Source organism: Amblyomma americanum, chromosome 1 (genome assembly GCF_052857255.1).
Source record: "Amblyomma americanum isolate KBUSLIRL-KWMA chromosome 1, ASM5285725v1, whole genome shotgun sequence".
Classification (NCBI taxonomy): Eukaryota; Metazoa; Arthropoda; class Arachnida; order Ixodida; family Ixodidae; genus Amblyomma; species Amblyomma americanum.
In genome coordinates, this window is record NC_135497.1 from 334661802 (window position 1) to 334805980 (window position 144179).

At 46.6% G+C, this 144179-nt stretch overlaps 1 protein-coding gene, 1 long non-coding RNA gene and 1 pseudogene across 3 annotated transcripts; all 3 read right to left on the minus strand.

The window, feature by feature from the left end:
- Positions 1-48957: 48957 nt before the first annotated feature.
- LOC144115517 (uncharacterized) lies at positions 48958-69408 on the minus strand. Its single transcript, XM_077649931.1, has 2 exons — positions 68764-69408; positions 48958-50560 (listed from the first exon to the last, which is right to left on the minus strand). Exons 1-2 carry the CDS (start codon positions 68781-68783, stop codon positions 49603-49605), a joined length of 978 nt encoding a protein of 325 aa, XP_077506057.1. The 5' UTR covers positions 68784-69408; the 3' UTR covers positions 48958-49602.
- A 6139-nt stretch (positions 69409-75547) lies between these two features.
- LOC144115518 (Y+L amino acid transporter 2-like) lies at positions 75548-105115 on the minus strand (annotated as a pseudogene). The gene is made up of 10 exons (XR_013311417.1): positions 103984-105115; positions 101772-101897; positions 100421-100520; positions 100060-100104; positions 96612-96735; positions 93740-93843; positions 92122-92218; positions 89568-89717; positions 84733-84910; positions 75548-80913 (listed from the first exon to the last, which is right to left on the minus strand). The product of XR_013311417.1 is annotated as a Y+L amino acid transporter 2-like (transcript).
- A 7180-nt stretch (positions 105116-112295) lies between these two features.
- LOC144115519 (uncharacterized) lies at positions 112296-120254 on the minus strand. The gene is made up of 3 exons (XR_013311418.1): positions 120013-120254; positions 118178-118287; positions 112296-117443 (listed from the first exon to the last, which is right to left on the minus strand). It is a non-coding gene; the product is annotated as an uncharacterized LOC144115519 (long non-coding RNA).
- Between the last annotated feature and the right edge of the window lie 23925 nt (positions 120255-144179).

Here is a 144179-nt window from a genome sequence, read left to right on the forward strand (position 1 = left end):
CAGCGGCGTCGTCTGCTACATTAGGGCCACTTTTTTACCTATACTGGCTACACTAGTGTAGCATGCTAGAATCTTTTTTGCCAGTGTAGAAAAAGTATCGCTCCGCCCATCTACACGGACGCATTTCTTTTACGCGAAATGTAGCACGAGGACTCCACTTTCTACACCGCTTTTTTTTTAAGTGTAGGCTAGCAGACGAAAAAAGAAAGCGCGCGTTTCAAACGAAAAATAATAATAAGTACTAATATTAATTGGTTTTTGGGGAAAGGAAATGGCGCAGTATCTGTCTCATATATCGTTGAACACCTGAACCGCGCCGTAAGTGAAGGAAGAAAGGAGGGAGTGAAAAAGCAGGAAAGAAGGAGGTGCCGTAGTGGAGGGCTTCGGAATAATTTCGACCACCTGGGGATCTTTAACGAGCACTGACATCGCACAGCAAACGGGCGCCTTGGCGTTTTGCTTCCATAAAAACGCAGCTGCCGTGGTCTCGTTCGAAGTCGGGAACTCCGGAAATGTAGCCGAGCGGCCTAACCACTCAGCCACCGCGTGGGTAAACGAAAAAAAAAACTTAATTCGTTTTGGTGGAAAGGAAATGGCGCAGTATCTGTCTCATATATCGTTGGACATCTGAACCATGCCGTAAGGGAAGGAAGGAGGGAGTGAAAGAAGCAAGGAAGAGAGAGGTGCCATAGTGGAGAGCTCCGGAATAATTTCGTCCACCTGGGGATCTTTAACATGCACTGACAACGCACAGCACACTGGCGCCTTAGCGTTTCGCCTCCATCTAAACGCAGCCGCCACGGTCGGGTTCGCAGCTACAGGGTCCGGCCTTGGTCATAATCAAGTAGCATTCGGCGAAGGCGCTTATCGCAACTGCGGTAAGCGCGGGAAAGAACTTTCATTTGTTGTAGTAGCCTACCATGGTACGTAGTGTCTTTCGTCGCTTTTGCCTGCTTAGTTTTGAGACGGCGGATGTATGCGCGCCTGTGATCCTTGGAGGCTACACTCGGCAAAATATGCTGTTATACTTACATCAGGTTCATCGTAGTCTCGTGTTAATCGCAGGGCTAGAAGGTTAACGTCAGCAGATGAAGTGAAGGGACAAAGTTTTTCTTCAGACAAACTGTGTATATATACACACCCTCTGCCAAATTACAGAGGAAATAAAACCAAATCTAGCGTACACTACGAACACTATGCTTTTTGTTTTCTTATTTTTCCTGATATATGTTACGCATGGCGCCACTGAAATAGAACTTGTTGCTCTGTGCAATGTGTCATGTTTCATTTCTTTTCTTTAAACTGTGTGTCTTGGAACAAGGTGTGTATTTAATGAAGCTTCCGAACCAACTATCCCACCTTAATGCAGTGTAAAGTACTGCTTTTAAACTTACGCTGCCTGAAAAGTTGTAGTACACGGCTACCCTGGAAGCTTTCTGAGTCCAGCTTGCTGGCACGAGGCTTATATCTAAATGGCCCCCTGCAACACTTTGTATTAGAGAGCGCATTGCGTTTTGAGTGTAAAGCTGTAAAATGCGCTCATGATGTAAAACAAATCTTCCTTTGCTAGAATCAATTTATAACTTCATGCATGAGATCCCTGAGCAAGGTTGTTTATGCCGGGTTGTTTGCATGCTATAGTAGAGTAAAAGTGGCCCACATTCTGGCCACATTTTAATCGTGCTCTCTGGTGAATAGCACAACCCTCTCAGTTTTTTGCTGAGTGAGTATGCACGCGCATGGTTTTAGCGGAGTCGTGAAGAATGCTGCCATGCATGGTCACACCTCACCTTAATGTTCAACCTGCCTTTTACCTTATTTATTTATTTCAACTTCAAGGGTCCCTGACGGGACATTACATGAGGAGCGGGCGCAAGAACAGCGGTTAACAGTGAATGTTACATGAGAATCAAGACGATGGCATGGCTTCCTCGATGGCAGTCTTGAAATGGGCTGGATCAGGGATTAGTGCTAAGTTGGAGGGTAGGTCATTCCAGTCGCGAGCTGTGTGAACAAAAAATGATTTCTCAAAAGCAATAGTGCGGGCACGATGCGGGATGACGCTATGTGGATGGCCTGTGCGGTGTGTTCGACGTACTGGTAGAATGAGCTTGCTGTCACGGGGTGAACAACGGAAAAACCTGTGATAAAAGGCAGAGACGTGAAATTCGGCGACGGGAAGCGAGAGAAGGAAGTTTTAGTTCGAACTTCATGGCGGATATGCTAGAGTATCCCGAGTAGTTTGAAAGAATAGAGCGAGTGGCCCGATTCTGAACAGATTCAAGGGCTGAGGTAAGGTTAGACTGATGGGGGTCAAATATTGCGCAAGCGTATTCAAGTTGAGGTCGCACAAATGTTTTATAAGCTTATAATTTTAAGGAAGAAGCTGTCATGCGCAGGTTACGCCGGCGATACCCAATTGCTCGACTAGATGAGTTTATTATGTGGTTAATGGGGCAAGAACATGCTAAGTCACTAGCGAGGTTAATACCAAGATACTTAAAAGAGTTAGCGGAAATAATGGCAGTATCGTTAATTTTATAAGTAGGCGGAGTATAATTTTCGGCGGCGGTGAAAAGAAATTAGCACACTCTTTGTAGTATTTAGGGACATTATCCATGTAGTGCACCACTGCTGTATGTTATCCAGGTCATTTTGGAGGATGTAAGCATGCTCGGCGTTAGTTATGGGGCGGTAGAGTACGCAATCATCCGCCAAAAGGCGGATGCTAGATGTTACTGTGGAAGGCAAATCGTTAATGTATATTAGAAAGAACAAGGGGCCAAGAACTGTGTCTTGGGGTACTCCTGAAAGAAAGTGTGAGTAAGATGATGAGAAGCCATTAGCGGAAACAAATTGTATGCGGTCAGTTAAAAAGCTTCGAATCCAGTTCACGACGCTAGGATGAATGTTTAACAGGGACATTTTAAGTAGAAGGCGAGAATGGGGCACTTTATCGAAAGCTTTCTCGAAATCTAGAAATAGCGCATCAGTTGGCATATTGCGGTCAAGATAGGAATGAATGTCATGCAGGAACAAAGCTAATTGGGTTTCACATGAGTCGCCTTTCCGGAATCCGTGCTGGTTTGGATGAAAAAAAAGTTGACGGATGTTAGAAATGTGGCAACATTACAGTAAATGATGTGTTCGATGATCTTAGAGCATACACTGGTAAGCGAAATTGGTTGATAATTACCTGGGGATGATTTGTCACCTTTCTTAAAAACTGGAATCACCTCCACAATTCGCCAGTCATGTGCAACGGAGCCTCTATCAAGCGACTGTTGAAAAATGAGGGAAAGAATAAGACTGTAAACATGGTTAGTATTCCTTAAGACTTTGGAATTAATTCCATCGATACCGCAGGAAGATGAAAATTTCAGCGAGTCGATAATATTAACAATAAGAAGTGCCTTGAACGTGATGGCATCCATTGGTGGATGCGGCAAAGGCGCGGGATCAGGGACATCACGAGTTTTTTCATTAGTGAAAACTGAATAGAATGCATGGTTCAAGACACGGGGTACGTCGGATACGCCGACTGGTGCGCCAGTGCTGTAAATGAGAGAAATAGTATTATCAACATCGAGGATCATTGTTTTCCAGAAGCGCTTAGGGTTGCTAGGTAACATTTCAGGGAGGTGTAGTGGAAAAAAAAAACGGAGTTTAGTTTGGGTAGCGGGAACGGAATATTGGATGGCAGTGGCGTGGTAATTGTTCCAGGCACATTTAGTGTTAGATAACTTGGCAGAACGGAAAAGGCGCTTTTTCCTATTATTTAAACGCTTTAGTGTAACATTAAACCATGGAGAACGTTTTCGCTCTGTTATGCTGATGGAGGGGATGTAAAGTCGAATCAAACGCAGCATTTCTGACTTGAAGAGAGACCAGTTCGACTCAGCAGAACGCAAGTGGTAGGTAGAAGCAAAATGATTATGGAAAACAAGGTCACGATTCATGCTATTGTAGTCTCCATTGTCGTATAGCGTTAGTACCTTTTTGGATCTAGGACTTTTGGTAACGCTGGTAGAAAAGGTAGTGTGAAGTACAACGTGGTCACTAAGGCCCGTAATGTACGAAGGAGCACTGAATTCGTCAGGGTGAGTAGCTAAAATAAGGTCAAGAATGTTTGATCTACGGTCAGTCGTGCGGGTGGGCTCAGAAACAATTTGAGACAGGCCTATAGTTAGGCATGAGTTTAAGAATTCACTAGATGCCTGACTTCTTGTTAGGGTGTGGGACATATCATTCCTATCTATGGACGGAAAGTTGAAATCGCCAAAATACAAAATGGGGGTGCGTGGGTAAGATGAGATTAGCGAATCAAGCGTGTCATGAAAGAGCGTTATGAAGGAACTGTCGGTATCTGGCGGTCGACACCATATACCGATGGGTACGCGAGGGCATGAAGAATGACAGCACACCCAAATCATTTCCGATGAGGTTAGTGCGTTAACAATGGAACAATTTAGAAGGCGCTTGGCAGCGATAAGAACGACGCCGACACGGCAGCCGTCAGGTCTGCCGTTTTTTGTTCGGCAACACGGTGATTTAGCCCCACAGCGCTTTCTGTTTAAAAGCAGCAGCATCAAAAAATGGAGCGCCACCAGTTCTGGTGCCTCATCAAACACTGCGCGGAATGCTACCCTTGCCGTGCTGCCTTATCAAAACCAGTGCGACATGCGTCGTCTGGGCCGGCGTAACTCTTCTAAAACCGTGCCATCGATACCGGAAAAACTTTGGGGCTAGTATCATCATCTGTCCCCATGTTTGTTTGCAAACGTCAAAATCGTGTATAGATCATTTGTCCCGTGTGTAACGTGAACAGCGGCAAAAATAAATAACAAAGAAAAGGAAATGAAAAATATCAATTCCTACATACAGGCTTCTGTCTGCTAGCTGATATGTCTGCTGTCTAGTCCGTCGTTTTCCAGCAGCTTAAATGCTGCTTCAACTGAACAAAAAGAAGCACACTAGAAAGGTCTTTCCGGTTGCTGACATCAGGAAGCGTAACCATATGAGAAGTTGCTTGTGCTGTATACCAGCTACATTTCCCGCGATTTTTGCATGCAAGGGCGCCCACTTAAATTCGGCAACGGAGCCACTGACACGCAGACCCTTCGCGAGAAAGGAAACCGTTCCATTTGGCTCTCGTCGTGGTCGAAACTGCTCTGGAGGCGACACGAAATGGAACGGAAGTCCGTGATCAACACAAACGTCTGTTCTTGACCGGAGGGAGCTCCAAAGACAGCTTCGGCCGCAGACTAGGCCACTGTACCATGCAGACAGATAACCAGTATGTATACATCACGCGGCATGCGCAGCATAGCTGCTCCGCACTTGTCTGTCGCGGCAAGCACTAGAACAGAAATGTAGAATGCCCCCTCTTCGATGGGCAAATCTCTTCTAACTTTTCACTGCTACAATATACCTCTATCTTTATAAACGGCCTCGGTAAGCACTACGTGGGAGTTACATTGCCAGTGACTTTGGTTTCATCAGTGGAGTCCTCTTCGGTCGCACCTTTTTTGTTCGTTCTGCATTGAGTACTGCATCGTTTTAATTTTTTTAAGGAGACCTTGTTCCCGGTTGCGTCACTCAATAATAAAAATTTGCAGAGCACTGGAGACTGCTGCAATGGAGAAATGCGAAATCATTTACGTCTGAACGCAAGCATCTTATTTTTTTTTTGGCTCGTCATTACTGTCACGTTACAGTAACCACGTGACCCTTGGATGACGCCGGTAAATTTTTTCGCAATTCATCGCTGTCTAACATCAGTACACATACCCAACACACTTTACCGTCGTACACACCACAACGCGTTCACTTCGTGCCCCTCTAACACGCATTAACCAACGACTGTTCTTGGCGCACAGAATTTTTGATACTTTTTTCGAGACAATTTGTTTCTCCCTCAGGATGCCGGTGGAGCGGGCCTTCAGCACTTGCTTGATCGTCAGCTTGTTTCAAGGTTTTTCTCTTTTAAAACAGCAAACCGTCCTTCCTGCTAGCCGTGTTAAACAGACGATTAGGTGCTCATTTCCCTATTCTGTTTGCGTCCACTGGCATAGGAGAGTGGGGACTTTGTCGGGTTTTCTTAAGTTACCGGCAGATTATATTTGCTCACTTTACGGTTTTCCTTCGAATTCCTCCAGAAGACAGATTGCAAAAGTTCTGACTGAGACGTTGATTCCTGTTCCAAAGTATTGGCAGCCTTACCTCTCCTTTCTAGACAACAGCGGGTGCAACGGAACACGTTCCATCGGCCGCAAAGACTTCCTTGTTTAAACTTCACACGTCAACTTTACCTGTCAAAACATGGCTTCGCGAAAAAGGGACTTTTGTGCCATAGTCAATGGACTATCGCTTGTGTCAGCAGCCAGAAACTATTGATCATCGTTTTGTGTCTTGCCGTGATGCCATACTTTTTTTTTTCGGACATTCTTCAATGGAGTCTCAAAAAGGGCATTGAGATTACACGCTATACAATAACATTTTCGCCTAAAGTGGAAGGTTCTAAGGTTCTACTTAATATTTTACTGCTAATGGGACTGTTTAGCCTGTGGAAGAGCAGTATGACAGATCGCCACGCACAGCCGCGCCACGTTCATCAAAGTCTCTGTTCAGGGAGCTGTGTGTATGGTGCGGGGAGTACATGCTGCGCAGGATCGACCCATGCCTGGCTGCCATTACTCGATGCATGCGTGCGTCTCCCGGAATTTTGATGTGCGGGCAAAGTGAGAGCAGGATGCTGGTGTGACTGTGTATGACGGGTTGCGGGATGCGACCTGGCTAAGTCGGGATTGAAGCCTGTAAGGGTGGGTGTAGTTCCATGCAATGATGAAAAAAGACCCTTCGTGGCGTATGTGTTGCGTGCCCGCCTGACACACGGAGGGTCTGGTTTCGAGCCGCAATGCCAGCGAGTTTTTTTTTTTTTCCGACTCGTCCTTTTCGTGCGGACACGGTCTGATGACATGCTCAGTCGACACGCTCTGGCGACACTCTCTGCTGACAGGTCCTGTACACGTCATTCATGGGACAAGAAATGCTTTCGCATTAAATTATTGCATGACTCCTTCTTGATCACGGTTCATGATTTAGAGTTCGTAAGGAGGCCACGATAAAGCCAATTCCATTTCTGCTGCTCTAAAGGTAGACGACTGGAAGTTTAAAATCTTTCAAAACTTAAGTTGTTGCCTCAAGGAATTTTCGGGACGTATATTTGAGAAACTGCAGAATGTTCGTGGCCTGATGTACAATCATGATTTTTTTTCAAATGAATCTGTAGCCAACGTATATTTCATTTACTATTCCCGCCTTCAGTAAGCGCGCCATCGAACCACAGCGCAAAGCATAGGCTTTTTTTCCTTGCGAATTGCAACGCCCACGGCACAGTAAGAAATAATTGTTTTTTCGTACTTATGGTGTATCATACACTGTGAGTGCATATGCTGCTAAGCACTGAAATTGTATTTTAGGGAAAATACGTACACGGTCGTCCACTTCTACCTTGAGCACCGCTCTGCGTGGCCAGCGCTCCGTGGAGCGTCTCTCGCGGCGGCCTGGGGAACTAGCGCGCAAGCGCACTGACAGCTGTAGGCGGCAACGTTTAGGTGGGGCATCCGCTGCGTCGTCTGCTTAAGCGCGGCGCCTCTGCCAAGGTACGCTTGCTTTGCTGTAACGCTAACTTTGCTCTTGCTATGCGCACGAAAATCGAAAGTCCGGCACGGTTCCTGAAGGCGCAGCAACTGCGCTTGGTTCTGTGCAGCACATGGTTGTGTGCAGCACAAGCGGAGTTCATGTCTTGGCATACAATTAAAAACGTGGCCATCCCAGAAATTTCGGTACTTTCGATCCTTAGGCAGTCGAGGTGCTCTTATGAGTGCCAAAATTTACTGTCACTAATTTCATTTAAAAAAACAATAGTCGAGTTCAGCTTACAAGCTAAGGTCATTCTCCAGCGAGAGCTAGATGCATTACTGTGCTAAGCGGCTATGATTGGCTCAATGGGTCTTTCTGCTTTCAGTAACTGCAGGTGTGGCTTTTCGATTACAATAAAAAATACAAGCAATGCACAGTTGTTGCGACCACAACATTTTTTTAATTGCTTTCCAGAATGCCGGACTGATACATTGTGGTGGCTGAAATGAGTGTATCAATGCACTCCATGCCAAGGACAACGGTGCAAGTATGCTGAAACGCTAGGTTAATTCCCGTATCTCACGGTGTCGTGGGCTAAGGCTGCATTCGAAAGTAGCATCAGGACAAGCAGACGCATTCATCTGACTAAAAACCCAAGAACCAACCAAGCTAGGTAATCCATAGCTTAAAAGGACATTGAGAACAAATAGAAGTTGACCTGTACAGATGGAGTACCGCGCATGAAGCGAAAAGAGACCCCTCTCCACTAAAATGTATCTTTTATAAGCTAGAAAAGACCATAAAACGAAGTACAGGTGTCGCCATTCCCCATCGATTTCGCATGTAAAATGCGCACGTCGACACCGAAGCTTGGGCGTGGATCCCACAGGCTACGCAAAAACGCTATTCACTTCAAAACAGTGGCAACCCGTCCTTTTCGGTAACGGCGTCATCAGTTCCATTCGACTGATGGCGTCTTCACACTTGGCTCTCTCTTTCCACAACAGCCGAGCCGGTGTGAAAAAATACCCCCAAAACGACGCAAAAAACTGTGAAACGGTGTCGCCCACAGAGAGGCGCTTGATTTATATGAACTATAGGGGTCACGCGCTGCGCTTGCTAATGCGAAGCCGGCGATGTTTTGCCGAGTTCAGCTGCGCGCTACTGATGCGCCGAGTTTAACGCAATCGGCTTTTGAAGCGTAAGAGAAACGGACGAAAAGCTTGGATTGTGACATTGTATTACACTGTCTCTTATTGCGTACTGCTTTCAACTTCTTCCCTGTAGATTCGTGCTTGAGCGAAGCTCTGATTGCTGGAAAAATAAAACTGTATGGTCGTGAGGCGGAACAATTGCCAGCGGTGAATAGTCCAAGTACATACAATGCCAACGCTCTTCTCGTTATCTGGGTTTTTCCAAACAATTAAACCAATCTTCTTTTCCTGATATTTTGATGAAGAAGTACGGCACGGCGGAAACGCGGGATTCATGCACCGTAGGTACGCTGTAAATTGATTAGATTACAGCATAGCAAAGTTACCTCTCAAAAGAAATTCTGGAGCCGTATTACGTACCGCTCACAATACTAAAACGTTCACAATGCCCCGCTCCTATTGGTCGGCCTTGGCCGGCGGACATAAGAATTTTTGCGTCACCGGCGGCTTCTATTCACGTAGTGAACACAGCTGCAGTGATGACGTTGCGCACTTAATTAGGCGGGCTGAGTGTGACTCAAACTTGCAAATAAAAAACGTAGCCCCTATAGTACGCCCACAATCTTTGCGAGGGAAAATGGCGACAAACGTAGCAGCGTGCTGCGGCGGCGCGAGTATCGAGAAGAGTCCGCGAAGACGCTTTTGGTTTGGCGGTCGAGTTGCTTCGACGCGAGTGTCGCCTGGACAGGGACACTGCACGGTGGTCGTGTCAAGTACAACGGAAGTTCGTGCCTAAACCTGTATGGTATCTGTTTTCTTTCAAGTCTGCGACTCCAACCTTCGAATCCTGGCCGCAGACCCGCTGCCCCGGCTCGTGCTACGACGCATTCGCCTGGCGCTACTTGTGGCTCCGATTTGAGGTGGTGAGATACATGTTGGAGGAAAATGAAAATTGATTTTTGAGGAAAGGAAATGACGCAGTAACTTCCTCACCTTTCTCAGCGGACACCCGAACCACTCTGTAAGGGAGGTACAGAGGAGGGAGTGAAAGAAGAAAGGAAGGAAAAGTTGCCTAGTGGAGGTGTTCAAAACGAATCCGACCACCTGGGGATCTTTAAGGTGCACTGACATCGCACAGCACACGGCCGCCTTTTGCGTTTCGCCTCCATCCAAACACGGTCGCCGCGGTCGGGTTCGAACTCCGGCACACCGGCTCAGTAGACAAGCGCCTTAACCACTGAACCACCACGACGGGTGCATGTTGGAGGACGGAGAGTTTCTTCGGGGTAAGCAGTAAGAAAGCACTGTCTCGGTGACATATATCGAGCTACAGTGGTCCGCATGCACTGAAGCTACAAAAATGATGCGTGCTCGTTGCACTTAGGAATACGCATTGCGGTACGATACATACGCCTTGTACGAGTTGCCCCTGTGTTGTTACTGAATGCAGCAGAAACACAAGGCACATAAAGCATTGTTGAAATGCATAGTATTCCAGGCTCAAACCAAGCGAGAAGGCCTTTGTACGGCACTTGTGGCGTGTTGGAAATAGCAGTGTTTGAATCGTTTACATCAACATGAGCTTCCAAAGGTGTCATTTCAGCGGTGTTTGCCTAAACATCTGAGTTGTGCAAAGGTTTCAGACGCTGCATCACAAGCCGAAGTGAGCGGCTGTTATCATGGCAGCATGTGCAGCGCTGCACAACCTCTCCTTGGAGGCATCTAGTTCAGCGGACAACGAGGATGCCCCCTGCCCCTGAAGACAATGGCCCGTCTCACCTATACTTCCGGGGGAAAGCCGTGCGTGTACATGTGAGCCAGCTGCGGAGGAACTGTCTCCAGCAGCGACTGGTACAGTTGCACGGGTGATAACATAGGCAATGAACTCGCCGGCCAAGCCTTTGCAGGCAAGGCAGTGTCCAGCCAATCCTTGTGTGCATGTCGTGGTTGTTTTGGCTACAGCTAGGGAAGTGGCAGCTTTTTTTCTTTTTCTTGTCCGCGCTGTGTGTCTGGAAGCCAGCAGTGGCAAAGAAGCAAGCGTGCACACCAGCTGCAACATCATCATAGAATTCCCCGCGCAGCCACTTCAGTCTCGTTCGCCACTTGAAATTCGAGCCGAAACAACTCCTCCAGCAAGCAAAAAGCATCTTCATGCACCCTCCTATGCCGTTGCCCGTGTGGAGCCAGCTGCCCCTCCACTGCCGTCATCTTGCAGCCTGCCTGTGCTGTGTGGAGAGCCATCTGTGCTCGCTGTTTGCATGACAAAGCACGTGAATAAATAGTGTAATTTTGAAGCAAGGAGGGCATTGTTTGATGAAATCAGAAAGTACCACCAAACATTTATTTAGTGCATACTGCACCATTTCACACAGGTGGTCACATGAGCACACGCCTTAGCAAAATATATTGCATGCCATAACATTGACAATAATTCCACAGGTCTTGTCAAGGGCAACACAAATTGTAATGCTGGCATGATAAAAGCAGATTGCAAGACTACAAGCTCAACTGGTAATTATTACAGCTTCTGCACAGCTTGTGCAGGCAATAAGCCCAATTTTGCAGCAAGTGCACAAACGTAGTACACAAGTAGGGCAATGCTCAGTAAGCACTACATAATAGATTTTACATGACTACAAAACCTTTAACATGTACCAAAGCGTTGATATAGATAATGTAGCCAAAATTTTGTTATTTATGCAGAAGACACGACATTACTATTTTCTGCCACTTTGCCCAAACAAATAATTAACCAGGCAAACAGAGCACTCATAAGTATTGAAGAATGGTCTAAATGAAACAAGTTCAACGTAAACGCTAATAAAACAAAAGCCGTTCCCTTTCGTCCAGAAAATAGAAATGTATTCATCGATAAAGATATATGCCATAATAATTCATAGAAATTGTAAGCTCATTTAAAATACTTGGTATCGTCTGCACGGAACAGATGTGACGGGATGCCCAAGTGGATCATATTTTACAGAAGTTGTCATGACTCGTTAGCTTCACTAATATAAACAAACATATCTTCCCTACCAAGGTTAAAACTCTGTTACACCACGCATTGTTCTACTCGCACATAAAATATTGTCACTTTGCCAGGGGAACGACAACCCTAAGTAGGATGCATAAAATATATGGACTGCAGAAAAAAATGCTAAGAAATATTTCCTGCGCTCCTGATAACCATCCATATTTTCCGCTCTTTCAGAAACATAACATTATGGCCATATATGATATGTTCGCTTACCACTTAGCTTCAGCCTATAAAAACAAAATTAAAAGAATGTCACGGTATGTCACGGTTTGTCACGGGTATGCTTAAGTACATTCACAAAGCAATAGAAAGGTTCGGAAACGCATGAATAAGCTTTCTTTCGTGCATCAACTTCCTTATTCCTAGGGGACTCGTGTCCTGGCACACAGAGTTGTGCAGAAAGTTCGCAAACTGAACGATTTCAGCGGAAAATGCTGGCTCCAAATAATATTTGTAGGTCTTCACCAAGTTCTCAGCCTGCTGTGCCAGAGAGGCCTCGCTCCCAACTTCTGTCAGCAATTTTAAGAATCCGAACCTTTCGCAGAGTTCAGTGTATACGCAGCCTTTCGGACTCGCAACGCAGAGCCTAGACTGTCAAGTATAACATTGTAGGTCTGTACGATAAACTTTTTTCTACCCTGTAGCGCACTATCGCTTTTTCCATCCGGGTGCTTACTCAAAACGATTCGTTTGCCCTCATCCTGATAACATTGATTTGTACTTATTAGCGTGCGTGCTCTCTTTTGGAAGGTATCAAAGAGAGGTCGCAAAGAATTAACAAAGCCTTCTAGAGAGCTCAGCAGGTCTACAGCGGTTGAAATGTCTAGGCCTTGTTTCTGAAGTGCTGCGCTCGTTTTGTCAAAGCGCTCCAAGATTTCACTCCAGAAAATCGCCATGAATGCAGTCTCTAGTTTTGTCGTTTTTTTGAAGAGAGAGTGCGCTTCGTTCCTAGTGTCACCGTTTTCTTCCTCGTTCTTTGATATAGCTTCAAGGCAACACAAGACTGCATTAAAATTTTTCAAAATGGCCTTACATGATTCAGCGTGTCTTGACCACCTGGTCTCAGAGAGACTTTTCAAAACAAGCTGCTGGCCAGTCCTCCCTTGCTGTTCAAAATATACCTCCATCGCTTAGGTGAGGCAGCAAAGAACACATACAGTCTCTGAATTACCGTGAAAAATTTGACTGCCTCAAGGCAACTGTCAACGCTACACGCGCCAACTAAGTTCAGTGAATGACCAGCACACAGGACGTAGACTGCCAATTCGTTCAGGTGTTTGATTTGAGCTTGCAGTTCTTTGTATTTTCATGACATATTACTCGCATTATCATAAGCTTGGCTCCTACAATCATCAATTGAGATGCCATTGGTCGTCAAGGGTTACATCGCGGTATCGAAAAGATACAAGCCGGTACGCGATTCGATTAAAACAACTCCAAGAAAGCGTTCTTACACTTTCCCATCTAAATAGTATCGTAAAACAACTGACAGCTGACCAAAGTGAGTAAGGTCTGGAGTTGAATCAACAAATAAAGAGAAGTATTTTGCGCGTTGCACTTCGTCAACGAGACGTTTCTTGACAGCCTTTGTCATATGCTCGATAAATTCATCACGAATGGTTTTTGACAGATACAATGGGCGACCTTTTCCTTTGTTCCCGTAGCGTTTGATGTGCTCCTCTATAAAGGGATCAAACTTGGCAATGGCCTCATGCACTCCCATATAATTGCCATTTCTCGGTGAACCAAAAATCTCCTCACTGCCCCTAAACGCTAGGCGCTCAGCTAGAAGCTTAACAACAACTACGCGCTTCAACACCTCTGTTCAGTGAGCGGTCTCTGTGACAAGTTGCTTAACCATCTCCTTGTCAATTGTGCTGCTCGAGTTAGAGCGGGCGAGCCATGCTGCCACGCTGTTCCGGTGCTCGACGCTATTTTCATGTGCGCAAACCTTTTCTTCTGCTCTTTTCCAATAAAAAAGCCGGGAGTGGTGAAAGCACTGGGGTTGCTTGAAATCGAAAATAGTTTGCACATGAAACAGTAAAGGGAACCTTTGAACTCCGAGTACATTAACCAGTGTCACTCGTACGCCTCCCCTTTTACAGCCTTTCGCGCGAAAAGATGAAGTGGCATATAGCGTTTCTGAGTTTTGTATTGCCTTTCGGAAGACGGGAAATTTTCTGCCCGATTTTGAAAATACAATGGCCCTTTCTCAAGGCATACACTCCGAAAACTGTCAGTAATAGCGTCCGGCCACTTAGCAGGATCACTTCGGAGAATCTCGCAACGTACCTCTTGCTGCGGGCGTGTCTGTACTTCTCTGTTGCCGCAACGAGAAGCCGTCTCATTCGTCCTCTCAAGGCGCACTTTGTGGGTTCCCAACATGATTATTTGAAGCCAAACTAACAGGAAACAAGTCAGTCGGTTCTTGGAGTGTTGTTTCCTGGCGCTCGTCAGTAGAAGGAGGCTCATCGGGGAGGTTTGGCACCTGTTGATCAGCAGTAGTAGAAATCGGGCGTGGCGGACCGGACACCTGGAGCTCTGTCGCAGGGGCCCGGTCGAGTAGCATAGACGCTGCTGACTCAGGAACAGGACAGGGCTCGGTTAGCGTCGGTTGCTCAGAAATATGAACGACCGAGGTTGGCACCGTTTTCACAGGATCCAGACAACCAAGATGAGTAAAACCTTGCTTCTTGCCAGGAAACCGTGGTGATGGAGTTGGCAAGAACTCCACAGAAGCAAAGTCGGTACTGTTGGGAGTTTGACACGGACATTCAGTAGGAACTGTCATTTTGGTAGCTTCTTTTCACGCTCTTCTCTTTCTAACTTCGCCTTTTGTTTAGACGCACCACTTTGATGCTTCCGACCGAGCATTTTCGCACGAATGGATGCTAATTGTTCACCGCACCGGGCACTTCGTCCGTCCGACGCGACCGAAGGTGTCCAACGGTGGCCGTCCCGATGACTGGCGCACGCTGCCTGGATGGCCCGTGGCTGGCCGAGAGTGGTGCATCCCCCGGGAGCTCTTCAGCGGGCGGGCTTATGCAAGCTTAGCCGGCGGCTCGGGGCTGAATCGACCCACGATCAACTTCCTTTCATAGACGCGCGCCGCGTCTGTCTGTTACTAGCGCCAAAGCAGGCGTTCACGTAAGCATAAAGTTCCTTGTACAAATTCCCTCCTTCTCCGTACAAACTCACTCCTCCCGTTCCGGTCTCGTCTTCCTATTGGCTAGGAGCAATCGTCTGTTCTGGGAGGTTCTCGATTTTTCTTTCGTCCCGTCGACGCCGAGGGCGAGAACGAAGGGGAGAGTGCGACTCCTAGCGCGGGCGAAGTTACGCGCCCTCCGTCGCCTCTGAGTCATCTTTTTCTACTTCTTTCTGGAAAGTTCGGCGGCCAGTCTGACCTACTTTTTCCGTCGAGCGCGCGCGAGGGTGCGCAGCCACTAGGCAGGAATGGGCCCTGGGGACAGGCCTCTGTGTCCAGCTCTACAACTTCCCCCTTCACTCTTCTACAACCCTAGCCCGAACAGTGAACATTCCATGCCCCACGGCACGCGAACAAAAACACGTGTGACGTCTTATTTCCTTTCCTGCCTGGACTCTGCCATCAGACTCATCATCATCTGCTATCGGACTCATCTTCCCCCTCCCCACAAATTACAATCACGGTAAAGAAAAGTCGAATGGAAGGCACTGTTGGGTACTGCGGCACATCCTTTCTATGAGAAGGACAGCGGCGGAACTATTTGAGAGGTGAAGGGTGGCGTGGTGGTGACGAGGGGCAAGGGAGATTTAGGTCCTCATCCGACATTACATGTTTTAGGTGTTTCCCCCTCCTCTCCAGACAGCAATGGACAGACGGACTGACAGGAATCCACGAAAAATCTTCCAAGCCAACGCACCTCGCTTCGTAAGAAAGACGGCCCCGCCGGGGTGGCGGGGGATTCCTGTTTTTGCAGCTCGACAAGCTCTCCCCAAATGATCAGGCTAAACGCATGCTGTTACATTAGGCGGGGGGGGGGGGGGGGGTCGTCTGCTCGTTCTGGTTTTCTCGCTTCATACATGTCGTTCGAAGTTACGTTGTCAATGGTTCCATATACTAAGCAGGGGCCAAATTACGCAACTGTGACAAATTCTGTCAAAAGTTATTGACAGTGACGTCAAAATGACGAAACGATGAGACGTCACTACGTGACGCAATGAGGAATCAGCCAATTACAGCAGGGCGGCGCGCCGAGAGCATTCGAGGGGCCGTCTGCTAAATTTTTTGTAAAAATAAATAAGAAACAAGCAACGATGAAAATAACTAATAAATTTATTTTGCCCAAACATTGTGTTTAAAGTTCGAAAATAAGAAGGAAAACAAAAAGCGTTCGAAGTTTTGCTGTTAAATTGGCTGGTGGGTAACTTCCAGTGCCGCGGGGGTGTGCTGACGGCAGTAAAAATTCCGCTTTGCACGAAAGCAGCTGTTTCACGCCGTGTTATTGTTTTTTGCGCGGCGTCTGGAATCGATCTACTGTGCGGTTGACCTAAGTGCGCAGAAAAATTTCAACGAATGCAGTGAAGGCTACGTGACTACGAGCAACTTGCAAGGAGCGTACGGAACGAAATCGACGAAGACAACTTGTTGAAGTCTGTGTTCGGCTCTTTCGATCGACGACAAAAATTCCAAAAGGTGAGGTGTTGCAGTATGTGACGAGTGGTTGTTTGTTTCTTTCCCCTTGGGAAGCATAAGACGACCATGAAGTGCCATTTGCTGGGAAAAATAGTGCTTTGCCAGCATAAGCATGTCTTATTTATATGTAGCTGTGTCACAGAGGTGACGACGGCACCCACCTCTTCTGCGCACTAACTTTACAAATTGCCTCCAACACCCGCTGTACGCATTTGCTCACCACCGGTTGTGCGATGCAGTCGTACGCCTCATTACCAACGGCAGCTTGAAAGCCGCCCATGGCAAATAACCGCAGTGCACATAGCACCTAGCGCCGCACCGACAACGCGCTCGCACGCGCACCTCCCAGTTCATCGGCGACTTCGTCGCATAGACACTCCACAGTCTGCTTCTCCAGTCGAAAAAGGCGTCGAAACAGCTCGTCCGGCAAGCCAAACGCGTCTGCGTGAGCCCTCCTTCACCGTTGCTCGCGCCAGCGCAGCCGCCTCAGTCGTATCGCCACATACACCGCCGCCATTTTCTATCACAAACTCAACGGTCAAATTGACGGCCTCGAAACTATCACAAAAAATGTCAATTAGCGGCTGCATAATTAGGTGTGCAACGTCACCACTTCTGCCACATCCGTGACGTAATCTGCAGCCACCCATGACGCAAAAAAGCAAAATGGCCGCCGGCCACGACCGACCAATAGGAGCGAGGCTTGTTGACACCTTTTTGACAAGTTTTTGACAATTTTCTTAATTGACAGTTGCGTAATCTGGCCCCAGGTTAGAATAAATGGGCCGCCTCCTACTGTCCGAGGTGAGGCCCTGGGCTGCAGCCCCCTAAGCCCCCCCCCCCCCCCCCCCTAGTCCAGTGCTGCGTGTGACCTCAAACATATAGCCTCGTGCTCGATCAAGACAACAACCTCACTTGAAGCCGAAGAAACAGCCATAGCGTTTGCCATTTCCTCCTCCGCTGCCACACTCATTCTAAGTGACTCTAAAACAGCAATCACGAATTTTGCGCGGGTACAGATTCATTCTACCACCCGAAAAATCCTCAATTCTCGCTCCACAGAGCCGCGACCAGTTCAAATACTTTGGGTGCCAGCCCACGCTGGTAACCCCGGCAACGAAATGGCCCACTCTTGCTCGAGTGTATACGTCAACCGAGCGGGGCACTCAGTAGACCGGGGTAGCGCTAGGGACCGGCTCGTCACCTATCATGAAATAACCGTCCATTACAGGGAGCAGACTCGTCTATCCCCCACCACACGTCTCCCTCTCGAAAGAACAACAAACTACCTGGACACAGCTCCGGGCTCGCACATTCCCTTCACCGGCTTTGTTAGCCCTTATCCGCCCCAGGCCAATACAGGGCCCAATGCTCTCTTTGTGGGTTTCCGAGAGCCAACTTTTACCACATTTTATATCTCTGCCGAGGATTCCAACCACCTGGAACCTCACGTACAAAGAGGGTTGGGAGATCGCGGTCTCCAGCTCCGAACGAGCCTCACAAAGGCGGCTCGTAAAGTGGGCTGGAGCTGTCGCCGCACGTCATGGACTGTTGGCCACCACCCGGCATCAAAAGCCAGACCAACCCTAGGCAGTAAGTCTTCCATAAGGCTCATCAGTAACGTTTTCGCCTACCTACCTGTGTGTTTTATTTTTTTCAGGCTCCATGCAATATCCGCGGTGACAAAACTTTGTCCAAAAACTGGATAATGTATCTATCTTATTGTAAAGGAAAAACGCATTTGTAATTTAGAAACTACGTACGGCAGTGTTCTGAAAACGCTTCAGGTCGTCTGGTTTCATTATCGTTGTGGCATGCTGCAACAGCTTGAGCCGCGGCATACCCATTTGTCCAGCTTTAGGAGCAACCCAGTCAGAAGTAATCAAACATGTGAATTTCACACCTGCAAACACAGCTTGACCGGCGTATCGAGTCCATGCATGCACCCAGTGCTGTATATATACGTAGGCTCTTTCTCTAATCATGCAAGCGTGCTCTTCATGGCAGGAAGGAAGGATCTACGCTAGCATCAATGCTCTTGTGTAAAGAAGAATTCATGATCTTTCAAGTTGTGCATGAAACTTTTTCCTCGCTTTCCCCGCAACGTCGTGTTGCAAAATAAAAATGAAATTTAATTCAGTATCGCACTACGAAATATAAAAAAAGCTGCGTCCTCGCTTGCAATAACTTTGAAATATATGTCTTCTTTCTTCATGTTAATACTGACTGCTAAGAGAGCAATATTCACTACAGCTGCGTCCAACGTAAGACGCAGTTTCAACTAGGGGTACGCCCGCCTCGTTCAATCAACACTGGCAACGGCGCTCAGGCTCTGACTTTGAAAACCGCTGATGGACATTGCACGTTGCAGTTAAAAGAATGGCATTACGCAGCTGGCTGAGGGTCTTGTGTGCTTATATTGTTATGCACGCAGATGCTAGCTACCGTCAGCGCGCACGATAGTTCGCACTGTCACAGAAGTTGGTCAACACATTTATCCACTCAGTGCAAAATAACCGCTCGCTACCAAACGGTAGGAGCAAGCTGTGGGCGCGGTGTTGCCAGACCAGTGTTGTAGGCGTTACCGAAAAAAGTAACTAAATACGTTACTCGTTAAGCTAAAAAAGGAGCGCGTTACCGACCTACGTTAGTTACAAAAAAAAAGGAACGCTTTACCGTTTCGGAAAAAAGTACCGCACGTTACTTTCTCATTATTTCATGGCCATAAATTTTAATTAGTGCGTCTTCGCTGCAAGAGCTGACGATACCAATTTAATAAAGTTCATATTTCACGTAACACTTCTGCCCAAACAACGATTTTACGCGAAATCCTAATTTAACGAGAATACTTTGCACAAATATGCAGGACCTTAGCAGCATTTTAGTGGCCTGTAGAGTCATGTGAGCCAAAGTAATGTGATCACTGTGTCAAGCTGACTGAAAAGCAGGTTCAGATTCAACAACGCTGGCTATCCCTGACCTTTCGAATAAAGGCGCGCTCACATTAGCGGGAAAACGCGCAACGCAGGACGTTTTCCGCGTGCCGCTTCCCGCGCAAGCCGGTTTTTCTCCCGCAGACAGCCTGCTGTGCCGTTCCGCAGAGCGATGGGTCCGGTAGAAGCTTCCCGCAGCGGCACAGCGTCAACGTCGACGCTGCCTCGCAGCTCCTCAGAATGACGCTCACACTGCGCGCGTTTTCTCGCTGCGGTTGTCTTGGAATGGGGAGAGAGGAGGTGCTGAGGGAGGACCCGAACGAGCAGAAAAAGAAGGGGATAGTCCCGTGACACTAGAGAAGACTGGAAAGCGCACCCTTTTCTCGCGTCGTCGTCGCCGAGTGCCCGGCCGGCCGGCCGGACGCGCGCAGCCTCCGCCTCCACCGACGGCGTCACTGGACTGGGACCGACGTCACCGTTCACGGTCGGCGCCCATTGGCTGTTCTCGTCAGCGGCACGGGAAAAATAGGTACAGGCGCGCTTACATTAGCGGGAAAACGCGCAACGCAGGACTTTTTCCGCGTGCCGCTTCCCGCACAAGCCGGTTTTTCTCCCGCGGACAGCCTGCTGTGCCGTCCCGCAGAGCGATGGGTTCGGTACCTATTTTTCCCGTGCCGCTGACGAGAACAGCCAATGGGCGCCGACCGTGAACCGTGACGTCGGTCCCAGTTCAGTGACCCCGTCGGCGGAGGCTGCGCGCGTCCGGCCGGCCGGGCACTCGGCGGCTGCTTTGCCAGGGCGACGGGAGGGGAGCTAGCAGACGATCAAGACGACGACGCGAGAAAAGGGTGCGCTTTCCAGTCTTCTCTAGTGTCACGGGACTATCCCCTTCTCTTTCTGCTCGTTCGGGTCCTCCCTCAGCTCCTCCTCTCTCCACATTCCAAGACAACGGCAGCGAGAAAACGCGCGCAGTGTGAGCGTCATTCTGAGGAGCAGCGAGGCAGCTTCGACGTTGACGCTGTGCCGGTGCGGGAAGCTTCCCGCTAGTGTGAGCGCGCCTTTACCGGACCCATCGCTCTGCGGGACGGCACAGCAGGCTGTCCGCGGGAGAAAAACCGGCTTGCGCGGGAAGCGGCACGCGGAAAACGTCCTGCGTTGCGCGTTTTCCCGCTAATGTGAGCGCGCCTGTACCTATTTTTCCCGTGCCGCTGACGAGAACAGCCAATGGGCGCCGACAGTGAACCGTGACGTCGGTCCCAGTTCAGTGACGCCGTCGGCTGAGGCTGCGCGCGTCCGGCCGGCCGGGCACTCGGCGGCTTCTTTGCCAGCATGAACATGCGACTTGAGACGGTGCAGAAGCAGCGAACAAACAAGTATAAGTACGTTTACTGTAGCCAACAGCTTATCGCTCGAACCAGCCATCCTCGAGACAAAAAGGGCGACGGGAGGGGAGCTAGCAGACGATCAAGACGACGACGCGAGAATCCTCGAGACAAAAAGGGCGACGGGAGGGGAGCTAGCAGACGATCAAGACGACGACGCGAAAAAAGGGTGCGCTTTCCAGTCTTCTCTGGTGTCACGTGACTATCCCCTTCTGCTCGTTCGGGTCCTCCCTCAGCGCCTCCTCTCTCCACATTCCAAGACAACCGCAGCGAGAAAACGCGCGCAGTGTGAGCGACATTCTGAGGAGCTGCGAGGCAGCGTCGACGCCGACGCTGTGCCGGTGCGGGAAGCTTCCCGCTAGTGTGAGCGCACCTATTTTTCCCGTGCCGCTGACGAGAACAGCCAATGGGCGCCAACCGTGAACCGTGACGTCGGTCCCAGTTCAGTGACCCCGTCGGTGGAGGCTGCGCGCGTCCGGCCGGGCACTCGGCGGCTGCTTTGCCGACGACGCGAGAAAAGGGTGCGCTTTCCAGTCTTCTCTAGTGTCACGTGACTATCCCCTTCTCTTTCTGCTCGTTCGGGTCCTCCCTCAGCGCCTCCTCTCTCCACATTCCAAGACAACCGCAGCGAGAAAACGCGCGTCATTCTGAGGAGCTGCGAGGCAGCGTCGACGTTGACGCTGTGTCGCTGCGGGAAGCTTCCCGCTAGTGTGAGCGTGCCTTAACAGCTGCCTATAACCTACCACCACTTTTGCCGCGGAGATAATAAAAGAAAAGCAATGACTGGAATTTCTGATTTTCGATTTGAAAATGAGTGGGCTGACATGTACACCGCCCAAAACAAGGCCCGAAGCTGATAGCAAACGAGTTGAAACTGACACAGCCGTTAAAAGGCCGAAAACTCAGTAGAGGCTTCCAAGAAACTGATAAAAAGTGCACAAGACTGCACAAAAGACCCACTGTTCGGAGTCCCTTCGGTTGACCCTCCAACTAGCCCGTACCACTGCGTAAGCAAATAGCGACAAAGCTCTCGAGTTCTAGCACCTGTTCTGATGCGCCTGCTCCTTCAGCACACTGCGCTCTGGGAGCACTTGTCTTCTAGTGAAAAGAAGCTAATAAATCGCTAACCTGCTCACAATTTTCAATGCGATCACTCAGAATCACGGCAATGAACGGCTACTCAGGTGGTCACCCTGGCGGTGTCGTCGCGAAGCCCGAAGGCGTGTCTCCTTTCCAGCCTTCATCGAATTCAACAAAGCCAAGCCAAGTCGCCACCGGATTCAACAAAACATTGCGTCACGGCGAGGCCCCGTCACGTGAATTTGGACTTCGGATCGTTCCTGTGGTTTCGTTTGTGTAGGCATTGCTTGCAGACGTGCAGTTTCGACCTTTCTTTCCTCAATACCAACGCTCACATAGCTGAAAAAATGGTGTTCTGCACTGCCTCAAACTGCAGTAACTTCACTGCAACGGAATGTAACATGCTCCGAGTGCCGTCAAGTAGCGAACGGCGCAAGTATGTATACTATACTAGGCCGTTGCGATCCGCTGGCAGACTGCCTGCTACGAGCTCCACGGACAACCCTTGGCTTTGCTTCGAGCATTTTGTTAGTAGTAAACGTTTCAGAGCGCTGTGCAAGCTTGAGAATTTGGTTAAGTAGGCTGTTTTCTCTCCTTGAGGAGCACCAATTTCTGTATCGGACAACTTCGGCCACAGCCGGTCTCGCATGACGGCGGCAGACGCGGTCGTTGGTGTGCAGATATGTGCTATTCGGCCTCCGTCACTACAGCTCGACAAGATGTTAAAGGACAGAACGAGTTATTCCTCAGAAATTTGTGCTGGATGCGAGTTGCTGGAATTCAGAGCTGACACTTCATGCCTATGCGATCACAACTGTCAGCTGCCGAAACGGCGACACCGGCCACGGCGGGGTCCCGTCGCCTGTGATTGCTGGTCGCCGTATATGTTTACGACCACTTTTAGGAATTATTAATTGTTATATGAGAATATATTTGCTAACTTCATGCCCAAAGTGAAACACACATTTTCACCAGCAGACCAGTCGACATGTGCACGCAGCAAGTATGGAAAAATTATAAGCGAGCTGTTACGTTAAGGTTGACCGTTTGTGTGGACCGGCATGTTGCAGTTATGCTTCTCCGTTTCCTTTGTGAGGAGAGGGAGGGTGACAGACAAGGTGATCGCATTACAAAGTGATAAGAATTATTCACCACCATTCTTTTCATACTCTGAGGCAGTAAGTTATGAGCACGGTAGAGCGTAAAAAAAATCATGCTTCGGCTGTTCCAGCACACACAGAAGCTTGATCAGAGTTGTTTTCAGCACATAGGAGAATTGACATCTGAGACAAATGTTATAAAACTGAACAGTCGCTGCGCAGCAAAGCATCATTTGAAAACTGTCTAGGTGCTGAACATGCATGTGAAGTAGATAAATGTCTGTGTCTATAGCTTACGTGTGATGCATTGCATGCTTGCATGTCGGAATATTGCACTGAATGGTTGACTTATTTAGAGAGACGTTGGTGATTTCAAGAACATGGCCAGGATTCTGGTTCATCCGCTCCTAGTTCACAACGCCGCCACCACGGGCCGCATGAAGTTGAGCTCCTCCTCCTTCTCTTACATTCTTCCTCCCGGTTTGAGAGAGAGACGCTAGTAAGCTTCGCCCATTGTCCGCTTTGTGTGTCCTCCCCTCAAGCCATGCTCCTCGGGAGGGGGGCACCCTTCGCGTTTCTGTTTTTTTTTTCCACCCAGCGTGTTCGAAACGGGCTGACTGTGCGGCTCCCCTAGTCTGTTCCTTTACTGCGGTGCAAGAAAAGAAGTCGGGTTGGGGTTGAAGCGGTGTACACGCCCCGTCTTTGTCCGACTTTGAGGGGCCATTTGTCAAAAACTACTGGCGGTATATATGCACATCACACAAGATATGGCTAAACGTTCCCAGCTATCACTCAGTGAGTCCAGAGCATAATGCGTGGAATAGAATTTTTTTAGCGCTGCACCCAACTTCTCCCCGTGGGACGGTCTATGTCTTCATGGTAAATGGTGTTTTGCTGTACAGAAAATCTGATGACTGGTGACAGAACAGAACTAGCGGCCGTATAAGCATCAGTGAGAACCTTGTGTTGCGCATTTGTTTACACGTCAGTGTTTTTATTTTTTCGAAAGAGGTTGCAGTTATAACCTGACTCACCATAATTGTCAAGTTTTTTCGCAACGGGGAAAAAAATTACGGACAACAATTAAGTCTACTGACGAGCTGTGAAGGAGAAAGCTTGCAGCGTGGTGTACGGCTGCGGCGATGGCGTGCTGCTCTAATGCAATGGCCAGCCAAGCTGATCAGTTCACGCCGCCCGAATGGAAGTTGATGAAGGCGACGATACCCAAACCCAGCTCGAGCCCCTGTGCTTCCTTTTTTCGAGTTGAGTTGAGTTGTCGACAGAAGGACGAAAGAAAAAGCACGGGCTTGCTTACTGGCTCAATGCGGAGCCACGCCCAGCTGCCTGCGTGCTGATAGTAGGAGGTGAAAGATGGGAGTAAAGAGACAGAAGAAAAGCGCGCGCAATAGCCCGTAGGCCACGGGCCAATCCCGGAGGCAGCGCAATACCGGGCTGACCTGTGCCAGAGTGCGTTACGCCAAGCACTCCGCCATACTTTCAAAAATATGCGTAACACCAAAGCCTCAAGGGCCCATATGAGATATTAAGCCAGGTATGTGAATGACATCCCCCTTTGAAAGCGGACCGGGGATTGAGCCACACCCGAATGCTCGATCCTGTGCTTCCTTGCTATCGCTCCCCTTTATATTTCTCCTCGATATCATTTCCATTTCTCCTCCGCCGGCTGCAGCTCGGGTGGTTAAGATATTAGATAGCAATTGCCACGGCCGGCAACATTATTTTCCTTCACTTTTGATGCGAAAGCTTCACTATGCTACCTCGTAACGATTTCGCGGTGCTTACGGTTTTGACCTTCAAGTGGGCCAGAGGTCAGTCCTCTCACGGCGTGGTTCGAGCGTCCACCGATATATGTGAGACAGTTACTGCGCCATTTCCTTTCCTCAAAACCAATTTTAGAAACTAACCTTGAAAGTAAAAATTGAAAATTGGTTTTTTGAGAAAGTAAATGGCGCAGTATCTGTCTTTCATATCGGCTGACACCTGAACCGCGCCGTAAAGGGAAAATGGAGGGAGTGAAAAAAAAAGAAGAAAAAGGTGCCGTAGTGGAGGGTTCTGGAATAATTTAGACCACCTGGGGATGTTTAGCGTGCACTGACAACGCGCCCTATCCACTGAGCCAATGCGGCGGGTTCCCTTCGTGGGTGCGGAACCCACTTCGGAAAGTATTTTATTTACGAAACTTAATTTTTCTTTTTCTGATTAGGTCACGTGGTTTTTCCAAACCTCTGGGGAGGACAACGCCTGATTTTCCTCCTTATGAGCTGCTATGCTTTCGCAAAAATGAAAATATGCTGCCTTCTACTTACGAACGGCGCTGATCATTTTACCTAGGCTGCTTGCACACAACATGTGTTTCCTGCATTTATACACAAGTATGGTGACAGGTTGCTCAGCGTACAAATTATTGAATAATACCATTTAAACGTGTAACCATTTTCGGGATGCGCTTGTATAGGAATTGTACCTGCATGCACGTGACTTTCTGGCGCCCTAGTTCACTGCATTTTTATGCATGTGTGTGTGTGTTGGGTTGAGTGTGTGGGTGTGCGCGCGCTCGCCACGGTAGAGTCCATTGCATGCAGTGGCGCAAAAACGCGGAGCTCCCACTTGGCTTGTCGCAAGTTTGGCTTGGTTAGGAGGGCGAGGGCCGGCTCAGGATGTGAAGCTTTTAAGTTCCATGGCTGATCACCGGCCTGTCTTATGACGTAGGGATAATGTAAACAGGAAATTCGAGAATGTAACATGCAACCAGATCCCTCGGATTTTTTTTTTCATCACATTACTCCGCATAAACATGTCCAGGTATCGAGAACCACACGCTCGAGACAACACAGGCTTTCTGCGCGCGTGGTTTTCTTCCACCGGCCTTGAGGAAACGCGCGCGCCCATTTTCATACGACAGTAATTCATGTCCCCATAAAAAAGACATGCTATGCTTGATGAATCGTTTATCTTCAAGACAGTCACGTTTCCATGCCCGCTCCCCAAGTCGCCACGTGCTCGTCGGCCATGGCGGCCTCGTCGACGGCGACGTGCGCAAGCAGTCATATCGGAAAAGAGCGGGCTTTCTGCGCACCTATCCGCTCGCGTCAGCCGGCGCCTCATCAACCGTCGTCAGACGACGTGCGAAAATTATCTGGTAGGTGCACATTGGTGGCGGCGCTCACCATCGGGTGAAAATCGCCGGCCTCACGCCGTAAAAACGCCTCATGCATCCCGGCATTAAACGCTGTGGCTGAGCGGGGTTAAGATACTAGATTACGATACCTGGTGACATGACCAAGCGCCGTCACATGTCCGAGATGGGAGGTGCACTAGCGGGTGGCTGTTGGCTGGTTATACGGTCGAGTGCTCATTGCTCGCCGGGCTAAATGTTACGTCATGAGACCATGCGAAATAGCCTGAAATTTCGAACACAAAATATGCAGAGGACACCAAGCCGCAGAAAAGACCTGTTAATGCTATAGCATCATACCAACAAGGCGGAGTTAAGTGTTCCCCAAATTTCTTAATTTCAGCGCGATTTCTTTTCTTTCTTCAAAAGTACTGCTCATAGTGCTGCCGCAATGTGTAGTCAAGTCATCAATGTTGTACTTTGCGATCGTTATGGAGCGCTTGGATTTTGATGTAGGCGAAATGCTAGTGGTCCGTGTACTGTTCGATTTCAGTGCATGTTAAAGAACCTCAGCTGGTCGAAATTTCCGGAGTCTTTCACTACGGCGTTCCTCATAGCCTGAGTCGCTTTGGGACGATAAACCATAAACCAAAACGCATGGAAATATTATACGGCTTATGGAAAAGCGTGATGAAGGAGATTCCACAATTATTTTTGGGTGTGACATAGCTATGAGGGATCGGAAAGCAAGCATTGCTTTTTCACGTTGTAAGAACTCGCTCAGCGGCAGCTGGAGCTGTGATGCGCCAAACATACCTTTTCACGTATTTGAAAGCACTGCCTGACAAATGTTTCAAAGACGATTAGAGATCATATAACGGCAGCAATGCGTCCCACCCGGTCCTCTTCGTTCCTTCTGTTGTTTTTCGTAACTGATCTAAATTGGGATCCAAGTGGAGACACATCACTTATGTTAAAGCTGAAATTTACTAACGTACCCTGACGCCCGGATCTACATGACGTTACTCACCAGCATGGTGACGTGACTCGATGACGACCGACGCTGAATACCCCCGGGAATTCGGTCCCCTCGCCGTCAACTGTGAACGCTGAGGCGGCCGCAGATAGAACATGCCATCGCAAATGAGAATCTCCAAAAGGAGGCCATATTAGGTTCAGGAGTGAAGTTGAAAAAAGCGAAAATTAAATGTAGCAATGCGTACATTCAGTTTAACTTCTTCAGCCTACCGAATTTCCTAACCTGTTGAGTGTTTTGCTCAATTCTTTGTTCCTGTCCTTTTGTGCAAGTTGCAAAAAAAATAACGGTGGTTTAGCTTTGGTTAAACCTGGAGTGACGCGATAGCTACAGCTGCCCGAGTGGAACTTGGTCACGTGACCAAACACGTGACCAACAACGTGATCAGCCGCACCACGTGACCAACCACGTGACAGGGTGGCGGCGCATCTACAGGGTGTCAACGCAGCCACAGGGTGGCGGTGCCGCCACCACCACGGCGCCGCCACGTTGAAGGCTCGAAATGCTGCCGTAATAATCGCTACAAAAACTAGTACAAAAAAATCAAAGCGGCAGTTTACTTGACATGACAGAATACATTTATTATCGCATCACATCATGGCGCAGAAAAAGTCTAAACGATACATTTCGACAGTTTGCTAGAAATACACAATGCACTTATGCACAGAACCAGCTTGAGAAAGTGTCGGTAGTAAATATTAAGTATGGCAAAACTTTACACTTTCTACATAGACGTGTACCACTTGCAACCGCCACACATCACTAGGCTGGTTGTGAGGAAAGGAGAGGTGCAACTTTCGCGCTACAATGAGGTCAGCCACATGAACCGCGCCGTTTCGCAGGGAACATAGGCAGCCAGAGGTGCACTGCGAAGGCATTTCAAGCGTGCACTGCAGTAATTTTAAAACACAATTGGCCTAATCTTGATGAAACCCAAAAAACACAAAACAACACAGCGTGGCGCGATACAAAAAATATAAACATATCATACATGAATACAGATACAGCGTGTAAATATTGCACATCAAGGAAGATTATCACAAATATGGCGAAGAACGAAGAACATTTACTGCACATATAAGTCGCCACAAGCACAAACAAAGCATTTCACTCTCGTTTAGTCGTACCAGCGAGAATGCGAGTTTTAGCATTGAGTGAAGAGACATAGTAAACCGTTCAAGCTGCAAGTGTGCACATACTGCACTACAAAAATTTTTGATGAATATTTCATTAAAAAAGTAAGAAATGATAAAAACTGAGGCATACAGACTTGTGGAACATCGCGAGCAGGCAATTGCTAATTGCAGGCAATTTTTGCTAATAGAAGTCAAGTCGACTGCTGAAAACATCGTTTTTCTCTTTCTTTGCGAAGCATTTCACGCAGTTTTTGAACTGATTTTACTTTCGTTGAAATGCCAGCAGCTTTCAATTCGGTCCGCAGTTCAACCGCGTCCATATCCTCGATGCAAGCGGGAGGTGTATCCTCGCGCTCCATTTCAGGAGCGCTTCGAGCCCTATTTGTGCGACTCTCTTCAATCATACCCTCAACCCAGTATGAACGATCGCGTTTTTTGTACGCTCGACTTGTTGTTACGTGCGCGCTATTCTCAAGGCTTTTTGCCAGCTTCAGCGCATCGGCGGCCGCATTCCATTTATTGGATCTTGCATGATGCAAATGCTTCAGAATATCATTCTTTTTCTCAATGCCTTCGCTCGAAAACCACCCCAAACACTTGAATTCTTTATGCTTATTTGAGGCATGACAGACAAGAATATGCATATATGGCGTCATTCTTTCAGCCCCGTAACCCTTATGCCCTCGTTCTCCAAGTTCTAAGTACGTTTTGTGGAATTTGGCTATTTTTTGCTCGATGCTTTCGCCGGTCGTGTTATGTTCAAAAAGATCAAAAATGCGACTAAGCATTTTCCAAAGTGAGATGATTTTTTTTTTCTGTTTCCGGGCTGAGTTTTCCAGTGAGCCTCTCTGGCAGCATTTCGAGCAGGCGCTCGCAGGAGTCTCCTTGAATACAGGTGAAATTTTTTCCTTTTCTTTCGTCCTGCCACAGTTCAAATTTTACACCACAGCTATTAATTGCCTGCACAATTGCTTCCACGTGAGTGCTCTTGGTGTTTAAGTTCGTAACTTTATCGCGGTTGTCTTTGTCCATTGCTTCGACAATCAATCCATCAACCAGGCGATTAACGACTCTAATGCGCATGTTTAAAATGTCTGGAACCACAAATGTAGGTTCAATGTTGAATAGGGGAACGACTTTCATTCCGAATTCTTCAACAATGCCGTCCTCCCTCATGTTTTTTAGAGTGCGCAGAAGAGGCGACTTATTACACTCCTCTGTGTTTGCCCCAGCTCTGCTTCGTTCCTTTAAATTAATACGACAGAAAGGACATGGGTGCCTAGAAGACGCTGACTGCAATCCTTGAACCATGAGCAAGAATTTTAGATCTGAGCCCAGACAGACTATGACGGGAACTTCCTGTCCCTCCAAGCTGACACTGCCCCTTTTCACAACACTGTTAACTTCGTCTATCAAATCCTTCAAACTTTCTCTAATCTGAAAATAGTTTTCAGAGACTTCGACGACTGCGAGCAGGCGATGTAAGGTATGTCTCTGCAGCCTCCGGCTGCTGTCGATCAGGAGAAAAGATAGAGTTGTCCAGCTTGTTCGTGTGCTGACTACACAGCCATCTCCTTCTATTTTGACCAAAATTGGCTGCGACCTGAGCTGTTCTCCTGTCATACCTCTATTCACTGCGTACTCCGCAACGGCAGTTTCAATTTCGTGCGCAAAAGACACCTGAGCGCCAGCTGCTTCTCCTAGGGTTTTAAACACAGCAGTGCTTTCGTCTAGTTTTTACCTGTATGAATTGATGACACGAAGCGAGGGTAAATTAGGGACAGCTGAAGACATTTTTTTCCCAAAAAACATTGCTTACAAAGTGGTTGTCTAAGAGCGCGGTGATTGCACGGACGCTTTTCTTCTCGGGGGAAGAAAGATCCTGATAGTCAGTTTTACCATTACTGCGGTATTCTTTTTAGATTCCTCGCTCCACGGAGATTCCGTCAATGTCAGAAAAAGTAATTTTGTGCAGTAGCCCTCGAAGGTCTTCTACAACCAACTGGCATAAGTCCAAGCCATAGCTTTCCAAAATTTCTTCTAGCCCTTGAACTATCACGTTGCCTACAGAATGCAGCTTTCTTCTATCGGTGCTTTTCGAGCCTTCCCCGACCCTTTTTCCGCAGTTGTTGAGCAAGCGGCAGTTTTTTGCCTGTGATGACAGGCTTTTGTTTTCTTTTTGCAGCTGAAGGCATTTTGCCTCAAAATCCTGAATGGACTTACGCAGTTCAGAAAGAGACCGTTCTGATACACCCTCCATTCGCTTCACTTCTTCTTGTAAAGCTTGAATAATGATGTCCTTGATACTGTTATTTGAATTTTGAACAGAACTTTCCTTATCGAAGGGAATTTTTACATGGCGCTCTTTTTTAAGGAACCCCTCTTTTGCTCGGCCATTAATTTTTCTGTACTGAGTATCTACCTAGGAGCAGAGGCTTCTAAATCTTGTCTCTACTGCAACCTTTAAACTCTCTGGGATGGACATGCCAAGTGGAATAAAAGATGTTATTGTCTCAAAATAAGATTTCTCCAAAACCGTTTTGTTGCTAAAGATTTCCAGAACTGTCTTATTTGTCAATGTAAATGAAATTGCACATTCAGAAATCTCTAAGCGCAAAGCTCCCGAACTCATTTTTAAGAAATTCTAAACAACACAAATTGAAATGCAAGAATCAATACTATATCGAAAAAAAAAACAAATTTCCAAAACGTTTGCTGGCAACATATATGTGAAAGGCGGAAGGCTCACTATTTCTGTGGGTTAGGTTCTGCATGCAACAACCTTCGACACAAGGAACATTTGCAGACTTTCCACAGGATAGCCGTTTGGAAAGAGCTTGCAAGCTTTCTGTCGTGTCACAGCAGCCTTCACACGCACTGGGAACTCAATTGCCACTACACTGCCAAGTTTCGTTTCTCGAGTATGCCACCCAAAGGGAAGATTCAGCTTTGAAAAGTCTGACTCATTGCAAACAATCCAACCCCTTTCGAGCGGCCTTCCTTTCCTACTGAAAACCCATCTAAAGATGTCCAGGTCTATGTTCACCTTGACAAGCCCGCTGGATCGACGGCTGTTGGAAAGTTTCTTTTGCACAGCGTAAATTAATTCCTCAGCAGCAGCTTCCAGTCGTTGTGGCGATGGCTTGCTTGGGTGCTTAAATTCCCGGAGACAGGCACCGTTCAGATTTTTTCTTGGTTCAACGGAGCAATGCCACTTAGATTATCCTTTCCATTTTATGAGGTATCCCTTGCTCTGTAAAAAAAAAAGATGGCATGGTGAAACATTTAGCGCAAGAAAACTCACACACGCCGAGGAACGACAAAACGAAGCACAAGTGAACCAAAGAAAAGACAAAGGAAAGATATGTCACTACGAAATGAAGAGCCAATGAACTTGAATGGTAATTTATGCAAATGTTAACATATCCATTTGTGACGAAATGAGTGTCTTAGAGGACTTAAGTTACTGGGGATTGAAGGGTTTGCTCAAAATCTTGACCGCGTTATTTACCTTACTGGACTCAGGCTGCCCGCTTAGCGCGAAAAAATATATTTATGAAAAATGCTTTGTCTCTGGCATCATCACTAAGTTTGGAAGTCGAGTGTTCAAAACTGGCGGTAGTAGTAGTAGTAGTAGAAAACATTTATTCATAGAAAGGTAGGATAAAGAGGCGGGAAAAAAACAGATTTTGGGTGGAGTCCTTATTTCAGGACCCCAATGTCCACCGCAGTTGCTCTTGCTTGGGATATCAGGCTACGCTGGGTCACCAAATCGGAGCTGAGCAGGGCAGACTCCCACTGTTCCTCGGATTGATGTTTGTCTAGTTCGGGGGGCTTGCTACCGGAGCAGCCCCATGTTACATGGTATGTTGTTGGAATTCCGCCACACCAGGGGCAGATTCCGTCGTATCTATCGGGAAACATGATATGGTATTTGTGTAGGTTTGGGAAGGTGTTCGTCTGTAGTTGTCGCCAGCCCCTCGCCTCTGCCGCCGTTAGCTTCGAGTGTGGTGGGGGATAGACTTGCCTTTGCGTTCGGAGAAGGAGGAGGCGTTCGCCGTACATAGAGGGAAGAGGGGTGACGTCGGGGAGGTTAGTCGCTCGGTTGGTGTATCTCGAGCTAGACTGTCCGCGGCCTCGTTTCCCTCGAGCCCCTCGTGCCCAGGAGCCCAAGTGATTTGGTGCTTGCATGTGGAATTTTTAACATGTGGGGTAGTCAGAATGGGAGCGATGGAGTGTGGAAGTCTGCCAGTGAGGAAGAGCCGACACGCCGACTGGGAGTCTGTAACAATTTTTAGTCCGTTTCGCGTGGTATCGCCGTGCTGGATGGTGAGACCGATTGCGGCCGTTTCTGCTACTGTGGGAGAGCAGTTGCGTAGAGAGGCGCTGGCGATTTCCTTGAAGTTGGTGTCCAAAACTACCGCCACCGCGTTCGTGGAATTGGGGTACATGGCTGCGTCGACGTATACAGCATTTCGTGCCTGTCGGTGTGTGCGGCGCAGGTAGTCCACTCGCGCCTTTCGTCGTCCCTTTTGTGAGTCCGAGTGAAAACTGGCGGTATACCAATTGCGGAGACATTTTGTTATAGGAAATCTCCCTGACTGCCGCGCTTTGGGGCCTCCTACTGTGCAATTTTACCAATTTCTCTAACACATTTTAGTCAATGAAAACCTAAAAACCTAAAGAAAACGTGACCAAGACACCTCTTAAGTTTATATTCCTCGCAGCTTATTTATATGCAAGCTAACAACATTTTTCCAAACATCAATAAACATATGCAAAAGAAAAAGGTTTGAATTTTTCTGGGCTCTCTTATACAGATAACAGCAGTAACACATACCAGGTGTTACAGAGAAGACTAAGTCATCATCAAAATTAAGCTTTCTCGGATTAGCTCAGCTAACAAAGCGAAAGTCGTCGGCGTTCATTGTGTTCATTGGTGTTGGCGTTGACAACTTTCTTGGTGATTTTGTGGAAAGGAAGGGCGCATATAACTGGACACCTGTGTAAGTGGGCGCCTCAATAGCGCTTTGAGGTACGTGATGGTGGTGAGAGAAAGATATGGGCTGCATGCATTAGCGCTGACAACGTTGTGGCACGTGGCACTGCAGCAATAGGCCGCAGCCTGACCAACCTCTCGCGATCAGCCATTAATTCAAATGCCACCTGCCAGGGTGGCAGGTTGGGCGCACTGTTCATCCAGTGTGCGGAACGCACTCAACGCTACAGATGCTAAGCCGCGTCTGCTTGCACGATACATCACAGCTCTCGCTCTCTAACAAGGTTCAGCAGTAGTTGAGCAACAGCTAATATTTTTTTATCCAGCTGATACTCGGCTAGATAACGTGGTCAGGCAGCAGCCGCTGCACGGCTGTGGAGCCCCTGCGCAGAGACGGCGAAGACTAGGCTTGGCGGCGCGGCGAAGTCACTTGCTGGGTTGCTATGGCAGCGGCGCCGCAAGGACGTTCAAGATCAAACGTGAGGTGACGGCGAAATCGCTCCGACGAAAGCAGGAAAAGCTTTCGCTTTTAAAATATGGATTTTGCGACATAGTATACCAGTGCCCGCAAACTGTAGCTAACCGGTAGTTACACAGTAGTTAACAGGCAGTAAACCGGCAGGAAGCTGGTTTACTAATTCTGATATTAACTTTTAACTATTAGTTAGGCGCCTAGTTGCAGTTAGAGGTAGGTTACTAATGTCCGTATCAGTTTTTAGAATTTCGAAAACGCGATTACCCTCATCGCAGTGGCTCGACAAAATTTGGCTACATCATGCGATGGCTCAGTGGTTAAGGTGCTCATCTGCTGTGCCGGAGTACCCGGGTTGGCACTCAACCGCAGCGGCTGCGCTTCTATGGAGGCGAAACGCAAAAGGCACCCATGCGCTGTGCAATATCACTGCACTTTGAAGATCCCTAGTTGGTCGAAATTATTCTGGAGCCCTCCACAACGGCACCTATTTGTTCCTTTCTTCTTTAACTCCCTCCTTCATCTCTTCCCTTACGGTGCAATTCGGGTGCCCGCCGAGATAGGCGGGACAGTTACTGTGTCATTTCCTCTCCTCAAAAGCCAATTTTCAAGAACCAGTTAGCGCCAAAATACATGCGCTTTCGAAAGCATGCAAGCAAAGAAACCTTTCCAGTGCGCGTAACTAGTCGAAACAGCCAAATTTTGTCGATCCATATGGCCAAAGGTAACCATGTTTTGGAAATTCTAAAAACTTATATGGCTATTACTAACTACCGGCTACAAATCTAAAATTACGACTAAGCGCCTAACTGCAATTGTTAAAAGTTAATTATTAAATCTAGTTAACCAGCTGAATAGTTAAAACGATTCACCGGAAACAATTCACACTGGTAAAGGCGCGCTCACACTAGCGGGAACTCGCAGCTCCTCGGAATGACGCTCACACTGCGCGCGTTTTCTCGCTGCGGTTGTCTTGGAATGTGGAGAGAGGAGGCGCTGAGGGAGGACCCGAACGAGCAGAAAGAGAAGGGGATAGTCACGTGACACTAGAGAAGACTGGAAAGCGCACCCTTTTCTCGCGTCGTCGTCTTGACCGTCTGCTACAGTGCTGCCAACCCTAGGGATTTTCCCCTAGATCTAGAGAATTTGAACGTTGTTTAGGGGAAAAGGGATTTTTGTTGTAATCTAGGGAAATTTTACTTTCCGCATGGACCTTTTTATTTTTCGATGTGAATCGGTTCCTTATTCACTGTTTCTTCACCACCTTGATTTTGAGAATCTGGCTATGCGCCATGTGCACGAGGGGAAAGCGTTGTTTGGATCGAGGTGGCGTGGTCGGGCCGGGAGGAGGTACGAGGTACGGCAAGCCAGATATTAACCGGATTCCCATTGGACAACGTCCGGATGAAGAGACTGGAGGCAATTGACCCGCAAGTTGTCATCGAAAAGCGGACTTATTCAATAGCCCCACTTGCCACCTCATTTCCTTCTCTGGTGCCAGAAAGAGAAATGAACAAAATTGACGCAGAATGGAGACTGCTCCGCAATACAGAAATGGACCTGCCGGCAGCTGCTAGCGTTCAACGCTTTTGGAAACGAGTGAGAAACGCCAGGCAAGGAGACGGGAGCCCAATGTTCCCTCTCTTGAGCGACTTCGTCTACAAGCTTCTCTGTTTGCCGCACTTCAGTGCAACAGTGGAGAGAGTTTTCTCTCTGATCAACCTGATGAAAACAAAGACCAGAAACAGCTTGGTGACGCAAACCCTGGCAGCTACGCTTCACACCAAGCGGGTTCTAGGAGGGGCCAACTGTTATGACTTTGCAGTGAACGAACGCTTAATTGGCCTCATGAAAAAAAGAAATGCATATACAGGAGTGAAACTCAGTCGGGATGCCAACCGAATGACGTGTCCTACGTTTTAGCGTTTGTTTGTTCACGCCCACATTTGGGCACAAAGTGGATTTCTCTCGCTCTTTGACTGCAGCCGATGAGCGTAAGTGTTCACTGCGAGATTTTCATTCATTTCAGGGCTTAGGCCAGGATTTATTAGGTTTTGGTATTAACTAATGTTTTCCTTACCCGTGATCACGTGGTACGCGAGTTTGCATGGGAAATCAATGTGTTATTGTATTCAAAGTTGCTGCCAAAGTGTGGTAAGAGGGTCTCTGCGAAATAAGAGTTCACAATTCAACTACGCACCTTTTTTCCATGCCTGAATATTAATTTTCGGATCTAGAGAAATCTAGGGAAGTTTGAGTGAAAATAGAGGGGAGAAGTGGCTTTCGAGGTTGGCAGCACTGGTCTGCTAGCTCCGCTCCCGTCGCCCTGGCAAAGCAGCCGCCCGGCCGGCCGGCCGGACGCGCGCAGCCTCCGCCTCCGCCGACGGGGTCACTGAACTGGGACCGACGTCACGGTTCACGGTCGGCGCCCATTGGCTGTTCTCGTCACCGGCACGGGAAAAATAGGTACCGGACCCATCGCTCCGCGGGACGGCAGAGCAGGCTGTCCGCGGGAGAAAAACCGGCTTGCGCGGGAAGCGGCACGCGGAAAACGTCCAGCGTTGCGCGTTTTCCCGCTAATGTGAGCGCGCCTTAATACTGTGCCGTAAAAGCCATATTTTAAAGCCAAAACGCATATTTTTGAAACGTCTTCCAGGTAACACCTGGTAGAGTCGCTCAGCTAATGCTAAGGAAAGCTTGAAGAAACAAATGCGCGCGCTGCAAATATTCTGCACTTGCAAGGTTTAGGTTGTCATCTGTTCTATCCAAACATATTGTTGTGCGCTTATTTTTATTCCTCGAGATAGGAAAGCGAACCAGCTGCAGGTTTTTTTTTATGTGTCAAATCTTGCCGCTTCACTCCTCTGTCAGTAGGTATGCTATACTGTTTTACATCGCCCACGAGCGATTCCTCTTTAATTCGCTCGCCTTGCATGCTTTGCATCATGTCTACTTGTGAATGACAACGTATCCGGTAACACTGGCATGCGTACATTAGTAAATAAAGTCCTCACTTGGTCTACATTTATGTTGAAAATGTTGAGCTAAAGTTATGAATAACAAGAGAGATAGCGCTACTTGTTAATTACGTACTTCAGAAATATTATGTCCAGCAGAAGGCGCCTGCTGTATTTCTGCATTATTCGGACTTTTGCATGTTATCTCTTTAAGCTTCGCTAAATTATCTGCAGTGCCTTGCATATCCTTTGGAATAATAATACATTTGCTCCGATGTCTCCCTGTACTGCTTTTTTCTGGCCAAATGTTGTAATTTTACCTAATAAAATATGAGAGCACTACGTAAACCGCAATTAGCACCATGTAAGCAAGGGCCTTAAGCTGTTTGCATGCTATAAACATGAACGACCGGTCGTTGTGTACATTTTTATGGTCGTTGTTTTATGAGGGTTTAACGCCCCAAACCGACTCAGGCTATGAGAGACGCCGTAGTGAAGGGCTTGGGAAATTTCGACCACCTGGGGTTCTTTAACATGCATCGACAACGCATAGTACACGGGGCTCTCGAATTTCACCTGCATCGAAATTCGACCGCCGAGGCCGGGATCGAAGCCGCATCTTTCGGGCCAGCAGCCGAGCGCCATAACCACTCAGCCACCGCGGCGGCGTGTCACGTGTCGCATGTGCAATGTTGAATGCTAACTGTGATGGGTGGCAATTCTATGTAGTAGTAGTAGCGGTGATTTTATCCAAATAATAAAAAGAAAAGAAGGGAAAGATTTTTCCTGCTGCGAGCACCTGAGCTGGGGCAGCGCAAATAAAGGGATATCAGTCAGATTAGAGAAATGAAATAACTATAGCCATAAACTATAGGAGGGAGAGTGGTCAGGAACTATGTACAAGTATTATCTTTACAAATTCGCAGTTATATGTCAGAAAAAAAACGAAGAAATTTTGAGGACACTGAAGACTGCTTGTGAAATCATGGAATGCGAAAGAATTAATGTTTAATCGTGGCCCTCGTGGATAGCTCCAAACGAAGACGCGTCCTTTGTTTGTTCTTGTTCCCAGATCATTACCCGCCACGGTGGCTCAGTGGTTAGGGCGCTCGACTACTGAGCCGGAGTTCCCGGGTTCGAACCCGACCGCGGCGGCTGCGTTTTTATGGAGGAAAAACGCTAAGGCGCCCATGTGCTGTGCGATGTCAGCGCACGTTAAAGATCCCCAGGTGGTCGAAATTATTCCGGAGCCCTCCACTACGGCACCTCTTTCTTCCTTTCTTCTTTCACTCCCCCCTTTATCCCTTCCCTTAGGGCGCGGTTCAGGTGTCCGCCGATATGCGAGACAGATACTGCGCCATTTCCTTTCCCCAAAACACCAAAGCGTGCTTGTGGCCTCGAGCGCGTTTGGTTCGCAACCTAGTGGTTGTGTCGAATTCTGCCTAAGCCTCTTATCTTCTTTAATCGAAACGATGACCCCACACTGAATTTGCGTGACAGTCCTTCCACACAAACCAAATCCACAGTGATTGCACACGCATGTAAGCTCTACGCTTGTCATGCTGTAGGAATTAAAAAAAAGTTACCAACAAGCTCTACAGACCGCCCTGAATTGTGTAATCAGGACATGCAAACAAGCACAAAACGTAACATGGACCGAGGTGCTTAAAGAAATGGCTTGGGAAGGTTGTTACTTACCGTTTTGGCAATGACTCTCTCGACCAGGTGGTACATCAAAACTTCAGCAGAAGAAAGTCAATGGACGCAGGGAACTGGCTAACCAGATGCAGCTGATGACAGACAGTAGCGAGACAGCCAGGTCCTGAGGAGCTTAAAGGATGCGGGAGACGAGGGCAAGGTGTATGGGGGGCGATGGCGGTTACATGGAACTGGCTAAGGGAAAATCTTCCTTCATTGGCACCGCCGAAGATGCAAGGGATCTAAATCTAGCTCAGAACGATCTCCCATGGCTCCGGACCCTGGTTTTAAAGACCTAGAAACCCGGCCCACCTCTTGCATCGCCCAATCAACAGCAAACTAACCCATCATTGGTTTACAAACTTCATGGCACGCCCTCCAATTTCGGCAAGGTTCAAACCCTCTCCCTGAAATACACAGCACATCTAAATTGCTATAAGAAAATGTAATTCCGGGAATGAACCCTCGAAATGCTTGGGCCAACAGGTTTACGTGCCACGCCCCATTCTTCCACAGTATTACTCAAACTCTCTCCCTTAAAAAGTAAAAAGAGAAACATATGAAAATACATCAAAACATTCCCATGCGGCTCCCAGCTTTACGCCAATTACCGATATTCAACCGATCGCTACCGCTGCGAGTAGTAGACTACTCGTCTTCGGGACGACTGTTGACAGGCGTGCCCGCAAAATCTGAAAAGAGGCGCCAGCTGAACACGCTTCAGCGTTTCGTTAAGCAGGCCCGCTTCTCGGGACCCGTTGGTATGCCCCATCCTCTGACTTCGACGCCGTCGCGGCTTAGAAGCGGCGTCTGCTTGCCGCGTCCGCGCTGACCATGCGCTATGCTACGCTATCACTGCGGTGGTTTCCTTAGACGGGCGAAGGGGGGCGGGCGGTTTCGGGAAAACGTCTTGGCTCCTTTCCTCTGGCTCGGTCTTTGCCTTCGCCGGTCTATGCCCGCTTGCCTCGCCATGCACGCTTCCTGCTGACGGGGATTAACAGGGAAATCGCCGCATCTCGGCGCCGGGCTGTTGACAAACCCTCGGATGGTTCGAACCTCGGCTTTTTAAGCCCTCGTGTTGAAGACATCCGGGTCAGTGGCTGCAAACCATGGATGTAAGAAGCGGGAAGTGTCCCCAGGGAGCGATTGGATGTGCCACGACTCAAGTAGAAGCCTCCTGTGCGGGTTAGCTTCGGTTTCCAGTACATTAGTGCCGTCAACGTCCATTCGGTGGTCGCATGCCTCGCAGTGTTCGGCCGCAGCGCTGCGGTCACGGTTCATTTGTCGGACGTCCGCTTTGTGTTGCCTCATTATTTCGGCGAAGTTCTTCGTTTCCCCTATGTACGATTCCGGGAAGACCGAGCAGGACATTTGGCATACAACCTCTTGGGCCCTTTCTTTTGGGTGACGGCCGTTTGGGGGGGGGGAGAAGGCGTCCGATGGTGGTAGTCGTAAAGCCACTCAATAGACTGTGCGTTGTTAGCACCCTTCTTTACCGAGAATGCGTGCCAGCGTCTCGCTCACGCCTTTCACGTATGGAATGCAAAACGTTTCCACTTCTGGCGTGTGTTTCTTCCATGCACATGCACATGTGTTCGCCCCGGCTAAACCATTCTTATTTTCTGAGAATTGAAAATTGTCCACCCACCCCTTCCACCAATGCAGACACCTTTGCTGCGCCTTCGAAGCTGATTTCCCGGACTTGGCCGAATCACCTTTGACTAGGGAACAGTAGCACCGTTAGTGCGTGCCTTTCAGTGTCACTTTGTACAGCGCCCAGAAAAAAGCCTAACTAAGCCTGTCCTAGCACAGAAATCCTTCAGTGGTTTTGAAAGCCGCAGTCGTGATAACGTTTGCCGTAAATGAGATGTTTTTTTTTAGTTTTAAATGTCTTTCGTTGTGCCGCAGCCAAATTTGCGTTGGTTTTTGTCTTTTGCTAACCGATAGTATGTCTGTGTATTTTCAAACAACTATATTGACGGAATCATAGCATGCAGCGTGCCCTTGCCATCCGCACTTTCGTACGCGCTGTTTTTGTGAAGATGTTTAGGATCACCAAATAATTCTACACATGCTGGAAATATATCTTTCAGTCCTACAGCATCGCCATCGTGGAGAGACACGCTGCAGCGAAGACTACACCACACACATGCAGCACCAACTTCCTTTTATTACAAGAGTGCCGTATAGACATTAGGCTTTTCCATAAAAATCATGGGAGTCATGGACGATTAACAGAAAATCAACAGCTCAGCAGATACAAATCAACATAAAGACAAACTTTCGGTTAAAGTTATGCACACATGAGAAGACCCGTAACCGTCACAGCTAAGTACACTTAGCCTGTGAATATGCAGCTTACGAACAATAAACGACTCATACAAAGCATGCTCCTAGCAAACGCCCGGGAAGATGCCCGGCGCGCCAAAGAAAAGCGCGGTGATAAAGTAGAAGCTTCAAGGCACAGCCGTGCCATAAAACTAAGAGAAACGCGCAATAACAAATACCAAGCCCAAATAACGCATAAAATAGAACCGAAGCGGAAAACGTAAGAACCAAAAAACGTTACTGGTTACATGTCTTTCTGGTCGGTGCTTACGGTTTAGTATACGCGTACATTCCTACTAAATCTGAAAGAAGCGAAAAACGCTTTCTTTTATTGGTTTCCTTCCCAGTACCCACCTGTGATCAAAACGGTTACTATGAACTATTTCAATATATTTAAATGGCTTGCTTGCTGATGCTAACTGGAGATGTAATTCTTCCCCAAGGGCCTACCACCCACTCCGAGTCTTCACTCTTACAGATGAAATCATTTCAACTGCAACAGGTAATTTTAGTCGGCTCTTGATCAAATAAAATTCACGTCATGATAACATAGTTTTCCTTGACTCTCTGAGTCGAAACATTCCTGCAAGAAACTCAAATATACTGAAAGCTCTAATAGTTTGTTTTTCCCTTTTTCCGCTGAACACATTCAGGTTGTCAGGGCTCAGATGCAACCACGTCCTAATGAACTACGCTCAGTGATAGGTAAATTATAGAACTTTAAAATAAGAAAAATGTCACCGCTACGTCAGCAGTTCATTTCGATAGCATCATACGTGACGACAACTCATCCGCGAATCGTTCAGCTCGAAAAGAAACTAACTTCGCTTGCTTCGTTTTTAGCCTCGTCAAAACTAGATTTACAACAAGCCTCGTTACACCTAGCCTCGTTACAACTAGGAATACAGCATATATATCTATCGTTCATAAGGATCAGGGAATTAAGGTACGTTGTTAGGAGAGCGTGAGGGGCGATGGCCGCTCAAACCATCCGCTTCTTCCTTTTCACCACCGCTAGCAGCATGCTCTATCAATGCAGCTCTAATCATTCATGCTATAGATACGTTCTCACCTCAAGTCGTAGCGATGCCCGGTACGCGAATTTCTACAAATGCTTTCTTTGAGCTGTCCTTCGGGCTGTCTAAAATTATTCCATCGGTAGCTATAAGTGCGCAAGCACTAATCCGGAGGTTGAAAGCCTAGAAAAATCATCTCTTGCCTATGTATGTCCACTCCGTCCCGAGCATAGAAAAAAAAGGCAGAAAAGGCAATCACAAATATCCACGAATGGGAGTCGAACCCGCGGAGACGCGAACAAAGGCCACTGCGCGAGACTACTTGGATATCGATCGGCGCATTTTATTTCCATTATGGTGCTTACTGCCCGAGGTTATGTATGCATATAAAGGGGCTATGTACATATTATTTACTAAGCACTCAGCTGGTGGCTGCACAGCACTAGCTTGACAAAAGGCAACACAACTAAAAGCCGGCAAAGATAGACACCGCCTCAAAGAGGAAACCAGTCCGGTGGAAAGTCGCTTCTCTCATAAAAATGAGACACAAATGAGACTATCGCCGCCCGTGAACACGCCTCGTAATAAACTGCCCCGCACTCTGTACGTTGCAGAGCGTCGTCTTCGTCAACTTCCATCTGCTCCGTACCGCGGCACTGCCCGCTCATCGTTGTCTTCTACATGCATCACAAATCTGTGCTTTCGCAATGATTGGGATGTAAACAATCACTGTAGATTTTTCTTGTCAGCGTAGCGTGGACATCGCCAGGCGTTTCGAATTATCGCTTAGCATAAAATAATTTCCAAACGTTTGCTATCTTTTGCTGACTTTTGAAACGATCTTCATGTCAACATTAAGTTTGGCGGCTTTCTTCATTTCCCGAGTACTTTTTCGATGAATTTCGTTAATCCAACGCTATGTACAATGCTGAGCCAGGTTTATCTTATCGTTTTCTCTATCGAGCGCAACCGCTTCTATGCCTGTGTTCTGTATTCACATTTTTACAGCTAACCAACCTACAAGATTTCACACACTGCCTCAGACAGAAACAGTAATTTAACTTCGTCTAAACCTAAGCTAATTAAATAGCACTTCGTGCTTGCGAGGCATGCGTCACCGCTTTTTACTTAACGTGGCCAAATGGCGCTTGCTTTAGACTTTTTAAGGGAATCGCTTTGGGATCGGTGGAGTGGCTGGCAATATGCACGTGTTGTGCGTCTTGTTCCCGTAGCCTTTTTGGGAGGAACAGTGCTGAAAATTGTGCCCTAAGGGTAGGGTGGAATTCAAGCAAGTTTTGGTTAAGACGATTCCCAATTCTTGCATATTTGTTTTAAAATCAGCGACATCAGCAATGACACATCGCTTTGAGCATGCGGCTCGAGGACGGTGTGTGATTCGTTCCGCAGTGTCGCCGTGTACCCACTGATTTCCAATGGGTAGAAGTTTTCTCGAAGCCTGGCGCTTGGTTTCTTTGAGTTGAAGTGCTCGGAAAATGGTCTTCCACCTAACATTGTGTTGAAGAAAACACTTCAACCCATTGCGCTTGGTGCGAGGTTGCCAGAGCGCCATTAAAACTCATCATCAGCAAAAGAAAACATTTCTAGGCAATGGATACCCAAGATTCTTCACTCGATGTATCATCTAAAACTGAAAAGGATGCAACGAAAACAACTCGATATGCTTATGCTAAGGACACGCTGGTGGCAAAAACGCGTATGCAGTTAGTACGTAAAGGGTGTCTGCGAAACCTTGGCCAGTGTTCTCAGAAAGGAAGGGATGCAAACTACACACAAGCCGGACATCATTATCGGAGACCTCCTGTGCCACTTCAAAGACAGTCATCCCACCCCAAAAAAGGCCTAGAGGCGCCAACTCGAATGGCCCTTCCTGGGCGTACGCGCTCAGCGTCCGCGCTCTTAGCGTAAGCCGAAACCGGTCTGCGCATGCGCACTGCAGGAGACGCCAGCGAGAGGCGTCCGTGCTAGATGTCGGCATCAGCGCGCGGGCGCTCGTGTACGCGTTGGAAGGGCGGTCCGGTTTATAACAATGGAAGGATCGCCGGGCTCTCGGTGGCTCTTTTCTTCATGGCTTGAAGCTATTTCAGGTTCCCCGAACTTTTCTTCGCGGTTTAAGTTGTTCTTTCATCGCCCCCCAACCCCTTCTCTCCACGGCTTGAAATTCTCTCCGTCCGCTCGACAGGGGAAGGGAGCCAGCACCAGGAACATGGAGATGCATGGCACATTTAAAAGTCGCTGGATCGTTCCGTGGAAACGGCTTCCTCTTCTGACTCCCGCGGTTTGTGCGCTTAAAAAGCCGCGCTAACTCCCCGGGAGTCACACATCCAAGAAGTAGTAGTTTGCCAACAGTTCAGAGGCAACAACTGACGAAAATACAAAAAGGAAGCTAAAAATGTTGCCGGTCCAGCGATTGCTATCTAATCCCTCAAGCACTGGAACTGCAACCGGTGGAATTAAAAGCAAAGAGAGAGGATAGCGAAAAGTAGATAGGAGAGCGGCAGAAAAAAAAAAAAAACGAGGGTAGGTTGGAACTTATGCAAAAAAAAAAATATGTTCGCGCCACTCGTGCGAAAGTGCTTATGGGTATTGTTGCACATATTCGCAACACGGTAAATTCACTGCATATTCAGGGCCGCGAGCATGTAGCGTCCTGTCGCTAATGAATCGCGCTAGCGGCGCATTGCACAAACGGGTTGGGTGGAGCGCCGAGTCACCGTACTGGCGAAAACCAGTAATCTTTTAAACATCGTGTTATCCGACAATAACTTCTGTTCATTTCTTAGCAGATTTAAATTATAATCAAGAACATTTAACTAGAGTTTGACTCTTGATTGCTGCTCTGGGTAACGGCGTAGTTACTGGCTTGCCGAACTGATGGCACACTCTTCAGAATAGTTCCCAGCATGCCACTCTATGAAGTCTTCGTTAGCGGTTCATCCTTCACGTACATCTTTGACAGAATTGCCGAAACTAGCATCGATTACAGCAATGGTAAACCCCTTCTCGACGGCGAACGATCGAATCGTGAGAAGCACTTTACCAACCTAGACAAAAATGTGAACTACCACACTACTAATTGTTACATTGGACAAATAACCTACTGGCATAAAACGCAGCATCAGGTTTGCCGCCTCTTATGTGCAACACATGCAACATTCACTTCAACGCATCCTTGCTGCACTTGCACCACATCGACAAAAGATTGGAAGAGCTTTCTGCTATTGAGGCTAATAACATGAGTGTTGAAATGTAGACATTAAGACACGATTTTACAATTTTTAATGCACAGTGCAAGAACCATATACAAGTATCGGTGAGTGAGCTCTAAGTATGAGCGTCCGGGAATTACAAATTTCACTGCTTGAACGAAAGTACCTAGAAGCTTCATTGCTTTGCACTGTTATTGCGTACGCAATTCCACTATCACCTATGCCGGTGTGGTCACTGTACGCGCTTAATGAAAAATGTACCTGTCAAGCAAAAGAGTCTTCTTATAATTTCCTCTATATACCTCATAGAAGGCACACGCTTTCTTGTAGCATTTTATGTAGCAGCCCATGGCCATAGCCTCCCTCCGATGGGGGCACTTTTGATAAAACTGCGCATTCGTACGGCAGGCTCAACCTCCCAAAGCAACCTACCAAAGCAGGGACACTGTAGCAGGGCACGGCCGGAATCGAGCCGCCTCCGCTACTCGAGTCCGGCCGCGAGCAGGGACGTGTGCCTTTCCAACGCACCGAGAGAGGGCGCAACACGTTTCATGAAAAAGCTGATGATGCATGATCAATAGTGAAATAGCGCAGGAAGACTTTTACGCCATTGAAATGTAAAATACCTTATACTTCCTTAAAGGTAGGACATTACCCTACGTGAACCTGCTAGAGCTTGTCGATACATTTTAAAATAGGGCTGTAGTGAGCGATAAATTGAAGTCAAGTGGGGTATTTTTCAGGACCTCGCCATAGGCTCCATGCTGTCATAGATCATTTCTCATGGCAAACGCAATATGTAAGCTACATCGATGAAACTCGACTAAATGAAACTTTAAGATGCATTTAACATCTAGGCGAGAGAGCTAATTTCTAACTGTTATGCGCGACGAAATATCAATTTTTATTTTTCGTCGCCATTGAGTTACGCGCCGCCGCGCCGCCGGCTGTCGCGAGATGGCGCGACCGGTTTTTCGAGGCGCATGGTCCATGGATGGATGGAAAAACTTTATTTTCGTCAGAGAGCATGTGTGGACGATTCCGTGTCAGATGGCCATCAACCCATGGCTGACGGCGACCTGGGTGGCCCACTCCACGGCCCTGGTCTGGACGACCGGGTCTGATCTGGCCAACACGGCCTCCCCCTGCTCGAGGGAAGGATCACGCATAATGTCCGCCGGTGGCGGTGCTATGCTACAGCTCCATAATATGTGGTCATAGGTTGCCAATTCGTGACACCATTTGCACTCCGGCTGAATGTCCGGGTAGATTTTGCTCAATACGTATGGGTTGAAGAAACATCTAGTCTGCAATCGTCGCCAGACGCATTCCTGCGCCTTCACCAATTGCTTGTCCGGGGGTGGGTAAATCCTCCGCTCAAGTCTGAAATGATTAGTAATGTCATGAAAGGATACCAGCCCATCTCTCGTGGACCTTCCCGGGACGTCCAGCTCACCTACTCGGCTGACGAAACCTCGAGCATTCATGTGAGCCGTCTCGTTCCCAGGGTTCCCAGAGTGTGCAGGTACCCAGACAATTTCCGTTTCCGTAATCCCTCGCTCCGTGGCCCGATTCAGCAACCGCGCCGCTGTGACAGATATTCTTCCCCTCGCCAAATTTCGGGTGGCTGTTTTTGAATCGCTGAAGATCAGGTCAGCATTACTACTAGTCATAGCTAGTGCTATCGCCGCTTCCTCAGCAGTTTCTGGGGAGCGGGTTTTGACTGATCCAGAGGCGATCAAGCGTCCTCGCCCGTCCACCACCGCAATTGCAAATGCATCCTTGTCCTTATACTCGGCGACATCTACATAGACTGCCCCGTTGTACTTTCGTACTTAGCATGTAAAGCTTTGGCTCTTGCCTTCCTGCGGTCCTCATGATGTATTGGATGCATGTTCTTGGGCAAAGGCTTTATGTACAAGCTCTTGTGCATTTCCCGCCTCATCTGAATTTTCGTGTCACCGGCTGGAACGTCAACTCCAATGCCGATCCTTTCCAATATGTCCCTTCCTGCTTTTGTTTTTGAAAGCCTACCGAGCTGCATCACCAAGTGCGCCTCCCGTAGTTCTTCTAGGGTGTTGTGCACCCCTAATCCCAGCAGCCTTTCGGTAGACGCATTTTGAGGCAACCCAAGGGCCGCTTTATACGCCTGCCTAATCATAGCCTCCACCTTTCCTTTTTCCGCCGCGTCCAACTTCAAATAAGGCGTCGCATACACTATTCTACTGAGCACAAATGCCTGCACTAGCTTACACAAGTCTTTTTCCTTAACACCTCTCTTACGATTGGCGATTCTCCTGATTAGCCGCACGGTAGCATTGACCGTATTTTTAAGCCTTTGCAAGGACTCGCTATTCTTCCTGTTAGTCTGCAGATACATACCCAGGATCCTGATCGTTTGGACCTCAGCGACCGGTACTCCCCCCACTTTCACCTCTAAAGGTGGTGGCGGCGTATAGTGCCTCGCATGTATCCCTCTTGGTTTATCCCTCAGAACAAAAAGCTCGGACTTGGGCTGAGAGCACGAGAGTCCTGCTTCCCCTGCTACCTCCTCCACAATATCCACCGCCTGTTGTAGAGTTTCTTCCAACTGTGCGTCACTGCCTCTTGTTACCCATAGAGTAATGTCATCCGCATAAAATGTATGTTTAAGTCCCGATATCCCTTGCAGCCTGGGTGGTATCTTGATCAAGGCGAGATTAAATAGGAAGGGCGATAATACCGATTCTTGCGGTGTCCCCCTGCCCCCCAATGGGAAGGGATCCGATTTCATTTCTCCGACTACAATCTCCGCAGTCCTACCCTCCAGAAACGATCTGATGCACCGGAAGGTTCTACCCCCCCGGTCCTATGTCTGATAGGTTCCTCAATATTGCCTCATGGGTAACATTGTCAAAGGCCTTAGTGAGGTCGAGCCCCAAGATAGCCATGGTGCCCGTGCCGTACCCAGGATCAACCACGTCTTTTTTGAGCTGTAACATGACGTCCTGCGTCGATAAATTATCCCTGAAGCCAATCATTGTTTCAGGTATCAACTCATTGTCCCCTACATAACCCTGAAGCCTGTTCAAGACCACATGCTCCATCAATTTGGCCAAGCACGACGTTAGCGAGATGGGACGCAGATTCTCAATGCAGAGCTTCTTCCCTGGTTTAGGAATAAATGTTCTCCTAGCATGTTTCCACTCTGGCGGAATCTCCCCGGCCGCCCAATATTTATTCATCAAATTCGTGAGTGCCCCCACTGACTTGAAATCCAGGTTCCGCAGCATTTTATTAGTAACCCCGTCCGGACCCGCTGCTGACGTGGTACGAAGCTGGCCCATTGCAAACTCCACTTCCGCCACCGTAAAGTCTGCATCCAATTCAAGGTTTTCCTCTCCCGAGTAATCCGGCAAGCAACCGCCCGCCTCTCTGTTTATGTAACGACTTCGGAGTTCATGTATGAATTCCCCAATCGTGCCTTGATACCGATGCACTAGCCTAGCCATTTGCCCCTTTTGCGCAGATTTGGTTGCGGCCGGGTCTAAAAGGTGCCTCAACAACTGCCATGTTTTTTTTTGCATCCGAATTGCCCATTCATCCGGTCACAAATCTGCCCCCACTGTTGACACTGCAACACCAATGTGTAGGCTTCGATTTGTCGTTCTAGCTTGGCCATTTTCCTACGGAGGACCCCATTATGCCTTTGTTTCCTCCACCTCCGAAGGAGACTCGCATGTGCTTCCCACATGTGTAACAATCTAGAGTCAGCCGTAAAGCCCTCCCCCTCCGTCGGAACCTCTTCTGTGGTACTCTTCACGGCCTGCTTGAGCGTGTCAATCCAGGCTCCTAAGTCCTCGATTTCCCCGTTCACTATGTCATTCCTGTATTGCCGAAATCGGTCCCAGTCCGTCACTTGAGTTCCTTTAACCGTGTCTTTGTGCTTAGCAGCAATAAATATCGTGGAAAGGATATAGTGATCACTTCCCAGTGGCTGTCCCGTGTTTACCCACTGTGCATCCCTGATACCATTCACAAATGTGAGGTCTGGAGAGGTGTCTATGCTTACGCTGTTGCCTATCCTGGTATGATCTAGCGGGTTGTTTAAGATCGTCCATCGCAGGTCCTGGGCAACCTGCCAAAGCTTATTTCCCTTCGGGCTGGCTCGGATGTAGCCCCACTCCGGATGAGGCGCATTGAAATCTCCCACCACGATGAGTTGAGACCTAGCCGCTAGCCGTTGCGTCTTTATCAGAAGGTCTGGCAGGCCCACCCCCTTATCTTTTGGAGAAGAGTATACATTAAGAACAAATAGACTCTTATCGTCCTTTCTTTTGGGCAAAATCTCCAGCAGGACGTAGTCCTCCCTGCTGCTATCTATGGTATGCTGAATCACTGTGGTGTTGCGATGGACTAACACGGCCGTGAAGTCGCTCAATACGCCCCCTCGATCAATCTCTGGTGGTGTAAATGTCTTAAATCCTGGTAATTTCACCGAGCCGCTAGCCTCCTGCAAAGCTCTAATGTCCGGCTTACTATCCAGATTTTGTATGTGCAACTGCAGGTTCCCCCGCTTACGACGGAAGCCCCTGCAGTTCCACTGCCAAACCTCAATTTGCTGGCGAGGGGCCATGGTGAAGCCCTAGGTTCTCTAACATCGGTTCTTGGCCGACTACGGGAGGCAATCTAACCTCTAGCATAGCATTTAGCTGTTTAAACATGTCTATTACCTGGGTCTGGAAACCCCGCATGTCATTGGTGAAGGCGTCAAGACGCTCCTCAATGTTGCCTAGTCTAGCTTCTATCTTGTCGACCCGGCGATCGAGCCTATCCTGTCTTTCTTCCAGTTTTCCTACTCTCTCCGCAAGGGTAAGCATGTCTCTCTTAAGACAAGTGACTGTAAATACTGGCTGCGGCGTGTCCGCCGCCGAAGTTTCTGCTACTCTCTTTGCACGAGCTCCCTCATCTGCCGGAGGTGGCCTTTTGACCGTCCCCCGATTCTCCACTTTCTCCACTTCCATAGCTGTGTTATCGTCCACGCGAGAAGCGTTCGCCTGCGCCGCTTGCTGTGGGGCTTGGGCCAACGGCGTCTGTACCCTGTCTACTCTGCCGGTTTTAAGCGCGCGTTCCATCTCTGCTATCCTAGCTTCCATCTTTTTGATAGTTTCGGCTTGCTGCAGCACCTGCCTTTGTAGCTCCTTCTCTCGAGCAGTCTCATTTTGGGAGCCCGCGTTGGGCCAGCTCACCTTTTTCCTCGTGGCACTTGGGCTTCTTCCATGACCGGAACCTTGCCCTCCTCCTTTGCCAGGCTCGGGTCCGGGCAGTGGCGGGAAGGAAGCTGACCGGTCCCTGCTCTTGCTATCGCCTCTCTCACCGCTAGATGACCGCTTCCTGGGCCTCGAACGCCGCTCCTCCTTGCCCGTTTGGCTCTTGTCCTCGTTGCTCTGCTGCAGACCCGTCGGCTGCTGACGGGCTAGGCGAAACTTGCAGTTCCGACTTCCCGTGCTGTGCGCCCCATGACACACGATGCAGTCCGGCGTGCCAGAATCCTGGGGATGGTGCAGAATGCTGCAAGGACGGCAGAGGCCGGTCTGGTGGTCATTGGGTCAATTATCCGCAAGAATAAAAAGTAATAAACACCCTATAAAATTGCTAGTTATAAAAGGCCAAGGAATACATTGTGTTCACAGACATTCCAGATTTTTTGGTACCACGTGTCTTAGGGACGGTTTACCAAAGTCAGTTAAGATACAAGCTATGCCGCAGTGTTCATGCCAAAACTCAAACTGGGTGGGAACGCCTTTGATTCAACATTGCAGAAGATTTGGTGAAAGGAACTTGTAGAAAATGCTGAAAACAACTCCGATCAAGCTTCTGTGTGTGCTGGAACAGCCGAAGCATGATTTTTTTACACTCTACCATGCTATTTATTATAATTTACTATTTGTCGCTCAGATCTCCTGCATTAAACTCATTTATTACGTGCTGTGCTGTATAAAATGTGCCTGCAAGAGTTCTTGCAAGACAACGGTTATATCAGATGTTTTGTTACCTACATGACAAGAAGAGTTACCAGTTAACAGCCGATGAACTTTCTCATTTTGCAGTTCAACAAACAGTAAAGCTGCCTAAGTGAAGAGTTAGTTCTGCTTTTGGCTGCGGTCTGCTTTCTGTTTTGTCTTTATGCCTGACTATGCTGTGGTGCCTGTAGCGTAGCTGTTGCATCAGGCTTTGATGCCTTCCTCTGACTTGAGGTTTTCATTAAGAAAAACTCAAAGCAAGCTCATTTTCTCCCTAGCTGCTTGTGTTGTTAGTTGTTACTAACCTACCTTACCTTGAACACTTTGCACACAATGCATGAGCTATATATTCCACATTTCTGTACATGTGTATCAACAGCTGAGGTGCCTGTCATTGGGGATATCTGTCCGTACATTGGCTGGTGGTTCTTCTTCGACCAGGCTCCGAGCACTAAGTTCACCACTAAGTTCACGACAGCAAAATGGCTACAGGCTCTCCTCTGCCTTGATGGGAAGCCACATTTATTTACTTTCTGAAGCTAGGAAACATTGATCAAGAGAGGCCATAAAACAAAGCATTTATTTTAGTACTTCTTTTCATCTACAAATGCAGCAACCAGCATTTGGGAAATCAAGCTCAGGAATTCTTAACATTCAGAGCTGCAAGTTATATATGTAAATGGCATGTTATGTCCCACACCACCATGCAGGCCATGAAATGCATTGCAGTGCATAACTACGCATGGTTAATTTTGTGTGTGAGAAGTTCTTATGCATGTGCCAAAGCCTCAGTAAATGGGTGCACCTCTCATTGCTGGAATAGATGTAATGTCACTTGCCTATACATGCCCTTGACGCACATTTGTAGAGGTTTTCAGCCACAAAGTCTCGGCACATGCTCGGTGCAATTCGTACTGGCAGAAATAATACAGTAGGGCTGAAAATGAAACACATTTGTCATGCAGTTGCATTTTTGCATTATAGACAAACTGAAATTCAGTTGCTTGAGACAGTTGTTATGCATGCCAGCTTGTGCAGTAATTATTCCATAAGCCATAGCAAATATTCGACAAAAGCAGTTGAGCTGGCAAGAACATTAATCGACAGCAAAACAGATTGTGCACCTTTGCTAAGGTCATGAAGCATTAAGTACGGACTTGTGGGAAGAGCTCAACACGCCGCATGTGCCAATTTTAGCGCAGAAAATAAAACGCGGTCTACCTTGCTTGCAGGCAACGACAGCTCCGTTGCTGCCGCATGGCAAGAAACCCGCCGATGAAGTGCTCGTGAAAGCTTTGTAAAGGCTATAAAATCACAAAATATTCTAACTTGCATGGTGTTACGTCTAGAAGTGATACATGGGAAATGAGGGACGCCATAGTGAAAGGCTTCGGATTAGTTTAGACGGGTTCTATCGCACAGCACACGGGTGCCTTTCGCATTTCGCCTCCGTCAAAACGGAGCCGCCACGTCCCAGAGTTGACCCAGGTCCTCCGATTCGGTAGCCGACTGCCTTAACCACTAAGCCACTGCGGTTGGTGTAGAAAAAGCACTGCAAGTACTCAGAGGATTTGCATGATGCAAGCTCTTCGCCATCGCAGCCACTGTGCTACAATGTGCGCAGCAGTGTGCTCGTATGTAATGCTAGACTACGGTTGCTGGTAGTCCATATATTCAGCGCCTGGTAGCGTGTAACCTCTCGGAAATATGTACCCTAGCATATATTAGAGATCAATGTAGCAGCCTCATGATAATTGCAACATGATAATTGTGCATGATAATAGTAACAACAGGAAAACTTTTCAGTGAGTGAATGAAGCGTCTTAGACTTCTGCGCGAACAGACGACGCATGCCGAAACGATCGCACTTGCAACGCTTTTTCGCCAATAATTCAAATACGGAACGTTGAGCGCGGACATAATAATGCACGTACAGTATCCTGATTGCTTCTACGGCTTCATTCGCGCGTATTAACGCATGAAGAGCCGAATTCAAGTTTGTAAGTTCTGCATTTCAAGCAAAGCGCTGTACACAAGCATCTCGCCTAACGACCTGGAAGTCGGAGTACCCAGCATGACTTGCGGCCCGTTCACATTGGGCACCACCTATTACATCACGCTCAGCATAGCTGTTCACTGCAGATTCTAGAGACTGGATAAGTTTAGTGTCTCTTTTTAGTGTCGCGGTGGAATTTGCGTGGTCCAGGTTGCTCCCGAGCAACCTCGCACGACCAAAAAACCCAATAATACCTGCTATTATGAAGACGCCATCTTTTATGGGTACCATCGAGTGTCAACACGCGCACACACACACACACACAGTGTGCGCAGGCAGGTTCTATAGCTCAATAGCGAGAGAGAGAGAGAGAGAAGACTTTATTTACACCGACATGGATCTCGGGGCAGGGGCTCAGCCAGGAGGGAGGGTCTCCTCCTTGCTGGCCCTCCTGCATCGTGACCGCAGAGAAGGTTTTGGAGTAAGCCTTGTGATGACCCCCATAATGCGCAGGTCCACACGGGATGGAGAGGCAAAGAGACACCGTATGGCTCAGTTTAAACAAACAGGTATATTCAATAATTACACATGATTAAGATTATACATCAGAGGCTGGGGCGTCCGAGCTTACGTGCCGACGACTTCATGGGGGCGATGGAGTGGCTCCGGAGTTGGGCTCGAGCGGTTGCTGGCAGAAGCTGCACGCCGTCGGGCTTCGGCGCTGAAGGCCCTCTTGGCGAACGATGTCGTCCTGAGCGTTCTTCTTCCGTACTGCTTCTCGATTTTTATATCCTCTTCTCCACACTCCCTAGGGTGAGGACGCCCACGCCGGAGGGGAAGGAGGGGGGGCTAGGGCTTTCACTTGGGCGCACAAACATACCACCGCACTTATCGTCTCGCTCCCCTCACGTGTTGAGTCCGAGGGAAAGAAGGTTGTCTTCGCGGTAGCGCATAGCGTCGGCTGTGGTACGGCGCGCTCTGGCCCGCTGACAGTTCCCGCGGGTCACCGGCCTCCATTCTTCATCCATCAACTGACACTCGCTCCTCAAGGTAAGGCGCGCTCTGGATCGCTGACAGTTCCTTTGTCCTGGAATGTGCTCGGAAGGGCCGCCCCTGGAACCGCCACGCCAATTGGGGAGGATAAAGCCTGTTTCCCCGCGGCGGCGGCGGCGGGTCCGGTTGGGTCCGGTTGGGCTTAAACCCCTTCGTTCTGGTTGTCACTCTCAACGAGCATGGCTGGGTAATTGATGATGCCTGTCATCTGGGTCTCCGTCTACGCCGCGCCGTCGAACGTGGAACCTCGTAGCACACACAAGGAATGTACCTCGTAGCACACACAAGGAATGTACCTCGTAGCACACACAAGGAATGTACCTCGTAGCACACAAGGAATGTCACACTCGCTCACCCTCCAGAAGAATGTTCTCCGAACATTTGAGTCCCTGCAGCTCCGCTTGTCTTTCTGAATCGCCTCGCACAGTGCGTCCGACAAAACACTTTTCGCTGCACTCAACACCACTGCACAACACCATATGCCTCCGCTGTCATAACTGGCGTCTCCAGGGGCAGCACTGATCTTCTTTTACAGATAAACATGAAACTCAGCACCCAAGCCTCTCCTTTCTAGTCCAAACTGGACGAAATAAATTTACCACAGTTACAAAGGAGCTCCCACTTCTAGCACGATCACGGCACAGACAAAAATATAGATAACGAAAGGAAGTAGGGCAGGTTCTGCATGCGCTCCGCATGCTCTCCTGTGAAGGTGTTACTTAATGACAGAAAGGTTTAACTACCAACTCCGATAACTTAACACATAAGCCCATAGCAATGTTATTAGCTGCGGCATTACACAATTCTAACCAGTTCACAACTCCGCTCCGTTTACGCCATTAGTCCGACTTAGCTTTCCGATTTCGCAGCGGATATCGGCCTTCATGAGTCATACTAAGTAAGTCTGTGACCCTTTGTCTGCTTTGGGACTCGCGAGGGCTCGTGGCAGGAGCCTCTCCTGGCGTTATCTGCGCGGCAACCTCGCGCGCTTCTTCTAGCAATGCATGAAGTAAATCCGGTGGCATTCCGGCCGTCACCTCTGGCGCCTGCCGAACAAATGCAGGAGAGGGCGTTTCTTGCGAACTATCTGCGCGCTCCGCTTCACTTCTGTCCCCATCAAAATCCGCGCTTTCCCTTTCCTCATTTCGTGAATACTGAACCTGTGCCGACTTGAGGCGATTTGCGTGTATCCTTATCAAGCGCCGGTTTACGTCTCGGACTCTGAAGTTTACCGGAGAAAGCTTCTCGACAACCTCGCACGGTCCTCTCCACTTCGTCTGGAACTTACGAGCTAGCCCAATCTGCCTTTGGCAGTTTTCAATGTACACGCTGTCCCCCACATTAAACGGCGCGTCTCTAGCACTGCGATCGTGCACCTCCTTCCTGCGCTTCGCCGCTTTCTTTAAGGCCTCCTTTGCGATGTCCCTCGCCACTTGCAAGCGCGATTCTAGCTCAACCTAATAGTCGTCCAGTGAAGCGTATGGGACACGACGGGGGCCCTCTGGCACTTCACTAGGCTGGTCCGGGTCTCGGCCGTAGAGAAGAAAGAATGGCGATTCGCCCGTGCTCTCGTGTGCTGCGGAATTGTAGGCAAACATTGCATACGGGAGCCACAAGTCCCAGTCCCGCTGGTCGCGCGAAACAAAATGCGACAAGAACCCGGCCACGGTTTGGTTCAGTCGCTCCACCGCGCCGATGCAAGCCGGATGGTACGGTGTTGTCTGCTTCTTAGCGATCTTAAGCAGCTCGCAAACTCTCCTCATTAGCTGCGACACGAAGTTCGTTCCCCGATCTGTCAAGAGTTGCCTCGGGGGTCCATGTCGGAGCACGATCTGTTCGACAAATGCTCTTGCAACCGTGTCTGCCTTCTGATCTGGGAGTGCTACCGCTTCCGCGTATTTTGAAAGGTGATCGACAAATACTAAAATGTACTTGTTTCCGGAAGTGGTCGTGGGCAATGGGCCCATTATGTCCATACCTGTCCGCTCGAAGGGAGCCGAAACCTCAGAGAACGGCTGAATTGGAGCTGGTCTTCGTCCCTTGGGTGTTTTTCTTTCGAGACAGGAATGACACTTCGCACAGTAGTCTCTAACATCCTGTCGCATGCCACTCCAAAAGTACAAACGCTCCACACGCCTGCGTGTCTTCGCTACGCCAAAATGACCGGCGCATGGCGCATCGTGAAACGCGCGAAGAACCCTTTCTGTCCACGACCGAGGTATGACGACTCTCTCCCAAGCGGTTTTCTCTAATCTCCCTTTCCTGGTTGGCCTCGTGCGCCGACACAGGGTGCCGTCTTTGTCAATGAAATAACCTAGCTGTTCGGGGTGAGACGGTGCGCCCTCTAAGCTTTCGATTATTCGCTTCAGGTCAGGATCTTTGCACTGCTCTGTGCGTAATTCGGCGGGGTCGACTACGGGGACAAACTCATCTATAGCTGCCACGGCAGCTGTGCGGCTGAGTGCATCAGCATTCAGATGTGTCTTTCCTGACTTGTGCTCAACTTCAAAGCAGTATTCCTGCAGGTGTAGATTCCATCTAGCGAGTCGCGAGCTAGGGTCCCTGACACTCATCACCCATTTCAGAGGATGGCAGTCTGTGACTAGCTTGAATTTGCGGCCGTAAAGGTAGCATCTGAAGTGCTTTACTGCCCAGACAACGGCGAGGCACTCCCTTTCCGTAGCTCCGTACTTTTGCTCTGTGGGGCTCAGCTGTCGGCTAGCAAAAGCAACGGGATGTTCTTTGCCCTCGATAACCTGAGATAGCACGGCACCAACTGCGAACTTTGACGCATCTGTGGCCATAACGAAGGGCAAACTAAAATCCGGGTGGCGCAACAGCGGTGCACTCATTAGCTTCCTTTTCAGGGCCCCAAAAGCATTCTCCGCGTTTTCGTCCCAGCGAAAGGCGACATTTTTGGCTGTTAAGGCGGTGAGCGGCTTAGCGAGCTTGGCGAACTCCTCTATGTGCCTTCGGTAGTAACCGATCAGGCCGAGAAACTGCCGGACCTGGCGGACGCTAGTCGGGGATGGAAAATCCGAGACACACCTTAGTTTCTCAGGGTCCGGTCGCACGCCGTCAGCTGAAACAACGTGCCCGAGGTATTTCACCTCGTTTTTGAGGAATTGGCACTTAGAGGGCTTCAGCTTGAGACCCGCTGCTCTTAGTCGCACCAAAACCTGCTCAATATCGCGCAAATGGTTATCAAAACTGTCACTGTATATGATAATGTCATCCATATACACGAAGCACAGCCTCCCCAGAAGACCTGCCAGGATAACATCAGCGGTTCTCTGCCAGACAGCAGGGCTGTTGGCCAGACCCATCGGCATTCTTTTCCATTCATAGTGCCCTGAGGGCGTGTTGAATGCCGTTTTCTCGGCATCTGCCGGATCCATTGCTATCTGCCAGAATCCCGCCGCCATGTCCACTACCGTGAAGTACCTGGCAGAGCCCAGCTGAGAAAGCGTCTCCTGTATATTGGGGATGGGGTATGGATCGATGCGAGTTACGGCATTTAGTTTGCGGTAGTCCACTACCAATCGATACGAGCCATCTGGCTTTTCCACCAATAGTGCTGGTGCTCCCCAGGGTGACTTTGAGTGTTCGACAATGCCGCGATCAATCAGGTCCTGCACCTGCCGCTCCATCTCCTCACGTTGGGAGTAAGGAATCCTGTACGCACGCTGGTAAACGGGCGATGAAGTGCCGGTTTCTATCCTGTGCTTTATAACGCCACAGCAGCCCAAATCCAGGTTGGACGCGGCGAATACCTCCGAGTAGTCGTTCAGCAAACCAGCCAGAGCCTCCCTCTCCCTGGATTTTACGTGAGAAAGATCGAACGACACCTTTGGAGCAGCCGAAGGACTAGCATGCTCTACAGTTGCGAGTACCGTATCGGTGGGCTCACGTTGCTCTATCGCAGAGGTGAAGAAAGCCAATGTTTTGTTCTTGGGAAGGCTCAGTGGCTGCTGGCTACAGTTAACCACCCGTAGGGGCACTCTGTGGGCGTCATTAACTGTCACGAGGCACGCGGCTGCCTTCAGGCCATTGCTGAGAGAGTCGACCGGCTCAAGCACTCCCACGGCGCCGCTCTCTACATCTGAAGGCACAAACGCGTACAAAATGTGCTCCGACCAAGGAAGGACGACCGCCTCCTCGACCAGCCGGACGGCAACCCGCGAATATACCTTCTCCAATGATCCCACTGTTTGACGGGTGTCAATATCGGTAATGCGAATCTCAGCCCCTCTCCTGTTCAAAAACGGAACTTTTGAGCCGCCCGCATTAACCTCTTCCTCAGAGAATGAGACTACTACCTTCCCTTTTCTCAAAAAATCCTGCCCTAATATACCTGACACTCCGTTTGGCAGAGACACCGTGTCCGGGCATACGTAGCAGGGGTGCTCCAATGCAATTCCGCCGAGAGAGAAGTGTAACCGGTAGAGTCCACTTATGCCAAGAGGATCCCCCGTTATGCCTACAAATTTGGTTGCCATACCACCAGACGCTTCCAACACCTCGCGGTCCCCCTTCCTTCGAAGCGTGTTAAAACTGCTCGCCTTAAGCAATGTCACCTTTGACCCCGTATCTATCAACAATTCCATGCAACAACCATTTAACTTGCAACGCACAACAGGGCATGCCTCGTCGGCCACACAAACTACCACCACCTCATCATCCACTGCTCCCTCCCCACGCTCCTCAGGCTGGGGAGGACTATCTAGTTTTTTGTCTCGGTATCTGGAGCCCCGCTGTAGGGTTGCTTAGGGCGTGTCTCGCCTGCTTCTCTTTGTGGCTCCCCACGGCGCACGTTTTGGCAGAACCTGGCGATGTGTCCGCGACCCTGGCAAGCGAAGCATACGATTTCTTCAAAATCTCGCATACCGCGCCTGTAGATTTGTGGCGGTCTCCGGTTTCCAGCGAATGGGCGCTGTTGAGCGCGCGCTTCAACCTGGCGTTCTACCTGCTGAGATAGCAGCTGTTCTAAGCGATCTAACCGCTCTGTCAAGAGAGCAACCTCAGGGTTGAGCACCGCTCCCTCTATGACGCGTACTCTCCCTGCGGCTGTCGTTAACGCCTCATTTCGTTCCTCATCCAATGCGGCCTCCACGGCTTGGTCGAAATTGCTCGGTTTGCGCGAGAGCACGAACCGGCGCACGGGGTCTTGCAGACCAGCCACGAACAAAGCGGTCATTTCCTCTTTAAGTAGATCCTCCGCGTATTTCTTCCTTAGCTGGTCTCCTTCCTCCTCCCTGCTTAACGTATCGCGTGCTAGGCGCTGAAGCCGCGACGCAAATGTTCGCACGTCCTCCCCTACCATCTGTCCGGCGTCACGGAACCTCTGTACCCGCACGTGACGTGGTTCAGTGTCGAAATGCTCAAACGCGAGCTTCTTAAATTCCGCAAATGATTTTGTGGATTTTACTTTTTCGTCTCGCCATGCAAAATCATGAGCAGCTCCTGCCATCTTACACCTCGCCATTCCCAGCATTTGAGCATCGGACCATCCCCCCATTTCCCCAATCTCTTCTAGCATGGAAAAGAAATCGCAGATTGGAACCCCTGTCTTATCTCCCGTAAACGTCCGAATGACGCTTCCTAATGCCAGCATGCTTGCTCCGAGCGACGGCTGTGGAGTGGGAGCTCCCTCAGATACAGTCATTTTTTTTTCTCAAGCCCTCCAGTGCCTCAAGCCTCTCAAAGGGGGTAAAAGTCCCACACTCACTCCCGTGATTCCCTTTTGATTACAATTTTGAAGTCATGAATGTCACAGCATTCAGAGGACATTTGCTTTTGAGACCCCACTTCTGACACCAGTGTGATGACCTCCATAATGCGCAGGTCCACACGGGACGGAGAGGCAAAGAGACACCGTATGGCTCAGTTTAAACAAACAGGTATATTCAATAATTACACATGATTAAGATTATACATCAGAGGCTGGGGCGTCCAAGCTTACGTGCCGACGACTTCATGGGGGCGATGGAGTGGCTCCGGAGTTGGGCTCGAGCGGTTGCTGGCAGAAGCTGCACGCCGTCGGGCTTCGGCGCTGAAGGCCCTCTTGGCGAACGATGTCGTCCTGAAGCGTTCTTCTTCCGTACTGCTTCTCGATTTTTATATTCTCTTCTCCACACTCCCTAGGGTGAGGACGCCCACGCCGGAGGGGAAGGAGGGGGGCTAGGGCTTTCATTTGGGCGCACAAACATACCACCGCACTTATCGTCTCGCTCCCCTCACGTGTTGAGTCCGAGGGAAAGAAGGTTGTCTTCGCGGTAGCGCATAGCGTCGGCTGTGGTACGGCGCGCTCTGGCCCGCTGACAGTTCCCGCGGGTCACCGGCCTCCATTCTTCATCCATCAACTGACACTCGCTCCTCAAGGTAAGGCGCGCTCTGGATCGCTGACAGTTCCTTTGTCCTGGAATGTGCTCGGAAGGGCTGCCCCTGGAACCGCCACGCCAATTGGGGAGGATAAAGCCTGTTTCCCCGCGGCGGCGGCGGCGGGTCCGGTTGGGTCCGGTTGGGCTTAAACCCCTTCGTTCTGGTTGTCACTCTCAACGAGCATGGCTGGGTAATTGATGATGCCTGTCATCTGGGTCTCCGTCTACGCCGCGCCGTCGAACGTGGAACCTCGTAGCACACACAAGGAATGTACCTCGTAGCACACAAGGAATGTCACAGCCTCCTCTGCCAAGCGTAGGACGATTTTTTGCACATTCGCATTTGGGCTGCGGATGTAGGACTCTCAGGCAACTTGATCCACGGGATCAGTCTGTTTAGCTCCCGGAGATTCGGGGCATATCCAGATCAGATGATTTTGACTTAGAGGTACGTTGCAGAGATTGCAAGCCTCTGGGTCGCCTGTAAGCCCACTATGCAGAGTAATATAAGGGAAGAAGCGCTTGGCCCGAATTTTTCGCCAGGCCCTACATTCTCTTTGGGACCTATCTAGTGGTGGATAGATCTTTCGGCCTAGTCTGGGAGTCTCGGAGAGCTCTTTGTAGGTGATGAGGGGGTCTTTGTCTCCAGGTAGTAGGGTCTCTACGGCTGCTCGGGTGCATACATCTCGAGCGACGCAATGGGCAGCCTCATTGCCTGGTAGACCCTCATGAGCTTGAACCCAGATGACTGAAACCTCCCGGCTTAGCGGGTGCTTCCTCAGTAGACTGGCCGCCTGCTTGGAAATTAGGCCCTTGCCAAAGTTCCTAACAGCCGCCTTATTGTCTGTAGTACCTGTACATGCTAGCGCTATCGTAGCCTTTTCAGCTATTAAAGCGTTACGCATATTGACAGATCCAATTACCTTCTGGGAGTGGTTACCATCTACCACTGCTATGACCACGGCCCCCTCTAGCCCACTGGCAGCATCGCAATAGGCTGGTTCCTCAGGAAGGTCTTTCATTAGTTTACTTTGAATAAATTTTGCTCTAAGGCCCCTTCATTCCTTGTCATGGATCGGGTGCATATATTCTTAGGAATTGGTGCAATTTTGAATAGTTTCCGCGTCTCAAGCTCCAGGGGTTCAGCACAAGGGTGGCTCTTGTGACGGAAGCCATAGTTCTTGTAGTATTTTTCGGGTGGAGTTGAGCCGCCAGGTCTGTTACATGTATTATGTGGCATGCCATATTCCCATTATTAAAATCTGCCCTTGTATGCAAGTTTATGGGGGTAATAAAACAACTTAATTTTTGCCATGTTAAATGTATTGATACGTGCCAACTGCAATTTTTCTTAGGTGCCCCTTCAGTACTTTTTCTGGCCTGCAACTTAAGAAGAACCACGCATTGGATAGTACTGCAATACCTTCACCTAATTGCACTGGCAGCCTGATGCAGCCCAATGCTCCTGCTCTCACATTTTGGTCCCAAGTTTCGATATAGTTTAATTTTTTCTTGCAGAAAATATGGATTCTGGTTCTCGAGAAGCAGGTAGCGAGCTTCTGGGGCATGCTGTTACAGGATGGTATAGTTGCAGCTACGTATCTTATAATTTATTTCTCACTGTGCTCCAGTGTAGCCCTGTTGTTGAGGGTGCTTTCAGTATTCAGCATGAAGGCGGCTTCACATAACTTGAGCAAGTCAAGTGCTGCCTTTGATGGGGATACAAGAGGTATGCTACCAGGCACAAAATACTTCACACATAACCAGCTGTTTTCAGGGAGGTTCACATTGCTACCTGTGATGGCTGGAGCACAATCATGGCATGTTTTAAAGTTCTTCACCTGGCTAACTGCATGGGCACATATGTACAAAAGCCCTCCACAACATCCTTATCCTTGCTCTGAATTAAAGACTATTTTATTTTAGTCATTGTTTTCATATTACATTATAAGGATATAGCTAGCATGCTTGCGTATTTTTTTTAGGGGCGCTTCTGTGAAATGAGTCATAGACACCTAATTTTAGGTGCGTGTTTTATTCTTTCAAGTGATGCGCTATACAATGGAAAACATGGTTCACCATGTGGTATTTGCCTAGGGCCATTAAATAATATATAATTCAATTTCTTTTCTCATGCAACATGTTTTGGTTTCATCAACTGAAGGATGGCTGTGGAGCCATCGGAAGAAAAAAAGAATCGTGAGCAAGGTTGCTAGGCCGCAAAACTTCCATCCCGTACTTCAGAATACTGTGCAATGACACAACAAATACCCGATAGTGTTTTTTTTCTCTGAATCTATGTCACGCTGATGCGCTAGCGATGGCGCAGACTTCAAGAGTGAGCATTTGCTCAAATTTTAAAATAGGATTAAAATATATTCTAGACCTCCCTTGAGTTTAATACTTGGCTCCAGTGGTCCTATTTGGTCCTCACATGCAAAGGAAACATAAGAAAGCTTTGTAAAACCTTGTAATTTGGTATCTCTACCCCTTTAAAGGGAGTCTACTGTAGTAACAGTCAGCTGCGAATCCTAAGTTCTGTAATCTATCGCTGTGAATTATTAGAATTTAGCTAACCAGCCTACTATAGTTATCACATTCACTGTTTTCACACGTCTGCCGCTACTCGCACTATTACGTTTCGCAAAGCCATTTTTTGATGAGAATGCAGTTTTGTTGCATATCTACAAAGAAACCATGTTTTGCAACGAAAATTACATTAACACAGCGATTCCAAGAGGCAGCTTTCTTTGTGGTGCTATTTTCCTTACAAAATGCTTACACCTATAATTGATGCTTACAAATGCTTACAGATTTCACCTACAAAATGCTTACAGCTTTTTTTTATGCATGCAGTGGAATAAAAATGCTGTTAACCCTTTCTGACTCAGCGATTTGGAATCACAGACATATGCATGAGATGAGGAAGAAAACGCCAACTGTTTTTATGGCAAATCCAGCATTTAGCTGTTTATCTATATATATTAAAAATAAAGACCGTAGGCAAATATTATTTTGTAAGAAGGGAGTGCGAAAACTGCTTGCACTCTGCTGCCACCATTGATGGATACCACTGCCTCCCTTCGGCCCTATGGAAAAAATAAATTGGCTGCGGCTTAGCTCAGCTAACCCTGGTTATGCAAGCGAAAGCTTTGGTACCGCCCAGTTAAGCCTTGGTGTAGCTGTGGTTAGGAACGAGCGAGGTGAAAGTCCCGCTCTTCATTGGTTTCGGCTGCCTGTTTAGTGCATTTACGCTTCCTATCGGTTGCTAAATCCCTTACACAGTTGGCAGTGTCGACCAGATGATCAGACTCGGCCTGATGCCTGCGAGTACCCACTCTTGAGGACGTTGGCTCCGGCTGACTTGCTTAGTCTGTAGCAAGACGCTGGATAGGGAGTGTGCAGCGGTCTGCAACGATGATAGCGCACATGGCTGCACCTGCTGCGAGGCACGTGGTACGTCACGTGGTTACTTAAGCAGCTCCGCTCCTGTTCAAGGTCATGTGTGCAGACAACAGCGAAATGGGCGCAGCTAAGCTAGTAAAGCTTTCAATTTAAAAAATGGTGTTTGTGTTAGAGGTGGACTAGCAGGAGACGTTATTCCTTCAAAGTAAATTCTTTCGTAAAAATAAGTTAACGAGGGCTACAAGGGTTCGCAGAAATCAGTGATTCCAAATGGAATGATTGGAAGGTATAGGCCCTAAAGTAGAACGTGCCTTGCAGTTGTGTTTTGTGTTTGAGTTCCGTAACAGTTTGTGTTGTCTAAATGTCACCTTTTCTGACATTTCTGCACCTTATATATCAGGAGAAATGCTTTTTTCCTCCAAAGCAGACATTCAGAACACGAGACCTTTAGAATGCAAGAGCTGCCCACCTCATGTGATGAGGTGTTGGACATTGATTCACCAGATGCTGACCAAGCAGTCGTTGCATGAACCCGACAAAAACAAGCAGAAGATGATGAATTTTTATGGCGCAAGGGCATCTATGGCCAAAGAGCGCCATGGAACAAGGTATTTTTTAAATTCTCAAGGTGGGGTCGAAGACCCATTTCCCAAGCATTTCACCCTAAATAAGCCGAGCACCAGACCAGGGGAAAGCTTGTACCCATTGTATCACCGGTGGGTACCCGGAGGCACTGGGGATCGAACCCCGCACCTCCCGCATGCGAGGCGGATGCTCAACCACTTGGCCACCGCTGCGGTAACAAGCAGAACATGAAAGCGATGAACCTGAATGCAATTTCTGCCCTCACATGAAATTGAAAACTGCAATATAATGAAAAACCAAGTGGTTGTGCAACGACTGCTCTAAAAATAAACGCCAAAAAACTCAACAGAAAAAAACCATTTTGACACAGCGTGGTAAATGCTTACTATGACAGAATTTTAAAAATAATGCATAATGCAAACTTCAACAACAGGAAGCACCAGCTTTGCCTCCCTGATATGGTGAAAAAAATTCTGCCGTGATTCAATCTTTCAGAATTCCATTTTACCTGTGGTGAACTTCATAAACGTTAAAAAGTCCAGAGCAAAAGCCCGATGTATCCGCCGTAATGCCAAAAGAACTTCATGGCAAGATTACGTGTCTATAAACAGCTCAACGACATCAAAACAAATGTGGGAGAAGGTTGGAAAAATGAGTGGCAGCTACTCCCCACTCACAATTCCCTTTCTCTCAGCCCCTGGTATACAGACCAATATAGAAGAACAGGCAGATATTTTGGGTGAATATTTTTGTACAGTCTCCAGCTCATCTCACTACACAGAATCATTCCTAAAATACAAAAGCACAACTGAAAAACAGACCGCCGACAAGTGGCGGTACAAATGAATCCTATAATAATTTACTTGCAGTTCAAAAAATTCATTCAGTACTATCCGCCGGCAAGCAGACTGCACCTGGCCCTGACGAAATACATTATCAACTGCTAGCCCATCTTTTTAAACCTGCTGTAGAGGTACTTTTAATATTTTTTTAACAAAGTTGGGCATCGGGGGAAGATACCCAAAGCCTGGAAAAAAAGCCGTTATTGTTCCACTTTTGAAAACCGGAAAACCACCTGCCCTTCCTAGCAGCTATAGGCCCATAGCCTTCACCAGCTGTCTAGTGAAATCCTTTGATAGTGATGTGAATATCAGATTAACCTTTGTGTTAGAAGTCCGTGAGCTTCTGGATGTCCACCAATGTGGTTTTAAAAAGCGTGCTCCACTACCAACCACCTTGTTCGTCTTGAAAATACTGTCCGAGAAGCTTTCATACACAACACTGCCTTGCTGTCTCCAATTTAGAGAAAGCATATGACAAAACCTGGAGGTTTGGGATTCTTCAGGACCTGGCTGAGCTTGACATCCACAGCCAGAAGTTGAACTGCCTTAAAGACTTCTGTATAGCCATCCATTTAATGTCCACCTAGCTCAACCCTTTTGAGGAATTTTATTCAGGAAAATGGAATACCTCAAGGATGAATTTAAGCACAACACTCTCTATTTTAAAAATGAATTCTATAAGAAAAATAATCTCGCCAGGTACGAGCTTCCCCTGGCCTGGTGCTCAGCTTATTCAGGGTGAAATGCTTGGGAAATGGGTCTTTGACCCCACCTTGAGCAAATGAAAATACTTTGTGCCATGGCGCTCATTGGCCATAGATGCCCTTGCACCATAAAAATACACCATCATCATCAACAGGAAAATAATCTCAAAGTCCATTATGCATTCAGTCTATACAGCTCTCCCCCAAATGATCAGGCTAAACACATGCTGTTACATTAGGTGGGAGACCCCGCCTGCTCGTTCTGGTTTTCTCGCTTCGTACATGTCGCTCGAAGTTCTGTTGCCCATGGTTCCATATATGAAGCAGGTTAGAATAAATGGGCCACATTCTCCTACTGTGCGAGGTGAAGCCCTGGGCTGCAGCCCCCTTAGCGCCCCCTCCCCTAATCCAGCGCTGAACATAACCACGTGAAACGTGGTTCCCCCACAAAGAAATTTACAGGTCACACCCCCGAAGAGGTTGTATACATACATTTCAATCTTTTGGCGCGCATTCTCTTCTCGGAGCCACAAAACTACAAAATCAGCGCTTCAGGCATCACGAATTTCTACCCTTCCCACTTCCTTGTCGAGGGCGACGCGGTAATTCAAGAGAGAGAGAGAGAGAAAATTTTGTCGGGGAGATGGTGATATTCTTGGGTCACTTCAGCCGCTCCGGTTACCTCCTGCGCTCTTGCTGTGGCCCGGGACTGAACGTCCGGTTTCGGGCTGGCGAGAACAGCTTCCCATTTTTCAAGCGTGGGAGATGCGACTAGATCTGCCGGAGGCGGATCCTCCGTGCAAACTTATTCAATCGCAATGATCGCAGATTTCCTTTTCGTGGCTCCAAGAGGTTGACCACCGCTCCCTCGGCAAATCAAGAAAGCCTTGGTCTAACAGCAGCAGCGTGCTCAGTAGGATGCGCCGCGTTGAGAACTCGCTTGCACAGGGTAAGAAAAGTAAACAATTGCGACGCCCACCCTACAGCATGCTGCATGGAAGGCTGTAAAAGTATAGTATGCTAAAAACATCTTCTGGCTTCAATGCGGCAAACTGTCGTCCGAACACCCATTTCAGCGCGAGGCACTTGCTGCCAGTGACATCATAAAAAGAAACGCGCTTAATTATTAACTAGCACGAAGTTCGAATAGGGAACGCCGTCGTTTCTTTCGATGACAGTTTTAAAAACAGGGCCCATTCCGACGGCGCACAGCTTACCTATGTGCTGCCGCGATCTTAACGCTCATGCACATTTCCTCCAAGACTGGCCGAGGCGAGAGTTCAGCCAGGTTTGGCAAACCCTGCCTTCTTGTCCGATATCGGAGATCGTGGCAAATTTAATTTTCCTATGCCTATGACATGACGCTCATGAAGCTAATATACTATACTGACATTATGTAGCGCGTCCTCTAGTGGAGATCAGTGATGAGTCTTTCTAGAGCTACAACTTTAATTCCATGAATTACGCGCTGCTGGTAACGCTTCGCTGTTTTCCATGAATATTCGCATGCCTAGCGAATAATCCCACAAATACCCGATTCATACTGATTCAGTTTTCAACTATACTATTCATATTCGATTCGGCAGCAAAACTACGTACACTATCCGTGTTCGATTCGCTATCGAAAAAGTACTATTTGCACACACCTAAATTAATTTCCCACGCAGAGCGCTAGTGTGACCTCCAAGCGAAAAGCAGTCGTAGAGAACATTACTGCCTTCTGGATGCAAGTTCTTAAAGTTGACTGCCTTTAAATATAAGAAATGCTTTGCTTAGCTTCGTTCGTGATTATTGCTAGCTGAAGTTTCTGAACGTAACATCACATCGTGCATCAGAACGTGGTTAACTGAAATAGGCGAACTGCTACGTAATAAATGAAATTCGCAAGTGAGAGTGCCATAGGGAAGTTGCGGCAAAGACGGGTACTTCATTTCCTTTTGCAAGTCAGAATTCTACCCCTGGTGCATGTAGCAGATGAGCTCGCGCGCGTCCCTCTCCGTGGGTCCATGGTCATGGTAGTGAAGCCATTGTGTACGCTCCGTCTCACAGCTTGTTCACAGTAGTGGAAGCTGCGAGCACGAAGAAACGACTTGCAACCCTGCGTACTTGGCTTACGAGCGCGTGCGAGCAGCACACCTGTCGAAGCCGTCGCCTCGTGCTGGTAGTAGCTTCCACTCCGCTGCAAGTCCGAGTATCAACATCCACACAGCAGCACGTGCTCCTCCCTACACACCTCTATGACTTCTCGGGGGTAAGTTTCGGTCAACTAAGCAAACACTTCTGCACCCTACATGAATGATATCTGCACGAGCGGGCACGCTGGCGAGGCTGTACCTGTCTAACAGCTCATGCTTCACTCCAGCTTCAGACTCCTCCGCTCTTGCGAAATCAAAGAAGCTTTTATAGGACTGATCATTCGGTTGCGGCTGCACACAGCTTGATGAGCTTCCACACACGAGGAGGCGGTAACTTAAATGCAGATAAAAATCCTGCGTTAGCAGTAACGACTGCCGACAGTAAAGACAAACGCTCAAGGCAAGGCCAGCAAGGCGCAGCGCGAATCGCCGCTGCCTGCTAATAAAGGCATGGAGGAGGAAAAAAAAAACAACGGTCGCACGCGTCGCGCCCTCTGGCGCCACGCTGGCGCGACGCGGTGAAACCCGGCGTAACTGGAACCAGCCGGCGGCCATGGCACGCGCACACTTGCGCCCAGTGCAACCCGTCAGCGCCGCAGACAAGATGCGTGCCGAGACAGCACAGCACTGTTCGCGAGGCATGGTACTTACTTCTCAATGTGGTAGTACATGTAGCCACCCCTGTCACTGCGCTTGAGAACGCGCCGCTCGGCGAGTCAGTCGCTTCGTCGGCAGACTCCAGCTTGACGCGCTGTCGCCCCGCAGCAGCACCGCAATCGCCCGAGCGCGAGCAAGCAGCAGCACTTTTCCTCTCTCGTCTCTGCCGCACTGCCCACCAAGCTAGCTGGGGTCCCCCTTTCCCACGCAACCTGGCCGTGCCCTTCCTGCCACATCCCCCTCGTCTCTTCTCTTGGATTCCCCCCTCCCAGCCCTTCCGAAAGAGACAAAGGAGAAGGAGGGGGAGGCAAAAAAGCGGATCCCGCTGCAAACCAACGACGCACCGCCGTGCGCTGAAGGCGAGCCCCTCGCGAAAGGACGCGCGTAGAAGAAGCGAACAACGAAAAGACAGCAGCGAGAGAGGACGCGAAGCGAACGGGGACGCAGAAAGACATCGAGGAGGAAGGAGGCGGAGGAGGAAAAAAAACGAAATCAAGAGGGAGTAGGGGGAGGACCGACACCGCGGGAGAGATGAGGGCCTTCCGCTCGCTTCGCGCCCCTCGTTCTCGAGCTTCGTGTTGGTGATTTTCATCGAACTGATTTCCTGTGAGGCTACAGGACCACCAAATGGCCACTGGGTCGTCGTCGAGCGGTGCGACACCGCTATGCGGCACCTACCCGAATGCATGCTCTCCAAACCCGTTGCACGACGACTCCGAAATAGATTCCCGTGACACTCCCCCGCAGAACCAGGATCTTCTGTCCTCTTCGTCGGTGGAGAGTGCGAGCTCACCTCTTGGCGGTGGTCCAGGCTGGCAGCACGCACTCAACAAGCGACGGGCAAAGAAGCTCCGCAGACAGGCCAGGCAAGCCCAGAATCCATCCACTCCGGACTCTTCTGCCTCCGTGGGCGGAAACCCGCCGAGCACGTCAGGACAGTCATCGAACGCAATCCGTCAACCGGGCACTCGCCGTCCCAAGCTTCAACCCCTTCTAAAAAATGATATAAAAGTCGTCATCCGACCGACACGTGGGCTAGCGCTCAAGACCTACCCGACCCGTGTCATTTCGGTAGCGCTCGTTCATTCCTGCCGAGACCCGACCAAGGTGAAAGGCAAATACATACTCCGACCTCATGTCGGGTCCAACATCCTCGTAATCAGCACCCCGCACGAAGAAACAGCGGCGGAGCTCTGTAAGATCACCCACCTCACCCTGGACGAGAGCCCCCACCCCGTGCGAGCGTACGTCCCTTTTCCAGCTACCACACTCCGAGGGGTCATTCACGGACTCGATCCCCAGGAGACACGCGACACCCTCATGGCGGGGGTGCGCATCAGGGACAACCGTATCGAACTGTTAGACGCCAGAATCCTCGGCTCTTCAACGACAGCCCTTCTCACGCTCGAAGGAACCCAACTCCCCCGATCCGTATACTACGACGGCTGCGAATACCCGTGCTTCACGTACAGGCCAGCCAGGCAATTCTGCCATATATGCATGCAACCCGGACATTGCCCGGACGTCTGCCCGATACCAAAAGTTAGAGTCTGCCACCTATGCGGGGCCCAGGACCCGCCCATAACACACCAGTGCCAACCCAAGTGCGGACTGTGCGCCTGCCAGCACGAGACGGGATCCCGGGAGTGCCCAAAACGTCTAAAACCAGCCAGAACACCACGACCCGCTACTAACAAAGGCGCCAAGAAGACGACTCACCAGTCCCGTAAAGACGCAGGACCCAGGATCTACAACAACAGATGGTTTTCATCGGACGACGAGGAGACTACAGGCTGTAACCAGAGCAGCAGCCGCTCACGGAGCCGTTCCAACTCCAGACCCCGGACGAAGACACCAGTCCCGCCCCCAGCCCTTCCGGCCGCGGACGAGGGAAAACGAAATAAGAAGACGCCACCACAAGGCCAAAAGCAGGTGAGCTGGGCAGAGAAAGTGCAGGGACCTCCGCTCCTTCAAACGACCCCCGTTTCGTATAGCTGCGGGCTACCATTGCGTCGCAAAGCGCCAAGATAACCGACCAAAACACGAAAATTAAGGTCCTAACGGCCAAATTAGAACAGGTCCTCATACAGAACCAAACAAACAAAACACCTTCGCACCCACATAAAGACTCAGAGCCACCCCTCGCAAAACCGACAGAATCCGTAACCGTCCAAATGATCCGCGACACTGAAGAACGGATAATGAACTCTCTGCAGGTCTCAATGTCCACACTTCTCCAAACACTAACAGAGAAAATAGAAACCATTCACCATACACTCGCGCGACATGAGACTATTCTCAATCAGCACACAACTGCCATCCAGGCGCTTCAAACTCAATACCGTAAACGAGCCTCGTCGGACGAACATGGCCAGGGCCCCTCGCAGTTACGCAGTCGCACCAGCTCAGTCAGCAGCGATGCGGGTCGCACGTCATTCCGACACGTCCAAGATGGCCACGCACCCTAAAAGCAGCCAAAATGCAGAACACATAGAAATTTGGCAGTGGAATTGTAGAGGTTACAAGCGCAAAGCGGGTCTTCTCAAACAGTTCATTGCCACCACTCCAATCCGTCCAGACCTTATCTGCCTGCAGGAAGTGGGAGCCGATAAGGCCCCGACGCTGGCGGGATACTGTACGATTAGTCAGCCCCTGATGCCATCGGTTGGCATCCTAGTGGCAAAAGATGTAACTGTGGTCGAGCACGCCCTGCCAGTACCGGACGCCGAACACTTGACGGTCGACATTGTGCCCAACAAGCGCGGCCGAGCAAGCACCTTTGTCATAAACGTCTACAAGCCCCCCAAGCCTAGGAAAGGGGACTTTACAGACCTACTATTGGCTGCCTCTCACAAAGCGCAGTGTAATCAGCTCGTGATCGTAGGAGATTTCAACGCACCCCACAGAGAGTGGGGGTATTGCGATAACACGGTAAGAGGTCAGTCTATAGTGAAAGCGATACACACGCTAGGACTGGAACTTCTAACTAACCCTGTCTTGCCTACACGAGAGGGAAACAGCGTGTCTAGAGACTCCTGTCCTGACCTCACCCTGGTCAAGAACGTAAGCCACTCGAAGTGGACCAACCTAATCGAAACATTGGGGAGCGACCACTGCATCCTAAGCACCTCTATCACTTCATCCAAAATCCGGAGAAGCATTGGACCAGCCAGAATAACGGACTGGCTAAAATTTCGCAATTCGGAATTCCCTACGGGACATATAGAATCTATCCAGGATTGGAGCGCGGCCCTTCGCCAGGCTCACAGCACCGCCACCGAAGTCGTACAGCACACAAACGAGACACCTGAGGTAGACAGGCACCTACTCAAATTATGGGATCAGCGCGCGAAACTCGTTCGCCGTTGGAAGACCCAAAAGTTGAACCACCAACTTCGAACCCGCATAGTCGAGCTCACGGAAGAGGCACAAACGTACGCCACGCAACTCTCGCATCAGAACTGGCAACAGTTCTGCGAGTCTCTGCGAGGCACTTTGGGCACGTCTCGGACATGGGCAATTCTCAGAAACTTGATAGACCCAACCAAGTCCAAGTCCGAAGGGACCCGTACACTCAAGCGGATTTCCCACCTGTTCCCGGGTGACGACGCAGCTCTTCTCGCAGCGCTCCGCGACAGATACATAGGAAGTGCGACTACAACACCTAGCACGATTACCTACCAGGGCAGCCCAAATCGAGCTTTGGACGCCCCCATAACGACGGCAGAAGTATACGCTGCGGCGCGATCCTGCGTTCGTAATACGGCGGCAGGTGCGGACAAAATCACCAACGCCATAATACGCAACCTCGGCGAGGACCAAATTCAGGATCTAACTCAGTAAATTAACGATGAGCTCTGGGAAAAGAATATCATCCCTCAAGAGTGGAAACACTCCGAAATCATCGTCATCCCAAAGCCGGGGAAGCTGCCCACACTTGAGGCGCTCCGCTCCGCCCCATCTCGCTCACGTCGTGTCTGGGCAAGCTCTACGAGAGGGTGATCCAAACTCGTCTGCAGAACTATATCGAAGACAACAACCTCTTCCCTCCTTCCATGATCGGCTTCCGATCCGGGCTATCTACTCAAGACGCCTTCCTTCTACTCGAGGAGGAGGTACTGGCGCACGTTCCCAGCGGAGGGGAGCACCTTGTGATGGCCCTTGATCTCAAAGGTGCCTTCGACAACGTGTCTCACGATGCCATCCTCAGAGAACTGAACAACCTAAATTGTGGGGAACGCGTCTTTCACTACGTCCAAAATTTCCTATCGAACAGAACAGCTACGATCGGCATAGGAGGTACACGGTCGGACCCCCAGGACATGCCGCACAAAGGCACGCCTCAGGGTTCGATCATCTCCCCTCTCCTTTTCAACATCGCGATGGTTGGCGTGGCCAGAAGCCTTCAAACAGTACCGAACATCAGATTTACACTGTACGCCGACGACATAACTATCTGGACTACCAAAGGCTCTCTGGCGACCAAAGAAGAAACTCTGCAGCAAGCTGCTACCTGCGTCGAGGACACGGCCTCCCAGTGCGGACTGCGCTGTGCGCCGGAAAAGTCAGAGATCATCCGCATAGAAGGACGTAACTACAAGTCTGCAGGAGACATTCAGGTCCTCCTACACGGCGTCCCCGTCCGAGAGACCCGACATATACGCATCCTTGGCTTATGGCTCCAGAGTAATCGAAAAGCCACCCACGCTATCAAGCTGTTATCCACCACAACACAGCAAGTCGCCAAAATGATCAGAAGAGTGGCACGCAACCGGACAGGCATGCTCGAGGAGGACACGCTACGCCTCGTCCAAGCACTTGTGGTGAGCCGCGTTTCTTACAACCTGCCGTACCTGCAATTAACTAGACAAGAACTAACCAAAGTCAATGCCATGTTACGTACTGCGTACAAATATACGCTGGGCAATCCTATCTACACTTCAAACGCCAAACTAGAGGCCCTCGGCCTCTCTAACTCATTCGAGGAGATCCAGGAGGCTATTCTCCTCTCGCAACGTGCACGCCTCCGGAAGGCAAACTCTGGAGCGGGTGGGCTACCCGGCAGACGTCCAGATAATACAGAGCACGACCAACCTCCCAACAACATATCGCTCGCGGGTGCACATCTCCCCGATCCCCAAAAACATGTCGAGCGGAGCCGGGTCGGGCAGACGCTCAGCCAGAATAGATTACTTGAAGCGGACAGCGGCACGCAGCCCACACACGGTCTACGTCGACGCGGCACCACACAGCGAGGTCACGCGGGCGACGGCAGTTGCGGTGAACTCCTCCCACAACGAGGTTGTCAGCGCCTCCTTGAAGCACACGACGATCACGGAAGCAGAGGTGGCAGCAATCCTGCTGGCGATCCAGTACGGCGACGCCCGCACCAGGGTGTACACGTTATGACCGACTCCCAAGCAGCCTGTCGGCTCCTACTTGCAGGCAGAATACCCAAAAAGCTGTTGGGCATAGTAACCAACTCTATGAGCGCCCATTCCTCCCTAAGACATCAGATAACGTGGGTGCCAGGTCACGCGGGATTATAGGGCAACGAGGTCGCGGACGCACTAGCTCGAGGACATACCAACCGAGCGCGCTCCAACCCCGACTCAAGCTTTCTCCCCGATGTTCCCGTCACCTACAACACACGACTCCACTTCCTAAGAACACAACGACAGCACTTCCCCCCTCCACATAAGAAGCTTAACGCTCAGGAAGCTCGGGACTGGAGGCAACTCCAGACCGATACTTTCCCCAATCTCTATAAATACAGCATCATTTTCCCCGAGCGCTACAGAGGCGAATGCCCGTGGTGCGAAGACCGGCCCGATGCATACCACATTACATGGGGATGGATGTAAGGGCCCGAAACCCCCGGACATCACAACACATAGAACGAAGGAGCAATGGGAGACCTCTCTGCTCAGCTCGGAGCTTGATCAGCAGCGCACACTCGTTGCGCAGGCTAGAGCGGCGGCCAAGGCCAGTGGAATCTTGAAATGAAGACACCACCCATTGTATATTTCTCCTAGTGTCTTTTATTTTCCTTGTGAATAAAGTTTTCTACTACTACCGCGGGAGACGGCGAGAGCAGAAACGCACCTCGCTGGAAAAAAAAGAAAAGAAAAATGCAAGCGAAGGGGGCGAGCGAAATGAGGAGGAGGAAAGAAAGGTACAGACGACAATTGAGGGAGAGAGAGAAGCAGGAGGCAGGAAAAAAGTCGAGAGAGAACGAGAGACGAAGTCGAGGGAGGAGCGGAGCGGTTGCGCTAACACGTCAAACAAAAGACAAAAACCAAGTGCACACAGAGAGGAAGTGAGCGAGAACCGGCGAGCCAAAAGAGAAGCCCAAGAAAAGCTCAACAGAAAGAGTGAAGCGGGAGACAGAAGAGGAAGCGAGGGAAAGAGATGGCAGCGAGATGAGGGTGTGCGACTCACAAGAGAAACAACAAAAGACCCAACGCGCCGCCGCCACCTCCTCCTCCTTCCTCATCACCCGTTTCCCACCGGCTTTCCGCCACCCTTCACCTCGCAGAAACGCCAGCACGAGAAAAACGCAGCGTCACCGTCAATCGATGCCCAGCATCATCACGATGGCCATCCCAGCTCCCTTACTGCTGCTGGCGTAAAACTGACACGCTCAACTTTGCCATGAAGGCACAAATATACAACGGGGACAACCTAACCAACCCAGATATCACAGCGTCGCGAGTGAACGCATCTTACTGTACCCGTTAGAGCAGTCATTATACAACCGAGTGAAAGTCGCAAAAAATTCGTGCCCAAAAATATTTGTTGCAGAAGTTTATTCCCTTCATTTGCCACATCCCAGAATGATTCACGTCTGCAAATGAAATTGCTCATCACAAACTCCCCCTCTCATTATATACAAGGCACCCTTGGTAGCAATGTGAATACAACTAAGCGGAGTACTGAAATGAAATGCATATGCCCTCGTTAAACCACGTTTTACGGCACACAGCACAATGCTACCGTGTGGTACCCGGCAGTACAACAAGACAGTGGTCATGCAGCCACGCACAAAACTTGCTCACCCAGAAATTTCCAACAGCAACAACAGCACACAAAGTGTGCTATCAAAAATAGAGTGCTCCCATGTGTCAGAAACAACAGCCTCTCATGCATGACAGCATTATCAAAACAGAAGGCATGCATCATTATGTACTAAAACACAGGGACAGACAGGGGCAGGAGAAACCAAGTAGGTAGGGAGTGTGATTCGCATGAACACACATCTTCCAGCATTGCTGAAAACTGCAAGGAGCTAAACTTGAAGCGCAGGAAATATTACAGCGAAAACTCTGCAGGCACTTGTCAAGGCTTATGAAGGCTCCAGCATGCCAACTGGCAAGCCATTCGGCAAGTGTTACATACCTTTGGACAGTCTGTCTTGTTTACAGCAACAAGGAAACGCATTAGCGCGCAACAAAACACACGCGAAGTACTGTCCCACTGGATGCCATTGCAGCAGCACCAGGGTCATGCGAGGTGTGCATGGAGGTGTGGGTGGCGGCTAAAAGCAAGTCACTGGAACGTGGAAAGCACCGCAACTATTTTGTATTCGCTGCCGCGCCACGCATTGGCCAGTTCTTCTCACGCGGCCATATATCGGCAGAGTGCGTTTCCAGCGAACATGTGTGTTCGCAGCGGCTACATTTCAGTGTGCATCGCTGGGCATGTTCATTTCTCATGTTTGAGTGGCGTGTTTTAAAGTTACCAAACACATTACTGTTTTCGGGCCGAATGTAGCAGCGGGAATCGGGGATGACCGTTTTCGCCACATAGAGCCAAAAGTGACGTACCATGCCATCTGGCTGCCCCAGGTTCGTCGTAATAAATTTGTTACTACCAGCGATACGTGGCTATACGAGGCAAATTTGCACAGGCCACTTATATCATCCTTTGACCGCTACTCCCACCCCACCGTCTTGCATAAGGAACCAAGACGGGCAGCCCATTTCACGTTTTCATATGCCCAAATGGGATGCTGCTAAAAGCATACATTTATTCAGGACACGGTCGCATGCAATCCCTAATGAATTTTAGTGGAGGTAATCAGCATCAAATGTTAGGAAAATAAACTACTCACTGCTGTTTCTTTAAAGGCATGGTCTGTTTCTAGTAATTCACGAGTTTACTCCCAAAGAAATGCAGACTACCTTTTTTTTATCAAGAGCTGTCAATTATTCTTTGTAGCACCAAGAGATTATCTTTCAGAAATAACAAGCAATGCCTGAGGAATGAAACAATTATTGCACTTCAGCCAGCTACGACTTGCTTGAGCCTGTGGCTGTCACGATGCAATCGGGAAAACTTCCCCGTTTCCATTATGTTTTCTTGTACATTAACATTTGCACTGCAGAAGTGGGAATAGTTAAGGTTTTAAAAATGCCCTAATGCACCATAAAATTTGTGGAGGTGAAAGCAAGTGTCAAAACAAATTAAGTAACATGAAGTGCCAAACCAGAATCGTTTTGAAGATACCGGCAGAAAGGCACAGCGGTGAAATGCAAACGAGAGGAAGGAAGAACAGGATGAGAAAAAAGGAAGGACAGGCATCCTGTGTTTCACCTTTGCCTCTATGCAAGCTGTGCCTCTCAATGTGTTACTAACTAGCGGAAAATTCGACCTTCCTCTGAATCGAACAATGTGCCAAGTGGCTGTTGAAACACTGACATAGCCCCTTTTTATATTTCTAAAACAGGTACCACTCAAGTCTGCTTTATTCATAGAATGTCATTCTCATGCAAGATGCTGTGCACCCTTAATTGCCATCAGTTTAAAAGCAGTTACCTTTAATCAGGTCAACTAAACTGCAAGGTACAGTCTGCAAGTGCCATTTTATCTGCAATAGGTAATGTGGCAGAAAAGCACAGGAGTAAAATCCCATGTTCCAGTTAAGCAGGAACCTCAAGTCCAGTTCATGTTGGTGAAATAAGTCATAAATCATTAGAATGTTTTACTCCCTGAAGTACATGCCAGTCCATGACAGTAATTATTTCAAATTGAAGTATTTCCATGCGTGCTGGGGGCATTATCTGATATGCTACTGGTTCAACAAGTACAGATTTGAAGTAAGATGTCACTTTGGATGTGTAATAAAAGCAATTCGCTGCATAGTACACAATAGGACTTAAAAGGAACTCATCCTTTTGCCTGCCTTGTCATTCATCAGTGGTACTATTCTCCACTATAACCACACAATAGAAAACTAGAGTTTCTGTGTGGATGTTTTTGTGCTTCCAATGTGTCAAGCTTGCGTTCATTTGCTGTGTTGAGACAAACCTGGCAACAACAACAAGAGTCCAACATAGCCTGGAGCTGTCTACTGATTGTGATACTTTCCAGGTTCCAGTGATAGCCATGCTCACACATTTTCAGCGAGCATGTAAAGAATGCTGGACACTCGAGCAATGTAAACTCAATTCAATTCGTATGAACAGTTAGTCTTACCCATAAGGCAAGGACCACTTGAAATTATAAAAAGCAATACAAAACCAACACAACCTTGTTTTCACAAGCCACACATTTCACTTTGGCAACAGAGCTCAGGAAGCAAATATCAAAATAAATTCACATTCGCATGGTCCCTTTGGATTTCATGTATCTTGTGCACACTAAATCTGAATATTTGACAGCACAGATGACATACGCATTCATAACTTCCAGCATAGATGGAAATTTACACCAGCCTTTCATTTATAATAAATATCACTGACAACTAGAAAAAAAATAACAATGTCAAAATATGGCAGCATAACGCAAACACGTTGACAATCCAACTACATCAAAACAAAATTTTTCGCATCTGCAAGTCAATAACTGCTCGTGGCAAACACTATCCAAATATTTAAAAGTACATACATCACCACAAGTTTACACAAATATGTCTAAATAAAAAGTTCTGAAATGTGGCCTCTCAGTTCTCAATATGTGGGCAGATGTTGCAGTTGACAGCCAACACACTCTCAATGCAAGGATTCTTATAATACAGGAACAGCCACAACATAGTGTTCCCAATAAGAAGCGCGACTGACCATGCTACAGCAATCAGTCCACATGCACCACTGCACTCACAATGAACTAGAGGCTCTTAACAATACCTATTGAAAAACTGCAGTCCAATATCCGTGCATACCCAGTGGTCATACTCCAGAGATTAGCAGCTATGATATTTGCTGCCTGCAGCACCCTGAAACTTTTTATGCATGTCAAGACCAATGCCTTGTCCTTCATTTACCCACAGGAGATGGCGCCACAGGCTGCTAGACTTGAAATTTGCAACAGTGAGCTTCCCCAGTTTTGAACCACTGCACAATGCAACGTTTGGTGAAGTATTTAATAAACCTGAAATTATAACTGCCAAAACACGCACAACAGCCCTTTTAAGCCTTCTGCAAAACATGAAAACCATTCCTCCATTTCAGAAATAAAGAACGGGAAAGTAAGAACTATACCACATACCTGTGCTAAACTTGTGAACAATTTTCTTTGGCTATGCAATGGAGGCTATGAGTGCGAGCTACCAGCTTGTAGGACTTCATTTGGTGTGTGAGCATGTCAAAGCCATCACATCATGCTCATCGCTTCCATTGCATAACCACAAAAAGTCATCCACGAGTAGATTTGGCTCAGTACAGATGATTTAGCACATCTACCCACGCACACACGCTAGGTTTCCATCCATGGCAACGTGCAAATTCTCGGTACTGAACACCATGCAGTGGCTGGAAGCATCAACAGGTGCATCTATTTCACAAATGCCCCTCAGCCCACACATACATTTCAAGGTAACAGTTACGAGGGAACAATCATTGCGACCTTTCGATCACATTAAAACCAACGTTATGTCTGATTTTAATGCCCAGCAACAAAACACACACTATGGCATAACTCAGTTCAGAAGAGCTAGCTTAAGTAACTGCTGTTACCTGGACAATTTGCTGCAACATTTGCACAGAAAAATTAACTGCTTCTGGTGACATTAATATTACTGTACCTGCTATTTATCTTAAGCCAAGAAAAAAAAAGGCTGAAAAGTATGTGGAAATGTGTGCAAAACTATCCGGTACACACGTAGTTGCCACTTAATTTATTCCTATGAACTATATAAACACAGTGAAATATGTGTGACAGGATTGCATATTAGCCTAATTGCATTTGCGGCCACAAATTATTAACAGTACCATTACATTATGCACCTAGATATAACAACAGCTCTGGCACCTATGAAAAAATTCATGGCCTCATAGGGAGCAACGCGAAAGAATTATTATAGTTAAGAAAAAAACACCTCGCGGATGTCACCAGATGGTCTAAATAGAATCAAGGTGAAATCACAAGCATAGGGCCCTATCTTTCCCCCATTTCCTTCAAATGAAATCTAATAATCTAGTCATATATACAAGCACACAACAAAGTGCCAGTATGTAAACACTAACATCAGAAGCGCTCTGTCTTGAACTTAATATTTTCACATTACAATAATGTGAAACTTGCAAAAATGTCTTTTGGACACCTCAGCTTGTTTCAAACAGACCAACTTAAGTACAATAGACTATGACACAAAAAATGTTCTTTACAAATCTTCTTCACCTCAGATGCAACATTTCCAGCACCCTTCCATGCTGTCAACAAGCAATAACAAATGTATACTATATTAACTGAAGCGCTAGAACTCCGAAATGCTGCGTACAAAGTCAGAGACAAAACAAACAAATAAAAGAAAAAAGCTCTTACATCATCACTCACATTTTGCATATAACCAAATACAAGTCAAGGTAATGATTATAAGAAATAAAAAGCACTATTTGAAGTTTATTCCACTGGCATTTTTTTTCTTCTACACTGAACCACATTCTGACAAACCATTGAATATATCGTAGAATATAAAATATGTGTAAAAAGTGTTCATGCAAAGAGTTATGCTCTTCAAGACTAGCATAACATGTGCCTCATAAAGATGGTAATTTCAAGTAAGATGAGAACATGTTCCAAGTGATGAATGCATCTTTCCTGGAAATTCTTGCTCTGTAGAATGTGTGCTGTTATTCATTTATCCCACCTTGTCTTCTTGGGGTCCACTATACAATATTCTCTGCACATACTCTGTCACCACATCTGCAATCAGAGATATAATAAATGCTACATCATCACATTTTAAACACTGCAATACTTTTATTGAGAAGCCTTCTATATGCACTCCAAAACATCCAAGAACACAAACCTTAAGCATAAAGTTCTTTTGTAATGATGGTTGGCCACATCATTCTCATTTCAAAGAATTAGCCTCAAAGCTCCTCAGCCATATACCATGATTGTGACACTGCTTTTTTTTTATTTTGCTTGCAAGGCATGTTTAGGTTTAAGTAAATGTAGCTGACCTTCTCTTTAAAATATCACCATTCAGCAACATTATACATGGCATACAGTGAGACTAGGTAACAGCCAGAAAAAGTATTTACTGTGGCAACTATCACAAGCGCCTTTCAAAGAGTGCAGTAAAGCCAGAATAAAACACAAACACTCATTAAGCCATACTTTTCTACTTTGCAGTGAGATATTACTTTCCAACAGCTTTATGAATATGTACTTCAGTAGATCCTTTGCCCAGAAACATGAATCACGCTAATTGTACACTGCAGCTAAAAGCACACATCAAATATTGTTTTTGTTCACATGCACTGTTTATGTTTCATTCCAGCCTGGCTGTACAACAATTATCATTGGTTCTTTGGGCTGCAGACTAACAGAAAAAAAAAAGAACTTGGCAAGAGTACCGGCGGCATTTAATGTCAGCATATAACTACCAGGCCCAGCACCTACATCAGCAGGTTTATGTACCTTTCTCAAGGCCGTAGTTGCAGTTTCTATCCCCAAGTGTTTATATTTTAACAGTAATTGCTTCTACATTGATTTTTTTCTTTAAAAAAGCAACTTTTATCCTTGGCAAAATTTTAACCACAAATTGTAATCGCTATAATAGCATAAAAGCCCATAAGTATGCCAGCATCAATTACTAAACACTGCCCTTTTTTATGTCACGTTCAAGCCAAAAAGCCTCTCGTGTAAAACAGTAGTGCATTCTCTTCGCAGTTTGGCTGACATCTATATGTGCAAAATGAACAATTTTCTGCTTCAACCCACGCAACCAATATCTCATGTGTGACTTTAGATAAGCTCAAAAAGCAAAACAAGTTGCAGGGCTAGTTGGTGATGCATTTTTTCTACAAAAGTAATTCAGCACTACTTTTTTAAGCATATGGCTTACAATTTTAATTTCCTTGAGAATATTAAATGCAGCTACCTGACAAATTTGCTAAATAAGTCAGCTAGAATTCATTCTTTTAAAAACAAACAGGCGTCATGCAAAGGCAGACTACTGAAATTAAGTGCACTGGTACTCTGGCTGACTATGTGAATAAGTAAAAATAATATTAAGGAAAATACCAGTATACCACACGTAGACTACACATGTTTAAAGGTTCAAATTCTGGGTATTGAGTATTGTCTATAAGTGGGGACTATAAAGCATTTTCGCCCAATATAGCACGAAAATCCCAAAGAGATTATATGCTTCGGATGCAGATTATATGCCAGCTATGGACTATGTACCTGATGCAAACAATCTAGTGAATACAAATCTTTTCACGCAAAATTGTGCACTGCACACTGTGCACTAGGTGCAGAGTGTATACTGAAAATTAATACTACAAGTGTGAAAATTCCCATGGCCAAGCTCTGTATGGATGAGATTATGGGAAATTATGTTGGTGTTTTCGAAAAGCATTGTTTTTCCATGTCTTATTCTGTACAAAGCTTTCAACAAAACAATACAATATATTCAGATACATATATGCATTCTGACCTACTTATTAATGCAAAATAAACATTAAGGAAATACTGCATCACAAAAATGATGCTGATTAATAAAACCTATTTTCAATATTTTAAGAATTTCATCCAGATGTAAGCACTACCATATAAAAGTTCAAGATCACTAAAACCATGTATTTGGTGTAGCTGTTATAGTTACTGGCTATTTTGCCGGAGAAGTTTACATCCCATTTCTCACATGCAATATGTCCAAGGAAAAAGAGAGAAACCATTACTAATTACCCAGGTTAGTATAAAATTGGATAAGTAGGTTCTTGAACAGACACAGTGCCTATGCACGTTGCCAAGCACATACAAACTTCATTCTTGACCACAATAAGGTAGTGAATACTAAAGAACATGACAAATGTCAAGTAGGCTCCAATGAAACATGACTTAATATGAATACATTGCAAGAACCTTTTAACCTGCATTCATTATCTAATGTTACAGACATTTGAACACAAATTCCCCAATTCCCAGTAATATGATTCCTTTGTGCATAAAGACCTCCATCAATGCAGACTATCATTTCTGTTGCATATAATTTCCACATAAGTTATGCTAGTAACGATTTTTACAGTTGCAGCACATTCTAAGAGAGTGAACACAAAGGCAGGCATCTTCAGTCAACTCCTATTATCCAGTATCATCAAATGCAAATACCTTGTATACAATCATAAATGCAATATGTACACCTGAAAGCTTCACAAACAGAAAAGTTTAGAGGCCTTTAGCAACTCAAATGTACTTCAAGAATTGCCAGTATGCAAAGTATTAGTGCTTGATTCTCAAGGATGCTTGTGAATCTCTCCATGTTCAGTTCTTGTTAAGGGTCATGAAGTATCTGGGCCATCAGTTTTGTTTTTTTATTAACCAGCAGCTATTTTTATTTGCCACAGCATAGTGCAGCCACATATGAGTAAAGCTTGACAAAAGTTGTTAGTGAATACAAATCTATTGATAATTAATTTTCTGTCATCATAAAGCCTGAAAGAATATAGGCACTTACTATTTGTGCCAGTGCTAAACTTGAACTTCTGTTTTGCAGTAAAATCCAAGCCAATGCTTACATATTGCATGCACTCCCCTATCTGCGGGCAGCTATAAGCTTGAACCCACCAGAAACAAACTAACAATACACCTTGCTAGTGGCACTGAGTCCTTTAAATTACGTCAGCAAAAAATTACACTGCAACTACTACTCTCACCTTTAAGAATATGAAGTTCCCTTGATATGGGCAAATGGTTTTTTGAGAGACTGATTCCATTAGTCTTCGTACCACATTATTCACCATGTCACAGACTTCATTGTTATTAACAATGCAATGACAACACCACATTTATCAACATAGGTTTTTCTATGTATTTCTTCAGAAAGAAAAGAGCCCTAAGTTCAGCATAATTCGTGTATGTGCATAGCTGACCTTGTGGGCTCAGGAAAGCATATCCCACTCTGTCACACCGTTTTATTATTCATAGTTCCTGTGCTCACTAACACGTATCAGATAAGACCTGTAAAATGTTCTGGTAGTAATTTGACTGGGAACAAACTTGCTTGCAATAAAAAAAATTCAGCAGCCTTTTCAGTATAATTCTGCAAACTTGTAAGACTGAACACAGTGCGGCACATTCATTCTACTTTAAAGGAAAAGGAGGCAACATATGATAGCTAGGGTATTCAAAAAATGTGCGTTTGGCTCAGATATCTTTTTCAGGCACCAGTTAATGTTATCATCAAGCACTTGCTCCTGGCTGCAAAAATAAGACATTTGCAACAAAAACATGCCAGCAAATGTCTAAAGTTTTCCCATACAACAATCAACATTTTTCAGGATTGAAATCAATTCCACCTGCTTCCTGCCTGCTCTGTGCTCTGCGAAGTTACTTCTAGCGGTTACAACAATTCAGCATAATAGTTTGCCTGGCATAGTGACATGCACTTTAACAAAACGTATTTAATATGCCGAAGTTTTACTACACAGCCTAATGGCCTACTGTGTATCTCTTTCCCAGAACAACGCCATCTTTCCTGTACCCAAATTAGAGAAGGTGGACACTCACAAATTGTTTTCCTGTATGCAAGAGGTTTATCCTTCCAGTAGATGGTGAAAAAGTAAACTGGAATTCCAGAAAGCATTATGCCTGCACCAATGGATGTTTCTAGGGGCTGGCTGAAGAAAGGCAGCACCACGAGGAACAGCGAGATGAGGAAGAACACCACCGGCAGAATAATGTTCACCTGCATGGCGATAGTTGTCAGTAAATCACGCCCAAAACAGAGAACAAAAATATTTGCAAATAAACACACACAAAAAGATTGGTGCCACTGCTGAGCAAATTCACTTCAAGAAATTCTCTAAAGAAGCTCCTGTATACTATAGAGGCTATCTTCTCCATCTGCTAGTACTTCCTCGTCATCCTCCTATTCTTCCAGGATCACCTGGATGACAGGAATAACCTACCCTCCAACCTATGTGGCCATGTATTGATGTACACTAAGCATAGTCATATATACACAAAGCCCTTCATTTTTGGGTTTAATTTTTCCGGAATTCAGGGGGTAAAAATCAGGCGATGTTTTTTAAACTTCAAATCTGGATACAAATCAGGTTATTCAGTCAAAATTTCCATAATTTGGGCTCTTTTGGGGCTTTTTTGCAGCAAAAGACAATTCACCATTAGCGCTTGTTTTTGTGTGGGATAAAAAATGGCCTTGTTATTGGTCAGTATTCCCAGACAGCATCGAAATGGCAGGTTACCTTGAAAAACTACTTACCAAACCAGATTTTTTTCCTCAAGTATTACGATTAATTCTTTGCATTCAATAACAATCTCCAAAGCAGTATTTCCACATGGGTGCAAGACCTGCCTGTTTCACACACTGAGAAAATAGTCACTCAATATCACAGTGGCCATTTTAAAATGCAAGAGCCCAGGAGGAGGGTGTCATTAGCCTGCATACTGTTTGATACAATCATGTCAAGAATAAGAAGTGCTAAGAGCGGTTTAAATCAACATTTGAATAAAAACAACCCTCTGCAATGAGCATATGATATCCGCTTATTTCCATACAGTGTCTTCAGCTTTGTGCACTGAAAAATGTATGTTCTCTAGATGCTTTCACAGGTGCACTTAATGAGCCCCTCATCTTTCTGCTTCTATGTGAAATCGAAATCTGTTCGGGGTGAGCTGAGACTTGGGACAGTTATAAGGGTGAGCTCTGCAGCGCAGATGCAACAGTGTTGCCACAAAGTGCAAATGCAAAAGTGTTGTGAAATGCGGATGCAAAAGTGGGTTAAAATTTGACATGAACCACTGGAGAGATGATATGCATCTTTTCGATAGCCCCTAAGCTGCAGAAGAAACTGTAGGAATACAGGATTATAAACTAAAAAGAAGAGCTGAAAGTTGGTACTTCATGAAGAAACATTTTTTTTTTACTTCCATTAATGCTTACAAGTGCACAAATAGTGCACCATTTAATTAAATTTTTTTCTGAGAGAGTAACCAACCAATTCACATCATAATTATGTGCTTCACATAAATGAAATGCAACTTGCCTGTCATATTCTTGAGGAAATGGTGAAAAAAGCTACATAAGCATACATAGGTAAAATGCTGCATAGGCACACTGCTTAAGAAGGATGTTGTTATGTAGAATAGTGAACAACTGTCGAGTAAAAAATTGCACACATGAATGTCGTGCTTATTTATTAGTTCTTTGTGCTATATGCAGTTGGATAGGTCCATCCATCGTGGTTTATCAGTTGAAGGCCACAGCAGTGCCAAAACACTAAAGAGCTCAAAAGTAGCTCATGGACCTTGTGCGTGCATTGCTAATCCATTCTACCATCTATCAAATGAGAATGCTATACATCAATGCGATGTATTTTGGATCAATGATGGTGCAAAAACAGGCCCTATCACATTCGGGAGTGGGTTTCATCAACCAATTTTCTTTTTAAATCAACTAAACCCAATTGAAAATATCATAATAGAATCTAAAATCAAATTAAGATTATTCAGATTTGTTTCAATGGCTACTTGCAACTGAAAAACAAGCTTATTAAAAAGGCAAGCAATAGGTCGTCAAGGTCAAATCAGATTTTTTAGATTTATTCATTCCTCACCTCTATGGTGAGCTATACATCCGTTAAATAATGTACATTTCTATAAACATTCCCAGGACATCAACAACTAAGACCCCCAGGTAGACCATCAATTTTTCTCTCAAGTTGATGAGGTGGATACCTATCAGGTCCCCAGCAGATCTACCAACAAAAAATTTAAAGTTGTCTAGTATCATGTACTCCCGTTCTGCTGAAATAAAATTTTTCTAAAAAAAGGTGCTATACCTTGAGAAATAGACATGTAGACTGAATCAGTCTGTTGCAGGTATGTTTATGGTTTGCAGGGAGAGAGCATCATATGCACCATCATGTTCCAAATATTTACTGTAGCCGAATTCTGACACTAAAATTTCAGTCTTGATTCTGAAGAGCCAGAAGCAAAATACACACTATTCATAGGTATCAGTATGGGTTGGTATTGGTATGCAAGGTTTACCCTGAAGCAACACATCGGCTATTTGGGACGCCGTAGTAAAGGGCTCCAGATAAATTTAGAGCACCTGGGGTTCTTTAATGTGCACCAACATCGCACAGTACACGGGCGTTTTTGCATTTTGCCTCCATTAAAATGCATGGCCAGGATTCAATCCTGTGAGTTTGGGATCAGCAGCCAAACAGCAGAGCCAGTGAGCCACCACGCCTACATCATGGTAGGTATCCAACATGGAACCTACATGACACTGACGTGCTATGCTGTAATTACCTCAGTTGAATAGTGTCACAACGATGGCAATTTTAACAGGTCAGCAGTTAAAAGCCAGCTGAGAAATGTGGACTTCAAAATCAAAATAAATTATTCATTTTAGCTGTTACATATTGGTTATGCTTTCCGAAAGTAACTGTGAAAAGCACAGTAGGCATATGCTGTCCCTGAGGTAATGAAAGGAGTTAGTCCAAGTTCTCTGAACTACTACACACTCTCTATTTTGCAAAGAGCATACCTATTTATTGCGAGAGCATTACTCCGCTCATTGCGCGAAAACGCCGCCATCATCAGAAACCCCAGTCCGAAACACAGCGCGCAAATGATGTCATCACCCCTCCTGGAGCAATAGGCCACCATCATCCCCACCACCACATACCTGAAAGCACGATTGAGGTGTCCACTGACCCTGGGAGCCAGTTATGCGCCTTTCCTTTCCTCAATCATAAATGGAGTCTAAACCTTCCACTTGTTTTGAAAAAAAGGAAAGGCACATAACTTTCTCAATATGTAGGTGGATGCCACCCCCTACTCACAGCCCGACTGAGGTGTCCACTAATCCAGTTAGCCAGTCACATTTGCTCTCAAATTTACACAAGAATTGCTTAGGTGCCCCCATAATTTTTAATGGCTATTCAAGTGCCTTTGTTCATATATATAACATGCTTACTTTCACCTCAGTATAAAAGAGTGCACCTTTCAATCTTTTTTGCGTATATTATAAATATAGTGCAGTATCCACCACAACTCAGCAGGCACAAAATTCTGTAGCTAAGTAATAGTCCATTGGCTCAATTTTTGGTCATGGGGCCACATTTTAATAGGAGAAATTTGAAATCACTGTAGTAATGACATGTTGGTGCACAGTGAAAAAATATTAGATAGTCAAAGTAAATCCGGAGCCCTCTATTTTGGCATGCATTAGAGTCTGGTTGCAGTGCAACATGTAAATATGCATTAATATTAAAGAAACAGTGTAGCAATGTTACCTTTGCTACAGAGTGCGAATTGGCTGAACAACTGAGAAAGCAATAGTGAAATAGCAAGTGATTCGGCATAAATAACCATCAATGGCAGTATATAGTACAAGGAATGTCCCTAAGGAACCATGATATAAAAAAGAGGGTTTATTTTAGAGCTTATGGGGGTTTAACATCCCAAAGTGACTTGGGCTATGACGGACGCCGTAGTGAAGGGCTCCGAAAATTTCGACTATCTGGGGTTCTTTAACGTGCACTGACATCGCACAGTACACGGAACTCTAGAATTTCGCCTCTATCGAAATTCGAGCGCCGCAGCCCGGATTGAACTCATGTCTTTCGTGTCAGCAGCCAAGCACCATAACCATTGAGCCACCATGGAGGCTAATACAAAAAAAGAATAACTGCCTTTAACAACTTAAGCGCATGGTTACACACTAAGCTCAATGTGCAGTTGAGGGTGTTTTGTAACCACAGCGGCCAAATGATTTTTGCTTTATACCAGAAATTAGGACATCTCAATTATTCAAACCGCTTTATTGTTACCATGGTGTAGCCCAAGCTATGATGGCTAAGTACACTACTACACAAAATTTCAGTCCCATTCAGAAGACAAATCATATACAAAACTGTGTATAACTGAGGCAAATATAGCATATGGCAGAAAATAATGAGAAATGAAAATGAATTGCTAGGTTTTGTAATGCCATCTAATATTTCACTGCCCATACTTAAAAAAATGTAATTTTTTAAGACTTTGAGGCACCTGTGCAGTTACCACCGATTACTTCCACCTCTGCCTCTTAAATGATCAACCACTCCTAGATCACCAGTAGATGGGATCATTCAGATACTGAAGGAACAAGCATTACGCAGACTTGTTGCAAAGTAACCGATTAAGATTTTAACCTACATACAGCTTTTGAACCGCTAAAACCTTTGTGTATAACAAAACAGTTTAAATAAAACATTATAAAGCTGCACCATTCTGCACGCTTCTGATAAAAATAGCCATAATTTAACAACAGTATGTGAACTGAACCCTCAGCACACCGAAAATTGTATTCAAAGGAATTTTCATACCTTAATTGGTCGTTTCGTATTAGGCTGCTTTATCCGAAGCCAGAGAAGCCCACCCACAGACAGCATGATGAACATGGCCTAACTAAAGGCAGTGTACGTGATGAGAACAAACACATCAGTGTTTGTCAGGTACAGCAGGCTGAGAAGGCACTGAAAATGTGAGGGAAAAGAATGTAGATTCATTATAAAGAGTGCAAATCAGTAATAGCTGCCTTGTAATTTTTTTTCCCAAATTCAAGATATACTGTTATTGAACATTATATAGTAAGCAGAGCAAAGCAACCAGTGCATGGAACTTTTTACACAAAAATTTCAACATTAGCAAGCAAAATCTCAATCTGGAGTTGTTCACATACACTAACATATTCCAATTTCAATGGTACGATAACAAACATGGCTGAAACAGTAAAAAAGTACAGCATAGTCCTGCAATAGTTTCTGTTGAACCTTGTGCTTCTATACTGGGTTTCAAAAAGAGTGATGGTACTGTATTTACTCGCGTATAACCCGCCCATGCGTGTAACCCGCACCCCTAACTTCGAACTCCACGAAAAAAAAAGAAGAAACCTCGCGCACAACCTGCACGTTTACCTGAGAAAAAAAATGAGCACTACAAAGATACAACTGCAAACTCAGTGATCATTTCGTTTTCAGAACATTTATTCAAACGACCACCACCACGTCACTGGTTATCCGGTTCTCAATCATTGCCACTCTCACTGCTGCCATCCAAGGCTTCATTGCCACTCTCAAAGACGTAGTCGTCCTCAGAACCCTTCAAGGCACTGATGGCATATCTTTTAAAACTTTTGTGCACCAAGTTGGTCAGTATCGCTTTCCACGCATCCACGATCCACTGGCACCGCAATGGAATATTGGGCCTTCGCAAGTGTCCCGTCGGTGGGAGGCCGTAAAGGCCGTCGGCCATCCACTGGGCATACAGCCGCTTCACGTGTGCCTTGAACTCCTTATTCAGGCACACGTGAAGTGGCTGTAGCATGGACGTCATGCCGCCAGGTATTATAACGAGGTCAGTGCCGGTCTCGGCAAGGCGAGCCTTCACCGCATCAGTGCAGTGGCCTCGGAAGGAATCCAGTATAAGCATCAAGCATCCAGTACGAGCAGCAGCTCTGTTGGCGATTTCTTCAGCAGTGGCTATAATCTTTAACTTCTCTTTCGCTGTGAAACACTGTTGCTGAGTCGCACTCATGACGTCAAAACAAAGCAGGCAAACAGTGGAAACTGGGGTGTAGTACACGAAACAGCACCTGACACAAGGCTCAACAACGCTGGCTGAAGAAAACATGGCCAATGGTGTGGGGAAGAATAAAGAGACTATGAATGTGGATTTGGCTATGCCTTTCGTTTGACCCTCATCGGCTTGACAAGAGTCGATGACTATGGGGATGACGGACTACACGGGGGGGCCGCCGTGCATTGCAGTGAACCCGACCCCATCCCCCAAAGCAAAAATTCATAGATAACCCGCACCCCTACTTTCTAAACGCAATTATTTTTTTCAAAGTTTGGTGCGGGTTGTACGCAAATAAATACGGTATGTCACAGGTGGAAAAATTAGTTATGGCTAAAGCAGTACAGTTAAAACTTATCACTCTTAGCTTGAAGCCATTTTTTTTGTAACTCTTGTGACCAGTTCACCAGTACAGAAAAAGGAGTAAAGACACCTAATTTTTGGGTGTGTGCTTTCTTCTTTGTAATGATGCGTAAGGCATTAGTATAGATGAATTACCATGTGGTATTCGCCTACAAACGCAAAATAATTTACAATCGAATTTCTCTCACATGCTGTTTCGGTTTCAACGGCCAAACGGTGGCTGCATGCGACTTCAAAGTTGTGTTTGAGTCACGCAAGGCATGAAAAAATTGCGATATGATCGCCACATCATCAGTTTAATTCACTACGACGCTAAATCAAGCTTGCCTCAATAGCTGGAATGACAACAAATGAAGAAGCAGTGATTAAACTGCAATTTTTAATGCCTCACATGACCTCAATGTAACTTCGACATCACAGAGCGGTTTAAACCGGAACAGCATGAGAGAAAAATTCGGTTACAAATTAATAGGCAGTCAGTGAACACCACATGGTGATCCACGTATAGTAATGTCTTATGGCATCCCTCTAAAGAAGAAAACATGCTACCAAAATGAGGTGTCTATACTCCTTTATTACAAAGCAACAATAACACAGCAGTAATCAGGGCAAATGGCTAAAATAGCAAAAGCAAATACAACCAGCAGTGAACACTATGACTTGTATTGGATATGCATACCAAAATCCATCATGAAAAAGATTCCAGTACAGGGCTTCAAATATATCAGTCATTTGAAACTGACCATTAGTATGCAAGCCTCAAGCAGGTTAGAATTGTGAGAGTTACAGTAGCCAGTACTTGTCAGGAACACATGAAAAGAACTCAGAATAAAGTTGTTGAGTATGCGAACATTATTATGCAGTGTTATTATATTTTGCAGTGTTGAAAACCTTAAGTGAAATCATTAGGAAGCATGCGACATCTAACTTTACACTTACCAAAAAGACTAGGCTGGGAGCTGGTGTAAAATGAGTCACATTGATCATGGCGAGACAACTAGGCAGGTGTCCCTGTCTTGCGCCAACAAAAAATAGGCTGTAAGGAAGGAGTAAGCTACAGTCAGTCATACAAAATGGAGAACAATAGCAATAGTACAGCAAATTCAAAGTTTTTGTAGAGAAAGGCATAACACTCCACTATCCCACACTATTCCTTTAAAATAGTTTGGTTTATGGTTTGGTTTATGGGGGTTTAACGTCACAAAGCGACTCAGGCTATGAGAGACGCCGTAGTGAAGGGCTCCGGAAATTTCGACCACCTGGGGTTCTTTAACATGCACCGACATCACACAGCACACGGGCCTCTAGAATTTCGCCTCCATCGAAATTCCACCGCCGCGGCCGAGATCGAACCCGTGTCTTTCGGTCCAGCAGCCGAGCGCCATAACCACTCAGCCACCGCGGCGGCTATTCATTTAAAATAAAAGGAAATGGAAACACCAGAGTTGTAGCATAGTTATAAGAAGAATGTTCCAATCATAGTAAAGCAAAGTAAATTAGTCCCAGTACCATAGTGAAAAGTCAGAAGGAATAAAAAGACACAATATAATATACGAGTTCACCATTGTGGCGAATGAAATAACTCTCATAATACCATACAAGCCTGCCTTCTGCAGCTCAATTATCACAAGTATCGGGTACAGCAAGGGTTTTTTTATTACCAGGTGACGAGCCATAACTAGGCTACAACAGCTGCCATATATCGCATGTTTGCAATTATAGTGCCAGAATAGTCTGTGGCTATGAAGCCTGCTTCTTTGTTGAGAGCCCTTACTGACTCCACTAATAAGCGCTGCTTAAAGTTTCTTTATATAATGTACATGCCACAAATGTCCAAGAAAAAAAAAGCTTATGCATTAAACTTGCAAAGTTGCGTCAATAACCTTGGTAGTGTGGCAGTATAAGTCAACTGAGTGAATAACTCTGAAGCTAGCTGCACGCAAACAACGAAACCCACAAAGCTGCCAACCACATGTTGAAAACCCAGAAAACCAAAATTATTATGTTAAGGCACAAATCGCACGGCTTTGTGATGATATCACAGTCACCATACAAACATGCTAGGAAATTTTGTTGTCCAGATCCATAGTACAATGTGCATTAAAATAAATATTTAAACTTTAAATAAAGACCAAAGGCTCCTATCTGTTTTACTTTTTAAAAACGTCCATATTGACAATCAGCCTGCATTTTTGTAGCATGCAGGGCATCAGCTCAAGAGAAAAAAAACAAAAAAGTAACATGCAGGACAACGGGGACTAACAACAACTTTACAGACATGAACAATGTATATAAAGGCAATATAACGAAAAACAGAAAAGGCTTTAAAAAATGTCATTTTCTGTACCTAAGTTTTGTGAAATTCTTTTTGACTGTCAAAGAAAAATATATATGCTGCTGCTCATGTTAATAAAACTGTTATTCAGCAACATCCTGTATTACTGCCACATGTGCAGCGTTCCTTTGAAGCTGATGTTTTTCACTATAAGTACCAAGCAGCTCAGTTTACACCCATCTTACATTTTTATAGCCTCTTTCCATACACAATTTCACCCACCGGGATGATGCGAAAATTCCACCATTGAGGCCGCCAAATGTAGACAGTGCCACAGAGACCGGCATGATCCACGACACCACACCAAGAACCTTTTCTCCAAATGTCTGCAATGCAAACAGTAGGTCCAATAATAAGAATAAACCTACAACATTGAAGTTAACATATGTACAAGGAAAAACGTGATGCACTTATAGCTTTTCTTGTCACAACCATGCACTGGCTTATGTATAACCACATTGTTATGGAATATGCATTAAAAACAAGGTACCTTGACAGCTGCATTTTTTTACATATACTAATAACAATCCCATGAATCACACCTAAAAGGCATTCCACAAATACTTGTGGCAGTTATGAAAAGTGAATATGGTGAGAATTTTTGGAACAATTTTTTCGCACACATCTGCTCAACTCTTTGCATACCATGCTCACTGCCCATCATTGGCCCGTTAACAATGGATGCAAACACCAATTTCAAATGCTTTCGCACGATTCCTGGACATGCTGATCCATATGCCTTGAGGCTAGAAAACTACAGTTTCATTTTCTCTTTGTTCTGTCTTTTTTTGGCATAGCAGCACCTTTTGAACCACTTGAGAAACAGCAGTGTGGAAGTATTTAGCGAGGTTTTTTAACAGTGATTTGTTCTGAACGTATCTTTGCATGTATGTCCATGTACTTGACACAAACAGTCAGCAGATGTGAACTAACGCCGCAGTGAACCTAAGTCCAATATGCATTTTTATGCATCTTTTATTTCAGTGATTAGTGACGACAGAGCTAGTCATGTACATGACTTAGCGCCAATTAACATAGGATAATTGTGCATGGCCGTTAGGGCAACAGGAATGTCCACGTAACGAACATTGCAAATAGCATTCTTCTTCGAAGTCAGTATAAATAAGAGTAATAAGAGCAATTTAGAGTGCGCGTCAGACGTACCTACGTAGTAGAGCGCGAGACAATTTCTACAACTATGCTGGTTTCAAGCGCCACGCACACCGCTGGCAGAAACTGATGAACTGATGAAAGTATGGCAGAAACTGATGAAGGGGGTTTTCTTGCCTCATTTGCATGTGTATTTATGCTGCAAAGGGCAGCTGCCCGCCCTTTGCAGTTAGAGCTGTACTGCACATATCTGAGCAAACAAAATCTGCAGTTCTAAAAAAAAAAAGGCCGCCACCATCTGGAAGACGAAGTAACGAGTGTTAGCTTTATTGACCCCGCGTAAAAACGAAAGTCTTCCGCATCCAGCGGGGCCAGTGAAGAAAACCCTGAGCGGTTCGGAAAAAGTTTCCACTTAGCGGAGCGATTGACGCCTAGTGCCATTTATCAGAGATTACGATGCACGTCTACCCTTTGTCAAGTTACACCCCCTCAAGATAAGTTCCAAACAGAATTTGCTGCGTTTGGGGCGGTCAAGGTGGGCCTAGAATTCGGCTTGCGGTGTGATATGGTAACGCTTTAATTAGTAATTGCATGTATACAATGTTTACCTAATTTTTAATTATGGTTTTATTTCTATACAAACACCCATAGGGTTTTATTTGCCTACCAAATTAGGTACGAAACTGTCCCCGGATGGGTGCCCCTTGTCGGAGTATATATAGCGGAACGAACGCATACATTATACATGGCGCTTCAAGTCTCAATGCAAGATGTGCTGTTTTCTAGTTGCTGCCACAGATGGCGCTGTGATCTCAGTGTGATAGCGGACCCCACGAAATCTCTAAACAAGATGAGTAAGAGCTAACGCAATTAAAAGCATGAGCACTAAACCTAATGAAATCCCACTGGTTGTCTCTAGAGGGTTCTAAATATAGAGCATACTGATCTTGAGTCTATAGGCTTCACATAACCAGCCACTCTCAAAAAATAAAACTTTCTTAACGAGTTCTTGCAAAGAAGTTTTCTAGATCTTTTTTGGTGGAGCACTAGCAGGCATATAACACCTCTTTTTGCTCCATTGTCTGCAGAACATCTTAAAATAGATTTCTTCTAGACATTACCACATACTTTTGCAGACGTTTGTTACACGTTGCGTAGCCCTTCCTGTGTTTTGTGGGAATGCAGTTATTTTTCCTACCTCGGGGTAAGAGTAATATGTTTCTCTGAAAAATGCTTCCCCATGCATAAGGTAGCCAACTAGACATTATCCTGATTAACCTTCCTTTATGCCCTTTTCCTTTCTTGCATTACTTCTCATGTACAAGGATTTCTGCTGGTTTCTAAAAAACTGCATATCACATTTTTCCCCTTCACAGCTGTTCCCTTCTTACAAGATAGCTACTTAACACAACGAGCAGTACATAGCACACATGGTGAACTCTATTAATGTACTCAAATCACAAATTCCCCCCTTTTTTTCAGTAATGAAATTATTAGTAGCTATACCCAGTCATACCAAGCTCACAAAAAATAATCAACCAATATAGCACTCAATTCAATATGAATGTTCTACGGTATATGGAGCCACAAAGATGCTTTGAAAATCCTCAGTACAAAGGATAATTTCAACGTAGCATCGAGGCTTGGTTTAATAAAATTCAACAGCACGAGAAACTGCATGCACTTAATGCTTATACTATACAGCAAATTTAAACAAAGCACTTCTTAGGAAAAGTTATTTGCAGGTAGTACTACATGCAGTGCGCATCAAATTTGAGCTACCATACTTTAATTCTAGCTCATGTGGCAGCTTTCTCACAATACAGTAATCAAGCACGCAATTATCAGCAGACATTTATAAGGAGTCAAAATATTTTTCAGAATATGTGCCATTTTTCATTAACTTAGCAAGTAAATGCAAGAGTAAGCTAAGAAATATGATGAACTTCACTTCAACAAGTTGCTTCGGATGAACTGCACTTACCACAGCCACTGCATTTGCAGACTGAACTTCGTCAGCAGTGAGGACCACAAAGTATGAAATATTGGCAAGAAGATAGATGATTGTCACCATGGGTAATGAAATGTAGATGGCAAATGGCAAGTTCCTGAAGAAAGAACACACATATAAGCGTAGAACAAGGTATAGTCATGCAATAACAATAACAAGCTCTTCAAGTTCTAAGGCAGTACTTGAGCTAGAGGGGTACAACTGCCTTAAACCCTACAACTGACTTAAACCTTACAAATGCCTTAAACCCTACAAATGCCTTAAACCCTAAAAATGCCTTAAATGCTACAAATGCCTTAAACCCTACAAAAGCCTCAAACGTACAATTGCCCTAAACCTACAATTGCCCTAAACCTACTTGCAAAATTTCCACAAAAAGGAGGAGAGCGCAATAGAGTGAACCCCGCTGGAAAGTTTAAGGGCTACACAACACTTGGCTTGCTAGCTGATAGCCGAGTCATGATCAAGAAACAGTATCTTGGTACCCGGTGCTTTCCAGTGCACTCATGTAGCATAATTTGCCTAGCAATGAGATGTTGCTTTCAAAAGAGCACTAGCATGCATAACTGTAACCACGTCTGTTCCAGAACTTTGAAGTGTACTATCCTCTTCATAAAATTTGTACATAATGTACTGATGTGAAGTCCACAAGTATCCACTGTTGTCACATATTCAGGTGTGCACCTTAGGGTAGCTGTCTCACGGACAGAATTATTTTGTAACTGAAATGCACTGAATTTAAACAGGAAGTCAAAGTTGCCACAAAAATAAAACAAAAGCACTTGAATAAGCAGCCATAGTGAGCATGGTTGCTTGGCGGGCTAGTTGGTTCATATCTAACATGTGCTCTTTTCACTCTGTCTGTCGTCGTCCCTTCTTGTGGTTCGCGCTGCAACACATGTTAGATAGTGAGCAATATTTTGTAGATGTCATTGCTTAGTGCTAATATTCATGTTGTACCACACTAATTCTCTTTACAAACAAACTCAGGAATATAGCCACCAATTTCGCTCTTGGCAAGTATAGCATGTAACAAGTAACCCTGATGCGAGTAATACAATTTTCGTAAACAACTGTACTCCTTCCTAAAACCACCTAAAAAAAGAAGTGAAGGAAGACCCCCCCCACAGCCCTAATGTATAAAACAGCAACTGCTTACACAACACAACAGCATGAAAAAGTGTTAATGGAAGATACTGCCAGTGTATGTGACTGTGCGTCAAGTTGTGCTTACTTTACTTTTACTGTTTGCATATACCCAATGACATGAAAAGTAATATAAATATATTTTAACAGGCAACACCAATATTAAACTACTCTGCAAACTTCAAGAAAGGATGTCACTAGCATGTTCAATGAAGACGTACAATAACACAATGTTAGTTAACAAACATAGAAACAGAACTAAGATGGAAATTTCTGAATAAATTATTTTGTGGCCTCATGCACTCAAGTGTATGTGCCTTATCTTGACATAACCTAAAAACTTGGGCAACGAAATTTCATTCATTAGTCTTGAAATATCAACACTAATGGTAATCGTTGATTTCTGACTTACAATAGCATGAAAAAACTAGCAGCACATGCCAAGTACTGACGTGCAATGCTTGTGCACGCTTACCAAGAAAAAAAAGGCAAATGCCAACAACGAGGCACTATTTGGTAGAGTATGTGACACTATACCCAAGCTATCACTGCTGAGTCACTGCTGCTACGGGCGCACATTTCCACTAACTGAATGAACGATATGGATCCCAGCATGTTTCAATGACATTCCTCGCATAAGGTTACATTTACAGACTGTACAAGTGTCACATATCCATTGCACTTAACAGCCTCTTCTAAAGAAGCAAACTGCAACAATTATAAAAAGATGCTCAACAGCATAATATTAATCAGACATCACTACCCATCTAAATATTCAGTATCTATGAGCGATACAAAAAAAAATCATGATGACATGGCAAGAAAAGATCATCGCATCAAAGAATAAGTCATGATCTATTAGAGAGCATAACACACAAATAAAAATAAACACCTGAAGACAAGAGCATTTATAACTAATGCAAGGTTTCCTTATTTTTCTTTAATATTTGACTCCTTGCAGCAAAGTTTGATTTTTATGCAAGTCCTGCACATTTAGTTTTGATTGGCAAACACTCTGTGCACGTTTGTGGCATGGGCCGAGGCTGATTCCCGATTACTTTCTTTTGCCCACAATGCATACTATTTTCACTATCGCCTAACCCTGTAACCACCGATCCCAATTTCTTTCAGATCTACAAGATACCTCTAAAACACTAATATGAGGCAACTTGATCAGCTTATTATAAAAATAAATTGGGATGTGATAACTACAAGAACCATAACATGCCTGATATTGCTCAAATGACAAGTGGCCCAGACATATGTGCACATGGATCAATTTCTCTGACTGCTGTGTAGCAGAAACAGCACAAGCTGTTCAACCTCCAAGGAAACAAAAACTATAGCATTTTTTACAATGCTAATCTACAGCACCCGTACTATTTCCGATCACTGGTGCAATGTTGCTATCAACCTCACACATTCATCAGTTATGCATAACTGATCCAACCATCTACCTCATAATGCATAAACTTCAGGTGCTTCACAACCAATTGAATTTGAGATGTAAGAGCCCACATATCTAATATACATTGCATGAATATACTATATAAGAATGGATGTGCCATTCACAAACTATAAATCATAATTTGCATGCATGTCAGATTCTTTTGTTATTTTCTATAAAAATTATAAGAGAATATTTATCGGCTTAATACAGATCTGAAATAGCTGCATCAGGCCTTGTGTATCATGTCAGGTTTACTGTTTTTTTGGTTGCAAAGTCACCTATATCAGACTAATCAGTCTTGTAGATCTGTTAGATTCATGATAAACCCTGCTATACAATCTACAAACAGATCGATTAGAGTTGTGTGAATGTTCTAGTAATATTTTGGTATACATTGTTGTAGTGCTTAATTTTAACAGAAAACTACGTTAGGATGTTTTTTCATCGCTTGAAACAACCAAAAAATTATTTCAGAGCTACCTTGGTTACCACAGTAACACATTTACAGGCCAATACAGCTATTTGCAACTTAATGACCTAACTGCTCTTCCACCTGACATTCGTTAACCACAGTGTTCCACAGAATCTCCAGCATGTTCAGTAGCAGCATCTATATATTACATCAGTTAAACATTATTTGGATGGCTACATTGCAGTGCATGGTACCAAGCCTTTCTTTCGTTTTTTATAAAGAGTGCTGTGGATGTCCAAAGGATACACATAATACCTGCAAAGTATGCCTTCTAGACAGTCTGTAAATGATGGATGAGACTCACATAATGAAAGAGAGTATACTCTTAGCTTGAACAAAAGAAACACACATACCTAAATGGATTCTTCAATTCCTCTGCCACAAAGTTCAGATAGTTGCTAGAATAATACGAGAACAATATTATAAAGCATTCAACACAAGTCTGGGCATCATAAGCCAATATAGAAAAGCATGCTGCTATATATTAAGTAATCCAAATCTGAATACCAATAAACTTGAGCATTCTTCTAATGCTGACGTTTATGCAGAGTACTAGGTACAATTCCACCATTCACACATTTCTAAAGAATTTAATAGCATGGCAACACATATTCAATGTGCCTAGAAAGGGGTGGCTCAGGTTTGTTGCCGCAAACAAATAAGGATAAAGGAGCTACAGTTCTGCTAATAGGTAAAGTCACTTTTCCAGCTTACCATCCTGCATAAGAAAAAAGCCCTGCATAAAATGACAAACAAATGAGTCCAGGATCCGTTGTTGTCCCTTCAAACATGTTACTGAGGTTTCCTGTCTTCCCTGCAACACACAACAGACAAGATTGCCAGCAAGGTCTGAAATGGGCCATGTGGTATGCAACTCAAAAGCAAAGAAATAATGAACACGAGTCGCAATTAATGACACCTGTCATCTCAAAAGAACAGGGTACTTCAGCATGTGTAAAGAGAGAAAAAAAAGAAGACTTCTCTACAAGCTTTTCTAAAAATAGTGTTTTGAGGCAAATGGAAAAAATAAAGTTCACGTGGTGCCACCTTGTGTTTGCTGCTTTGATAAAAGGAATTCATCTTGCAAACGATGACATTAGTAATTATGGCCTCTCCTACTTGTGCTATCAGTGCCTGCCTTCCTCACTCTGTAGTATTGGCAATCACTTCATTCTTTGCCTTCCTTCAAGACTGCCATGCAACTCATAAAACTGCCCAAAACAGAGGCAGAAGCACACCTAACTTATTAGTTTGAGCAAAGCAAGGTGAAAACTATATGGCATTCACCTGTTTTTTAACATAAAACACTCTCTTAGGAATGGTTATCATGTGCAAGCAATCATATTTCAAACATACAATGAGTGAGGTCTTTTTTTTACACCACTTCAATTCCTTTATTTTTATGGACTGTCAGTGTACCTGATCAGCAGCATCACCCAAGCTGCACTTTATTCATGTAATGGTGTGTATAAAACATTGCTATTCCTATTTACGTAAGAACATCACATAAAAGAAGAGACTCCAGCATGGTAAGTATGGGCGAGGAGGCTAATGCGACGCTGCTGCAGAAGCATATGGCGTGCGTGACGCAGCCACATATATAGCGTCATTGTCACTTATGCCTGCACCCATACTGAAATTTTGTCTACATCCACAGAATATGCTTCCTTTTCGTGTCTTCCTTCTTATTAGTGCGTAAGCACTAATGTCCGATGGCTACCAACCTTGAGCACAATCGTCCGTTGCCTGTTCGCAACTGGTCTAGCGCAAGCGCTCTGTACTGCGGCACTGCCCGCTCATCGTCGTCTTCTACGTAGCACAAATCCGTGCTTTCACACTAATTCAAATGTAGTAAACATTCTCTGCAGTCTTTAGCCGCTTTCTTATCATACATTATTTTCACTCCGCCAGTTTCATCAGTTCGGGAGACTGAAATATTGCTCACCGACAACGCCAATGAGACAAAATCATGCTTCATTAGCCACCCCACAACAAAGTTTCGTTGATGAGAAGGCTGGAGAATGTGCTGCGACAGTGATTACGAGCGAGCAAAAAGCGAACCTACCTTGAGCAAGGTGCACAAAGCCCGCAATAACGATGATAACCAAAGCGATGACCTTGGCAAACATAAGGGAGTCTTGCACAAATGTTGCCCATTTGACGCTGTAGCAGTTGATGAACGTGAGCAAACCTAAAAGCAAAAAAAGGGTGGGGGAGAGAAAGCACAACACGAGCAAGCTCCACACATACACAAAAAAAAAAACAGTGTGCATGCAGAGGGCATGAGAATGATTATGGATGACAAAATTACTGTTAATTATCATGATGCAAATGGGAAAATGAGTCATCTGTCAACAAACAAGAGGCGTTGAATGCCTTGCTCGCAGTACAGCGGAACGCATGACCGTATAGAAAGAGGAAGCCACAGTTTCACACTAATCATATAGCATAGAAGAAGATTATCAGCACACAGGCTCCGGATGGGAGTGCGGAGTTGGTGGCTCTGCTCACGAGACTCCATGCATCAAAATGCATGCACATAGACACATGCGAGCAGTGATCAATCCGCGTATTTGTCTCGCAAATAAGCTATTGCTCATTAGTCTGGTTGACAACAACTAAGACCAACCTAGAAAAAATTTACCTTCTGCAAAAGAAAGCTATACGTCACATTGCTAATCTTGATTACCTAAGCCACACACGGCAAGCTTTTGAAACATTCAGTGTGTTAAAAATTCAAAGTATGTATGAATTCCGAATATTGCTTTCATTTCATCTGTCGTCATCCTTTAGGTCTATGATAGAAGGCACTGCGCTACTGAAACAGAACGATCACACTGTTAATACTCGCAACACAGACACTTGGTTAGTTCCCCATTTTCGCACTGACTATAAGTTCCAAGCACTACAGCACAATCTTCCAGTAATCTTAAATAGATATAAAGACATAAATAACCCTACTAAGAAAGCATTGCGTGAATTAGTTCTTCAAAAATAATTCGTCACGTATAATTCGCGCCCAAGTACAGCTGCTCCCTTGTATCTTATGTAAATATGTTTTCTGTATTTCCCTATTGTAATTTATTGATGATTTTGTGCTTTCTGGCTGTCCTGTTTTTTGTGAAAACTGTAAGCTGACTATGTGTTCGTTTTTTTTGTGTGTGTATGTAAATGTTCTCAACAAAGTCTGCTTCTATGCCTTGTAACGGCTGCCTGGGCCTCGTCAAGCTGTATACCTACAGCTTTTAGTCCAGGCAGCCGCCAGAATTTTCTGGAAAATAAATGGAATTGAATTGAATTGAATTTAAGCTCAAAACGACTGCTCATTCCTCTTCCTTGAACAGGGGCGGTACTCACAGCACACACGCACTCTACACAGCCCCGCCGCGGTGACTCAGGGGTTAGGGCGCTTGACTGCCGAGCCCTAGGATGCGGGTTCGATTCCGGCTGCGGCGACCGCGTTTTGAAATTAATGCCAAGCTCTCCACTACAGCGCACCATATAAAGCCCATCTATTTTCGGGACATTAAACCACATATACCATACATACCACACACGCGCTACACTAATTCGGTTTGCAGCTTTATGCAAGCACGTGCGCTGCACGCCTCGCATCATGAACAGAAACGTGTCCTTCATTGCAAGCATTTAGCGCAGCCTGCCTGCTGCGACGACACCTATGAACCCACCTCACACGTCACGTGCATTGCAAATAAGCACAGATTGTACAAGGTATAATCATCGAAGATTTCCAATATTAATAGCTGATAGAAAAACCTGAGATGCTTCGCATACTAAATGGCATAGTGAAAGCAGCACAAAAAAAAAAATCACACGAGAGCTAGAGGACAGGACGGGGCTGTCATGTCCCCATAGCTTTCTCGTCCCTTTTTCACGCTACTGCCACCCCGGAATAACCCCCCCCCCCACCCTTCACCCCAACTCGCTATTCTCGTTAAATGACTTGTTATTCGCTATAGCACTGACAGATGAACTGGGTCGGTATAGAAAGCTAACGAGATTCTAGCAGACCGACTCGCGACGTATTCCATCCTGACCCAAGAAATCCAAAAACAGAAAGGAAGTAATTTTGAATTCAGGCATCTCACGAAAGACATTATCGGAGCACCATCAAAGTTCAACCGTCCGAACGGGACACAGTGGCTGTACAAACTAACGTTCTTGGACCAAGGCCTTGGTGTAAGAACGTTTTGGTAGAAACCTTAGCGCCGCCGACTTAGAAACAAACACACAGCAAAAATGCCCTGGATCCTTACACAACACAAGGGCAGCGATGAGCATGACTGCCGATGAAGGCGGATGACAGTCCACATCATCGTAGAACGGTCGCAACACGTAATTAGCAAATGTGAGCGCCACAATGGCATTGCCAGCCGGCTTCACTATAACCAGCATGGTCCAGAGCTGAAGGAACGCGGGAAAAGGTCCGAATGCCGCCAAGATGTAGGCGTAGTCGTAGTCTCCTCCCGACTTTGGAATCATGGTGCCGAGTTCGGTGTAACACAGCGCGCCGATCAAGCAGACCAGGCCCGTCAGCACCCACACGACCAAAGCCAAGCCGATGGATCCAGCGTAACGGATAACGCCGGCGGGCGACACGAAGATTCCAGCTCCGACAATCGTACCGACAATCATTGACACGCCATTGGAAAGGCCGAGCCTCTTCTTAAGCTCCACGGTAGATGTCCAAGTACGGTCTACCGGAAGCACATCTTGCTGGATAGAGGGGCCCTTTGGTAGAAGAGGCGATGTTTCGCTTTGGAAACCGTTCTCGGCCATTCTTCAAGCAAGCGGCACAGCAGGACGCAGAAAGTTTGTACTACGACAAAACCCGACTTTTCTCGCAAGGAACTGGTACGAAGGCCGCAGCGATAAGGCTAAGCACACAGCACTGCAAGCGCCAGTGCCGGCCCTCTGGATATGACGGACCAACCACGCACATGGAATCGACAACGCCCAGGGATGCAGTTCTTTCTGCACAAAGATGATCTGCTTCTCTCGCTCTCTCCCTTCTTTCCCCTTCCCTTCTTCGGTTTATCCCATCTGACTTACGCTCCATCAGCTTCGCTCGTGGTTAAGCCCAGGCAGTAAAGATTATAAGCGATAACGCCGTGAAATTGCTCGAACGGCTGATGCGCCCATTTGCCGCGTGAGGAGCCAGCACGCCACTGCAGCGGAACGCCGGACGAACAAAATTATATTGCGGGGAACATAGTATCACTGACGTGACGCCAGAAAGGAAAAAGCGAACATTCACCTGTTTCTCACTGACTGTCAGCTAATTTTGTTTTGTTTTTAGAAAACATTTTCGCTTTTTTCTTTCGCGCAGTTTTTATGTCGCGCCAACACATTTCAGGACAAGCATTTATTTTTTTTTTCTGGCTCAGCTCTCTTGTCAAGCCAGCTTTACCAAAAACTTCACCGTCATCAACACCTCCAGTCGTAGAAAAAGGCTTAATTTATGCACACGTGGCTGTTCCATGCTTCCACCACCAGTGGCCCGGTGAGCGCTTCGCGGACAGCTGTTGCAAAGCCGAGCGAACACCACTTAGTTCAGCCTCAGTAGCCTTGGTACGTTAAAAAAACCCCACAAAACCAACGATTTAGTTCAAATTCTTCGCTCGCGGTAAATAGTCCCCCCCCCCCCCCAAAAAAAAACCCTGAGCTTCACGAGAAATGGTTTGCGTCATTGGCATACATCTATAGCTAACATGGAATAACGAAGCCACTGACAGAAGTAATTTTACAAATGTCTGGCATGAATTAAAAATTTTCGCCACTCAGGATGCGTATCCGCTCAACACTTGTTCCTTGCTTGTTCTGCGAGGTAATATCAGCTCCAAATACAGTTTTAAACAAGTTACATCCAAAAGCTTACTGTAAAGTCACAGTAAAGGCACCTATCCGAATAAGCACTCGGCTTGAAAACCGCTGGGAGCCGGTTTTCAGCGCGCCACCGAGCGCGGTTGCTGGGCGGCTAATCAAAACGGCGCTCACATGAGCTCGGGCGCATGCGCAATGAGATGTCGCGTTATCGCTGAGTGCGACGAGCAAGCTGCACCTTCACCACGGTGCAGTTATTCTTACACCTTGACCTTCGCCAATGGTTTCACTCCTTGCCCACGATTGAAACGTTCTCGCTGGGATGATGTCGGATTTTTTATATCTGCAATGAGAACAACGCGCTTCACCACTTTCATGCCTGAGGCAAAAAATGACACCTCAGGTTTCCATCATAGGGTTACATGTGTACACTATAGCAGCGTCAAATGGGGGTGATTGACCAGGACTGTACGCAGTAGGCGACTTCATTTCACTAAGGTGTTCCGCAGTCCATATGCAGCGATCTTTTAGTGTATCCTGGCCCGACAACGCCATGCCGGCCCTCAGGAATGACCGCGTACCAGTCCATTTCGCACCGACGGTCTTGGGTTCGATTCCTGATGCGCTGAAGCCTGTGTATTTGTATCCTGCAACTCCTGTGGCTGAGCGCGCATGTAGTTCTACTCTCTGGCAAAGCATTGCTGAACGCGGTATTTACTTCCCGTGCAATGTAGGCCAAATAAACACCTGCTAAATAGAGAGTACAGCATCCGGTTTGCATTTTTTTTCTGTATTTAGTTTTTAAAGTGGCATTCGGCGGTATTTGGCCGGTTTCAAACACGGCTAGGCAACTCTCGGCGGTAATATCGCAGCCGCGCATTACCAGAGCATGCTCTGTACGCCGTCAGTTGCGTGCCCATAAACTACGCCATCTCATCGGAACGAATCCGATGCCCAGTCAGGCCTGCGCGCGTGTCAGCGTGTCCACTTGCAGAAGGATGCAACACGGATGAGAGATGCGTATGGCGGAAACTGCGCAGCTATACTATACAGGGCGTCCCAGATAACTTTAGCCAGGGTTTTAAAATACGCCGAGGCACTCTAAGGCTACGCGATCAAATGCATACTGCTGGCTACTGTACGGAGCATGTCACGCTATTTTTATATTGTGCTTAATTGCGTAGTTAGCAGATAATAATTAACAAATTTTGCAAGCAACGGAGATAGGCGAAAAAGGCCAAAGTGAAAGTTGTAGAGCGGTCCGCAAAACTTCCGTTTGAACACATTTAACTCTCCATCTACTACGTATCAGCTTTTTTTCCGCTGGCTGCAAATGCCCGCGAAATGCAAAAAAAATACCACATGACATGCCGGCTTGCGCACCGCGATTGAAGCGCTCTCAAACGTTCCGGATAGGAACTAACAGATCTTTTAGCCCCGTGTGTTGCCCTTTGAAAGGGCAGCGATGCAGCAGCTGGCTGTGCGAGTTACGCCAGCGGTACGCTTCGCTCGCAGCACTTGATGATAGCGACAAGAAGACGCAGTCCTTATCGCTTGCGCCCCCGTAATCGCACAGGCAGAGCACGCGTCGCAGCCCTGTTACTTTTTAAACAGCAGCACGCCCGGCTAAATGAGCTGTTCGTTTGTTGGGCGCAACGTTTGAGAGCACTGCAGCCGTGGCGCGCAAGCGGGCATGTCACGTGGTATTTTTTTTTTGTATTTCGCGGGTGTCTGCAGAGAGCGAAAAAAAGCCGATCCGTAATAGATGGAAAGTTAGACACTGTTCAGTTCGACGTTCCGTGGACCGTTCTACAACTTTCTCATTGGACTTTTCCGCCTATTTTCATTGCTTGCGGAGTTTAATTAATCTTGACTAATTGTGCAGTTAGGGCCAATACAAAAACAGTGTGCGTTGCTCCATACAATAGCCAGTAACATGCAATGGGTCGCGTCGTCTATAGTGCCGCGGCATATTTTTAAACCCTGGCTAACGTTAGCTGGGACGCCCTGTATATGGTGGGAAGCGTCGTCGGTGCACAAACTGAAATGAAGCCGGTTCACGCTCTCTGCTATATATTCCAGTGGTTGTAATCGCGTCGGCAGTGCGACACCGGGTCTATCAAAAAAAAAAAAATCTTAGGGCACTTAAGTCTGCTTATGTGGAGGAATGCGAAAGCTTGTATTTTGAGGAAAGGAAAGGACACACTAGCTCCCAGATCTAGACATCTCGGTGAGCACCTCAACTGCTTGATGCGCATATGTCGTCGGTCCGAACCCCGGTCGCAAGTCTCAGAAAGCATGCAACTGAAGATGCATACGTCATTGGTCCGAACCCCTGTCGCAAGCTATAGCTTTCAACTTTACTAAAACATGTTAGATATATGCAAACAATGCTATCACACCAACCAGAATGCTGTACGACGAACAGTCGCTCGAAATTCGAAGGTCAACTGGTGCGACACCATGGTGGACCACATATGGCCAGGCCTATATCCACACTTGACCTCTGGCTCGCTAGAAGGTCAACCGCCAACGCACGGCGAAATCGGCTTTACACAGCGTAGTGAAGCTTTCGCTTCGAAATGCCTCGAGTGTGGATTCACTGCAGATAGTACTGGCATGCCCAATACCAATGCATATTGCATCGAACAAAATTTGCCCCATAGACTTCTTGCAAACCTTTCCCCTTGCAAACCCCGCCACCGCTATCACGCCCTCGCGGCCATGAACGCGAGATAAACAAATACCGACCTGCATGCACAAATCTCAGTCTTTATCACGGACATTGTAATAATTAAGACATACAGGAGCTGAATATCGCTCAGAACATCAGCGAGAATTTCCTTCGGAGTGATTTAGCCGCCGCGGTGGCTGCGTGGTTATGGCGCTCGGCTAATTTCATTTACTATTTATATTTCATTTACGTATATTTATTTACTATTCCTGCCTTCAGTAAGCGCGCCATCGAACCACAGCGCAAAGCATAGGCTTTTTTCCTTGCGCATTGCAACACCCACGGCCCAGTAAGAAAAAATTGTTTTTTTGTACTTATGGTGTATCATATACGGTGAGTGCATAGGCTGCTAAGCACTAAAATTATATTTTAGGGAAAATACGTACACGGTCGTCCACTTCTACCTTGAACACCGCTCTGCGTGGCCAGCGCTCCGTGGAGCGCCTCTCGCGGGCACCTGGGGAACTAGCGCGCAAGCGCACTGACAGCTGTAGCGGCAACGTTTAGGTGGGGCCTCCGCTGCGTCGTCTGCTTAAGCGCGGCGGCTCAGCGAAGGTACGCTTGCTTTGCTGTAAAGCTAACTTTGCTCTTGCTATGCGCACGAAAATCGAAAGTCCGGCACGGTTCCTGAAGGCACAGCAACTGCGCTTGGTTCAGTGCAGCACATGGTTGTGTGCAGCACAAGAGGAGTTCATGTCTTGGCACACAATTAAAAACGTGGCCATCGCAGAAATTCCGGTACTTTCGGTCCTTAGGCAGTCGAGGTGCTCTTATGAGTGCCAAAATTTCCTGTCACTCATTTCATTAAAAAAAAAAACAATAGTCGAGCTCAGTTTACAAGCTAAGGTCATTCTCCAGCGAGAGCTAGCTGCATTACAGTGCTAAGCGGCTATGATTGGCTCAATGGGTCTTTCTGCTTTCAGTAACTGCAGGTGTGGCTTTTCGATAACAATAAAAAATACAAGCAATGCACAGTTGTGGCGACCAGAACATTTTTTAATTGCTTTCCAGAATGCCGGACTGATACCTTGTGGTGGCTGAAATGAGTGTATCAATGCACTCCATGCCAAGGACAACGGTGCAAGTATGCTGAAACGCTAAGTTAATTCCCGTATCTCATGGTGTCGTGGACTAAGGCTGCGTTCGAAAGTAGCATCAGGACAAGCAGATGCATTCATCTAACTAAAAAACCCAAGAACCAACCAAGCTAGGTAATCCATAGCTTAAAAGGACATTGAGAACAAATAGAAGTTGACCTGTATAGATGGAGTACCGCGCATTAAGCGAAAGGAGATCCCTCTCCACTAAAATGGATGTTTTATAAGCTAGAAAAGACCATAAAACGAAGTACAGGTGTCGCCATTCCCGGTCGATTTCGCATGTAAAATGCGCACGTCGACACCGAAGCTTGGGCGTGGATCCCACAGGCTACGCAAAAACGCTATTCACTTCAAACAGTGGCAACCCGTCCTTTTCAGTAACAGCGTCACAAGGTCGATTCGACTGATGGCGTCTTCACACTTGGCGCTCTCTTTCCACAACACCCGTACCGGTGAAAAAATACCCCCAAAACGAAGCAAAAAACTGTGAAACGGTGTCGCCCACAGAGAGGCGCTTGATTTATATGAACTATAGGAGTCACGCACTGCGCTTGCTAATGCGAAGGTGGCGATGTTTTGCCGAGTTCAGCTGCGCGCTACTGATGCGCCGAGTTTAACGCAATCAGCTTTTGAAGCGTAAGAGAAAAGGACGAAAAGCTTGGATTGTGACATTGTATTACACTGTCTCTCATTGCATACTGCTTCCAACTTCTTCCATGTAGATTCGTGCTTGAGCGAAGGTCTGATTGCTGGAAAAATAAAACTGTATGGTCGTGAGACGGAGCGATTGGCAGCGGTGAATAGTCAAGTACATACAATGCCAACGCTCGTCTCGTTATGTGGGTTTTTGCAAACAAACCAATCTTCATTTCCTGATATTTTGATGAAGAAGTACGGCACAGTGGAAACGCGGGATTCATGCACCCTAGGTACGCTTCTAAATTGATTAGATTACAGCACAGCAAAGTTACCTCTCAAAAGAAATTCTGGGGCCGTATTACGTACCGCTCTCAATACTAAAACGCTCACAATGCCCCGCTCCTATTGGTCGGCCTTGGCCGGCGGACATCAGAATTTTTGCGTCACTGGCGGCTTCTATTCACGTAGTGAACACTGCTGCAGTGATGACGTTGCGCACTTAATTAGGCGGGCTGAATATGACTCAAACTTGCAAGCAAAAAACGTAGCCCCTACAGTACGCCCACAATCTTTGCGAGGGAAAATGGCGACAAACGTAGCAGCGTGCTGCGGCGGCGCGAGTATCGAGAAGAGTCCGCGAAGACGCTTTTGGTTTGCCGGTCGAGTTGCTTCGACGCGAGTGTCGCCTGGACAGGGACACTGCACGGTGGTCGTGTCAAGTACAGCGGAAGTTCGTGCCTAAACCTGTGTGGTATCTGTTTTCTTTCAAGTCTGCGACTCCAACCTTCGAATCCTGGCCGCAGACCCGCTGCCCCGGCTCGTGCCACGACGCATTCGCCTGGCGCTACTTGTGGCTCCGATTTGAGGTGGTGAGATACATGTTGGAGGAAAATGAAAATTGATTTTTGAGGAAAGGAAATGACGCTGTAACTGCCTTACCTATCTCAGCGGACACCCGAACCACACTGTAAGGGAGGGATGAAGGAGGGAGTGAAAGAAGAAAGGAAGAAAGAGTTGCCGCAGTGGAGGTGTCCAGAACGAATCCGACCACCTGGGGATCTTTAAGAAGCACTGACATCGCACAGCACACAGCCGCCTTTTGCGTTTCGCTTCCATCCAAACGCGGTCGCCGTGGTCGGGTTCGAACTCGGGCACACCGGCTCAGCAGACGAGCACCTTAACCACTGAACCACCACGGCGGGTGCATGTTGGAGGACGGAGAGTTTCTTCGGGGTAAGCAGTAAGAAAGCCCTGTCTCGGTGACATATATCGAGCTACAGTGGTCTGCACGCACTGAAGCTACAAAAATGGTGCGTGCTCGTTGCACTTAGGAATACGCATTGTGGTACGATACATACGTCTTGTGCGAGTTGCGCCTGTGTTGTTACTGAATGCAGCAGAAACACAAGGCACATAAAGCATTGTTGAAATGCATAGTACCCAGGCTCAAACCAAGCCAGAAGGCCTTTGTACGGCACTTGAGGCGTGTTGGAAATACCAGTGAATGGTTTACATCAACATGAGCTTCCAAAGGTGTCCTTTCAACGGTGTTTGCCTAAACATCTGAGTCGTGCAAAGGTTTTCAGACGCTACAAGCCGGAGCGAGCGGCTGTCATCATGGCAGCATGTGCAGCGCTGCACAACCTCTCCTTGGAGGCACCTAGTTAAGCGGACAACGAGGATGCCACCTGCCCCTGAAGACAATGGCCCGCCTCACCTATACTTCCGGGGGAAAGCCGTGCGTGTACATGTGAGCCAGCTGCGGAGAAACTGTCTCAAGCAGCGACTGGTACAGTTGCACGGGCGATAACATAGGCAATGAACTCGCCGGCCAAGCCTTTGCAGGCAAGGCAGTGTCCAGCCAATCCTTGTGTGCATGTCGTGGTTATTTTGCCTACAGCTAGGGAAGTGGCAGCTTTTTTTCTTTTTCTTGTCCGCGCTGTGTGTCTGGAAGCCTGCAGTGGCGAAGAAGCAAGCGTGCACACCAGCTGCCATATCATCATAGAGTTCCCCGCGCAGCCACTTCCGTCTCGGTCTCCACTTGAAATTCAAGCCGAAACAACTCCTCCAGCAAGCCAAACGCATCTTCATGCGCCCTCCAGTGCCATTGCCCGTGTGGACCCAGCTGCCCCTCCACTGCCGTCATCTTGAAGCCTGCCTGTGCTGTTTGGAGAGCCACCTGTGCTCGCTGTTTGCATGACAAAGCACGTGAATAAAGAGTGTATTGTTGAAGCAAGGAGGGCAATGTTTGATGAAGTCAGAAAGTACCACCGAACATTTATTTAGTGCATACTGCACCATTTCACACAGGTGGTCACATGAGCACACGCCTTAGCAAAAACATATTGCATGCCATAACATTGACAATAATTCCACATGTCTTGTCAAGGGCAACACAAATTGTAATGCTGACATGATAAAAGCAGATTACAAGACTACAAGCTCAACTGGTAATTATTACAGCTTGTGCACAGCTTGTGCAGGCAATAAGCCGAATTTTGCAGCAAGTGCACAAACGTAGTACACAAGTAGTGCAATGCTCAGTAAGCACTACATAATAGATTTTACATGACTACAAAACCTTTAACATATACCAAAGCGTTGATATAGATGATGTAGCCAAAATTGTGTTATTTATGCAGAAGACACGACATTACTATTTTCTGCCACTTTGCCCAATCATGTAATTAACCAGGCAAACAGAGCACTCATAAGTATTGAAGAATGGTCTAAATGAAACAAGTTCAACGTAAACGCTAATAAAACAAAAGCCGTTCCCTTTCGTCCAAAAAATAGAAACATATTCATCGATAAAGATATCTGCCATAATAATTCATGGAAATTGTAAGCTCATTTAAAATACTTGGTGTCGTCTGCACGGAACAGATGTCATGGGGTGCCCAAGTGGATCATATTTTACAGAAGTTGTCATGACTCGTTAGCCTGACTAATATAAACAAACATATCTTCCCTACCAAGGTTAAAACTCAGTTACACCACCCATTGTTCTACTCGCACATAAAATATTGTCACTTTGCCAGGGGAATGACAACCCTAAGTAACATGCATAAAACATATGGACTGCAGAAAGAAATGCTAAGAAATATTTCCAGCGCTCCTGATGACCATCCACCTTTTCCGCTCTTTCAGAAACATAACATAATGGCCATATATGATATGTACGCTTACCATTTAGCTTCAGCCTATAAAAACGAAATTAAAAAGAATGTAGTTTCTGAACGAACTAGCTTCCTTACAGAGAAAAGTTATGCATTATCCTGCCCATAACCCACATATATGGAATAAAGAGTTATTTTGCACAAATTACGAGATCACCTTCCTCACTTGTTGAATTTACAAATTAAACATGGCCTTCAACTCCAGCAAGCAATGAAACCTGATATCAGATTAGCTTTAAAGAGGGCTGAACCTCTTTCCTGATATTTTCTAGATAAGTTCCAGCAGGAAATGTTTTTGTTCGATTTATTTTCTGTGATTGTGATTCATCATTCATTTCTCTTCATGTAAAACCTGTGTTTTGTAATCTAAAAAGTGGCATTTGTATTGTTGCATTTCCTTATTTTCAGAGTGCAAAAGTTCGACATGTGTTCAAAGCTTTGAACTTTCACGTTGTCTAACTGTTTTGGGGATAGTGGGCACAAAATAGGTCCTTTTATGTTCGCTTGTCTTTTTTTTTTCTTGCATAAATGGTGACGTCACTTTTTTTGAAGAACCAAATTTCTGCGAATGTTTCGTGCAAATGTTCTCAATTTTGTTTGCGAATCTCGAGCGACAATCCATGATTATAATGTGTCGTCGAGTGCACCTTTATTTTCTGCACATGCTACACTTTTGCTGATGCCTCTTTCTCACTTTTTTATTATTGCTGGAGGGGGGGAGCCTCGCCAAGCCAAGAGCCCAGTTTTTTCTTCCTACCTCCCCCATCACTATGATGGAATATAAAGGTATTACTATTACATTACAAATGGCCATTATCACTGCAAATGACGAACAGTGCAGCAGTTTCAATGAAAATCGTGCATCCCTAAGTGTACGGCACTCAATGCAAGTCGCAGTGCTCGCAATGAATGCAGCACTAGGAAAAAATCCTCATACATATATAGAGACATGTAAACATCACAGTTACATCAGTTAGGTGGTATGCTTGTAGAGGTTTTCACTGAACAGCAGAACATGGAGCACAGTCATGCCGAGCCGAACAAATCATGCAGCTTGTTACAATGCAGGCAATACTGCATGAAAAGTCCCACGGCAGCAGCTCCATAGTTAGGCCATTAATACTACAGCATCTTGCAGAAGTAAAACAATAACAACAGAAAAAAGCAGATAGAGACTTACTAGATGTCAGACATCTCCATCTTGCAAAATTTAAAAAGGCACCATTACAAATATGCAAAAACAACTTGACTAGAGAACATCATATGCCTTCTGCGTCACACACTGACTAGAGAGTATCACACACCTTCTCTATCTTGCAGAAGGTAAAAAGGCACCATTTCAAAAATACACACAGTTCGACTAGAAATTATTACAGACCTTCTGCGTCTTGCAGAAGGTAAAAAGGCACCGTAAGAAAAAAACCACACCTCCTACGTCTTGCAGAAGGCTGCAAAAACAAGTGTGCCAGAAAACAAGAATGAAAAACAATAATAAAAAAACTTATGTTGATGGCGGCTGTAGCTGGTTTTGCAGCAGCACCACCATGAAGGAGATGGCCAGTACAAGCTGCTCGTGCAGGCGCACCGATTTCCTTCTCGCGTCCCGCAGTGTTGTTGCTGGGGTCTGACATAGTGGCTGTTATGGGCCTGTCACACTAGGGCAACAGTCGGCCGATTTGGTCTGCGTAAACCATGTTGGCGTGATGTCTGGCCCTATGTCACACTGCGACGACTAAAACAGTCGGCCGACTGTCGGCGTCGGCGTCAGGTCTCATACAAGACGGCAGTTGGCCGATGGTGCGGCAACTCCCATGTCACACTAGCGAGACAGCATGCGAGACCTCCTGCCGACTTGGCCCTTTCTCGTTCTCACTCTTCTTTTGTCATTTCCTGCTATGCAAAATTCATGGGCTGGGACGCTTCATTTTTAACTCTTTTAAATAAATCCCACCATAGTAAAACAAACTCATTAGCAATCGTGATTATGAACCTAGGCTGAGTGCACCCCTGTATTGAGCGGCACTTATTGATGGGTCAGAAAGGCGTGGCTCGAAAAATAAATCCAGTCGCTCGAGGATAAACAGTACGGGAGAGATTATTGAAGGCTAAAATAATAAAAAGAAAAAAGAAAATTCTCGGCAACGCGGATTCGAACTGGGAACCTCTGGAATGCGAAGCTACTGCTATACCCACGACACCAAGGAGAACAGAGGATTTGTTGCCTTCAGAGGTGCTGATAAGCACTCTGCAGTGTGACACTCGCGACAGAAATAAAGCAGGCGATTCATGTGCGAAAACTCGGCCGGCGCGCTACACCGGTCGCTGCTTGCGAACTGCAGCCGCACTGCAAGCAGGGACACACGAAGCAGCAAGCATCGCTGCGCCGCTCGACTCAAGCACTCGAGCTCAAAGCATATGCTTTGCCACCCGCAGCAGTCTGATTACTGCTTGGCTTGGTGTCGAAGTTCGCACCAGAAAAGACAAAATAGCCCTATCATCAGACAGACCGCCTGCTATACACGAGTAGCGACAAAGCATGCTTGCGCTAGTAGCGAGCTTTCGGCAACGGCACCGCCCGCAGCCCCGCCAGGCGACGTACTGCGCTGCTGCCTGGCGCAGCGGCCGCCGCTTCGCGAGTAACCTGCGCTATATCATCTCTTAATATCGCTTTGCTGTTAACAGTATAATCGCACCATAAACTAAAATTATGGTCAATTTCCGCGACACCTTTGGCTGCGGAGTTAGCGGACCGCTGCGGTCGACAGGCGAGCCGGACCGCAATGGCGGGCCAGCGGTAGCTTGCGAGGCGATTCTGGCGAGAAATTTTGCTCGTATCAAAGTTGTTGCTTTTACCAGCAACTCAGCGTTGATCAACGATAATCAGAAATGATACATTTGTCACATTTCTCTGTGTCATCGTTTATTGCTTACGTCAAAACCAATCTTAATCTGATTTTTATTACGGCAGCAGATGGGGTACAGGCTGGCCTGCCGGTGACCAGGCTCAGTTTACTTCACGTTCGCACCAAAAAAGGCAAAAAAGGCATGCTATCAGAAAGGCCGCCTGCTATAGTCGAGCAACGACAGCATGCCTGCGCAACAGCCGCGCTTTCGGCAACGACGCCGCCTGCGGGAGCGCCAGGGCGATGAACTGCGCTGCTTCCCGGCTGCCGTACTCGCTGCTAAGCCTAGCTGGTTTCGCATCAATCCCGCAGCTCAGGGCGTTTTGGAACTAGCCAGCGCAGTAATAAAGGAACTTCCCTAGTCACCCCATTACTGCCAACTTGTCCCATAATAAAATAAAGTTATGCTCGATTTCCAGGACGGCTTCAGCAGCGGATCTAGAAGACGTCAGGCGAGCTGCACGAAGCAGCAGCAGCACCAGGCGGTTATAGGATGAAATTTGCTTGTATCGTAGTTATCACTTCAACCAGCACCTTGGCATTGGCCGACGATCCTCAGTAATGATACCTTTTCGGACATTCATCTATCCCAGTGCTTGTTATGAACGTAAAGAAACAGTTCTATAGCGGAATCGTGTTCGTGTCTGGTGAATGGTTTTGCTCGGCAACCGATCTCGCGACGACGCGGTTGGCAGACTGGTTTTGTCGGCGTCGCGGGCGTTAAAGCATGTCACACTACGAAGACATCTGGTAGTCGGACGCGTTGGCGTCGTTGTCGGCCTAGTGTGACAGCTTGGTCTGCCACAAACAAGGTCTGCCGACCGGGTTGGCCGATCTTTGGTGTCTTTGTCAGGTCGGCGTCGGCGGCGTGTCGGGCTAGTGTGACAGGGCCCTTAGCTGCCTTCTGTCTGCAGCAGCCTCGTTGAGGTGCTCCACATACAAGAAAGTTCAATAGCAAATTTTAGCTCCTGACACATTCAAGGCTCATTTCACTTCCATGTTATATATAGATCACCTGCTGAAATATACTGCGCCATATCCTACAAAAGGCGGTCACAGTGAGGTTAAGCACAGGTTCGGAACGGTGGACGTAGCAACATCACGTTGCATGCAGCAGCTTCTGTTGCACAAAGTGTGGTGCATCCTGTCAGCCCATACCTCCAGGAGGCATGCCTAAAAATTTGGCATCCTGCCTGTTGCGTGCCTTAGCGAGGTCTGCTGTGCGCCTTGTCTCCCTAAGCAGCTTGTCCACCTCCTCGTCCTGCTACTTCCTCCACCGCAATGGACGGCCTGGAACTGCCGATGCGGGTGGTGCAGTGGGCTGCTGCTGGCGGGTGCCTGTCGGAGGGGAAACAGACTGAATGTACACTTGTCATACGACACAGCACGATGTGCAATAAGCAAGCTGTTTGCTGCAACGTCTGAAGGGAGCAGCAGCACATAAAAGCAGTTGCACTCAGTGATATGACAAATGCAGCATTGTTTCAGTGAACTCAATATGCACGTGAGCCATGTCACGGCTCCTGCTATAAGAGGGAAAAAGCATGCACAACGTGTCAATATGCCGGATCTGAAGGAAACTATTGTGGACATTGTAAAACAACTGTGACTGTATGGTGCTCCTGCATATGGTATTTATCAGAAGCACCTTGAAAAGAGGGCAATGTGCAGCCTGCATACTGGCAGGTGAACTGACTGGCTGTGTCAGCACGCTGCCGATGCTGTTATGCTCCTCCACCAGCAGTTCAGCAGATGTCTCCCCCGTCTCCTGCAGCCAGGACATTTCACTGGCGTCGTCTACATGAAATCATTACACAAACACAACTGCATAGTAAACAGTTTTAGTAAAGTGTGAAATGTGTATGACTAAAATGTGTTTAGTCGGTACTGTGGCTGAAGGCAAAAATGCACTACCAGAAAAGAAAGGCAAAGAAGCTGAGGCTGTATTTGCAATCTCCAGTTTACGCACTACAACATCTTCCAAAATTAGCAAAAATGCAGATGACGTCATCGGCAGTGTACACAAGCTATAAAGCATACACATAAAATGGTTTGAAATGCAGTTCACCTACCAGCTGCAGTCTGGCCTCCCTCTGCAGGCTGTTCGTCCCCGGCTCGCTGCCCACTGAAACTCTGACGGAAAGAAAGGTGTGCTGGGGGGGTGAGGTGCGCTGTGGTGCTCCTGCAAGAAGGCACAGTGACTCATGTTCAAACATGAATGTCTCGAAGTACATCATAGGGTTGCATTGCTTACAGCACATGGCCCTGAGGTTCGGTCAAGAATCCTTCATCCCCACCAAGCTGCAAACTTTGCAACTGTCTGCAACATCACAGCAGTTGACTAACGACAGTGGTCATACCTGCTGTTGGCGGGGGAGGGGACAGCTACCTGCTCAAAATAAGATCCCGCGACGCTCACTGGCCCGATCGGCTGAATGGCTTGGTCACCTAGAGCCGGCAGTCTGCGCCACCGGCGCCACTGCGACAGGACCGTTCACGCGGACCTCCACAGAACAATTTTGACAGGCTTACCCTGGCCAGCTTGCAGCAGCGCCAACTCCGCTCGCCGCGAGCAAGCCACTACTGCTGGACTGCTGCCAACGCCACGAGCAAAGCCCAGTTGCGGTGACCCCTTCGACGGAGGCAATTACTGGGCAGAGCTAATCCCTATTTTCCTCCCCCATCCCCTGACCAGTACCTAAAAATAATATATATATATATAGAGAGAGAGAGTCACTGGCTGTGAGATAATACTCTCAGTATGTTTATGGCGGCTTACGATAGCTGGTGTGCGGCTGACTTTGCTTTTTCTCTTGGGCCCGATCGCCTGTGCCCTCGCGCGCTCTGCATTGCAGTTTTCTTATCGCAGGCACCCGACATTGCGAGCTAGGCTGCCTAAGTTTGTGCGCCTTGCGAGTTTGGTCCAAAGGATGCAGTCTAAAAAAAATAAATATTATGAGCAGTGTGGTGCGCTGCATGAAATTATGGCATATATGGGTGAACTTGTTAGGGCACTAAACTGCTCAAAACATTAATTTTGTTGGATCACCGGTTCTCGCACCAAACTCGCAAGGCGCGCGCGCTGCGGCAGCTTAGCGCGTTATTTCGGGTTCCCGCGATAATGAAACTGCAAGGCGCTGCCTGTGTGTGCGAGCAAGCATCGGCGAGCAAAACACAGACAAATGCCCCCTTAACGCGTGTGTCTATGATTGTGCTGTCTACGCGGCGATCGGGCACAGGCGAAAGAGCAAAACGAAGCTGCGCACCAACTATCGCTAGCCACCGTGAACGTGCACACAGCATTATCTCGCACCGATGACTACCGCTTGGCGGCACTGGCGCCTGTCGAAGACACGGTTTCCATCATTCGTGTTAAGTCTTGTGGCCTCCTGTATACATGCCACGAATGGCGCCAATGTTCAGCCGAGTTGAATGACAGGCCTTCTGTATTTAAGGCGGCGGCAGTTTTCCCCCAAAGCTCCCGCCTGCGAGCCGCCGCGTACTCAGGCGAGAGCTCTGACGCAGCCCGTGCCAAGGGCGGATGCTCTTCGAGCAATTCGATGAGCACCAGCTTTTGGGCGACGGACATACGTGGCCTCTTTGGTGGTGTCGCCATTTGAAATGATAACGGTATTTCACCCCGATTTCCTGGGCGATTTCTTGCTATCGGCCAAGGAAATTTATTCTTTGGCCAGGAATATAAATTGGGGAATCTACAATAGTGTTCATTCACTTGCATATGCGTGCGCTGCATTAAAACGACTTGCAGTAGAGCTACGAAAAAGCAAGGACGAGCGAAATGGTTTAAACTGTGCACCTGACCGTTTTCCTCGCCCTCGTTCTTTCCTACAGCCGTATTCGTTCAGTTCTGTCATCGATAGTGAGCGACCACCGACAGCAAACTTACCTCAAGAAGTGGTCTTCATCGACTTTCGTGCCAAGAGCTCCTTGCGAGCCACGGAGGAAGGAAACCTTCTTTCCTCCATTTTGCGAGCTTATTTCTGTGCACCTACGGCCTTCACTGTATTCAATCACATTTTTTTCTGCGCCTAAGACATCGGCACAATGCCTTTATTTTAGACGACACGAAAAAAAGCAGGAACTTGCCGTCGAATCAGCTGTTTTCAAGCAAGTCGCCATGCTCTCGCTTTACCACTACCAGCGCGCCCTCATGGCAACAAAACCTACCCTATAGAAAATTTAATTCCAAAACTGAGAGCGCCTCTCATTTTCCTTCCAGTTTTTTAAGTTTGCAACACACTTTATTAGCAAAATAGAACGTTATTTTTTTAATTCATTGCGTTTGTTTTTTTTATGCTGACTTGTTCACGCAGCTCTCAGCGCACCTTCGCCGCAACAAATGTTCTTGAAAGAGCGAATTTCAAAACTGAAAACGCTTCTTGTTTTGATTAAGAATTTTGAGTTCGAAACGGTTTTTTGAGAAAACAAAGCATTGCTAATTTTATTTGCGACAGCTTCACAACAAAACGTTAGCACATGGCCCCTTGTACAAATAAATGCTTCATTGGCGGAGCCTTGCTCGTGTCTGGCTGATTTCATGATCCGTCAAAAGTGCTGTCAAACACTGTTTGGCAATTTTGACTTCACGCTCACAAACTTGCGGTACGTAATATGGCCCCAGAAAACTGGAAATTGGTTTTGGGGGAAACGAAATGGCGCAGTATCTGTCTCACTTATCGGCGGAAGCCTCAAACCGCGCCGGAAGGGATGGGATAAAGGAGGTACTAAGAGAAGAAAGGAAGAAAGCGGTGCCGTAGTGGAGGGCTCCGGAATAATTTCGATTACCTGGGGATCTTTGACATGCACTGACATCGCACAGTATGGACCTCCTTCACCCCGCGACGTCACAAAGATGCGGTGGCGCTGATGTTAGCAGCGACTTTCGCATGGTAGGCAAAACAGGTTCCGCTTGCCTGTGCCTACCGCAGCTGCCGCAGTTACCGGCGGCTGCTTCAAGCCTGTGCACTGCAGAAGCAGCATATATTGACCAGCTGCGTCACTGCTGGATCCGCGTAGTAGCATAAAAAACATTAAATTAGCCTCGGTAGGTTTCTCGCGCATAAATGCCGCATTCGGAAACTGGCTAACAGACATTGGGCCACGGTAGTAAAGCGCGAAGTCTGGGAGTCGATAGGCACTGCCGCTCAATGCACTTAATAGGATGCAAGTTACTGCGTTCATTCACCTGAACTTCAGGATAGTAGGCTGATAATTGCTCAAGGAAAAAAAAGACATGTAGCTGCACATGTACTTATCACCTTGAGCCGGAGTGCACGGGGCGCCGACAGGTTCACTCGCCCCCAAGGAATGCGTGTTTTGTTAATAGCACACCATGTTTTAATGGCGCGTTTTGTGACATTTAATATTTACTTGAAACTGTTTCTTGATATGACGACGTAATTATTTCATTCGAGTAGAAAGAAGTCTGGTAAGTTGTGTCAATCTTGCGCGGTCGCGTTGGTGTCGTGCTTAGAATAGCGTACCTTAGCATGTGCTAAACGCCATATGCTTTTTCATTGCATCATGCATGTGTCATGTTTCATGAGGTAATACATGATCGCGAAGCTTGTTTGGAAAGAAGCAGCCGCAGGCGTGCTACTAACAGACACGTGGCGAGATTGAGAGGGGACGCGGCATGAAAAGTGTTTTCGTTATTCATGCATGCAATATGTAACTGAACTTGGTGCAAATATGAAATTCCTACGCTAGTTTCAGTCATTCCTTTTATTTATAGCTATACCTGGTGCAGTTCTGTGTAATTATAATTATCACCGTCGTCAAGTCCCCCCAAGGTCTCAATTAATTGAGTAGATAGTGTGCAGTTTTTTTTATGCCAGCATGTACATAAAGCCCTGTTCTGTATGATGACGCGATTATTTCTTTTTCTATATGATCAGTACTTATGCATGCATATATGAAAACGTTTCTTACAAAAAATAACTAACACAATACTGCACGTGTAGGGAAAAAAATCGAGATTTATTACGCTCCTCAACGTCTCAGGAATAGTTTGCGACAAATGGAATCATTTGATTTTCATGCGAATTACGAAGGTGAGTGATCCAGTCGCAGAAAATGTGAGAGGTCAGAAAACGAGCCTGAAAAATATTATTCCCTCGTTTATGGCATCTTCGCTTTCGCTTTGGTCAAAGAAATGCGGCACTGAAATCAAAGAAATTACCTCACAATTTTCGACGACCACACTTCTAAAAGGCGTAATTTATAAGTTTGTACTCAATATTTTGCTATAATTTTTCGTCACGAAACTAGACTTTAGGGCTAGAAAAGAAAATAATTCTAGAAATAAAAAATTTTCACCAAATCGACCAGCTTAACAAGAGGACAAGTCGGCCTGGCTGGTGCGTGGTCATGCGGCTAAAAACAGCGCTAAGCGAGACAGGAGATCCGGGACACGACGCTGTCCCCACTTCTCGCGCAGCGCGACACGTACGTATGTCAGCAGACGATGAGCGCATGTCTGCTCCGACGAAACAACGCCAGCACTTCCCCTCACTACTGTCCCGAAGTAAAATCATTCCGGCTAGTGCAGAGTGTCAAAACTTGTTTTATTCAATGCCTAGCGCATAAATAAACGGCAGGAACGCTTTCTACATGTTTACTACTAACCATATATACAATACACAGTGGCAAACTATTTCTCTTTATAGGCCGCACGTGGACAACGCGAGCTCGTGTACTTCGAAAAATTACTAAGTTGGAAGCATCGACCATTGCTATGATTCGCAGAAACTGGAAACGCGCCTACAAGCCTTAATAATAATAATTGGTTTTTGGTGGAAAGGAAATGGCGCAGTATCTGTCTCATATATCGTTGGACACCTGAACCGCGCCGTAAGGGAAGGGATAAAGGAGGGAGTGAAAGAAGAGAGGAACAAATAGGTCCGTAGTGGAGGGCTCCGGAATAATTTCGACCACCTGGGGATCTTTAACGTGCACTGACATCGCACAGCACACGGGCGTCTTAGCGTTTTTCCTCCATAAAAACGCAGCCGCCGCGGTCGGGTTCGAACCCGGGAACTCCGGATCAGTAGTCGAGCGCCCTAACCACTGAGCCACCGCGGCGGGGCCTCCTACAAGCCTTGAAAACTCGCGCTCAACACCTATCTGCGACGCCACTCCCCGACCTTTTTGCCTACCACGAGCTCGCTAGCGACTGCAGCGCCACCTCGTTTGTTTACAAACATGCAGGAGGTCCATACGGGCGCGCCTAAGCGTTCGCCTCCATCGAAACGCAGCCGGGATCGAATCCGGGTACTCCGGATATGGCCTGGCTGCTTTTATTATTGCGAAGCAATACTACTTTAGGTCGCACTTCAGCCCGTTCCGTGGCGAGGCGGTGGTAGGCACCATTGACCTTTAGCGTGACCTCGCTGCGTGACGTCACACCACGTGACCTAGAGTGACGTCACACCAGCCGTGTAAAAACGGGGCCCCATCTCACGCCGTCGCGAGGCGAGGCGGTAGCCACCAACGGTGGCCTAACTCCCGCTCCTCTCACCAGGGGCGCTACGGTCGGTGTGACGTCACACCAGCTGTGTAAAAACGGGGCCCCATCTAACGCCGTCGCGAGGCGAGGCGGTAGCCACCAACGGCGGCCTAACTCCCGCTCCTCTCACCAGGGGCGCTACGGTCAGAGTGACGTCACACCAGCAGTATAAAACAGCTCCACTCCTCTCGCCAAGGCAGTCATACAGCCAGATGTTACGATGGTGCCTACGAACAAGGCAGCTCGGCAGAATGCAAAGAGGAAGCATCAGCGAGCTACGGAGACGGAAGAAGAACGACTTTCTAAGCGGCGTGCCCAGTATGCAGCTCGGCGACAACGTGCAACCTCCTCTGTGGAAACAGCAGAAGCAAAGGAAGCAATTATGAGTTTGCCCGACAGTGAGTCTCCTTCTACTAGTTCAGAACGCGACTAAACGGCAGAGGCGTGTCCAAGAAACCCCGGAACAGCGGCTCGAGAAGGAACGTGCGTTTCGTGAGAAGGAAAACGAAAAGCGAAGAAAACAGCGTGCGGAAGAAACACCCCAACAAAGACGAGAGCGTTCGAAGAAAAGACAGGAGAAATCTCTCACCAAGGCTGGCCCTGCTTCGCAATCACCAGGCTTAACCAAGCTAAGCCACCGCAGTTTTTTTATGTCACGCTCTCAGAACTGAGAGATATATTGAGAGCGCTCCGTAATTCGGCCCCAGGTCATGTTAGAAGTCGAGATGGCAGTTGCCCCTTTAATTTTCTTGCTTGTATTCTTTAAAATGCTGCCGCGCAAAATTATCGCCAAAATAGCGCTAATAGCTCTCGATATTTTAAAAGGCTTTTCGTCTTGCAGTTTAGGCAGCACGATTGTTGGTAGTGCAGTGTACGAAGCGCAAAAGGACGTCGGACTCATTAGAGACTAGCAGAGCACGCGTACAAGGTGTTTCGTAGTTCGCATGTGTATTCTTCTCTCATCCGTGTTCAATGCCTTCTTGTGCTTTGGTGACCTCATGCAACCTTAGCAATCCCGCCCAGCAACCTTTGTTAATAGTTGCAGACCTCCAGCACTAGAAGGGAGATTGTTCAGGCTAGTAGGTAATTCACACGAGGATCCATAGCGCAAAAGCAGGGACTCGAGAGAACACGAGCGCATTAAACACATCCCCTTGATATTCTGTTCGGCTTATGAGTTTATTTTGTGGGAGTTTAACGTCCCGAAGCGACTCAGGCTATGAGGGACGCCGTAGTAAAGGGCTCAGGAAATTTCGACCACTCGGCCTCTTTAACGGGCTCTGACATCGCACGGTACACGGTCATCTAGAACTCGATCACCAAGGCCGGGACCGAACCGTTGTTTTTCGGGTCGGCAGCCGAGCTCAATAAACAACTGTGCCACCGCGGCGGCTTGCCCTTCACATTAAGAGAGACTTGGTTCAGGACAAATCCTTTATTTCTTCGAAAATCAGCGCTCCAGTAAATATCAGCAACAAACTGAAGAAAAATTCGGCGTCAATAAAATATGTAAAGAAATTAAGCGAGAATCTCAGAAATTCAGATAACGTTTACACGATTAGACCGTAAAAAAAATGCGTCTATACTCCAGAAGCACATGGAACGTCCAAAGATTGTTCCGGAGTTCCCGGGTTCGAACCCGACCGCGGCGGCTGCGTTTTTATGGAGGAAAAACGCTAAGGCGCCCGTGTGCTGTGCGATGTTAGTGCACGTTAAAGATCCCCAGGTGGTCGAAATTATTCCGGAGCCCTCCACTACGGCACCTCTCCCTTTCTTCTTTCACTCCCTCATTTATCCCTTCCCTTACGGCGCGGTTCAGGTGTCCAACGATATATGAGGCAGATACTGCGCCATTTGCTTTCCCTAAAAACCAATTATTATTATTATTAGGGACCTTTAACATGCACTGACAACGCACAGCACACGGGCGCCTTAGCATTTCACCTCCATCGAAACGCAGCCGCCACGGTCGGGTTCGGAGCTCCCGGGTCCGGCCTTGGTCATAATCAAGTAGCATTCGGCGAAGGCGCTTATCGAAACTTCGGTAGGCGCGGGAAGGAACTTTCATTTGTTGTGGTAGCCCACCATGGTACGTAGTGTCTTTCGTCGCTTTTGCCTGCTTCGTTTTGAGACGGCGGATGTATGCGCCCCTGTGATCCTTGGAGGCTACACTGGCATGGCTGAAGCACTACCGCTCACGTTTTTCCTGTTGCTTTTGCAGACACATGGCGTCTCCGCTTTGAAGGAATGTTGCGGTTGCGCCGTTTCGTGTTCATCTCCTACGATTTCACCCTTTTCGTCTGGGATATGCGCCGACGGATCAATTAACGCAACATCGTCTGCTGCTGCCATGGGGAAGATTCGACGTGCGTCGCCGCTGACTTCGGCAGATGTGCCGTACCGGTCTATGAACACTGGTGCAGTGATTGCCTTATCGACAGCCTACAAATACCGGGATCTGGCAGCCAACCAGGGGGGCGTGGAACCGGCATGGCTGAAGCACTGCCGCTCACGTTTTTCCTGTTGCTTTTGCAAGTTAGTAACACAAACTTGCACTGTTTTCGCGCGCATTTCGTTTTGCCGGTTCCACCCCATGTGTTATTTGCTTGTCTCAGAACTCACTCGCAACCGAAAGGTTACTCGCTTCGTCGTTTTCGGTTATTGCGTCGTATTTCCTTTTATCTGTTGCTGCTACTTCTATGTGGTGATGTTGAGCCTAACCCAGGTCCGTCTACCGCAGAAACTCTGCAGATGCTCCTAGATGGCCAAGATACGATCAAGGCCAAGTTGAGTGCAATAGAACTGACCCAAGTTGAAAGTAAGAGAGCCATGCATGATCTCGGCAGCCGTATTGCATCGATAGAGTCAAGAATAGCGAGCCTTGATGAAATTAACTGTGCAGTTGGTGAATGGAAAAAACGATTTGAAGATCAGCAGCGGATGTTGAGTTCAGTAATGGCAAAGGTTGAGCATCTGGAGAACCAGAGAAGGCGTTGCAATTTGCTTTTCTTTGGTGTCGAGGATACAAAACCAAACGAGTCAAATGAGGACTCAGTAGAATGCGTAACTGATGTGTGTAATTCGAAATTAGGCGTTCAATCTGTAAAACTAGAAATTGCTCACAGGTCAGGCAGATTCAAGTCTGGTAGCAACCGTCCTTTAAAAGCGATTCTCGCCTCATACGCTGACAAGCAGAAGGTTTTAAAGAGGGCTTATAAATTAAAAGGAAGTGATGTCAGTATTTCAGAGGACTTTTCTGAGGAAGTACGTAGAAAGAGAAAGTTTCTATGGCAGTTCGCAAAATCACGAGAACAAAGTGGCGACAAGATCAGCCTCAGGTATGACACTCTTATTATAAACGGCGAGAAGTATTTGTTTGATGATAATACAAATGAGGTCGTACCGATAGTAGGTGATAAGGCCAGTGCTACAAAGGAGGTAGTACCGGTTGAGTGACGGTGTCGGCGTAATGCAACGCTTATTTCCTTTCTTGTAATTAACTGTCGTAGCATTAAAAACAAGGTTGATGAATTTGCAGCTCTAGTTGATATGGTGAAGCCGTCCGTTATTCTCGGCCCTGAATCATGGTTAGCAAATAAAATTGCAGATGATGAAGTATTCCCAGATCGCTTTAAATGTTATAGAAATGACAGACACTTGCATGGAGGAGGTGTATTTATTCTTGTGGATGCTACAATTTCTTCTCACCAAATAAATGTTGCCGATGAATGTGAAGCTTTATGGTGTAAACTGGTGCTTAATAACAACAAAGTTATAACTGTGTGTTCGTTCTACCGCGCGCCTGATTCATCAGTTGATGTGTTTGCGCAGCTGGCGGGGACAGTTGACGCAATTCAAACAGATTTTATGGTGATCGGAGGTGATTTCAATCTGCCTAGCATTAACTGGACTCATCAACCTCACTTCCAGTCCTTTACGAGTCGCTCCTGCCAAGAACTGATCAACCTGGGTGAACTTTATGCATTGCGTCAAACGGTTCTGGAACCAACACGTGGGGATCACATCCTAGATTTGTTGTTCACAAATCAACCTGAATTCGTCAATTCCACTCAGGTGCTACCTGGAATAAGTGATCACAGTGCTGTGCCTTGTGAAATGAAAGTTGAACATGTAAGGAGCGCTGGTACAGCACATAGGCGAGTATATAACTATGAAAAAGCAAACGTAAGGGAGATAAATGAAGAGTTGAATAAGTACCGAACGATCTTTGAAACGCATGCCGATAACTCTGGAGTGGTTGAACTATGGTCTAGATTTAAGGATAAGATGTTTGAACTGAGGCAGTGCTTTGTTCCGGCATGGATATTAACGAAAAGGAGGAGTAAAAGTAAACCATGTTTACTCAGGAGCTACGCAGTATTATGCGCAAAAGGCAACGTGTTTACGTTAAATTTAAAGGAAATCCGACGCGTGAGAATTGGTTCAAGCTGCCTGAAATTGCCGGAAGAATGAAAGTTGCTGTGGCAGTTGCAAAGAATTCGTTTGGCATTTCAATGGAGACGAAATTAAAAGAAAATCCAAAGGAATTTTGGAAACATGTAAAGAGAAATGGAAAAGACTCTGTAACTATACCACCTCTTGTTTCTGGTGACACCTTTGTTGATGATGATGCACAAAAAGCTGAGTTCTTTAATAAATATTTCAGCTCTGTTTTCAGCTCTGAAATCGAACATGCTGATATGAATACCCCGAGTTTCCAGCCAGTGGCGAGTGTTATGGATGATGTTGTGATCAGCATCAACGGCATACAGTCTCTGCTGCAGAATCTGAAGATTGCTAAGGCTGGCTGTCCTGAGGACTTGCCAAACAAATTCTACAAACTGTGTGCTGAGTCGGTTGCACCCTACTTAAAGATAATTTTTGAAAAATCGCTTGAAGAATCCTGCCTTCCAGATGACTGGAAAATTGCAAGTGTTGTGCCAATCTACAAATCTGGCCCTCGCAACACTGTATCAAATTATAGACCGGTATCTCTAACTTCAGTTGCGTGTGAGACACTCGAACATATTTTGTTCACCAGTATAGCAGCACATATGGACGCACATTCATTGTTTAATCCTCGTCAGCATGGTTTTCGAAGGGGCCTATCGTGTACTACGCAGCTGACTGAATTTGCGCACGATCTGGCTGAGGCACTGGACAGGCGACTTAGCGCGGACTGCGTGTTTTTGGACTTTAAAAAGGCCTTTGATACCGTGACGCATTCTTTACTAATTCAAAAAATGTCTTTTTACAATATTAGCCCTCAAGTGATATCATGGGTAAAAGATTACCTATGTTTACGGCAGCAGTTTGTGGTTATGAATGGCGCCGAGTCTCAAAGAGTTCAGGTTGTGTCTGGTGTTCCCCAGGGCTCCGTGTTGGGACCACTATTGTTCCTGCTCTACGTGAATGACATTGGTGACAGAATAGTATCTCAAATGCGGTTATTTGCGGATGGCTGCGTTCTTTATAGTGCTGTCACTAGTGAACGAGATGTGGAAATGTTCCAAGAAGATTTGAACAGAATCTCAGAGTGGTGCGTTAAATGGAATATGAATTTGAATTTGTCCAAGACTGTCCATATGAAGTTTACAAGAAAGTAAAACCCTGATGTGTATTCATATGTTGTTAGGAACACAATGTTAGAACAGGTATTTGAATTTAAATATCTAGGCGTTTATTTTACTCCTGATTTGAGCTGGCGCCGTCACGTCGATTATATCTCTGCTAAAGCGTGCAGAAACTTGGGATTTCTTCACCGAAATGCAAGCACTTTTCCACTGTCATGTCGTGACATTTTATTCAAGACTTAAGTTATGTCAGGTCGGTTCTGGATTACGCGTGCACTGTCTGGGACCCGCCTACTGCTAGAGATAAAAATAAGTTGGAGAGGGTGCAGAACATTGCCTCTCGTTTCGTGTCTGGCACACGCGGAGCTCTTACAGTGCATCGCGTACGAAGGATGCACTCAACTGGGAATTGCTTGACACGCGCCGAAAGAAGTTGCGTCTGAAGCTATTTCATGCTGTTTATTATTCAACTGCTCGGGTTGAACGCGAAAGGTATGTGCAGGAGCCTTTTTATAGATCCAACCGTGTTGACCATGTTTTTAAAGTCCGCGAATTCGGGGCAAAAACTGAATTGTTTAAAATGTCTTTTTTTCCGAAAACCATTAGAGAATGGAACAGACTACCGAGCGATATTGTGAGTGTGACATCAAATGATGCGTTCTTTCGTTCTTTAATGATGTGATGCGATTGTGATGTGTTCTTTTGAAGTGAGATGTACATGGAGAGCGCTTTATGCTTGTAACTCTGCCTGCGAGCGGAGGTGTCATGTGTGCTTTTTTGTACATTGCCCCCCCCCCCCCCCCCACTGTAATGCCACGGCGCTGTGGGTTCCTTACTAAATAAATAAATAAATAAAAATATGCTGTTATACTTACATCGGGTTCATCGTAGTCTCATGTTAATCGCAGGGCTAGAAGGATAACCTCAGCAGATGAAGAGAAGGGGCAAAGTTTTTCTTCAGACAAACTGTGTCTATATACACACCCTCTGTCTAATTACAGAGGAAAGAAAACCAAATCTAGCGCACACTACGAAGACTATGCTTTTTGTGTTCTTTTTTTTCCTGATATATGTTACACATGGTGCCACTGAAATAGAACTTGTTCCTCTGTGCCATGTGTCACGTTTCATTCCTTTTCTTTGAACTGTGTCTCTTGGATCAAGGTGTGTATTTAATGATGCTTCCGAACCAACTATCCCACCTTAATGCAGTGTAAAGTACTGCTTTTAAACTTAAGCTGCCTGAAAAGTTGTAGTACACGGCTACCCTGGAAGCTTTCTGTGTCCAGCTTGCTGGCACGAGGCTTATATCTAAATGGCCCCCTGCAACACTTTGTATTTGAGAGCATATTGCGTTTTGAGTGTAAAGCTGTAAAATGCGCTCATGATGTTGTAAAACAAACCTTCCTTTGCTAGAATCAATTTATAACTTCATGCATGAGATCCCTGAGCAAGGTTTTTGATGTCGGGTTGTTTGCATGCTATAGTAGAGTAAAAGTGGCCCACATTCTGGCCACACTTTAATCGTGCTCTCTGGTGAATAGCACAACCCTCTGTTTTTTGCTGAGTGAGTATGCACGCGCATGTTTTTAGCGGAGTCCTGAGTGCTGCCATGCATGGTCACACCTCACCTTAATGTTCAACCTGCCTTTTACCTTATTTATTTCAACTTCAAGGGTCCCTGACGGGACATTACATGAGGAGCGGGCGCAAGAACAGCGGTTAACAGTGAATGTTACATGGGAATCAAGACGATGGCATAGCTTCCTCGATGGCAATCTTGAATTGGGCTGGATCAGGGATTAGTGCTAAGTCGGAGGGAAGGTCATTCCAGTCGCGAGCTGTGTGAACAAAAAATGATTTCTGAAAAGCAATAGTGCGGGCACGATGCGGGATGACGCTGTTTGGATGGCCTGTGCGGGGTGTTCGACGTACTGGTAGAATGAGCTTGCTGTCACGGGGTGATCAACGGAAAAACCTGTGATAAAGGCAGAGACGTGAAATTCGGCGACGGGAAGCGAGAGAAGTAAGTTTTAGTTGGAACTTCAAGGCGGATATGCAAGAGTATCGCGAGTAGTTTGAAAGAATATAGCGAGTGGCGCGATTCTGAACAGATTCAAGGGCTGAGCTAAGGTTAGACTGACGGGGGTCAAATATTGCGCAAGCGTATTCAAGTTTAGGTCGCACAAATGTTTTATAAGCTAGTAATTTTAAGGAAGAAGGTGTCATGCGCAGGTTACGCCGGAGATACCCAATTGCTCGATTAGATGAGTTTATTATGTGGTTAATGTGGGAAGACCATGATAAGTCACTAGCGAGGTTAATACCAAGATACTTAAAAGAGTTAGCGGAAATAATGGCAGTATCGTTAATTTTATAAGTAGGCGGAGTATAATTTCGGCGGCGGTGAAAAGAAATTTGCACAGTCTTTGTAGTATTTTGGGACATTAGCCACGTAGTGCACCATTGCTGTATGTTATCCAGAGCGCAGGTCATTTTGGAGGATGTAAGCATCCTCGGCGTTAGATATGGGGCGGTAGAGTACGCAATCATCCGCCAAAAGGCGGATGCTAGATGTTACTGTGGAAGGCAAATCGTTAATGTATATTAGAAAGAACAAGGGGCCAAGAACTGTGTCTTGGGGTACTCCTGAAAGAAAGTGTGAGTAAGATGATGAGAAGCCATTAGCGGAAACAAATTGTATGCGGTCAGTTAAAAAGCTTCGAATCCAGTTCAAGACGCTAGGATTAATTTTAACAGGGACATTTTAACTAGAAGGCGGGAATGCTGCACTTTATCGAAAACTTTCGTGAAATCTAGAAATAGCGCATCAGTTGGGATATTGCGGTCAAGATAGGAATGAATGTCATGCAGGAACAAAGCTAATTGGATTTCACGCGAGTGGTCTTTCCAGAATCCGTGTCGGTTTGGATGAAAAAAGTTGACCGATGTTAGAAGTGTGGCAACATTACAGTAAATGACGTGTTCGATGATCTTAGAGCATACACTGGTAAGCGAAATGGGTCGATAATTACGTGGGGATGATCTGTCACCTTTCTTAAAAACTGGAATCACCTCCCCAATTCGCCTGTCATGTGGAACGGAGCCTATATCAAGCGACTTTTGAAAAATGAGGGAAAGAATAAGACTGCAAACATGTTTAGTATTCTTCAAGAGTTTGGAATTAATTCCATCGATACCGAAGGAAGATGAAAATTTTAGCGAGTCGATAATATTAACAATACCATGTGCGTTGAACGTGATGCCATCCATTGGTGGATGCGGCAAAGGCGCGGGATCAGGGACATCACGACTTGTTTCATTAGTAAAAACTGAAGAGAATGCATGGTTCAAGACACGGGGTACGTCGGATACGCCGACTGGTGAGTCAGTGCTGTCAATGAGAGAAATAGTATTATGAACATCGGGGATCATTGTTTTCCAGAAGCGATTAGGGTTGCTTTGTAACATTTCAGGGAGGGTAATGGAAAAAAAAACAAACCGGAGTTTAGTTTGGGTAGCGAGATCGGAATATTGCATGGCAGTGGCGTAGTATTTGTTCCAGGCACATTTGGTGTTAGATAACTTGGGAGAACGGAAAAGGCGCTTTTTCTTATTATTTAAACGCTTTAGTGTAACATTAAACCATGGAGAACGTTTTCGCTCTGTTATGCTGATGGTGGTAATGTAAAGTCGAATCAAATGCAGTATTTCTGACTTGAAGAGAGACCAGTTCGACTCAGGAGAACGCAAGGAGTAGGTAGAAGCAAAATGATTATGAAAAACAAGAAGGTCACGATTCATGCTATTGTAGTCTCCATTGTGGTATAGCGTTAGTACTTTTTTGATTTAGGACTTTTGGTAACGCTGGTAGAAAAGGTAGTGTGAAGTACAACGTGGTCAATAAGGCCCGTAATGTACGAAGGAGCACTGAATTCGTCAGGGTGAGTAGCTAAAATAAGGTCAAGAATGCTTTATGTACGGTCAGTCGTGCGGGTGGGCTCAGAAGCAATTTGAGACAGGCCGATAGTTAGGCATGAGTTTAAGAATTCACTAGATGCCTGACTTCTTGCTAGGGTGCGGGACATATCATTCCAATCTATGGACGGAAAGTTGAAATCGCCGAAAAGCAAAATGGGGGTGCGTGGATAAGATGAGATTAGCGAATCGAGCGTGTCATGAAAGAGCGTTATGATGGAACTGTTCGTACCAGGCGGTCGACACCATATACCGATGGGTACGAGAGGGGATGAAGCATGACAGCACGCCCAAATCATTTCCAACGAGGTTAGTACGTTAACAATGGAACAATTTAGAATGCGCTTGGGAGCGATCAGAACGCCACCGCCATGACAGCCGTCAGGTCTGTCTTTTCGGAATATATCAAAGTGAGGAAGTTCGGTCAGGATTTCGGAATCTAAGATTGATGAAATTAGCCATGTTTCAGTCAGCAAAACGACGTTACTGGATGATGGGCTGATAAGACTACATAATGAATCACGCTTGGGTATTATACTGCGATTGTTAGTGTAAAAGAGGGACAGATGATCGCTTTTGGACCGTACGTTACTGCTGAGGGGAATTGGTGGCTGCTATGTTTTACGTTCGAGCACCTTCTCAGCGGTGTGATCAAAGATGTACGTTTTACCGACAGAGATTAGCCTATTGTGACGGAGCTTGTAGGGAATGTGGTTAGCTTTCGCAAATTCAATGAGGCGTTTACGGGCGAGTCGGGTGTTAGGGGAGAAGTTTTCGCTGATTGCGTAATCAGTCGATTTAAGCTTATAAGCTGATGATAAAACACGTTCTTTGTCCTTGAACTGCAGAAATTTAACTATGGCTGGTGCTTTTCTCTTTTGAATGTGCCCAGACGATGCGCTCGCTCGATATTATTAATTTCAATGGTTACATTCAGTTTCTCCTGGCAGTGATCAATTATTAACTTTTCAGAATCACTCCAGCTTTCATTTTCTGTATCTTTGAGCCCATTGAACACCAAATTGCTTCGGCGAGACATGTTTTCAAGGTCATCCATTCGGGCAGTCAAAGTAGATACCTGAGCTGAGCAGTTGTTGGTAATGCTTTGTACTGTCAATTTGAGATCGTACATTTGAAATAGACTGGAAATCTGTCTCAATCTTTGCAAGCCTAATGTTTAGGCGCGCAAATGCTTTCTCATGCTCTTCAAAGGTGGACTTGATAGAGCCTAGCTGCTCAAGGATTGTTCACTGCCCGGATTGTAAAACTGTAAGCGTGGCAAGTATATCATTGGAATTGTCAGCAGCAGAGGAGGGGGGAGGCCCTGGATTTGTTTCCACATCCCCGGCCAGCAATAGCAGTTTCAGCAACATGTGGCAACACTCGTAAAACATAGCAATAGATCGCCGTGGGCCCGGCAGCACAAACAGACAGCGGTTACTGGAGCGCTTGGCGTAAAGGCTGCGATAATTCATTACCTGCGTAACGAAGAAGCGAAGATAGTTAAGGCGATCCATTTCTGTAGCGCTGCCGAGGCCAGTAAGCGATGCGACGGTTTGGTCGGGCCTTATGTAGCCAAATCCAGCGGCGGGCACGGTGATTGTCGCAGATAGCGATGACGGTGGCCAGGGGCTATGAAGATAATGCAGCGGGAGCAAAGTATCCGTAGTTGTGGGCAGAGGCTCGCACTTCGCTGTCCAAGCTTGATCGTGCAGCGGTTGTTCCATGTCGGTATGGGCATGCGCAGAGGGAAGCACAGGCAACGGGACGACTGTCGATGATGTGCAGGCGGACAGCACTCCGAGGACAGCGAGCAGACGGGGCCAGGAAAGTCGGGTGAACCGCGCAACGAAGAAACATAGGCAGTTAGGGCGACCCATTTCTGTAGCGCCGACGAGCCCACTCTTGATGTTGAATATATCAACCTGCCGCCATTGCGTATGCTTCTGCAGCTGGCTTTGTCAAGAGTGCCTTCTGCTGCAGCAGTGAGGACAAGAAAAATCCTGCAGTATTTTGTTTTTGGTTTTGAATTCTGTATTTATGTTCATAGCATGTTTTCGTGCGATGACTTTTGATTCACAACTCCAAGAGCCACTCATAGAGGTGACAAAAATGGAGAGGGCCGTGTTACAACCCTGCTCGGGACGGGACGTTTTACCATCCGTTATCCCCATAAAAAAAGGATGCCTGGCTGTGAAAGTACCTATGGGGGTTTTCCCACGCTTGACTCGGGGGGAATGGCCTTCCCTTTGACTGGTTCCCAGCAAGAGGCGACCGACGATGGACAGACGACAGGGGAAGGCGGAAACGGTGCCTTCAAGCAAGTAACCGTGTCTGACAGGATCCGGCCCTCTCAGGAGAGAGCTTGCCGCAGTTGTGGCGCGCTCCGCCGCACGAATGACCTGTGTGCCGCTTGTAATACGGTTTCACTACTGTGCGAAATAGCAGCGGACTTTTGATTTCTCCTCGCCCATATGTGCTGGGACTCCGCTCACCACGAGCTGTGCGACTTTTCCCATCTTGGAGAAATGTGCCTCGTGTTGAATTGGCCACCACCTGGCGAAGGAGCGGACCTTAGGGGATTTAAGGAGCGAGCGTGCCGAGTGAGAACAAACGCTCTGGGCCCTGGCGACAAGGCTCATCCAGTCGCTCGACGCATGAACTCTTGAATTTTGACTGCTTGCTTTTCTTCATAATGTAAACAACTTTCTTCAAAAGTGCCAGTAAACCCGCTTCTTTTCGTTTTCCCTAACATTGTGTTCCATATTTTCTCAACCCGAAGTCTGGGACACGCTACCCAACGGAGCCCGTGTTCGAGTAAGCCCCTGCCCCACGACAGCCGACAGGGCTTATATTATCATGACATGAATGATTCATGGGGGCAGGTGTGTAGTACCTCCACCCCTTCCAAAACGTGAAATTTTACATAAAAAAACCACTCTGAACCCCTTTTTCTCCACGAAAAGTACAAAACATACATGCTTGAAATGGGGCCGCCACCTTTTAAGAATGATCCATAAATGAACCCTTGAAGCACTGGAACATAACATGTCTCCCATCCACAGAACAAGTTTGGTGCATAATATACATGACCGTAGCTTTTCAGACAGCTTCTAGAAGTTTAGCAGTACCCCGTGGCTGCAATATAAATTTCACAGGGTTGTGCGTTACTTCAATGCTCTTTTTCATGTTTAACGCGCACAGCTGACTCTGTACGTGCCATTTTTCTCTGTTTGGTGAAGTACTAGCTTATAAAGCACTGCATAGTAGCACACTTTACTTGTGATCCAGAATACAGACATTCAATATCAATTTAATGGATGTAATGAAGGGATCAAATTATTTACCATCAACATATATAACCACATGCATCACTAAAATTCAATGCACATGTGCATTCTCAGTTCACTAAGTATATTTTTTCCACATATAACACTATCTCAGGACATGGACACAATAAACACGTGTGAGAAAAGGCATCCAGATTCAGTTAGACCATCATTACACTGTGAAAGCTCAGGGGAGCAACATTCCTACAATACATGAAAGGGGCTCTGAAAGGGGCTCCATTAAAGTTGCGGTATGCCTGGGATGTTAAAGCACGCCGCTTCTGGAAGAATTGTCCCGGAAGAATTTTTTAATGCTCTTTGTAGAAACAGGGTTATCTCTAGTCAAAATTTGAATTTCAGCGTCTTCGCGCCTTTTCCTCTCCTCTCGTCACTTATTGAACATTGGAAGGTCCGCCGGCCCCACCTCCGGGGGAGAGCTCCCTGACCTGCCGGAGCTTCGCGGCTTATTGACCGCGGCCTTGGTAGCTGCCTGACGTGGGAAATAATCTAACCAATAGCCATCTCTCAACATGTGTACCTAGATGCGAGCGTTGGAGGAGGGTGCGAACACGAAAAAGTCGCCGGGAAGGGCTCGCCAAGTTTCGTGCGTGACTGCGGGTTCTCTGCTGCTTGTAGAACTGTATTATTTGGTTCAGGTGTTCATGGCAACGCAATGCAGTTATTGAGCAAGTTGATGTCCTCTACTCGTAAGGTGTTTCAGAGCCCCTTGAAGGGTGGCAAGCGAAATCCAAAAATTATTTGGACAGTTGAAACATTTTCGCGGTCGTAAAGTGCGAAAATGCGTCGCTTTTTCGCACTTTTTAATATAACCTCAGCCAGAAAAGGAATTTCACAACCAGCTACAGGAAGCGGACCTAAAAACAGCGCGCGATCAAAAATACAGACTTGATTCTGATATCAAAAAATGCACTTGAGCCTGGCACGTCCCAGAGGCAAATAGCTCGCTAAAAGGTTCAAACGTTACACGCTTCAAACGGGCATGCAGCCACGTTTCTAAGAACAAAGGGAACGCAGCTGCTTCCTTTGCAATATATTTGCAATAGGGTATAGGTGATATGATGATGTAATGCGAATTCTATTTCATTATGATTATTTTAACGTGACAGCGTTACGGGTAATTTGTTGCAGAAAACCGAGGTCATCGTCGTCCGTGAGCGAACCACCCATGAAAAATCCTCAGAGGAGGAATCTAGGAGGTAGGTGGACCACTTAGATCACGTGACCTTGAGACGTTATCACGACCTACCCACCGTGCCAGTTGGCAGTGAAATTAATGATTGGTCGCGAGAGCTTGATAATGACCAATGCCGCATATATCAATCAGGTTTATCAGTTTGGCAGCAGTGCACATCTTGACACAGTCACTAACGTTTCCTGCACTTTGCAGCTACAAATCCGGCATTTCATCGACCCAAGTTCCCGGGATCAGCTGTTCGCCGTAACCGGACACGCGCCAGATCACCGCCCTGAAGGATCGCGGACCTATCGGTAGCTCCTGCGCCTGCGCCAACTGCTGACCCGCCACCCGGATCACCGTTAAATAGCTGCAGCACGTCGTACGGCACCGTAGTTTGGCAGCAGTGCACATCTTGACACAGTCACTAACGTTTCCTGCACTTTGCAGCTACAAATCCGGCATTTCATCGACCCAAGTTCCCGGGATCAGCTGTTCGCCGTAACCGGACACGCGCCAGATCTGACACGCGCCAGATCACCGCCCTGAAGGATCGCGGACCTATCGGTAGCTCCTGCGCCTGCGCCAACTGCTGACCCGCCACCTGGATCACCGTTAAATAGCTGCAGCACGTCGTACGGCACCGTAGTTTGGCAGCAGTGCACATCTTGACACAGTCACTAACGTTTCCTGCACTTTGCAGGTAAGCTGAATCTTTCTAGGCACTCTGTCCGTGGTTTTTGCATGTTTGCACTGCTGCCAAATAGTTTCATGCTCTGCACGTATTTCTTTGTACAATCGTAAACCATCTTAGCGCGAGAGTAGTGTATTTTTCATTGGTGCTTCCAAGTGTGCATCGTTTTCTTTTTTTTTTCCTCGTCATCTGCTGTGAACCATGCCTAGCGAACTTGAGAAATTACGGGATGAATTAAGGAAAGAACTTGCGAAGGACATTGCGGCATTGCGAAGCGTTCTTGAACGTGACTTGAGGAAGGAGCTGCGAGAAGTTTCACAGAGTATAGATTACTGTAGCAAGCAATACGATGACATGGTCAATGAGTGTGCTGCGCTGAAGGCAGAAAACAAATCCTTAAGGGCTGAAAATGCCGCGTTGACCTCTGACCGTAATGCGCTACAAAGTCAAGTGTGTGACTGTGAACTAAGGCTCAACAGCTTGGAACAATATTCCAGGAACCGAAACGTAGAGATCACTGGCCTGCCGGTAACCGAGAAGGAAAACCTTCCTGAGGTTATTGAGAGGATCGGGGAGGTATTGAATGTACCCGTGACATCCGACGACATTGAAGTGTGCCACCGTGTGCCTACTAAAACCTCTTCGTGCCAGAACATAGTGCTACAGTTTCAGAAACGCTCAAAACGCGACGCCTTCCTTGAAAAAGCCAGAAAACAAAGAATTACCACAAGCGATCTTGGGCACCCTGATGAAGATGCAAATCCTGTCTATATAAATGAGCACCTGTGCCCTTCACTCAAGAAGCTGATGAGACTCACTGTTGCTCGTAAGAAAGATAAGCAATGGAAGTTTGCGTGGACGAGGAATGGCCGCATCTTTGCTAAGAAGGATGTAACTTCGTCAGTGGTCCGGATCGATTGCGTCAATGACCTGGAAAAGATAGTCTAAAGATTTCGTGCGCCTACTGAGATTTCCCTTTTGATTAGGCATGGCTTCCCAGTTCTTTCTACCTGCAGATATCAATAGCCTTTTTGCAAAAAACAAAAAAGTAACGTCATTCTTTCATCTTAACGCACAATCTCTGCGCAGTAAAGAGGATGAAATAATCGCATTTCTTGGCTTGTTTGATTTCGAGTTTGACATAATATTTTTCACTGAGACCTGGTACCGAACTGATCATGAAGCCCTTATCATGCCGCATTATAACTCATACGTGCTAAACCGCCCAAACAAAAAAGGCGGTGGAGTAATGATAGCTGCAAAGGAATCCGTTCGGTGTTCAGTTCTTCCTGACTTTACTAAATCATGTGAAGATTTTGAAATACTTTCTCTAAAGGCTGGGCAGAACATTTTTTCTGTTTTGTACAGACCTCCATGTGGTAGCATCCCAAACTTTTTTTCATTTCTTGACACTTTTTTAACATGGATAACAGAAAACAGATTTTACTTAGTCCTTGGCGGCGACATCAACATAGACTTTTCTACACCCTCAACTCAGCAGCGTCAAATAAATAACCTGTTAGACTGTAACGGTTTCATTAATGCCATCATTGATCCAACACGCCTGTCCACATCGACTGCAACTTCAATAGATGCTTTCATTACAAATTTGCATGACAAGTCAATCGTGTCTGGCGTTATCTCTGGCCAGGTTAGTGATCACCTACCGATTTTTTACTTCATAGATAGTCGTATAACAAAGTCCAATAAAACTACTCCGCAACAGCGACAGTTAGTGAATAAGGATACCTTGACACGCTTTCGGTCTAGACTTGAGCAAATAGACTGGAGTCCAGTTTATGAGGTTACAGATCCTGACAAAGCATATGATATATTTATAAGCATCATAAAACCGGTATATATTGAATGCTTCCCATATCGAAGCACCAGAAAACCACAGAGTGCTCGTAAGCCATGGATAAACAAAGAATGCTTAAAGATGATAAAACACAAAAACTACCTTTATAATTGTTTCATTACGAATAGAAGCACTGATGACTTTCTTATATTTAAGGCGTACAGAAACAAGGTGACATCATTTCTGCGTCAGGCAAAGAAAGAGTACTTCCATAATCTATTCAACAAGGATGTTCTGAAGCGAAGTGATAAGGTATGGAAACAACTTAATACCATTATTAACCCATCCAAGAGCATTAATGAACTGGAAGTCATGATAGATGATGAGACGTTATCAGGAAAAAAGCTGGCTGATTCTTTTAACGATTTCTTTGTGTCTGTCGCGCATACTATTCATGACCCTACCTGCATGAGATATCTTGGTCAATCAAACTCGTTTACCGCTTTCCTGGCTCCAACAGACCAAAACGAGATTATGCGATGCTTTAATAGCCTCAAAAATAGCAAGTCGAAGGACGTGGATGGGTTCCAGATCCTACCGTTCAAACATGCAATTGATGTCCTTTGTCCTATCTTAGACCATGTCTTTAACTGCTGTTTCGCCCAGGGCACCTTTCCTAGTAGGATGCAAACTGCAAGGGTCATCGTAATTCATAAAGGAGGGGATACTAACAATTTATCCAATTACCGTCCGATATCTATACTCCCGTTATTTTCCAAATGTTTAGAAAAGCTGTTACATAGCAGGATTCTAGGTTTTTGCGAAAAGCATAAGTTGATCACACCCAGTCAGCATGGATTTAGGAAATTACACTCCACTGAGACCGCTCTTCTTACACAGAAGGAGCTGATTTTAGAATCTTTCGAACACAAAGAACTAACACTAGGCATTTTTATAGATTTTTCTAAGGCGTTCGATCGCGTTAATCACGAAACCTTATTACTAAAACTAGACAGATATGGCTTCCGAGGTTTTTTTATAGTATCATTAAATCATATTTAGAGGCCCGTTTTCAGCAGGTTGTGATTGATAACACACTATCTGACCCCAAGCATATTGCTGCCGGCGTACCCCAGGGTAGCATACTCGGACCGCTACTTTTTAATCTCTACATTAATGATATTGTAAACATTGACCCTAACACAACTTTTGTTATCTACGCTGATGACACCAGCCTATTTTTCAGGGAACCATGTGTATCGAGTCTGGAAGTAAATGCTACGAGGTGCCTACGTTCGCTACACCACTGGTCACTTTCCAATTCGCTGAATATCAATATAAGCAAAACAAAAGCTGTGCTTTTTAGACCCCGTAATAAGTCTGTTTCTGAGTTAACGTTATCGATCGGTTCATCAAAAATACACGTCTCCTCTTCCGTTAAAAGCCTTGGTGTCACATTCCACGAGAACTTATCTTGGGATGTTCATGTTGATAATACAGTTGCCAAAATTTCAAGAGTAGTAGGTATCCTGTCCAAGTTTCGGTACTACTTTCCACAATGCATAAAAAAACTTTTGAACGACTGTTTGTTCACCAGTGTTATAACTTATTGTTTCTTAGTCTGGGGTACAACCACTGTCTCCAATATTACAAAACTCCATGCACTACAGAAAAAAGCAGTTCGTGCAATTAACAACATCCCAAATGATGTACACACCAAACCTGTCTTTGAGGCATTACACATTGTACCTGTTGTGCAATTGTACTCTGTCATGCTCCGCAAAAAGTACACATCAAATATTAATCAAGGAACTGCATTTCTCGCTGATTTGTCTCGACTAACATGCAGAGAACGCCCCTACAATACGCGCATCGGAGACAACTGGTATTTACCGCGAACGCGAACTAACTACGGCAGACAAATGCTGTCCTATAATATCCCGTCCATTTTAAACAATTTGTGAAAAACTGTAATCAGTGAAGAGTAACAGCATATAGTTTCTTTCTTTAGTGTACTAACTCAGCCTGCTTTTATGCCTTCCCTCTTTACGTGATATGTTTGATGGTTATGTGTTTTTTGATGCCCTGAACGTGTTTTATTTTCGATGCAATGTGCTTTTGTTTTAAATATGTCACAGGCATAACATATAATGTACCGTTGTGTGATTGTGGGTTTTTGTGCACAATGTAGTTGCTGTAGGGGGCGGGGACCTCCGTCAAGCCTCTATAGGCTTTTTGTCCCCGCTCCCCACATCCTTGATGTGAAATAAACCTGATTGATTGATTTCCTTTGGCTCCATAGTTTTTTTTCTTTATGCGTTCTTGGAGGCAGAAGCGCCGGCACGCGCATGACGTCTCCAAGCGCAGCCAATGACGACGGAACACGTGCAGCTCGCGGAGAAGCATATGAGCGAATCACGGAACGGAACAGGTCACTATAAAAGAGTAACAACGCAGCCTTTTTGCCTTTCTGCAGTGGCTCGGCAGGCAGGCAAGACGTCCGTTCCGGTGGTTGCCATTTGTGTTCGTGGCCTGCTATCTAAATGGGGAAAGGAAAGCGCAAAGACAAGAAGAAAAACGACTCAGCTGGTGGACCTCCAGGTGCATAGCGAATTTGCTTTCGGATCTGTGGCCTCCGCCGCTCTCGTTTGGGCGCTCTCGTTTGCGCCAGAGAGAAGTTTCGGCCTTGGTGACGCTTGACGTTGCGAAGGCCTATGACAGCGTGGAGCACACAGTCCTCATTAACAAGCTTGCTCAACTACAACCACCGCATTACCTCTACGCCTGGATTTGTGAATTTCTAAAAGATAGATTTTTCTTCTGTACAGACGGATCTTTTTGTTCTAATACCTATGGTCAATCAAGAGGTGTGCCGCAAGGCTCTGTTCTTTCTCCGCTGCTTTTCAACATATTAGTTCGGGACATCCCCATTCATCCTAACGTTACAGTTCATGTATACGCAGATGATATAGCTTTTTTCGCATCAGCAAAGGATATTCATGTGCTCTACGGGTATTTGCAGGCATATCTGAATGCTCTTGAAGTCTGGTTGGACCAAATCAATTTATCACTTAATGTCAGCAAATGTGGCGTGCTGGTATTTCCACCCGACGCTCCTATGTACATCTCGCTAGCCTACCGCTCCACTCCAATTCCGCAGGTGGAGTCGGTTAAATACCTAGGTGTTACTTATGACCAAAATTTGGACTGGCGACACCATATTAAGAATAATGTTATTAAAGGGGAACGTGCACTGGGCCGTTTGACCCGAGTTGGCAATAAAAAGTTTGGCATGCGTCGTGACACGCTACTGTTGCTCTATAAGGCTTATATGAGACCAATTCTGGAATTTGGTTGCCCCTTGTTCTCTGGTAGAGCGAACTACAAGCTTCAGCCATTAGCCTTACTGGAAAGGCGTGCCCTACGGCTATGCCTCGGGCTCCCAAAATCAGCTTCCAACGCTGTCCTTTATCTGGAAGCCCGTATCCCCAACCTCTATTCCCGCTTCCAACTTCTAACAGTGCGTACTTTTCTCAAGTCTTTTGACCCGGCCCCAGGCGTTAGTATTAAAATTTTTGTATCCCAACCACACCTTTTTTGACTAATCACTGGCCACGTTATCAGCTTCCGCAAGCTAGGTTCACGCAGAATCTGTTAGCTCCGCTTCAGGTTGATCTGATCTCCTTGCAACGAGTTGCTGACACGCAGGCTGATCCCGTCTTCTATTACGACTTTATTTTCCCGTCCCATGCGAAGCATATCGCCCGCACATACCCTAAATGGTCTTCTTTCTGAACACCTACAGAATTTTCCACATCATACTGGTCTCTCCACTGATGCCTCCGGCAGCTGTGAGAAGGCGGCGATTGGCATATATTCGCAGGATCTAGCTTGGAGCTACTCCGTTTGTATCCCTGATTATACTCCTATATTCTTCGCAGAGTTTTTGGCCATTGGTTTGGCTCTTCTCAAAATTCTC

What these genes read in the sequence shown, in the direction of transcription:
- LOC144115517 (XM_077649931.1), bottom strand. Translation starts at nt 68,783, where the DNA reads ATGTACTACCACATTGAGAA. An exon ending in ATGTACTACCACATTGAGAA is followed by an intron (nt 50,561 to 68,763) that starts GTAAGTACCATG and finishes CCGTCCTTGCAG; the next exon opens with CATTCTGCACCATCCCCAGG.